This window comes from Gopherus flavomarginatus, chromosome 25 (genome assembly GCF_025201925.1).
Source record: "Gopherus flavomarginatus isolate rGopFla2 chromosome 25, rGopFla2.mat.asm, whole genome shotgun sequence".
NCBI classification, from domain to species: Eukaryota; Metazoa; Chordata; order Testudines; family Testudinidae; genus Gopherus; species Gopherus flavomarginatus.
In genome coordinates, this window is record NC_066641.1 from 8,953,742 (window position 1) to 9,097,435 (window position 143,694).

The 143,694-nt window shown below is 45.9% G+C and overlaps 2 protein-coding genes and 1 long non-coding RNA gene across 12 annotated transcripts; 1 reads left to right on the top strand and 2 right to left on the bottom strand.

Moving 5' to 3' along the window:
• Window positions 1-6,951: 6,951 nt before the first annotated feature.
• Window positions 6,952-24,443, bottom strand: LOC127040755 (uncharacterized). Its single transcript, XR_007771545.1, has 3 exons — window positions 24,228-24,443; window positions 22,654-22,717; window positions 6,952-11,050 (listed from the first exon to the last, which is right to left on the bottom strand). It is a non-coding gene; the product is annotated as an uncharacterized LOC127040755 (long non-coding RNA).
• Window positions 23,950-57,632, top strand: SPOP (speckle type BTB/POZ protein). Of its 10 annotated transcripts, none has more exons than XM_050935311.1 (11): window positions 23,950-24,104; window positions 28,403-28,474; window positions 43,698-43,844; window positions 44,421-44,542; window positions 45,064-45,215; window positions 45,317-45,444; window positions 50,294-50,471; window positions 51,155-51,210; window positions 51,639-51,761; window positions 55,511-55,653; window positions 56,420-57,632. In XM_050935311.1, exons 3-11 carry the CDS (start codon window positions 43,767-43,769, stop codon window positions 56,562-56,564), a joined length of 1,125 nt encoding a protein of 374 aa, XP_050791268.1. In that variant the 5' UTR covers window positions 23,950-24,104; window positions 28,403-28,474; window positions 43,698-43,766; the 3' UTR covers window positions 56,565-57,632. The 10 variants fall into 10 exon arrangements, with proteins under 10 accessions (XP_050791268.1, XP_050791269.1, XP_050791270.1 ...); XM_050935312.1 differs by having other exon boundaries at window positions 43,702-43,844; XM_050935314.1 differs by lacking the exon at window positions 23,950-24,104 and adding an exon at window positions 24,449-24,707.
• Window positions 57,633-82,323: 24,691 nt separating this feature from the next.
• NXPH3 (neurexophilin 3) lies at window positions 82,324-84,910 on the bottom strand. The gene is made up of 2 exons (XM_050935211.1): window positions 84,742-84,910; window positions 82,324-83,364 (listed from the first exon to the last, which is right to left on the bottom strand). Exons 1-2 carry the CDS (start codon window positions 84,796-84,798, stop codon window positions 82,636-82,638), a joined length of 786 nt encoding a protein of 261 aa, XP_050791168.1. The 5' UTR covers window positions 84,799-84,910; the 3' UTR covers window positions 82,324-82,635.
• Between the last annotated feature and the right edge of the window lie 58,784 nt (window positions 84,911-143,694).

Sequence of the window (143,694 nt, forward strand, 5' to 3'; positions counted from 1 at the left end):
TCCCAAAGGACAGGTTTCTTTCAAAATTGAACTTTTTAGGAAAATATATTAAAGTTCATCTGGAAATTTTTTCCTCCATCACCAACTCCTCCACACTAGCTTCCTATTTCCTTAAAGATTGACTGATTAATAGCAAACATGTTCTCTGTAGTGGAGAATCCGATTCAACTCTCCTGCTATTTAACTCCATGAGTCCTGTGTTCACCATGAAATCTAGCTATTCTTAGTCCCTATGTAGACTCTGACATCTCTCATGTAGGTACAGCTTTAGCCTCTTAACATCCCGTTTCTACAGTTCAAGAAGTGAGCCATAAACTGTGACTCAGTTCATATAGGGAGCCTATGGCAGAGCTAGAAATTGGACCTAGCTCTCCTGATTTTCAGTCCAGTGTCTTAATTACAAGGCCATCCTTCCTCCTTTTAAAGATGAAGACTAGCATGAGTGGTGGGAGATATGGCCTATGCACTTTGAAGAAACCTGTAGTTAAGACTCCATACATTTATGCTGGAGCAGTAGCAAAACTGTTTTAGGTTGGCTCCATGTTCTGATAACTGTTTCTTGCAGTTGCCCCTTTAAAATTACTATTGAGATTGGTGCCTGAACTCCTTGTGTAAACAATACCTTATTCTCACATCACTCAGGCTCCAATGTAGCTGTAGGGGTTACTACTAACATAAACAGGGTTTACTGTAGGACTGCTTACTTACCCACCTCTGAGCTCAGTACATTCAGGGTTGACGTTCCATCAGACAAACCCAGCATATTTTTAGGATATACATGAATCAATCTCTTATGAGTAACTGTGAGTCTATGGCCACGTCCAGACTAGAGGAGGAAAATCGATCTTAGATACGCAACTTCAGCTACGTGAATAACGTAGCTGAAGTCTAATTTCTAAGATCGAGTTACTCACCCGTCCAGACAGCGCGGGATCGATATCTGCGGCTCTCCGTGTCGATTCCAGAACTCCGTTTGGGTTGATGGAGTTCCGGAATCGATGTAAGCGCACTCGGGGATCGATACATCGCGTCCAGACTAGACGCAATATATCGATCCCCGAGCAATCGATTTTAACCCGCCAATACAGCGGGTTAGTCTGGACGTGGGCTATGCCTGGTGAACACCGCAATTCAAAGGGAAATTAGTCAGTTTTTACTATATCTTAGCCAGACACCAATTTGTTGTCAGGACAATGGAACATCATCTTTAAAAACAAACAAACCTCTTCTGCAGGGCTTTAAGTGTTACTCTCCCCTGCTGATAGTTTGATTGCTGGTGTTAAGAAATCTAATTAGCTGTTGGCTGACTTGTCAGCAAATGCTGACAGTCACAGAAGGAAGACCTGTGCCTAAACTCAGCCTTCTTCAATGTATTTGATTGTCCTATTATATAGCTGCAAGCGGCTGGAAACAGAAATTGTTTTTAATAAAAGGGTGATTTGGCAGAGGTGCTGACACATGCATGATTTAGACCGGAAACAAAACAGCAAGTGCAGAACACAGTGAGAATCCAGTATCAAGATAAGTTAGCAATGGCCACATCTTCCTCCTCTCTCTTCTCTGCCTGTTCTGAGATTCATGTATGAGAGCAGGGGTGGGCAAACTTTGCCCCAAGGGCCACAGCGGGGTTGGGCAGCTGTATGGAGGACCAGGAAGGGATGGCTGTGCCCCCTTCCACTTCCCATCCCCAATGCCCCCCCTCAGAACCCCCAACCCATCCAACCTCCCCTGCTGCTTGTCCCCTGACTGCTGCCTCCGGGGACCCCCTGCCCCTAACTTCCCCCTGGGATCCCACCCCACCTTCTCCCTAACTGCCTTCCTGCCCCCTGGGACTCCCACTTTCTACCGTCCCTGTTTCTCATCCCCTAACGGCCGCCCCTCCCCAAACCTCCACGCCATTCAACTTCCCCCAGGATACCCTGTTGCATGCTCCCTTACCACCAGTAGTTTGCCTACATCTGTACTAGAGGCTTTTTTTTTTGGTGAACTAGCACGTCACCACTAGGGGGCAGTCTCCTTTCAAGCATGTCTATTATATATATGAATAAAACAGCACTTTGGTTAATATACTTTTATTTCTAAAGTCTGTGGGCTCACAGCAGAAATACAATTTGGGAATTAAGGTCTTCCTCCATTATCATTCTATTTGTAGAGTCTATAACCCCCAAGATGCAATAGTGAAGATGCATCATTAAGACCAAATACTGATTCTTCACTACATTTCCAGTATGAGAGCTGTTGCGGGGGGTGTGTGTTTGTGTGTATGCACACTTTCATGTTCTCTTGTCATTGTGTAAGAAACAGGTGCCACAGGCCTTGCAGTCATTATTTTTAAAAGCACATCTAGCAGAATCCTGTTAGGAACATCAAAAAGGTTGCAGAGCAGTTTTTAAACTAGGAGATGGGGAAAAGCTAACTACTAAAGAGGAGCACATGGATCGGACAGAGACTTCTCTTAGAGGAGAGTCTATTGATAAAGATTCTTTAGGTTAGAGTCAGGAGCAGAGGATGGAAGAAGAAAAGGGCCAGATCAGGTGAGAAAACATTCACATAAAGAATTGGACACATCAGAAAAGGGCAGACAAATAAACAGTGACAAGTTGTTAAAGTGCTTGTACACAAATGTTAAAGTCTAAATAATAAGATGGGTGAACTAGAGTGCCTCATGATAAAGGAGGATATTGATGATAATAGGCATCACAGAAACCTGGTGGACTGAGGACAATCAATGGGACACAATAATTCCGGGGTACAAAATATATCGGAAGGACAGAACAGGTCGTGCAGGGGGGAGGAGGGAGTGGCACTATGTGAAAAAAAATGTAGAATCAAGATGTAAAAATCTTAAGTGAATCCACATCTTCCATAGAAACTCTATGGCTAGTAATTTAATGCTCTAATAAGAATATAACATTAGGGATCTCTTATAGACCACCTGACCAGGACAGTGATAGTGATGATGAAATGCTAAGGGAAATTAGAGAGGCTATCAAAATTAAGAACTCAATAATAGTGGGGGATTTCAATTATCCCCATATTGACTGGGAACATGTCCTCAGGACAAAGTGCAGAGATAAAATTTCTCAATACTTTAAATGACTGCTTCTTGGAGCAGCTGGTACAGGAACCCACAAGGGGAGAGGCAACTCTCGATTTAGTCTTGACTGGAGCGCAAGAGCTGGTCCATGAGGTAACTATAACAGGACCGCTTGGAAATAGTGACCATAACAACATTTAACATCCCTGTGGTGGGAAGAACATCTCAATAGCCCAACACTGTGGCATTTAATTTAAAAAAGAGGAACTACGCAAAAATGAGGGGATTAGTTAAACAGAAATTAAAAAGGTTTAGTGACTAAAGTGAAATCCCTGCAAGCTGCATGGATGCTTTTTAAAGACACCGTAATTAGAGGTCCAACTTAAATGTATACCCGGAATTAAGAAACAGTAAAAACTAAAAAAGAGCCACCGTGGCTTAAAAACCATGTAAAAGAAGCAGTGAGATAAAAAGGCATCTTTTAAAAAGTGAAAGTCACATCCTAGTGAGGTAAATAGAAAGGAGCACAAACACTGCCAAATTAAGTAAAAAATGTAATAAGAAAAGCCAAAGAGGAGTTTGAAGAACAGCTAGCCAAAAACTCCAAAAGTAATAAAATGTTTAAGTACATCAGAAGCAGGAAGCCTGCTAAACAACCAGTGGGGCCCCTGGATCGAGATAGAAAAGGAGTGCTTAAAGTCATTGCAGAGAAACTAAAAGGATTCTTTGCTTCAGTCTTGACGGCTGAGGATGTTAGGGAGATTCCCAAACCTGAGCCAGCTTTTGCAGGTGACATCTGAGGAATAGTCACAGATTGAAGTGTCACTAGAGGAAGTTTTGGAATTAATTGATAAACTTAACAAGTCACCGGGACCAGATGGCATTCACTCAAGAGTTCTGAAAGAACTCAAATGTGAAGTTGCAGAACTATGAAATTAATGGGCAGCAGGTTTAAAACAAATAAATGGAAGTTCTTCACACAGCCAACTTGTGGAACACCTTGCCTGAGGAGGTTGTGAAGGCTAGGACTATAACAGCGTTTAAGAGAGACCTGGACAAATTCATGGAGGTTAAGTCCATTAATGGCTATTAGCCAGGATGGGTAAGGAATAGTGTCCCTAGACTCTGTTTGTCAGAGGGTGGAGATGGATGGCAAGAGAGAGAACACTTGATCATTACCTGTTAGGTTCACTCCCTCTGGGGCACCTGGCATTGGCCACTGTCAGTAGACAGGATACTGGGCTAGATGGACCTTTGGTCTGACCCAGTACGGCTGTTCTTATGTTCTATGAACCTTGCCAGTTCTTGGCAGTTCCTGGGAGATAAGTCATGCACATACACAGAATAAACAGCAGGTTACAGTGCTGCAATGTTTGTGTGCAAGGTCCTTCTAGAAGGTACTGGTTGATACAGCTAAGAATGGTGAAGTTTTATTTTACAGCTGACTGAAACACAGCATCCACAAGGGGAACAGCTTGGCAGCTTTCCTTTTCATCCCTCCCTTCTATACTCAGGCCCCCTGCAACTCCATCAGCCTTTTGTTTAAATAATTACTCCTGTAAACTCTCTCAAAACAATGTGGTATTGTATGAATATTCAGTTCATTAAGGGTACATCTGGCTGTATAGAGTGGATACTTTTTTGGGCACAATACAGTACAGCATTGTCTAATGACAATTGTTTAATGGGTAATGGAGATGATTACTTCTTTATTAATTGCTATCTTATAGTTGCCATTTTTCAAAAGTGCTCAGTGATTTGGGGATTTACGCACTTATGCTTGGCATCACATTCAACTAAACAGGAGATTTTTTTTTTTTTTTTTTTTTTTTTTAAGAGAAAAGTGATTTTGAGTTCCCAATTTATATGGACCTGATTTTCAGAATTCAGGTGCTCAGTACTTTCTGAAAATCAGGACCCTTTTAAAGTGTCTCAAGTTGAGCACCCAAACTCATTAGTCGCATAAAAAAATTCCTACCCTTACATTTATAGCTGAGATAGGGCCAAAACTAGTAGTGACCAAGAAGTCCAACACGAAGATGATGATCCTTTCAGGGGCTCTGCAGTAGGTGAAAGAGAATGCTAGTGAGTCCTTGGAGATAAAAGGAAATATGTTTACACACTTATAACATCTGTTAGCCATTGGTGGTCAATCATCATACTGGTTTTAGTTAACTGGCAGAGCTCCTTCTCTGCATCCCACCTCCATCATGTGTGTATACAGACCACAGCAGCTGGGACTAAAATCAGGCCATTTGTGGTCCATAGGAGCAGTTTCAACCCACTGAGGCTCCCACTGGTTCAATCCATGCTCAGCTTATTCTCTACTAAAATTGTTCTTTCCATGGCAGAACTCTCATCCTATCCCTATTCCATTAATCTTTTGTTCCCAAGAGATTGACCCTTTAACCCTCTCTCTTTTAAGTGACTTCTTGTATTTACAGCCCCAGTTGTGGACTAGAACCCCATTGTGCTAGGCCATATATGAACGCAACAAAAAGGAAGTCTTGCCCCCAAAAGCTTACAATCTTGCAGCTGTGCCATCTGTAAACAAGGTCTATGTTAGGTATTTAGGATGATGGACTGCTGTTGTCACCAGTTACCTAACCCTCTAGTAACAGTAAAGTGTGCACTCAGCTGTGCACTCACTGCTGCCATTCCTGACAGTTCCAATACATCATACTCATTCCATTTTTCGTTTTATCTTCTGAATTTCACTGGTGTTTATTTCAGAGCCTTCCCACTTCCAGAGCTGGCAAAATTCTATACCTTTAAGAAGAGCAGCAGTGAAAGAAAGAAAAAAAAACAACATTGGCATACAAGACAGAGTGCAGAGAATGGAATGGTCTCTAATTTACCAAATTTCTTTTGCATATACTGCAAAGCAAAGCAGCTGAATTAAGTGGTTGTGAGATGCCTAAAAAAATAATCTGGTTTGATTTTTTTAATGGAAGTTTTTCCTAGCTGAAGATCAGGTTAGCTTTTCAGCTACCCAGTGGCTTGAGAGTTAAACAAATTAAGTTATGTGTTGGTTCCCATTGTTCTATCAAAAGGCTTCCTCACCACTGTGCTACTGGGATACTAGATGGAACTCCCTTTAGACTCTCTCTGTGTTGACACTTAAGAGTGATGTGATGCAAAGTACTTCCTCCTCAGAAGGTGTAAATGAATTGCTGATCCAAGAAATATGAGACTGGGAACTGCTACCAAATGTAGTTATCCCATATGGCTCTGCAGAACAGTAGAGTATTTTTGAAGAATTCCTATTTATTTCCACAAAATAAAGGATGCAGATGAGATCTTCAAAACAGCATGCAAAGGAAAGATATAAAGCAAAAGACCCAACAGTTCCCAGGGAAGGCAAGATTGAGAGTTTGAGAGTCCAACTTCAAACTGGAATCAGTATTCCTGGTGATAGGGAGAACTGAGCATCTCACAGCAGCAACTGGGATGGGGATATATGCTTGAAACAGGTACATTCAAATGGAACAGTTTTGTGCCTGGATTTAGAGTATGCAAACTAATAAATATATGATTCAAACAAGAAATAACAAGGCAAGGGATGCATTTAAAATAGGCATGACAGAGATAAGTACATCACACAGATTGTCACAGATGAGATATTAAAGGTTATAAATATTTTAAAGGAAAGTGAAATAAATCTGTATTAAACCTCTCATAATTAAAGAAAATAAACATCCTTTTCCTGTTTTCTCCATTTTGTCTGTGATGTTTGTCTCTTCACTTTAAGAGTATAACTGCATGTATGAAACCCTTTAGTCTTTTTATTCTTCTCATTCTATTTTAGGTATTTCTACATGAATAATATGTTTCCATAGAGATTTGCCAGGCATTGTACTTGGTTCAGAGTGGTCATTTAAAAAACAAACTCAGAGTATGTTTTCCACATGCAATGTAAATAAATATACATAATTTAATATCAACTCACCTATGCAGGGGAAAACATATTATTTCTTACTTGTTTTCCTTTAGTGCCAAGGAGTCTTAGTCATAGATCAGAACCCAATTGTGCTAAGCACTGTACAAAACACAGTGTCTCACATTAGATACATCACAGGGACAGTTCTGCCAGTACTACTGATAACGAGCTCTGTCCAACCACATTTTAGTAGGAGGCATTCAATCACTGGAGAGTGGTGCCTAGAGAAATGTGTTGGTTAGCTAAGGGGGCAAGGTCCGTGAAGATAAGCTGAGAGAAGATTTCCATAAGTAAGTGAACTGATGAGTTTAGTCACAGTAAAAAGTTTTGGGGACTACAAAGAAAGGCTTTTGTATGAAGACAAGGTGTGAAGTCTTCCTAGAAACCAACAGCAAACTTCATTTTGTGTTTTCTCCTTTAAACCATCCCCACAGAGGAGCAGGACTCTTTGATGGGGGCTTGCCTCAGCCTTGGAGTAGGCGTCAGACTGTGGCAGCATCAGTTGACAGCAAAAAGCAATCCTATGAAGGACTAACTTCCATCAAAGTTAGCCATTTGACAGCAATACACTTCTGCTTTCTCCTCTCACCTGCACTCCCAATAGCTGAGTCCGTTACCTCCACCTACTATTCCAGAGATGGGAAGAGACAGATTGGGATTTGAATTTGTATGATTTTACAGCCTTATCACATAACATTAATCTAAGAATTTTTAAAGCTTTTCTTAAATTTCCACTGAACACAATGTATTGTTTCCCAGGTAACGCCCTCTCTTCCTTGCTCCTTATTAGCTGTGAGGAGTTCTGCAACATGTTGCCATTTTAAAAAGAATTTGATGGTTCCTGCTCAGGTTTAGTGGCTGCTGCTGTTTAATTGCTCTTTGGTGGCTTATGTGAATCGAGCTGGCAAGTTTCTGTTCAGTTCCTAGTGAACAAATGGTCATATATACAAGCACCCTAATAAGCTATAAGCTGTCATTTACTGTATGTTTCTACAGTGCCTGCTACAATAGGCCTCAACCCTGGTTGAGACTTCTAGGCTCTACCACAATATAAATGTAAAATAATTGGCACTAATTAACCCTTCCTATCCATCTCAGAAGAATAAACATCCCTAGAGGCTATCTCCTTAGGGCAGCAATGAAACAAATAGTAGGGCAGTAGGATCCTTGCACTATTGCTTTCTCAGCTGTACCTGCTTAGAGGGTTTTATTCTCAAAAGACTATTACTAGGTAAATCTTACATGCCAACCAGACTGCATGGGCCATCCCTACAGAGCAACTGAACATGCTTCATCCTGAGCCTGCAGGGTCTGAGCAAGACTTTCCCTGAAATTGTATCTTTCAGCAGCTGAGGGCCCACTGTAGTGCCAAGCACTGAAATTGACAGCAGTGTTCCTTTTCTCTGTGTTCTCCTGTGCTGGCAACCAGGAAGTGTGGAGAAGGAGGTGACAACTACACTGGAATGCAGAGAAGTGAGGAAGGAAGGAAGAGGTGGAATGCCACAGTATGGGTAGGACAGGAGGAGGGAGGGGGAGCCAGTGGGGGCTGGAGTTTGGCTAGCAGCAGAGAGGGACGAACACAGGCTAGGGGAACAACAGCATGCTAAATCACTAGTTTAATCACTAAAGCATGCTTCCCCTACAGAACCTGGAATTGAGTCTGAGGGTCCTTGGTCTCTACATTCCTCTGCTGTCAGCAAATACCTGTGAAGCCCATCAGCAAAATATCTGTCTCATCTTCTAATGAATGGTCCACCTGACTTGGGAGATAACAGCCTAATACAGCTACCATTTAGTCCATTAGCACAAATAGCAGAAGTCTGAGCTGTGAGTCTAAAGGTCTAAACCCTACTGATGACCCAAACTGGTGAATATAGTTTCACATGATGGAATATCTGGTTTTTTTTTCAGTTTGTTACTTTTTTTAAATTAGGAAACTACATTAGAAACATGACATTAAAAGAACACTAAGGTTGTGAAGTCAAGCGCTCAAATGTTAGGAAATTTCAGAAATAAGGTTCCCTGTGAAAACTTAAATCAGCCTCCTTATATACAATATATATATGCACATTATGATAGTCTTTCATTACATGACCCCATACTATTTTTTCCCATAAGACCCCTTCCTCATTTGGTGCACAGGATGGATGTTCATCTCAGAATGAATCAGGATTCTGTGGTCAGTGCGGCTGTTGTACGAATAAGGCAGGGAAGAGAGAGGACAGGCTCATAGTTAAGGAATTCAAATGTCACCCTAGAGAACTGTATTCTATCCCTGCCTGTGCCACAGGGTTCCTATAAGATGCTGGGCAAATCACAAACCAAAATTGTCACAGGTGACCACTAACTGTGGGTACCCATAAAATGAGGAACACAATGTGATACACCTGGTCTCGAGTTGCAAAAAATTCTGAATGCTCACAACTGCAACTAGAACCAACTGGAGCCATGTTTTGAACAAAAAGTACTATGGAAATATTAAGTCCTCTGCAAAATAAGGCCCTAGATGTTTCAGGCTGGCTACCCAATATTAGTGTACACATTTAACAGTTTTTGACCTTAATCTCTCTCTGCACTTCAGTTTCCCAGCTGTCAGTTGGGGATAGTACTATTACATAATCTCAAATGAGTAGATAAACTCATTAATGTTTGTGAAGCATTCAGCTACTATGGCCTGAGCACCAAGCAAATGCCCATGAAGAAATTATTATTTTTTTTATCCACTGAAAAGTATGCATGGTGTGTGTTAAATAAAGCCTAGAGGCACACATTCAATGTGGAGGATAAAAAGAAATATTAAATAGCTGCCCATTCACTGAAAGAGACATGGTACCTGTGGGGGAAAAAAAATAGTATGTGATCATGTAATTAAAGATTAAAGTGTATATGTGCATCGGGGCCAAATTGAAGTTGCCAGGCAAAATTTAATTCTGGCATTTCCTATCTTTGGAGTGTTTGACTTTGCAACCTTAACATTCTTTTAATATAATTATTTTGGATATCATAGCATGTCAAGTTCTCTATTAATGAATAGCATTCTGTCCTGCACAAAGGTATTCTTTCCTTAAGATACATTTGATAAAGGCGATAAACCGTAACTAAACATCTGAATGTTATATTGCCACCTTTTGATTACAACAACTCAATGCCATTCCAGACCTATTGTAAAACATTGTTCTTGAGGAAGCCGAAACAAGCAAAAGCAACTGATAAGCTGAACATGGGTGAAAAAATCATAGAGCCCTCTTAAAATGCTTTAAGATGGATGCTGCAATTTATAATGCTCATTATAATTTTTACAAGAACAAATAAGTGTAAATTAATAATATGAACTTTCATTGTTTTATTCTCAGTTAAAGAGTGTACATTTACATACATGAAGCTTTCTCCATTAGTGAAAAAGAAAGTGGAACCTAACTAAGTTGTGCTCCTTGCATAGCTATGTACCTTGACACCATCACTTTAGGAGTCTAAAACCAAACTGAGTAGGTTTTGTAAACCTTGCCTTCTTTTCATCCTCTTGTCCTTTATCCCTTTTTTGGTCCTGTTCTCTTTCCCTGCAAGGTGACTAGTCAGATTTCATCTTTCTTTTCCCTTAGTTCTCTCCACTCTCTCCTCCTCAACCTAGATGAAATTTTAAATAATCATTAGTCCTTTCCTAGAGCCTCTCTCTTCATTGTCCCCTACTCCCTTCTAATCTCATTCATTGTTTCTTCTCTTACCCTCTTCTGTAGCTTGTCCTTTTTTAATCCTGATTAATGGCTGTTTAAACCCCCTTTCTCTTTTTGTTTATTCAGGTCTTCCTACCTCCTTTCATACTGGCTAAATCATTCTCTATTTCCAAGTCCTTTGTCCAATTATCCTTCTCTACCTGCAGAGGGGGAAAACAGCAGTGATAAAAACCCTTCAGATTCTTTTCCACCCAGTTCCACTTCTCCACTGAAATCAATTGCTGTGATAACATTGAAGATTAATTTTTGTTTGTGGAGAGAAGCAGGTTTGAATAAATTGGAGGACTTTTGACAATATTTTGAGCTCCTCTGTTCTGTAGGTGCTGGCAGAGTTAACAGCATCTATGAGAAAGAGAAATAGTTTTACAGACCATTAGGGCTGGTGGGAAGCAGCAGGATCAGGTTTTAATGAATACAGGATCAAAAGCATCTTAAAGAAAACCAGCCGCTGAAAACAAAAGCCAGGCTCATCAGGGAAGACAGGAGACGCTTCTAACAAGAAACAAGGCACTGACTCAAAGACATCAGGGAGTCATTTCCTCATAAAGGCACATTTAAAAGTATGATTTCCTCCACTAAGAAATTAACTTTGATACTTTTCCAATAGGTGTAAAAATAGAACCATACACCAACTGCCTGCAATTAAAATCTCAAAATCAGATTTTTCTCTAAAGGAGACCAGCGCTGTCTAACAAGATTAGCCCTCTCACAAATAAGGCTGCAGATTCAAAACTTAGCACTAATGCAGTGGTTTGAGTATCCTCTGGTGTTCTGCAGCTAGGAAGGTGAATCCTGACAAGCAGTGGTGCACTCAGATCTGAGCATCCCTGTACAAAAATCACACGCCAATATTACACACTGACCTAAGAAAATGACTCTCGGCAGTAGTGTTTGTATCTCATATCAGACAGACTAGGAATCCTTTTGGTTTGTATTTTAAATGCATCTTTTGCACCTGAGGCATAAGCAGTTCTGTTTATTGCTAAGTAAGCTGCTGCAGTCCACCCCATACTGTAATATTTTGTCATTATATAATGCTTTTAGTCAGATAATTTCAAAGCACTTCAGAATCAGTTAATAAATCACAACAATTTTGTGAGATAGCTAGTAATCCCATATTAGAGATAGGTAAACTAAAACAAGAGAAGTTACATGACTTGCTCAAAGTCACAGAGCAAGTTGGTGGAAGGCCTGAGAATAAAACCTAGGAATTGTGGCTCCTGGTCTCATGCTCGAACATTAAAATAATGCTGACCATCTCTTCTCACATATAAACCTTCACAACCTCTTCTTCCTACATCTAGAGTCCCAGATGAATATTACCCAAGAAATGTAATCTAGTGGTCTCTACACGGGACTAAGTGCAAGAAACTCCTAACTTCTAAAGTAATCCTGAGTCTGCTAATGACTTGCTGAGAGGCCTTGAGTAAGTTTCTGAATCTGTCAGTTGTTCAGCTTTAAAAGAAGGATAATAATATTTAACTTCCTGCCTCATGGGCCACTGAGGATTAGTTAATATTTATACAGCATTCTGAAAATACAGGTGCTAATTACTATTCAGCTTCCCATGAAGAAAATGTTGGAATACAGGAGCCCTTCTATTTCACTATCAACTATTCTCTTATAAATTTAATTCAGAGGAAAGAGGGCTATGGAAGAAAGATTCCAGCAGTTTCCTTTCCTTTGAAATTCTAGTCTATAAAAGCTACAAGCTTGCTTGATACAACCAGAATCTCAGCAGCTCTTTGTTATATCACAGACTGTGCAGACACTTGCCACATCTTGGTGCATTCAACAAGTGCGCTAAAGCTAATTATTTATCTTGTCCAAAATTGTATGATGTAAGCTTTATCTAGGGGTAAGGAAGGATCCTGCATTTCCAGGAGGATGGACTGGGCAGCCTAATGGATGTTATGTGGGGAGGGATAGCTCAGAGGTTTGAGCACTGGCCTGCTAAACCCAGGGTTGTGAGCTCAATCCTTGAGGGGGCCATTTAGCAATCCGCAGCAAAAACCAGTTAGGGACGGTACTTGATCCTGCTGTGAAGGCAGACGACTGGACTCAATGACCTTCCAGTTCTATAAAAACAATTTTTTTTTTTAAAGTCTGTGGTACTATTACCAAAATTTCATGGTTAAACCACACAACACCAGTAGTATCAAGATTCATTTTTAAAACCTTTGCTTTAAAAAACAATAACTGTATGCTCAGAGCAAGGAATGAGCCCATTATTGCTCATGAATACACTGAAGCATTCCTTTGGGATTACATTTGGAAAATGAGTTGTGCAGATTTCCCCCAGCCTAAGGAGAAGTGAATGAAATAACTTCCATTGTGTGTTTGACTGTTGCATAGATAAAAGCCTCATTAAGTCTCTCCAGTGATTGGAGATAGGTTTTGTTTGGAATGGTTTTGTAACAAAGATAGCAAATAGAGGAAAAAATTAAGTAACTGTTTTCATACCCTCCTGATCATCAGGAGCCTATATGAGTTTTTAATTAGTGCTGCATTTTCAATAAGTTTGTATCTGTACATGTTAATGATTCTTTCCTGGATAACATCGAGATAATTATAAGAATCCAGTTTTTCAGTCTCTCACAAAAGGGATGGCGGATATATTTAATCATGATGTAGAAACACTGGCAGCTTTCTCTGAGCCCAGCCTCCCTCTAATTACATTTCTACATTTTTGTGAACTGAAAGGGAAAAATATAGGAACTCAATAATTAAAACAAAAGACGAAGTGAATATTAAAAAGCAGCAGCTGTTTAAGATTCTTATACACAACTGTTTCAAGGACATCAGTTTAATCAGCATCACATCAAACCAAACATCTATGTACACAAAGGCTATAGAAAGAGCACCTCCAAAGTCATTTCTACATTAGCATTTGCTGCATCTTTCATGCAGAAAAAAACCAAACCATCTGTTTCATATCATTCAGATGATCACTGGGAATTTATACCCCACACTTGTGCACTGGAGGGTTCAGTACTCCCACATGCACACTAGCGTCAAAACTCACATCAGTGCATCACTTTTCAAATTCTCAAGCTCTGAGCAGTTACCTCCAGCTGGGAATTCTCCAGCACTCTCACTAGTGTCCTCTTTTCTATATGTGCATGTTTACTTTCATATGCACAGCTACAGCAGAGGGCAGGACTGACCTAAGTTAACATTTCATATGAAGGATAGAGGGTGTAATAACCTTAGTCCCAGATTTGGACCTTAGCGTCCAAAATATGGGGGTTAGCATGAAAACCTCCAAGCTTAGTTACCAGCTTGGACCTGGTACCTGCTGCCACCACCCAAAAAATTAGAGTGTTTTGGGGCACTCTGGTCCCTCTGAAAAACCTTCCCTGGGGACCCCAAGACCCAAATCCCTTGAGTTTCACAACAAAGGGAAATAATCCTTTTTCCCTTCCCCCCTCCAGGTGCTCCTGGAGAGATACACAGACACAAGCTCTGTGAATCCAAACAGAGTGAATCTCCCTCTCTGTTCCCAATCCTGGAAACAAAAAGTACTTTCCTATTCCCCCAGAGGGAATGCAAAGTCAGGCTAGCAATCCAACACACAAATCTCCCCTTGATTTCTTCCTCCCACCAATTCCCTGGTGAGTACAGACTCAATTTCCCTGAAGTAAAGAAAAACTCCAACAGGTCTTAAAAGAAAGCTTTATATAAAAAGAAAGAAAAATAAGTACAAATGTTCTCTCTGTATTAAGATAATACAACACAGGGTCAATTGCTTAAAAGAATATTGAATAAACAGCCTTATTCAAAAAGAATACAAATCAAAGCACTCCAGCACTTATATTCATGCAAATACCAAAGAAAAGAAACCATAGAACTTACTATCTGATCTCTTTGTCCTTACACTTAGAAACAGAAGACTAGAAAGTAGAACTACTTCTCCAAAGCTCAGAGAAAGCAGGCAGCCAGAAAACAAAGACCTTAGACACTCAATTCCCTCCACCCAAAGTTGAAAAAATCCGGTTTCCTGATTGGTCCTCTGGTCAGGTGCTTCAGGTGAAAGAGACATTAACCCTTAGCTATCTGTTTATGACACGCCCCCCAAATTGCAGACAGTGGGGAAGCTCACTGGCGGCGATTTCCTTCTAGAACTTGAAAATAAACAGATTAATACAACACATACACCTTTACATATACTCCTAAGTATATAACTAACAGACTTCTACATTTTAAGAACACTTTTTAACTACTGAATTCTGGGAAACTCTCACGGGAGAGTGCATCAGCAACTTTATTAGAAGCTCCTGTGATGTGTTGAATTTCAAAATCAAAATCTTGGAGAGCTAAACTTCAACGAAGAAGTTTCTTGTTGTTTCCCTTGGCAGTATGAAGCCACTTTAGTGCAGCATGGTCAGTTTGTAGTTGGAACCGCCGTCCCCAAACATATGGGCGTAGCTTTTCCAGGGCGTACACAATGGCATAGCATTCCTTTTCACTGACTGACCAGTGACTTTTCCTCTCAGACAGTTTCTTGCTGAGAAACACGACAGGATGGAAGTTGTGATCTGTTGCTTCCTGCATGAGCACTGCTCCTATACCACGCTCAGATGCATCTGTGGTTACTAGGAATGGCTTGTCAAAATCCGGGGCCCTGAGCACAGGGTCAGACATGAGCGTTGCCTTAAGTTGGGTAAAGGCCTTTTGACACTCATCAGTCCACTTAACTGCATTTGGCTGGGTCTTTTTGGTCAGGTCGGTCAGTGGGGCAGCGATTTGGCTGTAGTGTGGTACAAATCGCCTGTAGTATCCGGCCAAGCCTAAGAAGGATTGGACCTGTTTCTTTGACCTTGGGACAGGCCACTTTTGGATAGCATCCACCTTGGCCTGTAGGGGGTTTATGGTTCCTCGACCCACCTGGTGCCCCAGGTAAGTCACTCTGTTTTGGCCTATTTGACACTTTTTGGCCTTAACAGTTAGTCCTGCCTGCCTGATGCGCTCAAAGACCTTTTCCAGGTGTAGTAGGTGTTCGGGCCAGGAGTCAGAAAAAATGGCCACATCATCGAGGTAGGCAACTGCAAATTTTCCCAGTCCAGCTAGTAGACCATCTACCAGCCTCTGGAAGGTGGCGGGTGCATTTTGAAGGCCGAAAGGAAGGACATTGAATTCATACACCCCCGCATGGGTGACGAATGCTGACCTCTCCTTGGCAGGTTCATTTAGCGGTACTTGCCAGTACCCCTTGGTTAAGTCTATTGTAGAGATGAACTGGGCACGTCCCAACTTCTTCAATAGCTCATCAGTGCGTGGCATCGGATAGTTGTCCGGACGAGTTACAGCATTTAGCTTACGGTAGTCCACGCAAAAGAGTATTTCCCCATCTGGTTTGGGTACCAGAACCACTGGAGATGCCCATGCACTGGTAGATGAGCGGATTATACCCATCTGTAGCATGTTTTGGATCTCCCGTTCTATAGCAGCTTGGGCATGAGGAGACACTCGGTAAGGTGGGGTTCTGATTGGGTGAGCATTACCTGTATCAATGGAGTGGTATGCCCGTTCAGTCCGTCCTGGGGTGGCTGAGAACAATGGGGCGAAGCTAGTGCACAGCTCCTTGATTTGTTGCCGCTGCAGACGTTCCAGGGTGGTTGAGAGGTTCACCTCTTCCACGCCACCGTCTTTTTTCCCGTCGTAGTAGACACCGTCAGGCCACTCAGCATCATTTCCCTGGACTGTAAACTGACAAACCTGTAAATCTCTGGAATAGAAAGGCTTGAGAGAATTAACATGGTACACTTTAGGCTTTAGTGAGGAATTGGGAAATGCTATGAGGTAGTTTACAGCTCCCAGGCGCTCTTGGACCGTGAATGGCCCTTCCCATGATGCTTCCATCTTATGGGCCTGTTGCGCCTTCAAGACCATAACCTGGTCTCCTACCTTGAAGGACCGATCTCTGGCATGTCTGTCATACCAGGCCTTTTGCTCTTCTTGAGCATCCTTTAGGTTCTCTCTAGCAAGGGCTAAAGAGTGTCGGAGGGTGCTTTGTAGGTTGCTTACAAAGTCCAGAATGTTAGTTCCTGGAGAAGGCGTAAACCCCTCCCATTGCTGCTTCACCAACTGTAATGGCCCCTTAACCTCGTGACCATACACAAGTTCAAATGGTGAAAACCCTAAACTGGGATGTGGTACAGCCCTGTAGGCAAACAGCAACTGCTGCAACACTAGGTCCCAATTATTGGAGAATTCGTTGATGAATTTTCGTATCATGGCCCCCAAAGTTCCATTGAACCTTTCCACCAGGCCATTGGTTTGATGGTGGTACGGGGTGGCAACCAAGTGATTCACCCCATGAGTTTCCCACAGTTTTTCCATGGTCCCTGCCAGGAAATTAGACCCTGAATCTGTAAGGATGTCGGAGGGCCAACCTACCCTGGCAAAGATGTCTGTTAGGGCCAGGCACACAGTGTTAGCCCTGGTGTTGCCTAGAGCGACTGCTTCTGGCCATCGGGTAGCAAAGTTCACTAAAGTCAGTACGTACTGTTTTCCTCTGGGCGTCTTTTTTGGGAAAGGGCCCAGAATATCCACAGCTACTCGCTGAAATGGGACCTCAATTATGGGGAGTGGCTGGAGAGGGGCCTTGACCTGGTCTTGAGGCTTACCCACTCTTTGGCATACCTCACAAGACCGGACATACTTGGCAACGTCCTTGCCCATCCCCTCCCAGTGGAAGGACTTCCCCAACCGGTCCTTGGTTCTGTTCACCCCAGCATGGCCACTGGGATGATCATGGGCTAAGCTTAAGAGCTTCCCCCGGTACTTAGTTGGAACCACCAACTGTTTTTGCGGCTGCCATTCTTCCCGGTGTCCACCAGAAAGAATTTCCTTGTACAAAAGTTCTTGGTCTATAACAAACCGGGATCGATTAGAAGAGCTGAGAGGCGGTGGGGTGCTCCGTGCCGCTGCCCAAGCTTTCTGAAGGCTGTCATCCGCTTCCTGCTCAGCCTGGAACTGTTCCCTTGAGGCTGGGGTCACCAGTTTTTCCTCAGACTGTGGACTTGGGCTTGGTCCCTCTGGAAGCGATGTAGGTGATGGGGTTGTTTCCGTTGCTGGTGTACCGCTCTCCGCTGGTGCACCTGAGGGTATTTCAGGCTCTGGCTGAGCCTTTTGGGTATGGCTGTCTTGTGCTTCTGCCAGTTCTGGCTCGCTGGCGCCCTCTGGCGTTGAGTTTGAAGATGGGGTTGCACTTGCTGGTGTTGGTTGCTGTTCCAGTTCCGGGCCTGGGACTGGAGATGCTGTGGCTGTTTCAGTGGTAGGCATGGAATCCGGGTCCTCTACCTCTGTCTGGGTCTCTGGTAACACAGACGGGGCCTCTGTGGACGGTTCAGGAACAGGAATGGGTCTGGAAGCTTGCCTGGTTTGGCTACGTGTAACCATTCCCACTCTCTTGGCCCGCCTCACCTGGTTGGCCAAGTCTTCCCCCAGTAGCATGGGGATAGGATAATTGTCATAGACTGCAAAAGTCCACATTCCTGACCAGCCTTTGTACTGGACAGGCAGTTGAGCTGTAGGCAAGTCTACAGCTTGTGACATGAAGGGGTAAATTGTAACTTTGGCCTTTGGGTTGATGAATTTGGGGTCAACGAAGGATTGGTGGATAGCTGACACTTGTGCCCCCGTGTCTCTCCACGCAGTAACCTTCTTTCCGCCCACTCTCAAATTTTCCCTTCGCTCCAAGGGTATTTGAGAGGCATCCGGGCCTGGGGATCTTTGGTGTGATGGTGGTGTAATGAATTGCACTCGCATGGTGTTCTTGGGACACTTGGCCTTGATATGTCCCAGTTCATTACACTTAAAGCATCTTCCATCTGATGGGTCACTGGGCCGAGGTGAGTTACTGGAGACTGGTGAGGTTGAAGGGTAGGGTATCTGTGGCTTTACTTGGGGGGTATGTGGGGTCTTTGGCTGTCCTCGGTTGTAGGGTTTATGGGCTGTGTGCCCCCTGGGGTAATCGTTCCCCTTGACAGTAGCTTTCTTGCTTTCTGCCAGTTCCATCCATTTGGCTCCAATCTCCCCCGCCTCAGCGATATTCTTGGGGTTTCCATCTTGTATGTACCGCGTGATGTGTTCAGGAACACCATCCAAGAACTGCTTCATTTGTATGAGGAGGTTCAGTTCTTCCAAGGTTTGAATGTTGTTTCCTGTTAGCCAGGCCTTATAGTTTTTTGCAATGTAGTAGGCGTGTTTGGGAAATGACACCTCTGGTTTCCACTTTTGGGTTCTGAAGCGCCGACGGGCATGATCTGGGGTTATCCCCATCCTGTATCTGGCCTTGGTTAGAAAAAGTTTATAGTCATTCATTTGGTGCTTAGGCATTTCAGCTGCCACCTCTGCTAAAGGTCCACTGAGCTGTGACCTCAATTCTACCATGTACTGGTCTTCGGGGATCTTGTACCCAAGACAGGCTCTTTCAAAATTTTCCAAGAAGGCCTCGGTGTCATCACCTGCCTTGTAGGTGGGAAATTTCCTGTGCTGTGGAGCAATATTTGGCACCGGGTTGTTAGGGTTGGCTGGCACATGCAGCCCAGCTTTTGCCAATTCCAGTTCATGTTTTCTCTGTTTTTCCTTCTCTTCATTCTCTTTTTGTTGTTTTTCCATTTCTTTTTGGTGCTTTTCCATTTCTCGGCGGTGCTTTTCCATTTCTCGGCGGTGCTTTTCCATTTCTCGGCGGTGCTTTTCCATTTCTCGGCGGTGGGCCACCTCTTCTTCTTCTAGTTTTCTTTTGTGTGCTGCCTCTTGGGCCGCCTGTTCTCTTTGGAAGGCTGCCAGTTTGATGCTTTCTTCCTTTTCTTTCATCTCCATCTGTCGCCTGTGTTCAGCTTCTTTGATTTGTTCTTCGGCGTCAATTTTTGCCTTAGAAGTCATGGTTCCTGTTTTCTTGTGTTGGGGTGCCCTCCGGTGTTTATCTTCTGAACTGCAGGTTCTCTGTTGCCTCCTGAAGTCTGCCTAGCAACAGTGCTTTTTTCCCTTTCTCTCTCTAGCTAATGTTCAATGAAGGGAAACCAGAAAAACCACTTTATTTGCATGCATATAAGTGCTGGTACTTGCCTCCTAATGGGAGGGCTATTGCATGACAAAAGACCCTCAACAGTTTCTTAATGGCTTCTCGCTTAACATGCAAGCCACAAACTGCGAGAGAGAGCAGAAAAAAAAATTCTCTCTGGTTCCCTTTTAAAACCAACTGCTTCTCTCTGCTAAAAAGCCCTTAGCAGAGAAAAGAAAAATATAATATTTCTACTGGCTTCTGGATTCTGTCTCCCACCAGCTGCCACTCATGTAATAACCTTAGTCCCAGATTTGGACCTTAGCGTCCAAAATATGGGGGTTAGCATGAAAACCTCCAAGCTTAGTTACCAGCTTGGACCTGGTACCTGCTGCCACCACCCAAAAAATTAGAGTGTTTTGGGGCACTCTGGTCCCTCTGAAAAACCTTCCCTGGGGACCCCAAGACCCAAATCCCTTGAGTCTCACAACAAAGGGAAATAATCCTTTTTCCCTTCCCCCCTCCAGGTGCTCCTGGAGAGATACACAGACACCAGCTCTGTGAATCCAAACAGAGTGAATCTCCCTCTCTGTTCCCAATCCTGGAAACAAAAAGTACTTTCCTATTCCCCCAGAGGGAATGCAAAGTCAGGCTAGCAATCCAACACACAAATCTCCCCTTGATTTCTTCCTCCCACCAATTCCCTGGTGAGTACAGACTCAATTTCCCTGAAGTAAAGAAAAACTCCAACAGGTCTTAAAAGAAAGCTTTATATAAAAAGAAAGAAAAATAAGTACAAATGTTCTCTCTGTATTAAGATGATACAACACAGGGTCAATTGCTTAAAAGAATATTGAATAAACAGCCTTATTCAAAAAGAAGACAAATCAAAGCACTCCAGCACTTATATTCATGCAAATACCAAAGAAAAGAAACCATAGAACTTACTATCTGATCTCTTTGTCCTTACACTTAGAAACAGAAGACTAGAAAGTAGAACTACTTCTCCAAAGCTCAGAGAAAGCAGGCAGCCAGAAAACAAAGACCTTAGACACTCAATTCCCTCCACCCAAAGTTGAAAAAAATCCGGTTTCCTGATTGGTCCTCTGGTCAGGTGCTTCAGGTGAAAGAGACATTAACCCTTAGCTATCTGTTTATGACAGAGGGAATTTCATCTTTTTCATGATTCAACTGGATTTAAATATCCAATTATAAAAAATTGATATTTCAAACTTGTTTGACCACGAAGAATCCATGTTTCCTAACATTTCCTGAGCTATATAAAAAGGAATATCTATTTAAATGACATGGATAACATTGAAAGTGAGAGAAATCCATCTCTGCTGGATCCAAATGCAGTTGCTCGATTAGCCGATTGAAAGGAACATCTCCATTAGCTTCCAGGAGACGTGAAAGAGGCAAGCTTTTGAGCTTCCACAGAGCTCTTCTTTAGCTCTGTAAGCTTGAAAGCTTGTCTCTTTCACCATCAGAAGTTGGTCTAATAAAAGATATTACCTCATCCATCTTGTTGCTCTAATATCTTGAGACCAACATGGCTATACCAACACTGCAAGCAATTCACTAGAAGTAGTATTTTAGTCTTTCAGTGCTCCCACTACAAGAAATTAAGATCATCACTAGAGACTCAGCATTTCTGGGCATATTTGGAACAAAAGTCAGGTCACTGCAAGATGACGATGATAAAACTGTATTCACTGCTATTGTTATTCAAGCTACCTAGCTGAAAGTTAGCTCTGTTCTACACATGCTGCAGTCACACTTTTGATGGAAGTGTAGACATGCTCTATAATTAAATCTCATGCATCAGCCAGTCATCTGCAGGAATGAGAAAGGAATTCCTCCCCCCACCCCCACACTACTCACTTGGCCAAATGTATTCTCGGTCCCCCCCTCCCCCGAAGCACCTGATATTGACTACGGCTGGGGACAAGACACCAGATGAGGTGGACCAGTGCTCTTCGGTGATAAACAGAATCCTCTCTCTTTGATGCCTGACAGATGTGTCTTGGTCACATACTCAGGGTTATACTGATTGCCAGATTTAGTGTTTGTAAGGAATCTTCCCCCAGAGAAAATGGACAGGGACCTTGGGGGAGGGAGTTTGACTTCCTCGGAAGCCTGGGCTATTGTTTACCTGCTAGGATCATTTGAACACATCTCACTTTATTCCCTATCTCTGCAGAGTCGTTGGGCATTGGTGGCAGTTTCATTTCTCCTGTTCTCTGCATGGAGCACAGAACAGTTTAGTCTCTTGAGAACTGAAATGCTTTGGTCTAATTAAAGTCATCAGACTCAATACAGGGGTATTTGGATGATATTTAATGACCTATGATATGCAGAAAGTTAGATTAGATAATCAAATGGTTCCTTCTGGCCTTAAGCTCTAAGAAACTCAGCAGTCTTTACTGAGCATGCAGAAGATGGGGCAAAGGGAAGGATTATACTTAAGAAAATAGTTCATGGGAGAAAAGTAAATGTGTCATTTCCACAAGTTTTGAATGCTAACTGCAATCAGAAATACCATCCAGAATGCAGTTTTATGGCCATTTCTTCATAACAAGCAGCATGATCTGCTGTTTTGTCACCTTGGGCAGCAGCTTGTGAAATATGAAAAACAAACAGGGTCCAAGGACTGATGATTACTTGGATGAGACCTCTGCAAGGAAAGGAAAGCCCAGCAGGAAGTAATAGCGTAGGTGACACTCTTCTGAGTTAGTACTGGATGTCATAGCATGGTGCACGTGTTGTTGGTGATATGATCTTTCAGCTAAGATAAAATGCCAGTGCTCTGATCATTTCTGTTTAATATAGAGCTGAAGTACTTTTAATGATGACAGGCATGTTAGCCATGCAACATATTTTATGGAATTACCTAATTATGCTTACAATTTTAATTGGAAACTGGATGACTTACTTATTGTTACTTATAGTCCATGTAGTCTCTGATAAGCACCTGCTGTGTTCCAGTGCAAAAGTACCTGCATTTCAGTGATACAATGAACAATCCCTATTTAGAATAATCAAAAATGATAACTTACAATATTGTAGACTCTATCTTAGCTGGCCTTCAGCTTTCATCTAGCTGTTCTCTCCATTCACTGAGAAGTGGAATTTTTAAAACAAAGTCAGATACAGAACTATATGATTCAGAGAACTGGACTTTAGGATTCCAGTTCAAATCAAGCCTGGGTTGGTAACTGGAAGCCTTCCTTCTCCTTGCACAATGTGTCCCATCAAAAGCTTCCCTGCTTCCTTCCCTCATCTGACACTACAACAGATTTCAAGCTGCGCTGTAACAACTTATGAATACTCTACACTGGGGTTGTTTTCATTATGACTATATTCGTTTACAATAACAGGAGATTGTCTTAAAAAAATAACCGCACAGGCAGGAAGAAAAAGAATGGCTCAAGATAAGCTACCTCTCTGCAAATGCTTGAGTTGCTAAGGGAGGATGACAGGACTATTCGCTTTTGATGCCTCTCTATCTAAACTACAAAACCGGTGTGGACCAACTCAGGAAAAGGCAAAAGATTTAAAGTCCTGGGGCTGGTTTATAAAGGAACACCACTTGAAGAGGAGGATGGTAATCGTTCGGAGGGAGACACACAGACCTGCTGGGGGTGGCTGAAGAAGTCAGGCCTGCCCGCATTACAGGCAGGAGCGTCTTTAGGGAAGAGCGACAGGCCGATGAGAGTGTTGTTTAAAATCCTTCTCTCTAGAGGTCTTGTTCCTGCTGCTCCAGTGAACGCCACTTGGCCGTCTGGTCACCGTAGCCCACTGGGCAGACTCCTAAAGGGAAGAACCACCGGCGCCCGAGGTCACTAGGCCCTGCTTGGCAGGCCAGGTCAATAGGCAGGTCAAAGGCTGCGAAAACTGGGAAACTCCCCCTAGCTTGGCTGGTCACCCGAGAGGGGGCGCAGGTGCCACTAGCCCTGTAACCATGCAGCCTCCCTTCTCCCCAAGAGCCGCACCCCCAAGTGTCTGATACCCCACACGACGCCCCCAAACAGCCCCTCACCCCAGCCACCCTGCTCCTCACACACACAGGCCCAGCTTTCCCGCCTCGGGGCCCGGAGGGGAGGGGCTGTCTACTCCCATGCACGCGCGCCGCGTTCTCCTCGCTCCCCCTCACCTCAGCTCAGCCCGCGAGCCTCTGCCGCCACGCTCCCGCTTCGCTCGACGCCCTTCCCGCCTCCCTGCACGCCGCGCATGCTCAGTGCGTCCCTCTCCACACACCCCCCTCTCCCCGAGCGTGGCGTCGTGGCGCTGAGGGACGGCGTCGCGGCGAGGCCCGGATGTGTCGGTTTGGGGCAGTATGAGGAGGCCACAAGGGGACAGCAACAACCAGCGGTATAACCTCAGGTGAGGGGAGGGGAGACCGGATGGCGGAGTGGGGCGAGACCCGAGGATCTCCACGGGGAGGTGTTGGTGGCACCACACCCCCTCCGAGAGTGGCACGTAGGGCAGCCCCAAGCAGGGACTCACCAGCTGGCTGGGAGTAAGAGATCCGCTCCGAACTGCCCCTCTTTCCATACTGGCTGTTCAAATGGCACTGCGACAACGGCTGCCCGCTGCTAAATAGTGAGCCATCATAGCTTAGGGGAACCGAAGGAGAACAGCGCATGTGCCGCAGCGCTGCCAAATTATGAGCTTCCGAGAGTCGAACCCCAGGGAGGGGCGCGCGCAGCTCCAGTGGGTGTTGGGAAGGCGCGTGCGCAGCAGCAGGAGGCGTCCGCTAGAGTCCGAGATGAGGCAGTGTGCGCGCGCAGCCTCCATTAGGATGCCGGAGGAGGAACAGTCAGGATATCACGCAGGCGCACTTTGAAGGGAAGAGCCAGGAGCAGCAACATCCTGCTGCTTCGTGTGCTCAGCGCCTGCGCAGAACGTCGCTGCAGGGACCTGCGGAATAAGGATCCTCTGCACCTGCGCAGGGAGACTTGGAGAAGGGAGACATGCTGCCAAATAGTGAGCTACCTCTGCTTGTATTCTCACAGGGGGCTGGCTGCAGAAAGTGGGGTAGGAGTCCTGAGGGAGGGGCTTTATCCTCACCTACTGCACCTGTCTGAGCCAGGGCCCCTCTGACTCGCCACCCTGCTGTAGAACAAAGCAGCCTTCAGCAATAAGGGTAACTCACTGAAGCCAGGAGGTAAGAGTCCTGGGGAAAGGGGCCAATAGTTAAGCCAGTAAGGATAATGGCGAAGGGGGAACACGCTGTTGAATCAGCAAGGAGTGAAGTGAGGGAGAGAGGTAACCACCCACTTAAAAATAAAAAAATAAGGATTGGATGGCAAGACCAATAGCTGGAGGGAAATAGTTCAGTCAACGAATTCGAGTTGGGAGAAGGGGAACAAGGATTGGCATAAGGAAAGCGAGATGACCAGTAGCTAAACAAACAAAGAGTGTGTGTTGTCGGAGATGGAGGGGTGAGGGGTGGAGATGACCAGTATTTGCTTAACTAATGAGAATTATGAGGAAAACAGCTAAACCAGTGGGGAAGATCAGTTTTTATATCAGCTTAGTACTGCATCATATAAGTATTGATATCTCTCTTAGAAGAATGGCCCAGGCCTGGGACTGTATTAGTGCATCATCGCAGTTGATGAAGAGGCAACAAAGTTCCTTTTGCTCATATTAAATATGTTTATAATATGAGCTGGTTGCTAGATGTGTTGGTATTTGTTACTGGAATACCTTGATTAATAATGTACACTATTGCAAGTGTAAAATAATTATCTATATGGCTGTGGTCTGTGAGAAGGAAAGTGTATTTTTGTAAATGGGAAATGTATGTCATTTGATTGTGTCTTCACATTTCTGTTACCAGAGTGTGTTAGATGATGATCTGATCACAAAAATCACATCACATCATGGTTTATAAAAGGAATGACTTCTTTGTAAACTAATGTTTGCTGGTTTCTATGCGTTGTTGGTCTGATGGCTTGCCGTAAGAAGTGTGACTAATTATCATTAGTGCTGCAGATTTGTCACAGCATTTTTTTAAATCAAAAATCACACTGCAGTCACGGTAAATCTAGTGTATGTTATGGGTTTAGGAGGAAATGGTGTATAAAGTCACAGTGTGCGGAGATCAGGTCCTGTCCCTAGGTTGGGAGGTCCTTGGGGTGACGGAGTGGGGGAGACAGGTAGTTTTCAGAGCAAGCTGAACCTGCACTCAGCCCTCAGCAATGACTTTTGTCCTGCAGGACTGACCCAGCTGTCTGCTCCAGCCCTTTGGCTCTTGCCACATTGTGCAGGCGGGTTGCTCCCCCTATAACATGTTGCCCCCACTCTTCCTGGCCATGGTGCTGCCGGATCACTCGGCCCAAGGTATGGCGGTAAACATGGTCAGGCCGTGGTCCAGGGTTAATCAAAGACACAAAGAAAAGTCACCGACAAACAGAAAAATCAAAGTATCTCTGATAGACCTGCAGCCCTAATTATCAATATTCATGATCAAATGCTTTATGAAAATAAATAGTTTCCTCTGGAAAAGTCAAGTACAATGTATGGGAGACTTGATTCTTTGCTGGTAGATACACCTCTTCCCCGATATAATGCTGTCCTCAGGAGCCAAAAAATCTTACCGTGTTATAGGTGAAACCGCATTATATCGAACTTGCTTTGATCTTCCGGAGTGTGCACACACACACACACACACACACACACACACACCCCGGAGCGCTGCTTTACTGCGTTATATCCGAATTCTCGTTGTAGAGGGGTGTGTGTGTATATATAATATATAATTTATTTATTTTTTACCAGAGCGCTAGGCCTGAAATGGCTTGGTTTGATGATGTCACTTGCATCATTGTGGTTTATGGAATGAAGAGATGTGGCTATGTTTGGGGTTTTTTTTAATCACTGATATATCTAGAGGCCTCAAACTTTGGCAGTATCAATGCATCACTGATAGCCTGTTACTAAATCAGAAATGGACAGTAATAAAAAACAGGCACACAGTATAAGCCTCAGTAACTACTGTAAAATCTGATGTATGGACTTCAGGGACACTTACTCCTTATTCTGATAAAATAAATCAACTTTTATAAACCACATATTTTGCTCTTTGATTGATATTTCTGTTATCAAGGTGGTGGCATACTTTTTAAAGCCATAATAGAAAGCTACAAGATGACTTTGACACTTTTTTTATTTTTTTTTATTTTACAGTTATAGTAAATTTCGTAGGAACATGCTCGATCATTTTATATGTGCTCAGTATAATCAGCAGTAGCCTACTTCTACAGCTGGAGCTTTATGTAGGAAGTCATTGTACTTATATAATGGAACTTCATCTTCAAATTGTGGTGGGAACTGTAGTTGGGACACTTTTTTGTTTTGAAAGTTTCCACGAGTGGTACCATTGCTGATCCTACATGTTACGGTTGGGCAGTGTCATCAATGGGAACACTTACAAAAAAGGCCCACTAGTTCAGTTGAACAGGTGTTAGAACTGGTCCATGATCTAATGTATATAAGACTCTGGCCACCAGAGCCTTTTTTTTTTTTTTTTACTGCTGTGTCAGTTAGACCTGCTGAGAAGTAAAAACAGTTCCAGCTACCAGAACCATCTCTAGATTCATGTTCCATCAGGTCAACTGAACCAGTGTCAGCACTAGCAGAATTTTTTGGGTGGTGCGGATGGGAATGTACATTTCTGAGGCATAGTCTGGACTTTAAATGTACAATGTTAGATTTGTTGTGGGCTGTGTGTCTGTCCTCTATGAATTTTCTAGATCTAAATACAGTATACAATTGGAGGGACTTAACAGCTTTATTTTTGGTATTCACCCTTCTGTTTAGTATTTGGCTCATGTGACTTGCCATTCCACTGTCTCACACATGTTCTCAACCTGTACACTTCAAAGTATCTGGTTCAGTTCTTCTTGGGTGTTTTATTTCTGTAAAAGTTTTACCCAGAGATGGCAAAAGGTATATTTATTGAACTAATAAGAAACAGTGTTAATCTTTGCTTGGAAGAGTGATAGAAGGCTCAAAATGGCTTGGGTCAAACTGGGGTGTTTGGAAATGTGTGCTGATGAACATCTGCATAGGTTTCTCTCCTCTCTCTCCCCCTCGCCTTTCGGCTTAGTTCTCTGCACAATTGAAGGGTTACATAAGATCCTGCTGTAATGCTCCAGCCTCTGATTACTGCTGCTTGCTATTCAGCATGAAAAGGGAATCAAACAGAATTTTTTTATTTATAATAGAAATGATTTATATACTCAGTTTCTGATGCATTGCTTGCTTCCTCACTACTAATTCAGAATCTTGCAGGATGCTGCTGGGTTCTAGCATGAACAAGAGACTTATTAATGCATCATGTACCCCAAATTCTAAAGACACATGATAATGAAGAAGGATAACAACGATTAAAAATACTCAAGTCTGGGTTTAAAATATGTCTTTGTTTATGAGGCAATTTTAGCCTTCTATTTCAGAAACTATCTCCAGAGATTTAGCAGAGGTTGTCTCCTCTTCTTGGTTTCACATTGTTACTGCTGGCCCTGTACTGAACTCTGTTGGGATTGGAGGTGGAAGAAAGAGGGTGTTCTGTAAACCTATCTTTCTGTGCTGGTGATATGACTAATATTCAAGAAAATACATAGTAGACACTGAATATGCCATTTACTTTATTTATTTTTACAAATTTCTAGGACAAAAAAGATGCAGAACCACTGACTGTGTAGCAAATGCCCAGGAAAGACTTGGGAGTTCATTTTTGCACTGTGAGTAAATTCTGTTGCTGATTACAGGAGTTGTATAGCTGCATTCTGTGTGGTAGAGCTGGTCTTGCAGCTTTGGGAGTGTTGGATTAATATAGAAACTAGCAGCACAGAGGGAATTAAACATTCCAACAATAACCTTTAACTGGACATATTTTTCTAGCTACTACTTTGGAAGAGACTAACAAAATATTGCTAGCTGCAGTGGTGCCTACCACTGTAGGAACAAGTACTAGAATTGCTATACTCTTCTGTAGACATTAGTATTATTACTTCTTAGCCTGTAATGTATATCATATTCTGTCCATTACACAGTACAGTTATACTACTTCAAATTGCATTAATAATAAACCCAGTGTGTACATTGTTGATGTTGACTATTTTTTGTTTGGTACAGAAAAGGTTAAATTAATTTATCCTACTGTATTTGACATGGTCCATCTAAAGCAATTTCCAGGGCTCTTTTTACAAAGCTCTAGCTTTCTCTGACAACAAAAAATCCTTGTATGCAGACATGGGGAGAATGGACTGCAGAATATTTACACTTAAAAATAGCAGGTGAACACGCTCACTAGTTACTACTACAACCATTTAAAATATTTTGGAATCTCATTATTCATTAAATTGCACTCTGTCTGAAATATGGTAGAATCTGAAAAAGATTGAATTCTTGCAACTGTTACACTTTCAGGAGCCTCATAGCTCAAATGTCATCAGAGGTATAAGTCTATTTAAATTATGACATGGACTTTGAAATTATGGTATACTTAAAAAAGACACTGAGTTTGGGTCACTCTGACCCCATCACACATTCTGCTCTGTTGGGGTTGATTCAGCTAAAATTGACAGCTGTACTGCTAGAGGGTCAGACCTCTCTGAAAATCTACAACAGATGTCTGTTGTCAAATCTGAGACAATCCCGCCACTGGCAACATCTACACCAGTGGTTCTCAACCTGCAGGCCACATGTGGCCCAATCAGCACACAGCTACGGCCCATGTGACATCCTCAGTGCCATACAGGTAGTACAGGGATTGGCAGCCTTTGCCATGTGGCCTGTCAGGGAAATCCGCTGGCTGGCTGAGATGGTTTGTTTACTTGCAGCATCCACAGGTTCTGCTGATCACAGCTCCCGCTAGCCGCGGTTCACCTTAGAACTTAAGAATGGCCGTACTGGGTCAGACCAAAGGTTCATCTAGCCCAGTATCCTGTCTACGGACAGTGGCCAATGCCAGGTGGCCCAGAGGGAGTGAACTTAACAGGTAATGATCAAGTGATCGCTCTCCTGCCATCCATCTCCACCCTCTGACAAAGAGAGGCTAGGGACACCATTCCTTACCCATCCTGGCTAATAACCATTAATGGACTTAACCTCCATGAATTTATCCAGTTCTCTTTTAAATTCTGTTATAGTCCTAACCTTTACAATCTTCTCAGGCAAGGAGTTCCACAGGTTGACTGTGCGCTGTGTGAAGAAGAACTTCCTTTTATTTGTTTTAAACTTGCTGCCCATTAATTTCCCAGCATATCCCTCGGCCCACAGCACTTCCCGCAGCCCCCATTAGCCTGGAATGGCGAACCACGGCCAGTGGGAGCTGCAATTGGCCGAACCTGCAGATGCTGCAGGTAAACAAACCGTCCTGGCTCGCCAACGGATTTGGCCACATGCCAAATATAGCCAATCCCTGAGGTAGTATATATATTGTATGGATGTGACCCTCATAACCCATAGACAGCTGGATATGTTGCCTATAGTGGTAATTAGGCTGAGAACCACTGATCTACACAAATAAACAAACAGGCTCTTACAGATAAGTAAGGTAGTAAGTGAGACAGGTGGACTGTAATGTAATGGTCTTTAGACATGCACTTGTCGTTTAAACACTGAAAAACCATTTTATCTTCCAGCGGAGTCAGAGAGATATGGAAGAATTAGACTATCTTAGAAACAAAGATATAATAACAAGTTAACTGTAAACCAGTGGATTTTGAGCTGAGGCCCTCCGCTCCTTTGAATTACAAGTTTAGGTTGAACCCCCTCCAACCCAGCCAACAACAGGAACATGTAAGGCTGGGTGGCTCACTGAGGTGAGTTGGGGGTGGAGTTGGTGCTCCCTTCCCAAGCCCCCCAGTGGACACGCCCCACAGTTTGGAAACCTCTGCCTAAGTCAAACTGAAGAAGAGAACCACTTGTGGGTTAAATGTTGCTATTCTAGGGTCTTGTCTCTTCAGTTTCAGGATTGCATTACATGACACAATAGTCTTCATGTTTTCACCACCTAAGCCTTCACTGTGTATAAAGTGTCAGACCTCAAGCAATAGTGCATAATAATTGAATCCGTATCAATCAGTCAGGTAAAGGGATTTTTAGAATCCATTGTGAAGCGTTTACAAAAATCTGAAAACTGTATTGCAGTTTTTAGTTTGTATTTGCCTGCCATTTTTCACACTAGCAATTAAGTGTCTGTCCTTTCATTCCGATATATCTTCCACTGGGCAGAGAATCTTGTCTACCTTTTCTAGGTATAAGGAGCATAGTTAGTCCATGCAAGTGTTTGGACTTCTAAAGGTTTGGTTGGAATCTTGCTGGTACAGTTACATAACTGCCTTATAGAGATTTGCTCTCCTTCAGGCAAAATTGCAGTGCATTTGTATGCAAATTAAATTTCCAGCTCAGAATGAAATGACATCCATTCAATTTATGTACCTTTAGAATTAAGCAAGAAAAATAAAAATTACATTAAAGTAAGTTCTGAATAAAATAAAATAAGCATTTTAAAGTAACCTTAATTTTAGTGACTGCTCCTTTGAAATGGAATGTTCAGATTATTTTGAGACCATTTATGATGGACTTGCTCACTATTGTCGAGAGCAGAAAAAGGGTTACAAGTCCTACTGCAACTCAGACTTGTCTTTTAGCCTGTGTTTAACCTGATGTTCACAGTTGTACTATCTAGTCTTTGTGTTGCATGTATGTGATTAGCAGACATCTGGTGTCTCTAGTTCTATATAACGTGCAACATGGCAATATAACATTGGGACTCAGTGGGGTGTGAAAGAGAAGTAGGAAGATGACATTAAGCTGACCAGATAGCAAGTGTGAAAAATCGAGACGGGGTGGGGAGTAATAGCAGCCTATATAAGAAAAAGCCCCAAATACCAGGACTATCCCTATAAAATTGGGACATCTGGTCACCCTAGCTGACATAGAAAAGTAAAAGGGAAAATTCATTCTGGTTTCTGTTTGAGAATAATGGAGAATCAGACTTTGAAGGCTTTTTTTTTTTTTTTTTTTTTTTTTTTTTAAAAGAGCAGGTTGGATTGATATGGGGACAGTCTTTTGAGGCTAGACATAAGAAAAAAGAAGGAAAGCTTAAGTGTCAGCCTTTCCCCCTTCCCTACCCAAAAATACTCTGACTAAAAAAATATCACAATGATCTCCATGCTATTCTTTTTGCTTTAGAAAAGTGAACTGAATTCTTTGTGCAGGCAAAAATTCAAATATATTTTAAAACAAAAATAGCTGGAAAATCAATTCCCCATAATTTAAATCTTGGCAGATAAGTAAAGTCCCTTACGCTTTTCATTCCCTTCTACGCCTGATAATATCATTAATGCCAAATGCAGTATACAGAATGCAGCACCAAACTCTGCTTTAAGTGTTAATGATATAAACAGTTGCAGGAGAAATGCAGTAGTTTCCCTTATGCAATCTTTTGTGGAAATATCTAAAAACACATTAAAGTAATACACAGAGAGAGCCTGTACTTCCTGAAGTCAGATCTTGCCTTTGTCAAGCCAGTTGGACACAAAGTTGCATGATTAGTATCTGCAGACTTAGATCTATGTGAATGCCACAACTTTGTGTCAGTTGCAGGGTTCTTAATTCAGTTCTGAAATGTGATTATACATATAAACGTGTGGACTGGGTATTATACCCTAAGATCTGGCTAGAAAAATTCAGCTTTTTTTTTTTATTTATTTTTTTTTTAGCAAACGTGGGCATACTTAAGATTCGTTGTGTAAGAAAGCAAGGCTACTGATTTGAAGTAAATTCAGGAGGTTTTGAAGTGGAAAGCACTGGCCAATTTGATTTTTTTTCTATCTTTGTGTCTGATAAGGTCATATATCTTTTTAAAAAAAAAGTACATGCAACCTAGGAGAGTGCGCCACACCCTTACCCCCTCCATTAGAGAGGAACTCTTATGTCCTGTAAAGCAGAAGGGCCAACAAAGTGCGAGCTGATAGCAAATTGCAGAACTCTGACAAGCATAATTTTCAATCCCTGAAAAGCTCTGAATGCTTTTGATTAACATGCCATTGGGGGGGTTTCAATGGCAGGAGTTTGTTGGGCATCTTGAAGGCTGATGTGTGGCTGAAGGTGATGATCTTGTAAGAGTATAAGGTTTTGGAACAATATACTGGAACCAGCAGAAGAGGCTGCTGCTACCAGTATGTTTCCAGGTTAAGAAGCCTCCCTACCACCTTAGGGAATATTGTGGTAAAAATATGTTCTGTGGGAAATGAGTATCCTGGGCAATTTATGGACTTATACCTTTATTAACAAGCTTTTTGTTATAAGCTTATATGTAACATCTCCAGTAATGAATGTGTGTACTCTGTTAAAAAGATTCAAGTGGATGAGAGTAGAAGAAAAGGCAAATATCTGGTAAAAACAAAATAGTGAGTTAGCCACTGAAATTCTTTAATGTTGAAACTTTTTTTAAATTGTGCACCATTCTTTAGGTTTTGATTTCTTTTTCTTATTTATTTGTGAGAGTAATGATTATGGTTTTTACTTCATGCTACAGTTTAGCCCAACAAAGCAAATATCTTCTAAGTTGAGATTTCATCCTTCACTTTGCCTTCTTGTTCTTAGGTATAGAAGAGAAGCTCACAAGATTAGTGATGATACATTATGTTCTGGTCAGAACTTCCTCCATTCTGGTTTATACCTAGAATGCCTGAATTTTACATTAATAATGTTCTTTGTATGTTTTCACTGGCTTTGGCATTGCAGTTTTGCTATATGTTCGATCTTATTGGTCGTTAAAGGCTTTTGTGTTTTATTGGGGGGGGCGGGGTTCTTGTGGCTTGGATCCCAAATATGATTTCTCCTTTTTTCTGATTGACCTCAATTAAGGGTATATGTCACTTCCCCAAGACAAGGACAGTATTTTAATTCAGGTTTACTGGAATTCTTCTGGGAACCTGATGTCTCATTCACTATTAATTTTAGTAGAATGTTTCTCCAGTTGTTTAATCTCATTCTTTTTCATATGTTTTTTCACTTTTTAATAGTGCTACTATTTGATATTATCTTCCGTCGCCTTACTATATAAAACGAGACTGTTGCTTCTCCACTTCTAGCTGAAGGAGCCATTGACTGTATGATTTTCCTGGTCTTGGTTGTCCTGTGTTGTGGCACAAAATGCTTTCAAGAGATGTATTGGACATGGATTACTTAAAAACATGTTCACATTCTTTATTGAACTAATACATAATCAAATGCTGTAATGTTTTGGGCCAGTATGAGTCATTCCTGTGCTAGGTTTCAGAGTGGTAGCCGTGTTGGTCTGTATCAGAAAAAACAACGAGGAGTCCTTGTGGCACCTTAGAGACTAACAAATTTATTTGGGCATAGCTTTCATGGGCTAAAACCCACTTCATGAGATGCATGGAGTGAAAAATACAGTAAGCAGTGTGTGTGTGTGTATATATATATATATATATATATATTATACAATATTACAGCACATGAAAAGATGGGTGTTGCCTTACCAAGTGGGGGATTAGTGCTAACGAGGCCAATTCCCAGCAGCTGACAAGAAGGTGTGAGTATCAACAGAGGGAAAATTACTTTTTGTCGTGACCCATCCACTCTAGTCTTTATTCAGACCTAATTTGATGGTGTCCAGTTTGCAAATTAATTCCAATTCTGCAGTTTCTCGTTGAAGTCTGTTTTTGAAGTTTTTTGGTTGAAGAATTGCAACTTTTAAGTCTGTTATTCAGTGTCCAGGGAGATTGAAGTGCTCTCCTACTGTTTTTTTAATGTTACAATCGTTGATGTCTGATTTTGTCCATCCATTCTTTTGCATGGAGACTGTCCAATTTGGGCAGTGTACATGGCAGAGGGGCATTGCTGGCACATGATGGCATATATCACGTTGGTAGATATGCAGGTGAACGAGCCTCTGATGGTGTAGCTGATGTGGTTAGGTCCTATGATGGTGTCCCTTGAATAGATATGTAGACAGAGTTAGCAACAGGGTTTGTTGCAGGGATTGGTTCCTGGGTTAGTGTTTTTGTTGCGTGGATCTACAACCTATCCTGAAGGACTATCCGTTACTCTCACAGACCTTGGGAGACAAATCAGTCCTCGCTTACAGACAGCCCCCCACAATCTGAAGCAAATAAACACCACACAACAAGAACACACAGCAGCTCTGGTCCCTCCTCTTAAAGGAAAAGTGGTGCCTTCTGTTCTGTTTCCCTGCTCCTTTCTGGCCCTTCTGCAAAAGAGGATAAGTTCCTGCATCCCTACTGAAAAACAGCAAGTGGCTCAAATGCCATTCTGCTCTTTTCTTCCTCCCATCTATCAAAGGCGTTGATGGCTTCCCGAGTCCAACTCTTCCCACTCATCTGGGTTTTTCAAACTCTTAGTTAGCTAAGATTTACCCAATCATCAGTCTAGTTATTGAAAAGCACTCAAACAATATAATCCAGATCCCCACATCACTTCTTTAAAATGGACATTCATTTTATTTTGAACAAATGTGATGAAGAAACCACAATTTTATTTATTCCATGACTGATCACACTTCCTAGTTCCAGACTTAAAAGCTGTGATAAAATTGGTTTTGTGGACTGTTCTATTTTTCTACCACGTCATGCAGTTATCTTGTTTGGCGCTTGTTTGAGAGAAGATTTGAGCTCCTGCAGATTGTTTTGCAGACACTTGCAAGGATATTTCTCTAGTTTGTACTCTAATAATATTGGTTTTGTGAGATGTTGATCAACTCTACCTGAAGCCTGCTTAAATAGAAGATGTATTGGAAACTAATAGAAGGAAAGCAGTAGCAATCTGTTTACTAATTAGTCTTTTTCTAAATATTATAGAGACTTATTCTGCCTAACATCAGTAGGCTTCTGAAAATTCCTTTGTTAGTAGAGTTCAGTAGATCCCGAAGTTATGATGTTGCAGGTGAAACAAGTGGCTTTAAAATTACCCGTCTCTTTGCAAAATTATTGTCCAGAGAAAAAAGTTTATAACTGAATTATTAACTTCTAAAAGAGGTTGCCATTGGAAACATTGTCTGTACTACATATAAGACTTAACACACAATTTTAGGGGAGTGGTAGAACAGTGCAGTATCAGAAGGTAAACGTCAAATTCTCTTAATATGCAGCTTTAGTCTGTCTCAATTGTATCTGAGCACCTCTCAAGCATTTAAAAAGAGAAATAATCTATCTTCCTATTCTGTGGGGAAAATAGTTCCGTTAATTTTATATGACTTTCTATTTTGTGTGTGGGAAAAATTCAAAGGAAAGCCACGTCAAAGAAATTAGTTTTAAGTTGAGTTCTACAAATGGTCAGGTTCATGGTCATTCTTCTGCTGGAGTAAGTTCATGTAGCTCAGCCCCTGTAAATTCTGTCTCCAACACTCTCATTCGCAAGCCTCCACTGCACTGTGGTAAAATGTAGCTATTGGGAAAGGTGATTTCTTGGGTAACGGAAGCCAATCCCAGGGAGGGCATTGAATGTTGGGACAGAGACCTTGAACTGGGCTCTTAACTGGAAGCCCGTGCAGAGGTGTGGGGGGATATGTTAACAGTGACTTGTGTTCTCATTTTGGACCACTGGATTTTTTTTATGGTGTTTTGCTTCATTCCTAGATATCGCTTTTAGTACTGTATTCCGAAGATCTTCAGTGCATGGTGCATCATCGCCAGGTTTGTGTGTGATTAGAAGTGATGCACTTGTCTAGCCTCTGCAACCAGTAGCATAAAGGACACCAGAAAAAGCCCAAGGCTGTGACTCAATAGAACAACTTGAGAACAAAAGCCCTTCCTGGCAGGATTGTTATAAGGAGACAGGTTCCTTCGTCCTACCATCGATCTCCTCAGTCTTGCCTTAGTTTAGCTTTAGTCATCTGCTGTTTGCCCAGTTGTGATTTTTAGTTAAACAGCTGTGGTGCTGTTTTGTTTGATATAAAGGAGATATGGAATTTTGGGCTTGTCTGCATACTGCTGGCACTCCAGCCTATGGTGCCTCACCAGTTCTAATGAATTCATGTGAATTTTGACAATTGAGCCTTTTGGGACTCTATAGATGGGTGCTTTGAAGGAAGAGAAGCAATTAATAGAAAAGCTTAAACTTTTTTTAAAAGTTATTTTGACATTCTTTAACTAAGTTTTTAAAGGTAGAAAGTTAGCAAATGAAAGCATAATGGCTGCCAGTCTTCAGGGCTTTCCAAAGAAACCCACATGTTTGGGTTCTGTCTTGATGATATTCTGGTAAATTGATCCTCTTTCCCTTCCTATGCTCTCTCAATAAAAAAAAAAAATTCTGTGTGTCCAGACTAGGTGGTGGCAATAACTTAATGCAATGTATTTAACCAAATTACATGTGCTTTGTTGCAGATCTTATTTTATGCATCTTAAAGTCACGCAGCTTCCAGGCTCTCCTATTGCCTCAGTAACTCAGCTGGCTAGTTAATAGAGGAAGGAAGCTTCTATCGCACACTATGCCGGGGACTATTATAGAAATGAGTTGGCATGAAGTTATTTTAAATAAATTAAAATAACAACATGGTGTCTATCCAATGCTCTTAAAACACCATTAACAATACAAGTATCAGAGGGGTAGCCGTATTAGTCTGGATCTGTAAAAGTGGCAAAGAGTCCTGTGGCATCTTATAGACTAACCGATGAAGTGGGTATTCACCCATGAAAGCTCATGCTCCATTAATAATACAGAATAGTATGTCTGGGCAGTCGTGATTTAAGGGCGCAGCTTCAACTTAATCACATCTCTGTCTGAATATTTTGGACCCGGATAACTGTAACTGAAAGAAATTAGCACAAAAACAAACAAATTGTGTAGTTTCACTCTTCCTCCTGTATACTCAGTTTCTCCCTTGATGAAAAATACTGATGTTTGTAGGGTAATTAAGTGTGTAAAGAGGAATATCATTAGCAAATGGTTCTGATTCGCTTATACATTCAGAGAGACTATTGGACTGAGACCGGCAACCAGTTCACTGGAACCTAGAGTGACATGCAGAGGTTTTTGGTCTCTCTGAGAGAGCATTCATGGTTTTTTTTGTTTGGTTGGTTTTTTTAATGCAAATAGTCAACTGAATTTATTCTACATCCCAAATAGAGAGTAGTGCAGTGCATCAAGGTGGAATGAATTTTCCACAGGACACTTCTCTCCTTACTATGATGATATCACTTTTCTCATCTCCTCTCCTGCCTGTGAACATCACTATTGCCAGCCTCCAAAGATTAAAAATTGTGAGATTGACCACAAAATCATATGTGCATATGTTGTCTTTTGATTTTTTTTTTTAACTCTCTCTGCCTGTCCTGTGTGTGTGTAACAATTAGTGTTGCCTTCTCTTCCAAATTTATTAGGTAGGTGATTTTTGACTCTCACTGCAGGAGCTTTCACCCCCTCATCCACCTCTCCTTTGCCAAGAATTAAGTTTGCCCCTGACCAGCCTCCAAATCAGTCCTGCCACCCCACCTCCATCAGTTCAGCCTCCCAGCCTCACTGCAGCTCCTCCTGAGGTTTTTCACATGCATCTCATCCGCCAGGTCTGAAGGGTGCTGCAGCAGGATCCCCTCTCCACTTCCAGGTTGCGGGGACAGCAGTTCCAGGGGCTCTTCACCCCCTTCTGCCTCTTCGCATGCTTGGTGTTGCAGGGAAAGACCGAGGAGCAGCAGAGGAGCCATATTCATTGCTTACAAGAGGGTCGGGGAGGGAGTAGATGCACCTTGAACTGCCTTTTCTCCAGCTAACTCCTCTCCTGTGAGAGAATGGCTTCAGGTTGCTGTGGGGATGGGGAGAGGGAGAAAAGGAGAGTTCTTCCTACATCAGTCCTGACTGGTGGCTCTGTTCCAGTGGGTTAGAAGTTGGGGGAAGTCAGTCAATCAGAGGATGTTTTTACCCTTCCCAGGCTGGGCTCAGAATCATGTTAGGGCCAGAGTTGCTCTCATAGTGATGAAATGCACGCTAGCTCCAGCCAGAATCCCAACACTGGTGGAAAAAATCACAAGAGTTGCCAGTACTGGAACACATTGGATGCAAACTCTGTATCTGTTTGCCATTTTGATTCCCAGTAATTCTTCCTTGGTACTTAGTTAAGAGGAAGAGGTCTGAAAGGTCTTCAGGGTTTAATCGTTACAGAATGAAAAGGAGGCTGAAGTGCAAATAAATAAATAAATAAATAAACGGAACTATCCAGCTCCTGTTTGGCATAAATGGCTCCCTCACTCTACCTTAGAAAAGGAGAACCCTCACTGACCTGGAATGAGTTAAATTTCTGCACATCTCCATCCCCTTATTTCTCCATGATTGGCATGTTTACTTCATGGAATTTTGCACATTACTGTATTTCAGTTTTCCAGATGGAAAAGTCTCTGGTTGTTAAGATATTTTCACCTTTCTGAGCTTTGTATTAGAAGGAATGATGGAGGATTCCTGGGCTATCCCCATGCACATAAGCTGTCTGTTTTGGAGAGCACCCCCGTGTAGCTGGAGTGGCCGCCGATATCCACTACACTTACTTTTTTTTTCAGATTAAACATAAAAAATAATAGCACGTAACGTCTACACTTTGATTGGAAATGTTTACTCACCAGAGGTGCCTTCCACAGCATCACACATTGCTGCCAGCTGGTCCTGTGAAGGGATGGGCTCCAGGGTTAAAAACAGTTCTTGGCTGTCGGGGATAATGGATCCTCCGCTTGCCTGCCTCACATTCTCCTCCTCCTCCTCCTCCTCATCTTCCTCATCAACAATGTCCTCTTCATTGTTGTGCAAAGCACCCAGGGCTCCTGAGAGGTATCGGCGGAGACTTTTGGGGTAGTAGTGGGGTCACCGCTGAGATTCGCATGCAGATCCTCATAAAAGCGGCGTGTCTGTGGGGCAGAACCAGAATGACTGTTCACCTCCTTTGTCTTCCGGTATGCTTGCCGAAGCTCCTTTTATTTTCATGCAGCACTGCTGGTGTCCCCTATGCCCTGTGCATTCTTGGCATAGATGTCAGCGTTTCTTCTGTTGGATAGGAGTTCTGCCTCTACAGACTTTTCTCCCCACACAGCAATAAGATCTACCACCTCCTCTGTACTCCATGCTGGAGCGCTTTTGCAGCCTTAGGTCTCCATGATCAGATATGCTGGTGAACTCTCCACACTGATCAAACAGGAAATGAAAATTCAAAAGTTCCAGGGGCATTAACGGGAGCAGCTGTTTCCTGTGTACCTTGCTGACGTGCAGTGGAGTTGAAAGTGCTCTCCAGAGAGGTCACAGCAGAGCGCTGTGGGATGACACCTGGAGGCCAATTCATTCAAATTACACAATGCCATGTTTACACTATCCCCATGTCGACCAGTGGCTGTCAAATCAAGCGCTATGCCTCTCATGGAGGTGGAATACAGAAGTCTACTTTACTGGCCACTTAGATCAGCGGAAGGGACTTGGTAGTGTAGATACATACATTATTAGATTGACTTAATGCAGCTTATGTCAACCTATGTTTGTAGTGTAGATGAGGCCTGAGAGAGTAGTGTCATCAGCCTGTGATCTGTCCAGTCCCTCCAAAACTGGTTTCAATTGCTCTTGTAAATTTAGAACCTCGCCACGGATTTGTTGTATGAGATATGCTATGTTTTGATCAAAGTAGTCCACATGCTCAATGCAAATTTCAGTATACAGTTGTTCAGTACAAATGTAGAGAGACAATCTTCCTGAGAACGTCATCAGTCCTTCTTTTTCAATCAACCGTGAAACTGATGGTAGTTAAAGAATAATCTGAGCATCTGCAGCATGCTGTAGGACTTTTAGGTGGTGGTGCTGAGAAAATAAAGCCTAAGTAATTCTGAACACTCGTATGTCTGAAGATTAGGTTCATTGGATCTCTATAATGCTAGACACTGTACAGTCGGAAGCACACAGTTATTTTCATTGTGCAATCAATTTAGTAAGATTTTTACTGTACCTTTCTTTGTGTTCTTCAATGGCATCTTCATGAAGTTAGGCACAATATTATATACTGTTCTTTTCACACACAATCAATACCATTTTGAAGAAATGCAAATTCTCCTATAAGAATGCTTGTAGCTGTTTTTTGATCAATCGTCTTGCATTAATGTGGATGCTATTTCTTTTATTACTTCACTTGAAAAATCAGGCAGTGGACCTGCAATTTTCAATCTTTCTGAAGGAGTGAATATTGGACAAAGTGCTTTAGTTATTTATTTAAATTGCTCATTTTGTGCCACATTGAAGATGATGCTGTTAGCATTTAAAAAAAAAAAAAAAAAAAGCTGGAACTTCCTTATGAAGTCCAAGTCACTTGCTTTTCAGTTGTGGTTGGGTTTTTTAATGATATGATCAGACTGATTTTTTTTGTCATATTTTGCGTGTCAGATATAACAGACGTTGCTACGGAATGAAACTAATCTTGAAGAGCTGCTGGAAGCCTGGAACAGGGACTTAAATTATTATATTGGTTGTCTTTGATTACAGCAGTGATAGTCAATGTATCTCGCTTGAGGCTCATCAAACATATCCATATTTTGTTCTTCTGCTTTACTAAACAGTTTTGTTATGGCACATTTGATCTTGAATAAGCTCACTTTCTGCACTTAAAATGAGCAAGAGTCCCTTTTTAAGCTTGTTACTTAACAACTCTTGACAATTTTTATATTTTACATTGCAAGAATTTTTTTATTGAATACAGTAGAATTCACTTATTTGCAGCCTGTTGGTTCTCAGCAAAAAAGCTAATATATATGTACACGTTGCCAGTAAGAGGAAAATAGATTTGCATGGCTGCAGCTGGTGAAGGAAGCAGTAGGGTGTGCTTTCCCTGAATTCAGCCCTGCAGTCCTGCCTGCTACTAGTGGTTGGGATAGCCCTGCAGACTTGGCTGCAGCTGGAAGGGAAGGCTGTGAGCAGGGCAGCAGCACAGTTCGTGGGGCTGCAGCCAAGGAGGGCACATCCCAGCTCTTCCATCCCTGTCTGCAGCCCAGGAAGGACATGCTGGGATTTCCCAAATCCAGGGCCCAAATACAAGAGCAGGATGCAGCCCAGAGAGCACAGAGAGGTACTGTGTAGCCCTCTGGATCCCCAGCATCTACTCCCCACGGAAAGCCCCAACATCTGGGCTTCAGCCCCCGTCCTTCTGTTGCCCCGCCTGCAGCCTCAGGCAGATTTGTAGGGCTGCAGCCAGGGAAAGCACATCAAAAAGTTGTGAGTTGGATACTGGCAACAGGCATGTGACTTAAGTCCGATTAACATTAGAGTCAGTTGGAAGGGATTGGTTCCCAGCACAATGTTGCTGTTAGTCAGTTGTTAATAATAGGATTATTATTAAGCAGCGTCCACTGTGTAATCAGTTGCTTTTGTTTTACCACTTCCTTCAACTTCAGAGGCGTTAAGTCAGATATATTCATACACTGTTTAGTAATCACTAAACACTAATCTTCGGTTCACTCTGTTGACCAGCAGCTTCCATATTTACTGCAGTTAGAATGAGAAACAACCGCGTAGTGAATTCAGCCATATGAAAACTGAAAAAGAACTATGGTTTCAAGTGCCCTGACCATCTTCCGGAAGCTTATAGATCCTTGCATTTCCTACTCCCCTCTTGTGAACATTCAGTAACAATTGAGTCAACAAACAGGCCACACCCCTTCTCCGATCACTAGTTCCTCTATCCCCTTTCTCTGTATTTCTTGTTAGTTGTATAACTTTCTCATTGTTTTTAATAAGCATAAGAACAACCCACATATCATTACCACTTCTCTCTTAACTTTTCAGAATAATTTCAGTCTCTGAATGAAAGCTAGGTCCTGTTGTTTCTAGTATTAAAAATAAAACATTGAAATACATGTGTTAATGCAAATGTTTGAGGTAAAGTTTTGGTGCACTTTTTTTAATGAATCTTCCCAACTCACTAGGGTACCCCCTCCACACAAAATAAGAAAAAATTCTAATAAAAACCTTGGGGGTGCAAAACAAGTGGGTTGTTCATTTACAGAACAATTCTGTTTGTTTGTTTGTTTTTCACAATCCTGTACAGCAGCTGAGTAAATTCTGCTGACTCATTATGGTAGTTGTGGGTTGTGGACTTCACCAGCATATAAGGGCGGGGGGTGCGTGTGGCTGTCTGTCCCTCTAAGCAAAGGGACCAGCTAAGCTTTGAGAGAAAGCTTAGGCTGAAGTTTTTTGTGGTGTTGCTGCTTCAACCACCAATAAAGCTGAACCCCACTATTGGAATAAGTTTGGACTATGTACTCCATTTCTCACACTGCCATATATCAGTTTGGGTACTGTGCCAGAAGAAAAATGAGGAGTAAATGTCATGGACCTTAACTGATAGTCTAGGAGAATAATAGGATCATAGAATATTAGGATTGGAAGAGACTTCAGGAGGTCATCTAGTCCAGATGAACAACAGTAAATGCAGGTCAAGCAGAGAGTGCCCTACTCTAGTCTAGGAATATGGTCCATATTCTGGTTTTGTTCCTATCGAGAGTTCATATATCGAAAGCATGAGTGAATATGGTCTTCGTCTCAGATTTCCCTCTTTCTAAGTGTATGTCTACACTGCAATCAGAGGTGTAATTGCAGCTTGGGTAGACAGGCATACCCGTGCCAGCCTTTTCCATATCTATACTGCTAAAAACAGCAGTGTAGATATGCTGGCACAGGCTTCTTGGTGTGCTTGTATAGCTCACGTTTGACCCTGGATATGTACTTCCATTGCTAGTCCACTCTGAAGCTCATGCCACTGCATCTGTGCAGCTATTTTTAATAGTGCTGATACGTCTACTCAGGCTGCATTTGCACCTTGGATGCTGCGTAGACACCCTAACGTGCTTCTGTCTAAAGTTGTTGAAAGGAGAGGGTGAGTGTGACTTCTTGTTTTGCTTTTACTCTTGAGTAAAGTGTCCTGCAAGTTCTAATGGAATTGCTCTTTTCTCCGGCCAGGTAGGGTGAAGACAGCATAACTGTTTCTTTCACTGAATTGTGAAACCCTGTTTAATCTTCAAACTGGCGATGTCAAGGGTGCCGAGTCCTCCTCCTCCGGCAGAAATGTCGAGTGGACCTGTAGCAGAAAGCTGGTGCTACACTCAGGTAAATTCACAGTGTGCTCAGATGGTCGGAGTTTACTAAGATTACACCATACAAAAAGAAGCTTGGTGATCTCAACAAATTTAGAGCCCAGGTTTTCAGAGATATAAGTCTAATTACCAACTAACTAAACCAATGCAACTAGGACTACATCAGATTTTAGTTACAAATATATTTAGACTGCTCCATCTCTAAACTCACTGTTTTTTTTCTTGTGGATCTGCCTATGAATGGAAGCAGCATGGGCTGAGCCAGGTCAGAGGGTGCACTGTCTCACTTTTATGGAACTTCCTGAGATAGACTGAAAAAGTACTGATGGTCCATTTTGGACATGCAACTATTATAGAACTAGATTTGTTTGTGCTTCCCTTGGGTTACTTTTCACACGCACGAGAGGAAGTCAAGTGCCTTGGCAGAACCCTCCATAGGTTGCTGTGTAGTGCAGTCATAGGCATGGGCAGATCTTAATGCTGTCCTTTGATTAGTAACATAGTGATGAGGTTATTTCAGCTCTTCCCCTCTACTTGCTCATTGTGCACAGTCATGACTCTGAACTGCTTTCTTGTTTTGAATCTTCAGATTAAGGTGGTAAAGTTTTCGTACATGTGGACCATAAACAATTTCAGCTTCTGCCGGGAGGAAATGGGTGAGGTCATCAAAAGTTCAACCTTTTCATCAGGAGCCAATGATAAACTGAAATGGTAAGAAAGATAGCAGAAGATACTCACCCAACATATCCAAACTGGAGATATAAGTTAATGCCCTTAGCACACTGAGATACATCAAACATATCTAAACTGCAGAGAGGTCCCGGTTCCTATGGGCACACGCAACATACACTCAGGGAAAATAGAGTGTTGCTTTGGTACAGTGTTTGGGTGCATACAACATAGACAGCAGGATCGGTCTCTGTAGTTTAGGGTCTTTATACTTTGCTAATGGAAACCGTTAATAAGTACGTAGCCCTTTCATGATTTTGAATTGATTGTCTTGTAGACAGATTAATATTTCTGGACCTACCTAAGTGCCCATATAGGATATGTAATCTAGAAGAAACATCCCAGTGTTCTTGTTTTGTTTATCTTAGTCAATGATCAGCATAGAAGAACTTGTTTGCTGTACACTTTATTGTGTAAACTTTAGAATACTCTTCCATTGAAAGCTGTGAATGCCTTGCCAGAAAACTGTTCCTAACATCTTATGCAGATGTCTATTTCTACAGGTGTTTGCGTGTGAACCCTAAGGGCTTAGATGAAGAAAGTAAAGATTACCTGTCCCTCTACCTATTATTGGTTAGCTGTCCAAAGAGTGAAGTTCGTGCAAAGTTCAAATTCTCCATCCTCAATGCTAAAGGTGAAGAAACAAAAGCAATGGGTATGTGTAGCTCTTATCTGTTCACGTCATTTACTTGTGTTCTATGTTTGTTCATGCTAACAGCGCTAGCATTTGTTTGAATCAACAAATCTGTCTTTCAGAGAGCCAGCGAGCATATCGATTTGTGCAGGGCAAGGACTGGGGATTCAAGAAGTTCATTAGAAGAGACTTTCTCTTGGATGAGGCCAATGGACTTCTTCCAGATGACAAACTCACCCTCTTCTGTGAGGCAAGTCTCTCTGTTGGGCTGAAATGCTAGCAATTCTATTGGCTTCAGATACTCACAACTCTGTTTCAGGATTGGTTTTTAAGGAGTTACAGGTGGAGCCCCTGTGAGGGAGGAGTGTTGGCTATGTTTGCAGTGCTGTATGGATTTTTTTTTTTTTTTTTTTTTTTAATTTGTGACTGACTACAATATTGCCACTTCATTTATTTTCGGTTGCTGTGTTTCTAAGGTCACCTGCAGAGGTAAAGGACAACAACCAAACACATTCAGATGCTCCTTGTCATTCCAGTTCTGGTTCTATATCAACAACACATCATTTGACACTCACTGGACTAGTATCAACTTGGGTTTATTTTTTTGGTTCCAAATACTTGATAATGTAAGTGGGTCCATGAAGAAATTTGGTAATGGAGCAGATGTAATCTGAAGATTCCTAAACTTACCCAACATTCATCAGTCTTATAATAGGAAAGGTTTCTTTATAGCAGTGTGCAGTTTTTGGTTTTTGATTGTTAAATATATACCTTGCTTGTTGGGAACTTTGGTTTTTGATTGTTAAATATATACCTTGCTTGCTGAGAACTTTGTAGAGGAGACTAAGGGTGTCATAGAGTAAAACCTCGGATAGCTGTCTGAGTCGAAGGGAGAACTTCAGCTAATGACAGATTATTGCCCAGTTTGGTGGGAAAATGTTTCAACTGACTAACTACGCAGGAATAATATTCTGAAGGGCTGTCAATATGAGACGAATCCAGTGTTCAAACTGACCAGAGACGCCCCTTGTGAGTTAGAGTGCATTTGAAATAAAAACTGCAATTGTTTGGGACTGTAGCGGAGCAAGAACTGCACACAAATATCTTGAAATTGAAAGATATAGATATCCCTTTTGGAGTTCAAGAACAAGCCACATGGATAGTATGTACCTCCTGAGGAAGGCACAGCAGTGGTAATTTGTGTAAACTGTCAGGAACGCATTGAATAGCTCCTATACTGATCATGAATGGCTTGAAATTTTGCTTTATGTGCAAAAAGGCAGACTCTTCCAGAGCCTTTGCTTGCAGCACCAAACAAGTAATCTTTTGCTATTGACCTGGCTCGTGAGAAATATTTTTTTGAGAAATGAAGGATTTCCAAAAGTGTTGGGAAGACCCCTCTCAAAAGAGTACATTTAGGGAGGGTCTCTTTAAAAGTGCTGAGTGTTGTCCTAGTTCCAAACATTTTACCGTTAACTTCAGTTGGAGCATTAACTTGAATGGGAGCAAACTTTAAGCTAATACTGAGAGCATTAGAAAATCCTGCTTCTAGTATATTACACGATCTGTATTGTGTTTGCCCAGTGAGATTTTCAAAAGTGCCTCACTGATTTAGGAACACAACTTTCATGGACTTTCAATGGAACTTCTGCTTTTTAAGTCACCAAGGTACTTCTGAAAATCCTAGCCTCAGTGTTGTGCATCTAGGAGTATCTCTGATAAGAAATGGGCATTCCAATTATTCACTAGTGAGATTTAGAAAAGGGTTTCTCTCTTAGTTTTCTGAGTGTGTTCTAGCCTCCCTGAGTAGAAGAATTTTCAAATGGGTTCTCTATCCTCTAGTTTCCTGTGGACAGTATCTTATCTACAGCTATTTGGAGGCCTCCAAAGCACTGTAGAGCCGTAAACCAAAAATTTCAGACCAGGATACCTAAAGTTAGGAGCCTAAATGCAGTTATATAGTTTAATTTAGCATCCAGGTCTGAAAATGTTGGTCTTTAATCTAGTTCTTTAAGTGTCTCTCTTTGAGTCCCTGCATTCTGTTCCTCTTCATCCTTTACTAGAAATTAGTGTTCCTGGTACCTATGGACCTTTGCCAGAAGGCAGGGACAGCTAGCCCCCCTTTTCTGTGTATCATGGATGTGATTTTTCATGAGGGTAAAGTCTTCGCTTTTGCTGCAGCAGCCTCCTGAACCAAAAAAGGAAAGGTTTCAATTACTGTTGTACAGGGTGGCTATTTTCCTCTGCATATTTTCTTCCAACATCATAGGCTGTATCTGTTTGCGTCAGCAGACACCTTGTTTAAGAGACTTACTCAATCAGTTATGTGCTAACTGTTGAACCATTCCTGTCATGGTTGGGATCCATGCTTTAATTTTTGTGGTAATGTTTTTATGTTTAGGAAAATGTTTTGGATGGGGCCTGTGTAGCTTTAACAATTTTTGTTTCTCTTTCCTTTAATTATTATGAATGACTCTGAATTGCCATGAATGACAATGAATAGTCAGTGGGGCAGAGAAAGAGAATGAGTGTGACTTTATAGGCTGGTAGCTAAGGCACTCACCAAAGATGTGGGAGATCCAACTTCAAGTTCCTGCTTCCGTTACTATGTAATTAATTCTAAAAAGTGAAACAGCTTCAAGAGGAGAGATGGAGAAAGACCCACACCAGAACATCCCATAGCTGGTGGCTGGGGCATTGTCCTACAATGTGGGAGATCCAATTTCAAATCCCTTCTCCATTAGGCAGAGTGAGGAATTGAACTCAGGTTTCCCATGTCCCAGGAGAGTGCCCTAACCACTGGGCTAAAAATGGTAAGGAGGGCACCACCAGCAGCTCCTCCTCCTCTTCCTGTTCTGTGAATCATAGGGTTAGAATGGACCACGAGAGTCATTTAGTCTAACACCCTGCCAAGATGCAGGATTTGTTATGTCTAAACCATCCAAGACTTTTTGAAAACTTCCAGGGAAGAAGCTTCTACAACCTCCCCAGGCAGTCTGTTCCATTGTCCTACTGTTTTACAGTTAGGAAGTTTTTTCCTGAGATTTAATCTAAATCTGCTGTGCTATAATTTGAACCCGTTGTCTCTTGTGCTACCTTCTGTGGCAAAGGAGAACAACTTTTCTCCATCTTTTTTTATGGCAGCCTTTCAAATATCTGAAGACTGCTATCATATCCCCCCTTAATCTCCTCTTTTCCAAACCGAACGTACCCAGTTCCTTCGGCGTTTGCTCACATGGCTTGCATTCAGTCCCTTTGATCTTCTTTGTTGCTTGCCTCTGGATCCTTACCAGTTTCTCTGTACCCTTTCTATACTTGGTGACTAAAACTTGTTTTCAGTTTGACAGAACTGAAACTTTTTTTTGAATAGCCAGCGAACCAAAATATCATTATTTGCCCAGCTGTCATTTCATATCCTTAAGCCAAGTGTCTGCATTACCCAAGAGAAAAAGAGAATTTGTTCCTGGTCTCACATGGCAACCTTTCTTCCTGTTATCTGTTCCATGATTTGTTCTGCCTGTTCGTCTATATTCATTGTGCAGGAGGAGAAGCTTAAGTTTATAGGTTGTTGATGTTGGAGGGGAAGGGAATGTAATTTGTAAGCTTAAAGGTGTTGAGAAGTAACTTTTGCTGACTTTTGCTGATGCTGTAAGTTTCTTACCACATAAACAGGTGTGCCATATGCTCTTCTAACACTTCTCTGCTGGCCACAGGTGCTGAGCGCTACTGCTTGCAGCTGTGCTTTCGTTCAGCAAGAATGTTTCCCATCAAGAAGCTCTCTAAGGAATTAGGAACACTTGGTGTTGAGAGACTATTGCATGGGGGTTGTCAGTGGTATGTAGGGTTTGGATGGGGGCGGTTGTGGGGGCTGAAGGAGGAGGTTACGGGCCAGTTCTCTGTAGACCAGAAGATTGCTTAATTGTCTCTCTCTAAGCAGCACCTTCTCTGATTTGTTAGCTTTTCTAAAAAGTCTCCACTCCTTTGTTCATCTCTAACTCTGACCCTTGATATCTAGTTGTTGAGAATGCAGTTGGGGAGGAGAATAATGGTCCTTGTCTAGCATTTTCAATTCACACCCCACTTGCTCATCAGTTTGGAGATTCTCTGGACTGTCTGTGCAAGTGGTGTTTCACTCTCCATCTCCTGACTGACTGCATTACCTTTTGCTGTTAAATCGCTCTCTAATTCCAGGAAAATAACTGTCTACAGAGGATCGATACTTGCAGCCTGGAGAGAGTGGATGGTTTAGCCTTTCCTTGATTAGTCCTTTTGGTTATTCTTGCCAGATAACTTATTTTATTCATTTCAGGAACGAATTCAGTATGCAGATATCTGGAAAATCTTATTTGGCTGATTCAAAGTCAGAATTCTGGACCCTGAGTATTCTTGACTGAGCTCAGATTTGGAATTCCTCTTAGATGAGTCTGAAAAGGGCCTAGGTCATAGCTCTTTGAGTTCAAGTCACTGTTCTGGAAGTCCTCTTTTTAACAGGTCAAGAAGACGGTATAGTTCATGTACTCAGGTGTCTGCTGCTTCCTGAAAGCTGTCAAGAAGCTGATTCAAGCCATCAGATCCTGGAGCCCTTAATTTGGACCTAAAGCATCGATGAAGCCTTTGTTTTGAGTTATCTGGGAAGGTCTTCCTCTATTTCCTTAAAGCTGGTTCCTTGAGTCTATAATGCTTGTTAGGATGATACAAGAATTGAGGGCCGCCTTTTTTTTTACAGAACCTTGTCAAGGAAAGACTGGAAAAGGTTTATTAAGACATCTCCCACGTTCACTCCAAAAACTTAATCTCTCTTTCTTCTTTAATCAAGAAGCTTCCCTTCTTTGAGGTCCATCTTCACTTGTCAGATACTGTTAGGATTCTGAAATTTAACTTGGACAGGACAGAACAAGTACAACAGCAGCCATCCAAGTTTCACTTCTGCTGCCCCTATCAGTGTTCCTCAGTTTTATAGGTGACTTTTCAGTGTGGGCATATATCTAGTTCCACTATGTTTCATTTGGGAGATGAGGGTTTCATCTCTCAATCTCCCTTCACTTGTCCTGGAACGTGAAGCCTGTTGTAGACAAATTTAACACTCTGCTTCTTTTCAGGTGAGTGTGGTACAGGACTCGGTCAATATCTCTGGCCAGAACACCATGAACATGGTGAAGGTACCTGAGTGCCGTTTGGCGGATGAGTTAGGAGGACTCTGGGAGAATTCTCGCTTCACAGACTGCTGTCTGTGTGTTGCAGGCCAGGAGTTCCAGGCTCACAAAGCCATACTGGCAGGTTGGTATTGACTTGTGCAGGTCTTAGCAGCATGGGAGACAGCAGCATCATGGCAGATGGAGTGCTCTCATAATAAGTCTTTGAGTTACTTCTTCTTTAAGGAAAATGCTCCAGGAAATAGCAGCAAAAGGTGCCTCTGATCCCTGCCAACTATAGTTCTGTAGTGAAAGATCCTGCTTTGACAATGGCAGCTAATTTACTGCCATAATGTGGCTGGGGGTGGGGGAGAGGTTTTCCTCCCTTTTAATGGAATTGTCTGCTTCCTCACTAGATGAGAATAATGAGGAGGGATGTTTGTGATTGACACAGTATTGTGTCCCCCAAAGCAGCTGTGGAGGGAGGTTACCAGCTTTTTCTGAAGTATCTTTGCTTAGGTCCATGAACTGTATTTGACTGCAATAGATCTCTGCATTTGCTCTTCAGCCTTGTTTTGAGGGCCACAGGAAATCCTAAGTTACACATTTTAAAGTTACATTGACACTGGGTCACCAAAAGAGTTTATAGGTGTAATAGTATTTTGAGTTTGTGACTGCTGCTATCTTGTAATATTTCCTGTCTTAATACCAAGGAAATCGGGTAGGGAAAGCTATTGGGTATTACCCCTTCTCCCCCAGAAGTGCTGAAGGTTATATCTCTCTAGTATTTTAATTATATTTGTTTTATTTCCTCCCACCTCCTCACAGCACGTTCCCCAGTTTTCAGTGCCATGTTTGAACATGAGATGGAAGAAAGTAAAAAGGTCAGTGTCTAAAGAGAGAAGGAGCTTTCCAAGCTGGACGAATAGATCTCAGGTCAATTCTTAATATCCTTGATTACTTGATAATGCCAGGTAGTAGCTGATGTAACTCACAAGTGCAAATTTTTGAACGTTTTGGGGTTTTTTTCATATTGGATACAGGAGTCTGTTTTAGCTGCCCTGGCGGGAGGAATGAGATAGTTGTGATCTTTGTTACGCTTGAGAAAGAGTGTGCGGTAGGATAGGGACAATTAGAGGCTATTAAATAAAGCAGAATCTTTTTTACTCCCTCAACACACTTTTGTGAGTGGTACATGTTGCTAAAGAGTTCTCTATATAAATACTTACAAAATTCAGAAAACTCTAGTGTAGAGAGATCTGTTTCCTAGCATTGTGCCAGTTTCTTAATAATCTTTATTCTCCTGAAACAGAATCGGGTTGAAATCAATGATGTGGAACCTGAAGTTTTTAAGGAAATGATGTGCTTTATTTACACGGGGAAGGCACCAAACCTCGATAAAATGGCTGACGATTTGCTGGCAGCTGCTGACAAGGTACAGTTGGGATTTGTGGTGGTTTGGGGGATTGGCAATGACATATGCCTTGTTTTACATGGCGAGCCTTGGAGATTACAGCATTGATATTTTCACAGAGATCCTTGAACTGTACTAAGGGAGTGTTGGGTGAGGTTAAATGAGCATGTGTGCACACGTGCTCTCATGCGCATGTGTTTCTTGCTGAAACATACACCTGGCCAGTTCTGTTGAACTGCTCCTATTAACTGGACGTAGTCTTATATACCGTAGGAAAAATGATAGAAATACAAAATGTAACTCATAAGAGGAATTAATGCAAACCGTTCTGTCCTCCGTTCAAGTAGTGAGAGGAGATAGAGCACCTCTGTTCTATTAAATTCATGATGGTCATAAATATTTGTCACAAGTGCTCATTTGAAAAACTGCCCTAGAACTCAGGGTTTATCTCTGTTCTTCATAGTCTAGCATATGAGCTGGGGATGAGGTAGGAGGAAAGTTCAGAGTGGAACCAGAACTGAGTGGCCAGGGCATTGAATCTCAAAAGTAGCATTCTGTTTTGCCAGACAGGGATCATAGTCTTAGTCTTTGCTTTTCCTTCTGGGCTGGTTGGTAGTAGCAGCTTCCAGCAGGGATGCCCTGAACATAAGGGAGATGGAGAATGATGTTTGCAGTTTGAGGAGAACTGGATCCACTGGAGGAAGCTTCTTGCTTTAACCCTGCTGTGACTTTGCAGGGCTAATGCAGGGAGGTATCGGGGATATTCTGGCTAGAGGGCTGGTGGTAGTCCTTGTCTGGCAAGAGCACTGCAGTGGCCTAGCCTGCCAGCCTCTGTCCACCTCCCTTTGGAGCACCAAGGACAGAAGATGCGTTGCTGGCCTATGAGTCATATTTACTGGTGGAAATTCTTAATCTATAACCAGAATTTTTATTTCCTTTCTTTTGCTTTTAAAAGTGAACTTAGTGCTGGTGAAAGGTGCCAGTTTGACAGCACTGGAGACTAAAGTCCTCTATTTATCCACCAAACAGGTTCAGCACGGGTAGCAGCAGTGCAAGATTCTCCACACTGCCCTGCCATTGTGCCTCAACTCTGACCTGGAGGGACCACCTCTAGGGGTGAGAGCGTAGTTCAGTCTCCATGCTTCTTCAGTCCTTGGATTCTCTTGTGGGTGCCAATTAGCATGGTGGATTTTAAGATGTGGATGCATGTAACTTTGTTCCACACAAACCACCATGCAGCCATCAAATAGTAACCACTTCCCGTCACTACTGACCAGGGCCTAATTGAAACTGGTGATGTGGAAGTGAAATGCTCCATGTGGGGGCTTCATAACGGCATAACTAGAATTAAAATGGGGAGTAATACAAGCAGATCCTTGGGCACAGTATAACCATTGCCATGTGTTTTATTCTGTATTTTAAATAGTATTGATTGAAGGCTCGGATACCATCTTTAACTGAGGCAAGAGTAAATAAACAGCAGAAGTATATTAAGAGCAGAGAGTCAGCTTTAAGTTTGAATTTCTTGCCTTTTAATATAGCTTTTCCCTTTAAAGTCCTCGTGTGTCTTTTTAAAAGCAGAAACGGAATCTTTCATGAAAGCATATAAAACATCCAATATTTGCCCAAGAGACCTGAAACAGCTTCTTCTGAACTCTTCCAGTCTCTTGGGAGAAAATAGGTAATTAGGCCCAAAACAAAACAAAACACGTCTTCTAAACCCAGGAGACACTATTTCAGTCTCTTGGGGAAGGCCGCTATTAGGCAGGTTTTTCAAAAGTGTAATTAAGAAAGAGAGAAAAAAACTTTGTACCTGAAAGACCAGGATGTCTACTTTTTGTCCACTTACATCGTTGAGAGCTGTTATTCGTAGTGAAAATCCATATGAAAATTGTATGTGGGGAAAGAAATGTATTCAATATCCATAGAAAATAATTTTAAGCTTCTGTTAACACAGACAATAATATGGAATAACTGCTTGCAAAACGTCCTCCTTGCTCCCTTGTTGAAACTCTTTCAGTTAGAATTTACTAGCTTAATTTGTATATTTCCCTTTCTCACATAGAGGTCAAACTATTAAACAGACTTGACATCCTCCCTTAGATTCTTGGGCAGGGGAAAACTGTCCTTGCTGTGAGTGCCATGGTTCAAGCTGAAAGGACCATTATTACCAAGTTTTTTATAAATGAAAAATGTCTTGTCTTATATGAAGCCATTGATTTTAACCTTAACTATAATGGAATAAAGTGCACCAGAATGTCTAAAAATTAGTTTTACACAATACCTTTCATACTGTGAGCATCGAAAATGAGGTAGACGCCAGCACTATAGTGACTGTAGGTAAACTAAGCAGTCCTTATGAGTCCGGAAGTAGTTCATACACAATCTCTCTCATATTAATGAGGATCTGCCATTAATACAGCTCATCCCAAAGGGATTCCAAAAAACACTAAATTATACACAAGGATCATTGTATCCACCACTGAAGTGTAGTTACCTCTCAGATGAAAAGCAGCAGCTCTTTAACAACACTCAGTAATGATACTCGTCATTTTAAGACAATAAGTGAGGAAACCTTACCATGTTTAAGTATTAGGAGAATTTATGTAGTCTGAATGTAACCACGCAAGTTAGAATTTGGTCAGAATCCGGGGATTGCTGGCCTTATACTTGTGAAGGGCATCATGAGATTCATAATGAATCAGGACCTCAGTTTTGTTTCATCCAAAAGACATCAACTCCAGAGTCAGATCACACAGGCCAAGATTTTCAAAAGTGACTTGTGATTCTAGGCGCCTCAACTTTTTGGTGCCCAACTGAAAGACTTTTTTAAAGTCTTATTTTAAGAGGCTGGATGTTCAGCACTTTCTAAAAATCAGATCCTTTTAAGCTGTCAAGTTCAGCACTCCAGATCACTGGTTGCTTTTCAAAACCTGGATCATAGTGCCTACAGATGGTTTCAGTACAGATTCAGGTGCTGCAGGAAGTGGTGCGTGAGACTGATAGCTGCTCTTCTTCTCCTTAGTGTTCCCTTTCAGTTTCTTATCAGACTACTGACCTGGCCCTACTGAGACTGTTGCAACACAGGATGACTAGAAACTGCGTGAGAAACACAAGTTAGAGTAGGGCTTTTGCCCAGGCTTTTCAGACGTGCTATGATGCTTGGATTATCAAAGGAAACCAGTAAAAAGGGCCTCTGTTTAACATCTTAATAATATAAAAGTAGTACTCTGTGTTTGAGCAAGCTTCATCTTGACTTGCAGAGCATTAATGACAAAGAAACGGAGTGAAAACTGGAACATAAGAACACCTGTGGAGCATTTACCATAGCATAGATTTGTCCACTGAACAAGAACCATATGTGTAACAATAGAGTAAGAGAAGCACTAGATTTCAGTAGTATGTGGTGTGCAATATCTGAGCTAATTGGAGTTTAAAATGAGAGTTCCAGGTCATCCTTAAGCATGACAACGACGCCTGTAATGCTGTAACACAAGAAGGCTGGGATAAGAGTTATGATGGGTATGATGTCTGTCCATTCCTCTGCTCAGGGTGGGCACATAATTACTGTATTCTTTTGCTGGTCAGAAGCCTCTTACGAATACAGATTGTGTGTGTGTGTGTGTGTATGTGTAACAAAGTGGAGAGGTCTGTGCAGCATGATAGCGTAGTCTTTGTTACTGAAGGGAGAAGCAACATGAATAGAGCTTCAGTGCAGATCAAATTAAGGCTTTCTCCATTGTAACCATAAATTGGCTTCTTTTTTGCAGTATGCTCTGGAACGCTTGAAGGTGATGTGCGAGGATGCACTGTGCAGTAACCTGTCAGTGGAAAATGCAGCTGAGATTCTCATCCTGGCTGATCTACACAGTGCTGATCAGCTAAAAACTCAAGCTGTGGACTTCATTAACTAGTAAGTTTGCTCCAGTCTCAGCCTTGGAGCAAGAATGAAACAAATTTGGAGGAGAAAACAAACCACTGAATTTACTCCAGTCCTCTTGTGACTAATAAGCCCAGATGGTGGGAGTAGTGATCTTCTTTAACCTTATAGGTCTGTAGTACCCAAATACAAACATAAATTTGTCTGGCATCATAGAAAATGCCATTAGTTCTAAGGATGAATTAATGAGTTATCTCTGGGTCAGTTCAGGAGGGGAGTTCTGTAGACTATTGAACTGTCTTGCCATTTCTGTGTTGTTGAGAACTTTTAAAATGTAAAATACCACTAGAGGGAGAGATCAGTCATTAATATTTGTAAATGTTAATATAGCAGATATTTTCCTAAGTACAATTGACTATATATATCAGTGTTTGAAATCTTTTGTGGTGCTAGTTTATAGTTGTCTTGTCTCCCACCTATATGGTATATGTGGAGAAATCGTATCTCTTGTCATGAATGGGGGCTAAAAGAGGGATACATTGTGTCTTTCTGGCCTTGGAACATTCATGTTTGGATCATTAAATCTTACCATGCTGAAGGACAGTGCAAAGCAAAAACTAGACCAGCAGGACCAAAACTTGTGAACATACTGTAAGTGATATAACATGTGCACTAAACAAGAGAGATTCCAAAACAAGAGAGAGAACTTCCTCAGGGCATGTGAAAAGAATCTGTTTTAATATTGTTTACCCAGCAAAATCAATAACCCCTGAGTTTTAATGTTCTGTTTTCTTTCTAGTCATGCTTCTGATGTCATGGAGACCTCAGGCTGGAAGTCCATGGTGGTATCGCATCCCCATTTGGTGGCTGAGGCATATCGCTCTTTGGCCTCTGCACAGTGTCCCTTCCTGGGACCACCACGTAAGCGACTGAAGCAATCCTAAGGCCGTGCCTGTTACATGACTCCATGTTTTTCCGGAAGCAGCAGCAGCCATTACTGCTCTGACCTTGACCACCAAGTAGACAGCGCAATCTGAGGAGCTTTTACTCTGTTGTGGGGGGAAAGACTGCTTCGTGACACCCAGACTTTTCAAAACAGCACCAAGTAACTTGGGGAGAGGGGGGAGGGTGGGCCTGGGGCTCAGGGGCTGTTCAACCTAACGAATCCCTGTCGCTGCATCGTCTGTGTGTTCCCTTCAACTTGGCTACGTCAATAACTACGGGGTTCTGTTTAAGCATCGGCCCACTCAGACTATCCCAGTAGTGGTACTGGTGGGAAATAATGTCTCTGTGTCTGACAGCACAGAACAGATCGTCAGACACCTGGAGCAAAGAAGACATTTTAGTTATGGAGAGAGTAGGAAAAGAAGAGAATTTCCAGTGAGGTTCCGAAGAGGAAGTACATGATGGGAGCTCCAGTAGTATTTATATAAAAGAATTTAAGTCCTTCCAGCTGTGCTAAAAACAGGACATTTGTGTAACTCCTTAATGCCATTCAGCAACAAGAAGATCAGTTTCTCTGTTAGTAGCACTTGTATGTTGATTGCAAAAAAAGAAAAAACTTTTTACTAAATGACAAGTTGAAGTGAAAAGAGACAGCAAAAGGCTGTGTGCTGAGGAGGATGTGAATAGACTAAAGGCAGCCTTTGCAAATCTACATTGGCTTTCCAGAACCGGCAAATCCTTGATCTGAAGTGTGCTGTTTGACAAGGACAGTGGTTACCTGTTTTTAGATATTGTGGGAAATGTTTTTGGCATTTTTCCCTGCTTTATTTTTTCCCCCTTTTTTAAAAAAAAGAGGAGAAGTTTTATTGTTGATGAATGCTGCGTCAAAGGTTCCTATCCTGAGTTGCTAAATGGTTCTTATCAATTGTTTGTACCTGACTTGCTGACTGTCTAGGAGCCAGTCCTGTTCCTTTCTATTAGTCACTCTTCTTACAGGGAAGAAGTTTCAAAATAGCTGGTAATTTTTTTTTTTTCTTTTTGAAAATATAAATAATTACTATTTTGTACTGTGTGGTATCTTTTCTTTTTGTCTTTCTTGTTCCCTCTATTTTTAGACTCCTCCCAGTTGAAAACCAATTCCCAAAGGGTTCAGTTTCAGTCTGCTATAGAGTATATACTGACACGCCATTCCCAGAATCCAAATGGGATTTATTAAGGGAGGTTGTTCACAGAGCTGCAATGCCAAATTACGTTTTATTCCTCTTAGCAGGTATTGCCAAAATACCTGAGAACATTTTGTTTTAATACTAGGTGCATGAAGTTGATCCCTAGCCTTACCTGTGTCTGTATTTATATATAAATATGGGAAGGGTGCGCAGTTGTTCAACTGATTAATAACAGCAGTATGAAAGGCTGGATGGCTGAATGCGGGGGAGAGAGGCCATGTGTTTGGGCCATCATTAGGTCCAGATATCCAGGGAGATTAAATTGAAGCACACTGCTTCAGGATGGTGGGAAACTGTTCTGGCTTCAAGATGTCCAGACAGGGCATGTACTATAGAGAACAATTTAGCTTTGTCTGGGAAATGGATTAGATGACTTTGTTTCTAATTTCTCCTATTATTCCCTTTCTCCCCACTGCTCCAGCTTTGTAAGAGCTGCGAACTGGCATCCCCAAGTTATAACTACATTCTAACTTTAGAAGTTTGCTGCCAGTTAATTGAGAGGCATAAAGCTGACTAATTATTCTACGGAAGCTTTGTTTACTGAAAAGTTAAAACCACAAAGCTTTCAACCCGTTGGAATAGCATGACCAACTGTTCTGGGAGTCTCCCTGGCTCTGCCTTTCCTGGGGATTCAGACATGCCTACAAGAAGGTAAATGGGTCTTGGCATGACTTGTCCCACCCCTTCTTTGGGGAGGTACTTACTGGAAAGCAAATACAGATTTGGCAGTCTCTTTCCCAGAGGGATGGAGATATACCTTTAGGAAGGTAATCAGTTCTGGGACTTGTCTGTCCCAGCCTTTCCTGTAGGGCCAGATATGTCTCCAGGGTACTCTCAGTGTCAAGGAAGTTCCCTGAATTCAGATGTATGAATTGTTCAGATTGTTCCAGTTGCATTAACACTTTTTCCAACTTCACACTCACTTTTTTTTTTAAATTGTAAATGATACAGCTGAAGCCATCTGGTTATAACAACATCAGAGCTGGAGCATACTGTTCATAAACCTCCCACTGACATCCTCCCCTCCCCAGATCTGAAATGTAATTTGAGTTAACTCACAATCCGTGGCATGTGTTGTTACTGCAGAGATGTTGGTGCCAGTGGAACAGTTGGAGATTTGAATTCCACAGGGAGAGGCATTTTTATCAAAACAATATTTCAGAGCGATGTTTTTACAGAATCTTCTCAGCCACAGTGCGGCTATGCTCAGATCTGAATTAAGTATTTGGTCTTCACTCTGTGGCCCTGATTTCTTCTTCCTCCTCCCTTCCCCAACCCCCAATACACTGTTACAGGGATATACCCAAGCTTTGTGTATAGTCACACATCTGTCTCCATCTGCATGTTATCTCTCTGCTCACACTTCCTCCAATTTCTTTCACATTGAGCTAGAGGGGATGCTACTTTCTCAGGGGGAATGAGAAATACCTGCACGAACTTATTAGCTTCTTCAGTCAGCAGTAGGGTATACATCAGCCTAAACCCAGAAGGCTTCTGAGCATCCAAGCACCGAATGATCCGTTTCTGCCCAGAGAGCTCTCTCATGGACTGCCCCTTGGGCTTTCTGTTTATTATAGAGTCAGAGTCTACTGAGGTATTTTTCTCCTTATTGTGTAAGTTTTTCCAGATGAAAGGAAACAGCTTGTCCGCGGACAAACAACTGAACGGGGAGAACTGCTGTGCTTTGAAACTGTCTCTTGCTTTGTTCTGCTCTAAAACTGCTGTTAAGGACAACATACTATCTTTGTAAAATATCTGTTATGGCACCTTCCACTTTCGTTTGTTTCAGAAGACTTCACTCAAGTTCAGTGCAATGTTTTCTGTGAAGGCTATGCTAAAATAATTATGTTGTTTAATCAGTTTGGGCCATGCAGATCTCCTTGCTCCCTCGTGACTCCTTTCGAACTTATGATTCAGAATTACTTAACTTGTTTATTTCTAATGACTTTTCAGTTAATTTAATATGAAAATATTTAATTATACAAGGTGTCTCTCTCTGCTTCCCCCTCTCCTCCCCAACCTCCTGCCACTTGGAGCTTTGCCTTTGATTCCAGACACATGCAGCAGCAAATTCTGACTGGGCAATTCTTGTTTCTATTAGTTAACACAAAATTAACCTTAAGAGCACCAGTGGTGCTGCTTTAGTGTGCACAGGAATCAGTAGTTTAAGCAGATTAGTGCGAAGTTTGACTGTACAATAAACTGGACCAAAAAAATTGGGAGACAGTGGAAAATATCATGGAGTTGGAGAAATAATACACAGGGGCCTAGAGAGGTTTAAAATATAGACATGAAATAACCAAATGAGAACTGTGAATTAGACTCTTTTTCCCATAGCAGTTGTCCCTTCAGGTCAGAGTTGAGGTTTGTTTGGCAGAGAGTGTGGTTTGAAGAAGTTCGCCTTACTGATTTTTGCTGTACTTATTTGGTACCTCAGATTTCAGTCTCCAGGACTCAATCACTAAATTCACTGGAAGAAAAACAGTAATAAAAGTATTGGAGGGGACAGAGGGAATTGTCATTCAGTCAAGAGTAATACAAGAGAATGCACCTGGGCAATGATAATCCGAAACACAGAGATTCTTTGGAAAGAAGATAATTGGAAAGTAGTGATGCCAAAAGAAAGCTAGGAGAGCTGGCGAACAGTAAATTGGATAGAAGGTTACAATGAGGTAAGGAAGCCAAAATACAGACAGTTTTGGGTTCATGGGCAGAAGTATTGCTTCATGGGCTATTCCCATGGTGTTCCCTCTGCACTAGCGCTGATGAGCCCAAAGCCAAGAGTTATTTACCTTAACTGCCAGGCATTAATTTGGAAGGAATTCAGAGACGAAAACAAAGATTAGCTAAAATTATTGCCATTTGGCAAGAGAATGTTGGGAATGTAACTGTTTACTGTTCAACTATTTGTGCAAAGAGCAAGGAGGAGATAAATCCAGTGTTCAGACAGGCAGGGGTGAATAACTAGGACTGATGGGATGAAACTGAACAAATTAAAACCTTGGCTGACTATCAGGAAACCTTTCCGGGTACCGAGGTTCTAGAAGAGTCTCTCAGAAGCGGTGGGTATCTCATCACTTTTAAGTGATCCAAAACTAGACTAGACAAAGCACTTCAGAATGCAATGGGGAACGGATGAAGGTGGCGTGGGGATGAACGTGGTGACCTACCTAATATAGTGGTTCTTCTTCGAGTGATTGCTCATATCCATTCCAGTTAGGTGTGTGCGCCGCGCGTGCACATTCGTCGGAAAACTTTTACCCTAGCAACTCGGTGGGCCGGCAGGTCGCCCCCTAGAGTGGCGCCATCATGGCGCTTGATATATATCCCTGCCGGCCCACCCGCTCCTCAGTTCCTTCTTACCGCCCGTGTCGGTCGTTGGAACAGTGGAGCGCGGCTTAGCTGACCTCCACTTCCCTAGCTACTCGTAGTTCTCGTATATAGTTATACAGTTATAATTCCTTTATATATATATTTGTATAGTTATACGTTTTTTCTCTGCTAACATAGTTAGATTGATAATTGTTAGCGGGGTTCAGGAAGTAGCCCCTTCCATGAACCCGGTGCCGGAGCCCATGCACGGCTCACCGGGTTTTAAAATGGGCTCGGCCTGCCAGAAGCCGATGCCGAAGGGAGATCCACACGACTCCTGTTTGAAGTGCCTCAGGGAATCACTTGACAGCTAAGTACCCCATTTGCAAGGCTTTTAAGCCGAGAACAAAAAGGAGCGGGACTTTCACTTACCCCTCCACCTTGGGCGCCGAGCGACGATCAAGCGGCTGGCAGAAGCGCCTCCTCGGCACCGGACTCCGCCGGTACTGCCAAGGCCTTTCGGCACCGGCCGTCGCCGGCACCGAAGTCGACTCGGCACCGCTCCCTTCCTCCGCGGTTGAGAGAGCCTACAATTCCTGCTGGTGCCTGACGGCTCCCCGGCACACGCCGTGGTAGAGCCCCCTGCTCCTGCTGCTTCCGTGCCACCTGCATCGCAGCCAGAGAGCTCGCCTAAGTCGGATGGCCCGGCACCGACACCTGCAGAGGCACCGATGTCATCGGCACCGTCGATTCCAGTCCCCCAGGGCCATTGAATCCGGTGCCTAACAGCTCCCCGGCACGCGCCGTGGTAGAGCTTACTGCTCCTGCTGCTTCCGTGCCGACTGCACCGCAGCCAGAGAGCTCGTCTAAGTCGGATCGCCCGGCACCGACACCTGCTGAGGCACCAACGACGTCGGCACCGTCGATCCCGGTCGCACAAGGGCCGTAGAATCCGGTGCCTGACGGCTCCCCGGCACGCGCCGTGGTTGAGCTACTGCTCCTGCTGCTTCCGTGCCATCGGCACCGCAGCCAGAGAGCTCGTCTAAGTCGGATCGCCTGGCACCAACACCTGCTGCGGCACCGACGACGTCGGCACCGTCGATCCCGGTCCCACAAGGGCCGTAGAATCCGGTGCCTGACGGCTCCCCGGCACGCGCCGTGGTTGAGCTTCTGCTCCTGCTGCTTCCGTGCCAACGGCACCGCAGCCAGAGAGCTCGTCTAGTCGGATCGCCTGGCACCAGCACCTGCTGCGGCACCGACGACGTCGGCACCGTCGATCCCGGTCCCACAAGGGCCGTAGAATCCGGTGCCTGACGGCTCCCCGGCACGCGCCGTGGTTGAGCTATTGCTCCTGCTGCTTCCGTGCCAACGGCACCGCAGCCAGAGAGCTCGTCTCAGTCGGATCGCCCCGCACCGACACTTGCTGCGACACCGACGACGTCGGCACCGTCGATCCCGGTCCCATAAAGGCCGTAGAATCCGGTGCCTGACGGCTCCCCGGCACGCGCCGTGGTTGAGCTACTGCTCCTGCTGCTTCCGTGCCAACGGCGCCGCAGCCAGCTCGTCTAAGTCGGATTGCCCGGCACCGACACCTCTGAGGCACCGACAACGTCGGCACCGTCGATTCCAGTCCCACAAGGGCCCTGGAATCCGGTGCCTGACGGCTCCCCGGCGCGCGCCGTGGTTGAGCTTATTGCTCCTGCTGCTTCCGTGCCGACGGCACCGCAGCCACACAGCTCATCTAACTCGGATCGCCCGGCACTGACGCCCACCGAAGCTCTGACGACCTCGGTACCGTCGATCCCGGTCCCATGAGGGCCTTCGAATCCGGTGCCTGACAGCTCCCCAGTATGCACTGTGGTTGAGCCTGCTGTTCCCTCCATGCTGGAGGCATTACCAACGGCGAGGGATCTCATTGCCATGACAGAGTCGATGCTGCCTGACCCCGGCACCGCCGGTGCGGGTAATACAGTCTCTTCATGTGACCATCCTCTGTCAGCACAGCAGAGCGGCACCGTTCATGATCACGGTCCCGCAGACACTCCAGATCCTGTCGGCACGCCCGACACCACTTGCAGTCCCGGTGCTGTTTTCCTCATCGGTACTAGTCGCACTCGCTGCACCGGTCGGTATCCCATTCGCCGACCCGCTATCGGCACCGTTCCGACTCCCGGCACCGCGACAGGTACCTTGACTCCTGTAGCCTCTCCCCGAGCCTCGAGATCTCGGTCGACCTCCAGGCACCATTCTGGTTGCGCGTCTGGATCTCGTTCCAGGTACCGGTACGCATCCCGGTGCCGGCTCCCGGTGCCGAGTTGGGCAAGGTCCGATAGAGTCAGAGACTCTGCCTGTGCCTTCTTTTAGTACCTCCATGGCCATCCGGACACGCATGCGTGTCATCCCACATGCGCAGATCTTATGCTCAGGACCATGATTCTGATATGTTGGCCAGTGGGCGCCAGCCCCGAAACCAGCCAAGAGTTCGCTGCCGTCTTGGAGGACGGGGGAAAAGAAAAAGGTACCCAGAGCATCCCTCCAGGCCTCGTTCGATGCAGCAGACTCTCCAGCCAGGACTCTGGCCTTTGGTGTCGCCATGAGGTGCATCTCATGGCTCCAGGTTTTAAACCTCCGGCCGGAGCTGCAGTATGCCATTCAGGATTTACCCTTTGTGGTAAAGGCCTTTCGCGGCAAAGACAGCCCCAGGCTGCCAAGCCTAATGGACGATAGGGTCCTAATGCGCTCTCTCAGCATGCATTTGCCAGCGACCAAACGCAGGCCTTTCTGCCCCCACCCGCCATACTCTGTGCCTAGCCAGAGACAGGACTTTGGCAAACGGCGAGGCCAAGGCGGTCGCAGACAAACCTTCCAAGGTGCGCCTGAGGGCGGTGTACCAGTCACAGACCGGGATCCCAATCCCGCTTTCTCCTGGCGTGGCCCTAGTTAATTTCAGATCGCTAGATCCTGCGCATGGTGGAGCATAGATACCACCTCTAATTTATTCCAGCCCTGTCCCCGTTCAGGGACCCCTCTCACGAGCAATTCCTCGTACAAGAGGTGCAGACGCCGATGGACGAAAGGGGCAAGGGGTTTTACTCCCGTTATGCCCTAGTTCCCCACTCGAACGCAGGTCTCAGACCTTCCTAGTCCTGCACGGACTCAACCGGTTTAGGATAAGGTTGAAGTTCTGCACGGTATCCCTGGGAACCATTATTCCATCCTTGCCTCCTGGGGGCTACTATGCCGCCCTGGATATGAAGGACGCGTACTTTCGCTACGCCATCTTCCCTCCGCACAGGAGATACCTCCGCCTTCTAGCTGACTGTCAGTACTTAAAACTGGTTTACGGCCATAGTCGCCGCCTACCTTCGCTGATGTCGGATATGCGTTTTTTCCGTATCTGGACGATTCGCTTATCCGAGGAGACTCTGAGACACAAACCACTCAGCGCGTGGGCATCGTCACGGTCTTATTCACAGGTCGAGGCCTGATGATCACTATAGAGCAATCCACTCTGGTTCCCACGCAGAGGTTGGACTTCCTAGGAGCTATCTTGGTCTCCTACCTAGCCGGAGCCTGCTTATCACAACTGCGGTTTTAGGCGATGGCAACAATCATCTGAGGTCTGCAGGCTTTCCCAACGACCTCGGCTCGTACTTGTCTCAGTCTTCTGGGTCCATGGTTGCCCGCAAGTTGGTAACCAAACATGCCAAGCTCCGCCTCCGTCCTTTCCAAGTCCGACTCACCTCGGCGTACCACCCGGACAGGGAGCCAATGGTCATGGTAGTCACCGTTCCCTCGAGCATCTTAGGCTCCCTAGAGTGGTGGCTAACTCCCTCCCTGGTGTGGGCTGGGAGGCGGTTTCCTCCGCCCCAGCCCTCACTGCCCCTGACGACGGACGCATCATCTCTCTGCTCAAGTGCTCACGGTCACCTCCGAGCTTAAGGCCTTTGGTCTTCTCGGGAGCTGGCATTCCACTTCAATGCCCCAAAAATGAGAGTAGTCCGCCTGGCATACCAGGGGTTCCAGCGGCAGCTGCGAGGCCGTTGTATCTCGGTGTTTACAGCCAACACAGCGGCCATGTGCTTCATAAGTATCCAGGGAGGGACATGGTCTTCCCCCCCACTTTTTTGTCAGGAGGCCATCCATTTCCGGGACTTTTGCATGGCCTACTCGATGGAGCTGGTGACGTCCCTTCTCCCAGGCGTTCGGAACGTCTTGGCGCTTGGACTCAGCAGGTCTTTCCTGTCTTACGAGTGATCACTCTGCCCCATGTGAGGCGTTCTGCTGTCCAGAAGCGGAGATGTTTCCTCACATAGACCTGTTCGCTCACCGAGAGAGCAGAAAATGCCAGATGTTCTGCTCCTTCCAAGGTCTCTCCTCAGGATCGGTCTTGGGCGCATTCCTGATGCCGTGGAAAGGCCAACTCCATTATGCCTTCCCACTGTTCCCACTGGTTCATTAGGTCCTGCTCAAACTCCGCAGGGGCAGAGCGCGCATCATCATGATCACTCCAGAGTGGTCCAGGCAGCACTGATATACCACGTTGCTCGGCCTGTCAATAACAGACCCAATTACCCTGCCACCCCACCCAGACCTCATCACTCAGGGCAACAACAGGCTTCGTCACTCGGACCTGCAGCCTCTTCGCCTCACGGTGTGGCCGCTGCGTAACTGAGCCGGGGTGACAGGAAGCCTTCCACCTGGTCAACGTACCGGGCCAGGTGGAAGCATTTCTTCTACAGCTGCAATACGCTCGATCTTGCTCCTGCTGAGGTCTCGACCCCCTCTATTTGGCCTACCTCTGGCCTTCAGCGGCAGGTCCTGGCAGTATCATCGCTGAGGATACACTCAGCAACCATCTCTACCTTCCAGCCAGGCTAAGGTGGACGTTCCGTGTTCTCATGCTCTATGGGTTCGAGATCCCTCAAGGGCTTGGAGAGCTTGCACCCTCGGGTGCGCCGCCAGCCCCAACCTGGGACCTCAACCTAGTTTTAATCAGACTTATGTCTCCCCCAGTCGAGCCGTTCACGACTGGCCCTCTGATATGCCCATCTTGGACGACAAACTTTCCTCGTAGCTGTTACATCGGCCAGACGGGTCTCCGAGCTCAGAGCTCTTACGAGGGTTCCGCCGTACACTAGGTTTCACAAAGACAAGGTGCAGTTATGACCGCACCCGGCTTTCCTCCCTAAGGTGGTTTCGGCCTTTCATGTTACCCACAGCTCAACGCAATGGGCACAACCATTGCACTCCTTGGACATCTGTGGAGTGCTCGCATTTATATTGCGCTGCCAGAACCATTTCGTAAGGTGCCCCAGCTCTGTCATGGTAGCGGGCCAAAGGGAGGGCTTGCTTGTTTTCCTCTCAGAGGATCACATCTCGGGTGATGGCAGACTTCCGAACTTGTTATGATTTGGCTCATATTTTCCCCAAGCCACATCATCGTGCAGTTTACCAGGGCTCAGGCTTCATCTGCCGCCTTGCTGGCTCGTGTTCCTACCCACGAGATCTGTCGCGCAGCTCCATTGGTCCTCGGTCCATACCTTTGCTTCGCAGTATGCCCTGGTTCAACAGTCAGGAGATGCTGTAGCCTCTGGCTCAGCAGTTTTCATTCTGCCACATTTCACTCCGACCCCACCGCCTACATAAGGCTTGGGATTCACCTAACTGGAATGGATATGAGCAATCACTCGAAGAAGAAAAGACGGTTACTTACCTTTGTAACTGTTGTTCTTCGAGATGTGTTGCTCATATCCATTCCACACCCGCCCTCCTTCCCCACTGTCGGAGTAGCCGGCAAGAAGGAACTGAGGAGCGGGTGGGCCGGCAGGGATATATATCAAGCGCCATGATGGCGCCACTCTAGGGGGCGACCTGCCGGCCCACCGAGTTGCTAGGGTAAAAGTTTTCCGACGAATGTGCACGCGCGGCGCACACACCTAACTGGAATGGATATGAGCAACACATCTCGAAGAACAACAGTTACAAAGGTAAGTAACCGTCTTCTCTCCAGTGAGTTTCATACTGTGGAGCTCATCATTTTATGGATCAGTCTCCTCCTTTTATCTTATCTTTTCCTGTGATGGCAATAGTGTTTGATTATCTGGGAAAATACCAATAGGACAGTCGTAGGGAGATGATGTGAACATGAACTCTATTAAGATGGTTGTGGCTGCTTAATTTAGGGTATTTTGTTTCCTGCGCCGTGTCTCCCCCCTCTCCCCCCCCCCCCCCCCACATTTTTTACTTGTATTATTTTGTCCTTCCAGAACAGGACTCTGCTTTTATTAGTACTGAATCTCCTTTTGTTGCCTGGGACTCCTCCTGAACTAATCTATCCAGTCCACATTACTTTGATCCTGCTCCCTCCCCTTCCGCCCCCACCCTCCTTCTAGTCTTGGTGTCATTGGCAAATTTGCTCATTGTTCAACTTATGCCAAAGAAACACATGACCGACATAAACCAGCTACGCAGGATGTTGAGTTCATTAAGCTCTCTGAAAGAGTCCTGCACTGGGTTACAACTAGCAGAGTGAATCACTCTTTGAAGTTAACAGATACTTCACCACTGCAACAGATGTAACATTGCAGGCACTTGGCAGTACTTCATGGACCAGGGTTTGAAAATTATCAGCCAAGTAGGTATTTTCTGCCTCTAACATCTATGAAATATATTAGGACTATGGAACATGACAGAAGTTCTCATCTGATTTGCAAGGCGAGTCTAGACGAAGCATGACACTGTAAAGTGAGACCTTCTGCACTTGTATTTGGAAATAGTGTAAGACTAGAGTATGGGCAATAGACAGATTCCAAATGAGCCCAGAAATGAGGTGTGCTCCTCTGCATTAGCTAGCGTGTTGGTAGTAATGACACAGTGATATAGCATGACTTCTAGAATTGGCGACTTGTCTGGCAGAGAGGCCAGGGAATTGAAGTTGTGAGTTTTGTATTCCCACTTCTGCTATGGTCTTATTGTGTGACCTTGAACAAACTATTTTGCTTCATATCTCCATAAGAAAAATGGGACTAATTATACTCTCTAAAGCCCTTAGGGGTCTGCGGATGAAAAGTGCTGTAAGTGTTGCTGATTATAATCCTTTTCTAGTGGTCCTGAAATTTATTTTTCTTCATGGCTTTCCCCCATCTTCTGTATTGTTCTGGCTTAGGTAATGCCATCACTTATCCTGCTCAATTTAAAACAAAAGTGAAAACAAACAAACTTGCAGATCTGATCTCAAATGTGATATGGCAGATGGTAAAATCTGAATTAGGCAGCAGCAGTCTCTTATCTGAGGCCTATAAACAAAGCTGAACTGCAAAATTTTCTTTAATGAGCTGAATGTATTCCTAAATGCTGAAGCCTCAAACAGTAAAGATAAAAGGGAGCATTTAGCATGCAGTGAGTTTCTAAACCAACCTTTTTATTCATTTCAGCACCCTCAGAAATCCTTCCATCCAACTCCAGGGCTGTTTTAACGCCCTAGAATGCATCATTTGGTGATGTCATAATTATCCCTGTGACCATGCTATGGCATAGAGCCAGGTTATTTGGAACTAAGGTAAGTGGCATTTTTATTATATTGATGTGGTTTTTGAAAAAATGCCATATATCCTTTGTGGTTAGAATTAATTTTGCAAAACCATGCTCTATAATAAATGCCACTTACCTGAGAGCCAGCTCTGTCCTCCACGGGGGTTAGAATGGAAGTTCTGATGACGCAGAATTATGCATTCTGGAATGTGAGCAGAGCAGGAGTTGGCAGTGGGTAACATCGAGGAGATGAAAAGCATTCTGTGAGTTTAAAAAAACTGCAGCTGTTTTGGCTGGCACATTTCTCTGTTTTTTCTCTAGTGTTGGCCATGGCAGCTGCTACTCAGTGTAGCACTCTCAGCTCATTGCAAACAGAAAAAGATGTCTCCCAAATTTTAGATCTAAGAAAACTTGTCCTGTGAGTGAACAAGTATCAGATATTCGTGCCATGTGATCTAGCGGCAATGTACGTACGTACGTGTGTGTGTATAAGAGAGGAAGAGAAACAGATACTAGATCAGAAAGCAATAGGGGAGCAGGATAGCTCAGAGAATTGGTAAGTAGAAGGAGTACTATTATATATCTGTATGTTCTTGGTATATGATACTCTGTTTTAGTGCCTGTTGGCTGCTCAGTGGCTTACCTGAAATAATTTGATGGTCTCCATCCTTGATAGTTCACACACAACTGCCACCCCCGCTGGTGCTTAATGGTCCTCTTGAAATCGCAGCAGAGAGGCCAAGTTTTGCATGGATCCTGGTGACCATTACCCACTCCTTGCAATAGATAATGTGGGGAAAGCTTGTACTGCCACTGCCCAAAGTGCACCCGTCCCTGAAAATGGATGGTTGGGTAGATAATACTGCAAAACAAAAGCTGGCAATGTTCATTTGGCCAGTACACTGTTTCTGTAGGATTGAGTGACACAGAGTTCTGTGCTAGCCAAATCTGAGGGCCAAAGGCTTTCAACCAGTGACGTGCGACCTCCCTCCTGCTCTTTCTGTGTCTTATTTCTGGTATGAAATAGAAATTTTAAAATAGAGACATAGGGGGACAGCCCAGTGTCCCCCGCAGTAATTCTGAGTGTAGCAGAGACATCGCTCCCAGCTCAAAACTTCTTGTAACAGAGGCTGGAAGCAGAAGGCTGGCTACCAAACATAGAAGCAAATAGCTTTCCTCTAAATAGAAACTGCCGGAGCGTCCCGAGGGCTACAGAGATCAAAAAAAGAACATGCAAGGTAAGCAACGTTTTCTTGTGGTAACAGCTAGGAGAGCAGCTAGGCCTGCTTGGGTCCTATAAACCAATGTTTATTCCAGCTGAGTGCAGGCTTGCTAAGAAGTGCTCAGAGAGAGGCTCCTGTAGTAGAGACTAATGGAGATTTCACCTCCAGTAAATCTGTCAGACAGCAATGGGTGTATCTCTGCATTTGACCATTGTCTTAGTGGGCTGGAGTCAGATATGAGGTGGAAAATATCAACTGCTGTTTTTTCTTTCCTCTCTCTTCAGGTAGCCTTTCTGAAAAACTCATAAACCACTAGCAAACTCTTGGGCTGGTATCAGGCGTGATAGGCTTCCAAGCTGTCTTTCCTTGTGCTGTCTTCACTCCTGTAGTTAGCCCTCGGTCCAACATTGCTTTATGGAATTTATTGAATAGACTCCTCTGGATACCTTGTGCTCACTGTCTATCAGATGAGAGAGAAAACTGAGACCCTGTCTGCCTGCTGATTAAGATCTCTATCTCAGTTTATGCAGTGCCCATCACTGTGGTATCTGAGCAAAACTCTTCCCCAAGAGATCGTATTAACCTAGCTGTCCTGGCTAAATTCCAGTATAGGCAGAATGTGATTAATCGTCAAATTTCCTTCCTATAGTTTCAGTTGGATGCAGTATTCTTTGTTTCAGATCCTAAAATGCTGTGTAATGTTTCTGTGATCTGTTAAAACAGCTTCTGTATTACGCTTCAGAGGCGGCTGCATTTCAGTGGTCTATGAAAATTTATTCCTTAATGTGAGCAGTTTGTGCCGAGATTTTTTAATAAGAGAGTCTATGTAAACGAGATATTATAGACAGGTCCACCTAAAAGAGGCTGCTTCTGACTGTAGCGGAGCCCCCAGGTTGTTTTATGGGTTGGGTGAAGCTGCATTTCTGACCTGAAGGATTCAGATTTGGTAGCGGAGTATGAGCATAGCTACTCTCTGGCGTTCTCCTGTTGTAGCTGTGTTGGCCAGAGGCGTGATCCCTGAGCAACATAGCTGTGCAAGCAGAAGTCCCTAATGTAGACAGTTGTAATGGCAAAACTGCTTTTACTGGTATAACTTGTTCAGCTCATATGGGGAACGGGAGGAATGGTTTTACTCTATTGGTACCAACCACAGCTTAGTCAGCATAGCTGTGTCTACAATAGGAGCGTTTTGCCAGTATAGTATACTGGTATTCCTACACTAGTCAAGAGCTTCTGGTATAGAGACGGCCTACGTGTTTCATAGGGATTGAATCCAGTGCAATTCTCAATGTGCTATGGTACTAGTGCTTTTTCCCTCCGCTCTCCAGTTTGTTCCTGTTCTGTGGCAAAAATCTCTATCTTTTTGTCGGTTTTGGAGGGGAATCAGCCTTGGTAGAGAGGGTGGTCACTACATTGGGGTAGGAGGTAATCTGCGTCCCTTTGGCACCATTCAATCAGTATATAGTCTTCAGGAGGAACAAATTTAGAGTATCCGCCCCTGGATTTCCAAGTGGCCTGCAGAGTGAAGTGTTTTCAGGAAGCAAAAAGAGAGGGTAAGGGTGGGATCCAAGAAGAGGATCTTTCTCTTTCAGAACAGTTAGCAAAAGGGAGGGGAAAATGGAGAATCGCTGGGCTAAAACAATGTAATAAAGGAATGCGCAGAAGTTCCAGGCACACGACCTTGGAGGAAAAGATGCTTTGAGTAGACGGTCTTGGTCCACACTTAAATTTTTAGGTTGCCATACTTAGGGCAGTCAGGAATGTGAAAAATCCTCAACTGTTTGTGCTGTAGCTGTGCAGACCTAATCCCCACTGCGTAGGCACAAGCAGGCTGATAGAAGAATGCTTTTGTCAATGTAGTTATCATTGCTTGGGGATGTGGTGTTTGTAGGATGATGGAAAAACCCCTTCTGTTGCTGTAGGATGAGTGTAGACCACGGGATTATGTTGGTGTAGCTATGTTGGTGTCCCCAGAGAGTAGATGCGTCCTAAAGAAGAGAATTTGTTTTTAATTGATGAGAATATTTCCCGGTGAGGAAAACAGATAAAAGTGGGCATTTCTTGATGCATTTGAAAGCAGAGACACATCTGCCTCAGGTCAGATAAGCCTGGCAAGTGGAAAACACATGAGCCCTCCCTATCTGCTTTTATCACATGCATGATACATCTCCATTCCCTACATGTGTTAGTCACTATAGTGATGTGGCCCTCTCTGCCAAGCTATGTGAACAGCAATGACAACAAACCAGTCTGCTGTCATAGATCATTTTATTGACTAGATGCATTGACTCTCCCTCCCCCCTCACCCCAGTGAAAAATGTTAAATCATTTAGCCAGTCTCTTACCAAAACACTACAAGCGTCCAAATGTTTCAGGAGCTGGAAGAATTCCAGAGCTCAAGAGCATACAAGTAAAACTGAATTATTTAGCATGTTGGGTTTTTTTTTAGTGCAAGCAGGTGGATGCTATGAAACAGTTTTGGGTCTGGAATCCTCTATGGAGAGGTTAATGCCTTGTGGAATTCGAAAGAACAGGATGGGTTTTTCATCCCTCCCTTCTAGACTCTTCCTTGGCAGCTTTTTCTTTTGAATTCTCCTTCCCTATCTTCCCCCCCTGCACCCACCCATAGCCTCGCACTCTTTGTGTTTTCTTCTGATACTTTGCCTACTGAAGCAACTCTTCTGAAGCTGTTGTAACAATCCATTGAGCACTGACAGCATTTGTGATGCTTTGTACAAACTAGAAGATATGGTCCTTGTCCCGAGGGCTTTGCAATCTAGTTCAGACACAGACGGTGCACTTCAAACACAATACTGTACACTCGATGCTAATTCAACTGGAAATTGAGCAGATGTCAAAAGGTTTGGCAGAAGAAGTGGTGATCTTCCCTCTCCTCCCTTAAGGAAGGGTTAGAAAAAAGAGGGAAGTCATCTAGTTTTGTGAATGGAGGAGGCACTTCCAACAATGAAGTGTCTTTTATTAACTGAGTGCTGGTGGGGGAGGAGTCAGGGTGTATGTGAACACCTTGGGGTTGCGTCCTGGAACCCCCATATTCCTTATTTTAATATAATCATGATCTTATATATAAAGCATGCCTTGTAAGGTATCAGGGGAAAGCTTATGACCTGCCGAAAGTCATTTCTCTATCCATATATGTGTTTCATTAATGCATATGAAGTTATGAGAATTGTGTTGGATGGTGGTCACTAAAACATGCTGTAGGTTGGGGAATCAGCCAGACCTTAGCTCCACAAAGGCAACAGCAAGGAAACTAACCAATGCCTGGGTGGGATATGAATCAACCATCAACAACCATTGTCCTGCAAGGGAGCTACAATGCAACGGCTCTCCTGCATGAAGCCACACCAGGGGAATTGCTGGACCTTGCTTGGAGAAATTCAGCAATGCCCCCAGGCATGCCTGGACTTGTGTTCTACAAGCACGTGGACTGAGGGTATAAAACAGACAGAGTGGACACATGCTGGGCCCTTCTCCTGCCCCCACCTATGCTGCAAGCAACCAGGACACCAAGAAGAAGATAAGACTCCAACAGAGGAGATTGGCCCAGGTTTAAGGAACAAACCTGTATTTTAAGGACTGCAATATCCAGTGGGGTGAGAAAAACTGCTTCATCTGGTTGCTGCCCAGTCTAATAGGGTTGAGAGTTTAGACTGCATGCTAATATTTTATTTTGGTAACTCTGACTTTTTGCCTGTCAAATCTATCTTTGCCTAAAATCTATCTTTTATAGTCAATAAATTTGTTTAACTGTTTATCTTTACCAGTGAGTTGGTATAAAGTGTGGGGGCAAATCTGCTCAGGTTTGACAAAGGCTGGTATATGTCCACTTTCCATTGCTGAAGTGGTGAACCAATTACTAAATTAGACAGCATATTCCTGAGGTACAGTACTGGGAGCTGGGTGGGGATTTAGCTGATGCCTTTCTCTGTATGATTCATGAGTGGCTATGGGAGCATTCGTGCAATCTAGCTGGGTGTGGGCTCCACATGCAGTTTTGCTGAGTGATCACAGCACCTGGCAGGGTTTGCTGCTTGTCACGAGCAAGGCATTGTGAGGGACAGCCCAGGCTGGAGAGTTAAGGGGGCACAGTGGTCCCACAGTCCCAGGCTGCACCACGGGGGGATCCCATCAGACACCTAACGGGTGTAAGCAGTAACTGGAATACTGAAGGCAACACACTCTTCACCCCTTGTCGTGCCTATTTGTACTGGAGTACAGAGAGGAGCCTAAGATCTGAGGGATGTAGATGTCAGTTAAACAGGGATGCTGAGTGCAGCTCCACTGTGGACCCATTCTAATTGTTCAGGAGCCTTGAAGATATATTGACGTTGGCTTGTCCAGTCCCATGGGCAGGTTTTAGCTCTTATGTGACAGTTTTTTCTCACTTGATCTGCCCAACTCACATTAGTCCCAAAGCTTTCATACCGCTTTGTTTAAGACCGTATGTTATAACTGCAGAGCTGGCTGCTACCTCTGAAAGTGCTTAAATAGGGATATGTCTGTATTGAAAATCACTGTAGAGGTGATTTACACGCACTCTCTCTCTCTCTCTCTCTCTCTCCACCTGTCAGTTTATACTGTGAGAAAACAAGGGAACCCCATGCTATAATCCTCCTAATAACACCTGCTCAAGCCGTTATTTCTAGCATTGTTTAAGCCACAGTGCAGCTAGGGACCTAACGGAAGAACCAGGGGACACATTTCTGAGCCTCTCCTCCCTTAACCTCTTTGGGCACAAGTCACCAAGAAGAGGAGACTCTGGTACCAGATGGGTGCTCTGTGAGATCTGGGAATCCATCACACACAGTGAATTCTTTCCTCTCACCAGGAGGTTCCAAGCCTCATTTTGCAGAACAACATGTACAAGCTGAGCTCCCCTATGGGATTAGAATGCCCCATCCCTGTAGCACTTGGCTGGGTGCCATCATGCCACCAGTGCATTAAACAGCAAACAGGCTGTTTTCTTAACTGTCTACTTCTGTCCTTTCTGTCGCACAGATTGGCTTGGTTGGCAACATCCCACCTTCCAGGTCAGAGTGTGGTGGTTTTGGGTGGCGTGGGGGGTGGGGAGGATTGTTCTTTTACCCTGATCCTAGCCAACCATGGGTATGCTTTTTGCACAGAAAGAAGTTCCAGTGATGATGAGATTGTTTTCATAATGCGACATCACATTTTCTTTCTCAGTGAGCAGTGCGGCTCGGCCGTTAATTGGAGAGAAAACAATCAGAGACCTGCTGCTGCTGGTGTTTGTTTAAAGCATGGGAAGATGAAGGAAAGCTTGTGTGTCTGAGAGAGCAGCTGGTGGTAAGCTGTGTGGTGGAAGCAGTCATACGTGGGGACTGTAGCTCACTATAATTGGCAAACGAAGCCATAGTCATTCTTTTAGCTCAAACGCCATACTTCCAACACATAAACATGTTTCGGGTCTGACGTGTGTAATAACAAGCCACAGTGTTTGGAGTTTTACTAATAATTGTCCTTGCATTCCCCACTTTCCGCTGAGGATCTGCACAGTGCTTTACAAACTCTAAACGTCACCACATCCCTGGAAAGCAAATGAGTATTATCCCCATATAGATGGGAGCAAACCAGAAACACAGAAACAGAATGACTTGGTCCAAGATCGCTTAGCAAGCCAGTAGCATAGTCAGGAATAGGGCCCGGGAACTGTGCTTCTTGAGCTACTAGACAGCACTGACTTAATAAAATCCTGTCCTAATTATGCCAAGGTATTGCAGCAGATGTGGTATATGAAAAGGAAGTATATTGCCTTATTAGAGACAATGCAGAGGAGGAGGGTAAGGATGATGTCAAGTAACAGGGAAGACTCCAGAATGACATGAAAGAAAATGTCACCAAATGTTGTCACTTCACCAAAAGTAGGGAATTTAGCCTTACAATTAGATAAATGGAGTCTGGTTTAGTGACTGGGGCCCTGACCTTGGAATCGGGCAATATGGATTTTATTCTCAGTCCTGCCACTGACCTGCTGTGTGACTTTGGGCAAGTGACTTCTGTTTCCCCTCGTACCCTTTGTCTATTTTGTCTGTAAACTCCTCAAGGCAGGACTTTCTCAATCTGCATATGTACAGTCCTTAACACAACAGGGCCATGATCCTGGTTGGGGTCTTAAAGCACTAAGGTAATGTTAATAAACAAAGTTGGCCACAGCTGCTTTATGCAGAGTAATAAATGGGTAGAATAAGTTACCAGAGCAACAACTGAAGCAAGGGATATAAATTCATGGAGACACCTACAGGTTTAAAAAAAAAAAAAAAACCCACACAATTCATAAATATATGGATAATTCATTAGATCTCATAATTCAAGCTAACAGTCTCAATGAAAACATTGGGTTATATATTTCCTACAGTTCTCATGGACTATAGATCTTCAAAGCCTTCTTAACCATTTGATATTTCAAGAATATAAAACAGTCACGTACATTGATTTATATTATGGTAGCACTTAGGAATCGCATTCTGAACCAGGACTGCGACGTACAAACACAAAACAAAAAGGCAGTTCCTGTTCCAAAGAGCTTACAATGTAAAGTGGCTCTCCAGCCCCTGCCTGGTCAAAATGGAAGGGGCAGCCACCACTGAGACTTGAACATTTTCCCCACAGAAATCTAAGTAATAAATTCTGTGAACTTTTTAACTGCTTAGAAATCTTTCACTATTTAAAATGAAACTAGCATAACTACTCCTTGCTGAGGTTCAGCAGTCTGGGTAGTTTGAAGTTGTGCTGCTTCTCAGTTTCAGGGCATGGAAAAAGACCCTTGAATTATGTTTTTAAAGTGGGAAAAGTACACTGTATATACTCGTTTATTAGCCTGTTAGTTTATAAGCTGACCCCCGCCCCAAAATGGATAGGTAAAAATAGCAAAAACTGTATGACCCTTTCATAAGCAGAACGTATATTTCAAGGGTTGGAAAACTTTGGTTCCTGGCCCATCAGGATAAGCCACTGGGGTTGGGACGTTTTGTTTACCTGGAGCGTTCACAGGCATGGAACCCCTCAACTCCCAGTGGCCGCGGTTCGCTGTTCCCAGCCAATGGGAGCTGCGGGAAGTGGTGCCATTTCCCGCAGCTTCCACTGGCTGGGAATGGCAAACCACGGCCACTGGGAGCTGAGGGGCTCCATGCCTGCAGATGCTCCAGGTAAACAAAACTACAATGTATTAGATATTCAATTCAATGATTCCATACAGTTTAAAATCATCAAATTTTGGTGTAGATAAGCTGACCCCCTTTGATGCGTCATTTTTTTACCAAAAATATTCAGTTTATGAACGAGTATATATGGTAGTTTGTTTTTCTCCACCTTTTATGATCATTCGATTGTACCTGAAGGATATTTCATCAAACCTTCTGAAAAACAAACCAAGCCTCTTTATGCTGACAGAGTCTATGGAAAGTTGCAGCTCGTGCGGAGTCATTTTTCCCCCCCAGAAAGTTATTGACCCAATTTCAGTATTGTCAATTGCAAGTGTTCAAAAATCGTGAGTCAGGCTCCACAAAAAATTAGATTGACTTTTAAAATCAGGATCATTTTAAAATAATTTTGGGCTTCCTTTTTTTTTTTAATTTGCTTTTTGGTGTTTGAGCCATTAGAAGTTATATTTTCAAGCTTTTTTGTTTTTCTTTTCTTTTTTCCCTGCAACCATCAGGGCTAGAAACTTTTTGGTTTTTTTAATTGAAAGTTGAGATTCTTAGGCAATAAAATGACTGCTGTAGCCAGGGTTGTGCAAAAAAACACCAAATACTGCAAGACTCATGATAAAATTACAAGAACTGGCAACACATCAATTTTAGGATTATAAAAAGAAGTTGTATCAAATGAACTATGATGCTTGTGGCAAAAAACCTTTACTTACAAATTAATACTAATAATTCCTTCTCATTCAAAATCTTGGCATCTGGCTGGAATATTTGTAGATTTATTGAAGAGTCTTGATGACATTATGGGCTATAATACGAGCTTTGGTGTTTCAATGGATTCCATATTTTTGTTAAGCTTCAGAGTATGCCATCCTTGCTTTGAGATGGGCCTTTCTTTGGGACTAGTCGTATTGTAATGAATTAGACCAACATTTCTCAACCTTTTTGATACTATAGACCGGCTTGCTGCCTTCCTAAACTGTGTCAGGGACATCTCGGGGACCGGTGTTGGTCCACCGACTGGTTGTTGAGAAACACTGAATTGGACCACTCAGAGTAAGGAACTAAATATGATTTAGGGTTGCATAACTGGTCCCTTAATCTCAAATAAATATCCCGTTTAACATATCCAAAGCTAGCAGTGGCAGAGCTAAGTGTGGTGACTTGAAAAAAATTAAATGACAAGGGAAAGCCACATCTACAAGTACATAAAAGGTCTAAATGCCCCCCATAACGGAAATGGATTTAGGGTTTGGTTTAGGCAGGTACCATGGGATTTAATTAGGAGCAGTGAGATGTGAAACTAAACAAAGGAACCTTTAGGTTGAATGCAGTGATGGGGAAGACGTACTAGCTATTCAAGTGTAAAACAGTCTCGTAAGGCAAATGGTAGAAGCCCCATCATTTGAGCCACTTAAAATGGACAGGATAGAAGCAGAGAATTTACAGTGTACAGAAAAAGCCATCAGTGGCAGGGGTGGGGAGAGAAAATGGCAATGCTGTAGGTGGTCTCCATCTCAAATTCCTGTGATTCTGTGTAGTACATTTTCCTCAATGAAAAGTGTCATGTTGCTGTTCTGTAATAACTACATTTGATTTGTTTCTCAGTAGCTTCTGATTTTTCTGATTCTTCTTGTCCTTGGTGCAGTGGCCAGCTGGCTTCTTTCTCCCCTGGAGTTCTGACAGTGTCAGCTGTTGAAAAAGTGAGTTATGTTAATAGCAGAGCGAGGGTGGTTGACTTTGGCATGCGGATGGGGCAATTGATTCTGGGAGGCTGGGTTTCTGAACACGCCAAAGCAAAAGTTAGATGCATCTTTGAGACTCATTAAAAGAATTAGAAGGATTTGGTGGGGAAGGAAGAGAGTCTATTAGCCAACTGGGGAATTTCATACTGGAGATAGAGGAAATCACTGCCATGTACTGTCTGGTTCTACATCTCGGCCAATAGCAGATGCAATCGAAAGCTGTTCTTTCTCCTGAGACATAGATATCGGCTTCCACTTCCATTGAGTTACTCTGCGTGGTGGAAGCCTGTGCTTATAAACAGAGATGGATGATTAACTGCAAAAATATTCCCTAAATATTGCTATGATTTTTTTTAATGAACTCCCCCTGTCATGGATGCATGACTTTTTTGGTTTTGCCTTTGGTTTTCCACAGTTGTTCCTGGAACTAACTTTTTATTGTTTAGCATTTGCAGTAATAATAGTGTATTTCAAGTATACATGTTCATGGAGAAAATAACTTAAACTTTCTGTATGTATTTGCAGCAGAGGTTCCTTCATGAGTGTTAGATTCATCTAGTCCGGGAACAAGAACAATATTGTGTGGCCAATCTCCACTCCACAGCACAGCATGAAGAGTAAGCTGCAGAGCAAACTAAATTAATTACAAAATAGAGCTCAATAAATTCAAGGAAATTGCCACATATTCTCAGACATTTCATTGAACATAAGGCGAAATTGGTTGAATAAATTGTTACACAGGGTCTCATTCGGGTCTAGTTGGAACAAAGAGGGGTGAGCCACATAGGTGATAGAATGTGTATCTAGCTTATGTGTTTTTTACCTTCTTTTGTTTGTTGTTTAGTTTAGTGAAATTCTCTTTTGATCATCTTATGTTGCTTGGTTAGTTGGGAGGAGATGATTCTAATCTAGAATAATAGACAGTGCTGGTCTCCTAGTAACCACTAGCTGCCCTATTGCTTTCTAAAATGCTGCATCCTGTATAGTCTGGCTGTTTGTTTTTGATGCTCTGAAAATTAAATTTTTCAGAAATATCTCCAAGTGAGCAACTTCCATGTATTTTTTTTTCCTCTTACGGCGGGAGGAAAGAGGTTAACAGATTTTTCTTTATTTCTTTTCAGAGGAAGCATGAAATCTTCTGGGGATGTACCTTAGCTTGCTCCCTGTGAGATGAAAGCAATCCTTTCAAAATATCAGATATTATGACTGCTGTTTATTTTTGTTGTTTTGGTTTTTACAGCTGAGCTTTCAAGATATTTTGTGCTCTGGTTTGTGAAGAGTAAAAATTCCTCGTTATTTAACTAAAGCTTTCTTGATTGATGTAGTTGACTGGCTTCTCGGTGTTACTCTGTATGTAAATGCTCAGATACGTGTAATAGAGCCTCACTGACTTGCTGTAATAACCAGATGATCCACTCTGAATTAGCAATCAGGTAAACAAACATGATTGAAAAACAAAAGCAGAACAGCACCACACTGGATCACAAAACCTGCTTTAACTGTCATTCAGTTTCAATGCATAATATACTAGTAAATGTACCTGGGTAGGATTTTACTGACGTGATAAAGTCTTAGTAATGGGAGACCTTGGCATAGTGTAGGGGTGGGAAGGGACAGAATGGAGAGCTCGCTGGGTCTTCTGTGAGAATGCCAGTCTGCGTCCTCTGTGCATCAAAGTGAAGTTTGTGAGGTTCTAATGCAGGGGTGGGCAAACTGGGGCATGGCGGCCACATCCGGCCCTTGAGACATTTTAATCCGGCCCTTGAGCTCCAGCTAGGGAGCAGGGTCTAGGGTCTAGGAACCACGGCCAATGGGAGCTGCAGGGGCAGTGCCTGCAGATAGGGCAGTGCCTGCGGATGGTGCAGTGTGCAGAGCCACCTGGCCGTGCCTCCACGTAAGAGGCAGAGGGGGGACATGCTACTACTTCCCTGAGCTGCTTGAGGTAAGCACTGCCCAGAGCCTGCACTCCTGTGCCCTGACCCCCTTCCCAGCCCTGATCCCCCACCCACCCTCCAAACCCTTCAGTCCCAGTGTGGAGCACCCTCCTGCACCCCAACCCCTCATTTCTAGCCCCACCTGAGAGCCTGCACCCCCAGCCAGAGCCCTCCCCCCGCACATTAACCTGCCCCAGTCCGAAGCCCCCCTCCCACACCCTGAACTCCTCATTTCTGCCCCACCCCAGAACCCGCAACCCCAGCCAGAGCCCTCACCCCCACCCCAATTTCATGAGCATTCATGGCCCACCATATAATTTCCATCCTCAGATGTGGCCCTTGGACCAAAAAGTTTGCCCATCTCTGTTCTAATGTATAGGGAAAGGCAGAGAGATTTGAGGCTACAAAGTCAAGTTTAGTAACTCAGAATTCACACATGCACTGCGGCATATAAACCCCATACAGTGCCTGATTTAAAATGCTAAAGGTCACAAGTTCAAGTCCTGCAGGCTAATAAAAATTTATCCAATGCTCAGATCGTAGAAAAAATGAATGCAGGGGAAGAACCTGAACAGAAAAGTATATATGGGCAGTGGGGTTGGGAGAGGCCATGTTAGGAGACTGGATCATGCATTTTGCATTTCTCATTCATAACTGTGAAGATTTTTGTTTTTTAGCCAGGGAAGAGAGACTTTTAAAGACCAGATGGTTCTCAATGAAAACACTTACCCTGCCCTCTTAGCACTGGGGAAACTTTATTCTCCATTTCAAGGACAAGATTTTATTTTATTTTTTAAAATAAATTAAATGATACAGCCAGCACTTGACTTCTCTCTCTCACACACACACATCTTTTCACCAAAAAAATCAAAAAAAAAAAATACAGAAGCTACATAGTATATAGGGTTGAGATGCTTTGGGGCTCAGGGATGGGTGGAAGAGATCTGCTGGAGGTAGACAAATAATAGAGAACAGGAAGCATGTGGGGTGCTGACATGACTGAGAATGCAGATGCAAGGGGGAGAGGAGAAGTGATGTGGGTCATGGATTTGATGAAGGCAAATTCGTGAATCCTATATGCTGTGCCACCATTTTTGACTGGGTTGACCCAGAGTTTCTTTATCTTTCAATCCATAGGGCTGAGATTCTGTAAAAACTCCAGCCAGCAGGAGTGGCTAACAGAGTCTGAAAACCCCACAGCAAGGAGAGATGACACTTCCTCTGGAAACTTGTCATCCCCAGACAATCAAATTTCCCTTCTTCATTACTGCCTAGTTGTGGCAGAGGATCCTCCAAATATTTCTACTTCTGAGCTTTTAGCGCTTAGTCTCTGGAGACACCTGCACTCCCAAATACAGATTGTACACATAAGATCCTGATAGTCAACTCTAGCTCATACTTTGGTAGAGCTCCAAGTACATGGTTATCCACTGATATCAAACAGCCATCTTTAATACACTAGCATGAGTCCTCTTTAATATCCTTATCTCCAACGAGACCTCTTACTCTAGAGCCAAGCCACAGTTGGTTTGGTTTTTAAGCATGTGTCTGTAGACCCCTTGACCCAATGTCCAGGCCTTGGTTTCTTGGCCACGTGAGCTAGGTCCAGGCAAATATTCTTGTGTTGAGAAACCCAAATCCTGATGATGATTTCTGTACTTTGTGTCCAGGCATCTTCTACATAGCCCAGTCTCTAAAGACCACAGCTCTGAGTCAGGTTTAGAAACGCCAGTACCCTGAGTCTAGAATTCCTTTCTTCAACGCTTAGGCATTCAGAGAAAATCAGAACTCCTTCCTTTTCTGTCCTGCATCAGAACTCTGGTTTCTAGAGACCCCTGCACTCTGCTTCAGCTTACAAAACTATTTCCCCAGGACACCCGTCTCTGGGCTATTCCTGAGATGGAAGAGGTCTATCATCCAGAGGGGTAATAAGGTACATCACTGTGGTAGTTATAGTCTGGACACACCTTCTGCACTAGCCTGTAGTCTATGCTGTAGAAGGTGATGTAGATGCAAATGATTTTGAAGGGTTTGGAACAGACCCAGGAGACATGACTCTGGGTGTGCTCATAGTAGCAGGTTTTGGAGGGGTCGTAAGTACAGAGTGTGGTTTTCTTGGCATGATCCACTTTCTCGTAATCTACCCGGCAGTTGAAGATCTTGGATTCTTTGGCCTCAATGAAGATCTGCTGCTCCAGGTCAAACTCCACTGTCTTGGTGGGCGGGACGAGGCTGACAGAGATAGTGCCCTGCCCAGTGGAGTTGTGCCGGAAGAAGACATTAACGGTACCGTTACCATGATCGACGACCTTCCCAGTGATCAAAAGGTTCAGCTTTACTGTCTTGATGTTGGAATAAAAATCACCCCAGCCAAAAATTTTCTTAAACTTGCCTGTGTTTGCCACAGGGTCCCTGCGTCCTCTAGAGTGTGTGCCCTGGTCCAGCTCAGAGAGATTGTCCAGGACTTCCCAGAACTCTTGTGAACTAGAGACCAGCTCTAGGTAAGTCAAATTCTGCAGTGGGGTTTGAGTTAGTAGGGACTTCGGGGAGAGGTGCTCCCTCTTCTTTTGCAGTTGGGGTCTGTCTTGAACTTCATTTTCACCTTGCTCCGCATCCTCCCCCTGTTCTTGTCCAGAGATCACCTGAACAGGACAATAGGAGAGAATAAGAGAGATATGTCTTCTCCCTCCCACTGTTCTTGTACTCTCTCCTCTTTCCACTTACCTCTAGACATGTCATCACAAGTCTTCTACCCTCTTTCTCCTTCCTCTTTCTTGTTTTCCTGCTCCCCTTTCTCTTATATGCTTCTCTCCGATCCTCCTTTGAATAACCTCCTTGCCCCATCTACCCTATTGTCTCTCTACACTCATCCTTCCTTTGTGCCCTGAGTAACGGGCTTTCTTCCACGTGAGCCTCTGGGATTTTGTGTGCCCTTTTGTTCAAGGTGCCACCTAATCCCTCCAGCTTTCCAAAAATGTCACCTGAGGTCAATTCCCCAGGATCTCTGCTTAAAGCTGGTGGAGAGGGGCATAGAAGAGATGGGCAGGGGATGGGGTTAGTGCTTGCTGGATGTAATGGACTAATCACCAACCACTGTCCTAAGAATGCGGGTCTTATAGCCTTTCCTCAGTCACTGAGATCCCGCCCCCCCCCCCCACCCTATGGTTCAGTTGACTATAGCACCATCCTCTGGTCCTTCGGTCTCCCAGCTGCTGTGGCTGTCAGGCAGTGGGCGACAGGGACAGAATCAGGGCCAGCTGTGGACAAGCAGAGGCACAGCCAGTCCTTGGCAAGGTCCAGTTTTGAAGTCAGGGGGGCGGCGCCTCTTCTTCCCCCTCCCTCCCCACTGCAAGGTCTGGCGATATCTCAGTCCTAGGCTGGCTCTCCCCCCCCCCCCCCCTGCGGAGCTCTCTCGCTGGTGGGAGGGGAGCTGAGGTTGCAGAAGGGGGGGCAACATCTGGCTGGGAGGCAGGTGAGAGATCCAGATGTGACTCACCTATACCCCCCCCCAGGGGAAGTGAGGTTGCCGTGGTGATTTCAGCCACTCAGCTCCGTGTGTGTCCGCCGGGGGAGGCGGGAGGGCTGGTTGGGACCCTGCGGGCTTTCGGCGCTCACCTGGCGGAGAAGGAAAGGGGCGGGGGAAGCCACCTAGGCTCCGCGCCCTGTGCCACCCCCCCGGCGGGCAGGGGGGACAGCGGGGCACGCTCCCGCGGGGTGAAAGGTGCCCTCCGCCCCCTTCCTCCCACCCTGGGCGCGGGGAATTGGTCACACGTGTCCTTGAACTCCCCACACTTTGGGGGAGCTGCCTCCTTTCCTTTCCCCGCAGCCCCCCTCCCCATCAGCCAGACACTCCCCCCGCCCCATACCAGCTGCACAATCACATAAGTTTTTTTTTTTGGGGGGGGTGTTTAAGACTTCTTGCAAATGCCTCCTTATACTTTTAAAGAGCCTCTCTCCCCCCCCATCCCCTTTCCCCAGCCGAGAGCTTCCCTCTGCCCCCCCCCCCCCCAATCACTCACCAACAGGGAGATGCTCCCCGGGACCAGGAACAGCAGGCAGCAGCGAGAGAGCTGCATTTTCAGCCGGCGCCTCTCCTCCTGCCTCGCGGTGCCTGGAACTGGAGGGGGGCGGGGAGGTGTTGGTCCTCTTATAAGCGGGGCTCCTGGCTCCTACGGCCCCCCCATCCCATGATCTTCCAGATCTGCTGCTGGGCAGAGGCAGGCGCCAGCAGCCGCCCCTTACACCTGCCGCCGCCGCTGGCTCCCTCCATGTGACGCTCTCTCCCCTCTGCTTCGTGGCAGACTCTGTGAAACTCTCCTACCCCCCGCCCGCCCCCCCCCCCCCCGGGCACTGTTCGCACCCTCCCACCGGCAGGTACCTGCAGCAGCTCCAGGCTTAACCCTTCCCTGCCTGCACCGCAGCTGGACCCTCCAGAGGGCAGGATTCCTAACAGGCTTTGGCCACTCAGTGTGGATGCTCCCAAATATGACTTGAGACCAGCGTCCCCATCAGTGCCTGAAACCTCTGGGGGACACGAGAATCGTGAGCTGGAAAAGTCTTTGTCCGCCTGAGTTCACCATGGGATCAACATGCTAATGCTGAATAAAGGAGGATGAACTATGAAAAGTAAGGTAGCGTGTGAAGTTTGGGGAAAGCAAACCCAGGATAACGTATTATTCTCCAAACTAGGATAATACCAACAGCCAGGATTATATCTTTACTCATCACCTGAAGGTCTCCCAGTGCCCTGCTGCAGTGACTTCCAATCTTTGAGTCCTAGGACCATAGAACAGGAAACAAAGTTTGGGACACTCCTGTAACCGTAAAGGCCAGGGAAGGGTAGTCACGACCTGTCTGGGACCTATTCATGAACCTCTGAATTCAATGATCACCATTAGAACTGGCTGGGAATTTTTCAACCAAAATGTTTTATCTGCAAATTCACAGAAATAGACACTGTTAGGCTTGGAAAAAAGTCTGAGTTGTCCAAATGTTTTGGCATTTTCATAATGACTTTTTGTTCAGAAGTTTAAGCTAATTGCAGTAAAAAACAGGTTATTTGTTTAGGTTTTTGGTTCATGAAAATTTTTTGAGCTCTGTTTTTCTGTCCCATTCAGGATGAGGAAAAAACATTTGAAATCTCACATATTTGCAGGGCAGGAAAACAGTTCTCTTTGGGAGGGGTAGCTGTGTTATTTAGAAGCTATTTGGCTCATTCAGGGGAGATTCTATAGGAATGGACAGAAGGTAAATATAAACAGTGCTTAAATAATAAGAAAACAACCTTCCTCTAAAATCACTGGTTCTTGAACTGTGTTTGCTTTGTGCAGTCACTCACATTGTGGATATGTATCACTGGGTAGCCGTGTTAGTCTGTATCCACAAAAACAACAAAGAGTCCGGTGGCACATTAAAGACTAACAGATTTATTTGAGCATAAGCTTTCATGGGTAAAAAAACTCATTTCTTCTGCATCTGAAGAAGTGAGGTTTTTTACCCATGAAAGCTTATGCCCAAATAAATCTGTTGGTGTTTAAGGTGCCACCTGGCGACTCGTTGTTGTTGTGGATATAAAACACTGTCATTCTGATTTCTGAGGTGTTTCACACTCCCCTTGCATATGGGTGTAAGTGACTTAGCTGTATGGAAATACAGAACTGGGCCCAATAGAATGTTCCTTGTCACTATTTCTTGCACAAGAGTGGATAAAATTTGGTAGGAGGGGGGGAAGAGATTTGAAAAAATAAGCATGGAATAAATTCAGAGGAGGATCTCCTGGTGAATAGTCCAGGAATGGAACCTCTACACTTCTAAGAGACTTGAGAAGCAATGTGGTCCAGTGCCTTGGCCAGTGGGCTGGGAGTCTGGAGATCTGTTCCCAGCTGTGTCACTGACTCATTGTGTGACCTTGAGGGAATCACTTCCCCCCCTCTGTTTTCCCTGCCACCCTTTAGGTGTCTTGTCTATTTATAAACTCATCAGGGTGGGGTGTCTCTCTTTTATGTGTATGTACAGCACCCCTAGTGCAATGAGGCCTTGATTTCAGGCACTACCATAATACTACCACTAGTGAATATATTACCTATGAAAACCCTGGTCCTGTACTATTGAAATCAATGAGAGCTTTGCCATTGTCTTCAATGTGCATAGGCTCAAGTCCAAAGTAGGCATCAATGCAGCTTGGCATTTAGTTTGTCAGTTGTTCATAAAATATAAAGAGCTATAAGATATAGCTAGTAGACCTTAGTTTACCATATCTTACAATGTCCAGAGACCTTGAAAGAACAGTAGTTAAGTTTGTGGTGTTTTTGTTTAGTTGACCTGGGCACTGGAGAAACCTTTGAAGTTCACAAGACTTTATTTATTTTGAATTTCAGCTGTAAGCCCTGCTGATCACTGACTGGCTTGGAAAACACCACATGAAATCTGCGTAGGGAATAACCTACCCCAATGCACGATCATAACTTTGACCCTTCCCATTTTTTGTAGTAATTTTCTCTACCTCCTTCTCTATAACATTTAAATGGCCAGCGCTTGATAATTTTAGCTCTGGCCTGATCTCCTCTCCCTCCTGTGTCTGAAATTCACAAGAGGCAAGGAACTGAAGAAACGTAACTTAATTCCCCCAAAGCCACTTTATTTGTATTTATATTATCCCAACATTAAAGCAGCCATCCCAGGCTCTGACACGCTTAAAAAATATAGAACTTCCCCAGTCAAATAAACAGCCCCCACCTATTGCTTCCAGCCACAACTAGGAGAGAAAAAGGAACAGTGGTTTAAATCAGTTGATCTAGGTGGCATCATTATGCTTATTTTGCAGATGAGGAAACTGAGGCACAGGGGGGAGAAGTGACTTGCCCAAGGTTACTGCAGCAGAGCAGTGGCAGAGCCAAGAATAAAACTGAGATCTCCTGAGTCCCAGTCTAGTGCTCTAGCTACTAAGCCACAGTATCTCCCACAACAATCCCACCAGAGTTGCCTCTCTCTCTCTCCCTCTGCATCCTCACTAATCTCTCTCCTCCTCATGAACCAAGTAGAAAAGATGAGCCTTGCAGCACATCCTGAAGGGGCCAGGGGAGCTCAAAAAGGACAAAGACCTGGCATAATTTTTAGCAGATGCGAAGTTAGTTATGCATTCAGGGTGCTCTTTCTGCTGCTTATGTGAGGATATATAACCTTGTGGCTTTTTAAACCTTAAATGAAGGTGAATAAATAAGGGACATTTTAATCTCACCTTGATGCCTGGGGATTGAGTCATCCTGTCATCGATGTTTAGATTGAATGACAACTTGTCGTGGAAGTTTAATACCCAGGGTTATGGTTTTGGTGCTGAGTTTACAGGCAGCATTGAGATTTTCTTTTGGAGGAAGGAGATGGGCGAGAGTGCGCTCTAAACTGAAAGGGGAGAGAGGAACTGTGTTGGGTGATCCTAGTAGATATAACCAGGAGCAATGGGACCCAACCAAGGATGAATCCTGGGGAAAATCTTCCTGGCAAAAAATTAAACTGCTGAATACTCCTCCAAGAGAAATGGTGGAAGTGTGACATTTAAAACCTCATTGGACAGAGCACTGGGGAATGATCCTGTCCTCGTCCCTGTCCTCATGGCTTGCATGTCTCTAACCACTTCCGTTAGTCTATAACAGGGGTAGGCAACCTATGGCACGCGTGCCGAAGGCAGCACATGAGCTGATTTTCAGTGGCACTCACACTGCCAGGGTCCTGGCCACTGGGCCGAGGGGCTCTGCATTTTAATTTAATTTTAAATGAAGCTTCTTAAACATTTTAAGAAACCTTATTTGCTTTCCATACAACAATAGTTTTAGTTATATATTATACACTTATAGAAAGAGACCTTCTAAAAACATTAAAATGTATGACTGGCATGCGAAACCTTAAATCAGAGTGAATAAATTAAGACTCGGCACAGCACTTCTGAAAGGTTTCCGACCCCTGGTCTATAAGGTGCCACAGGACTTGTTGTCGCTTTTTACAGATCCAGACTAACATGGATACCCCTCTGATACTTCTAACCACTACGATTCACATGGCGAATTGCTGCTCTTTCCTTGGTGGGGTTCCGTGGAGAGGGGAGGCGGAGGACTTTGAGAGCGTCTCCTGGTAAGCAGGAAGAGCTGGTGCAATGTTACATCATGAATCATTTCACCCGTTGTGTTTGCAGAGTTGCAGCATGGAGGCCTTTAGCTTTTCAGAAAGCGCTGGTTGAGCAAGTCTCAGGACCAGTTTGTCTAATCCAGATCTGCAGAGCCACCTTGTGGGTGGCCCAGAGGCTTTTTGGAATTAGTCCTGCTGGATTCCTGTAATGTGGACAGTTCTGATGGCAAATACTCCTTCCTTGTCTAGAAAAAGATACTCCTTCCTTTTTCCTGCTGAATCCATTTAACACCATGGGGCCTTGACTCTCCTCACAGGGGACATTTTAAAAATGGACAGACCTGTAGAAGTTGGAGATGGAAAAACACTCATAGGAGAGGTAGCCTGTCCAGTGGGAGGGTTGCTGGCCTGGGATTTTTGAGACTTAGGTTTCATTCTCAGCTTTACCAGTGACCTCTGTGACTGTGGGGAAGTAACTTCACCACTCTGTGCTTCTGTTTTCCCTTCTCTGTCTTGTCTATTTCAACAGTCAGCATCGTGGGGCAGGGACCATCTCTTACTAGGTGTTTGTACAGCCCCTAGCACAAAGGGACTGTAGGTGCTACTGTCATGCAAATCATAATCACCCAGTCCAAGTCCCTGGGGCCAGTGCAGGATTGATCTCTACACCGTGTTTCTAGCATTTTGTGCAGTCTGGTTTTACCAGGTGATTGGATCTTTCTAGTGGGACATTCTGATGTTGTTTAGGCCAGCATTCGCCGAAGCCTGGCCCATAGGAGAGTGGTTGGCTTGTTGAAAAACTCCAATGATACCTATTCTCTGCTCAGAATAATGTCTCTGCTCTAGCAAAGCCTGGCTTGTGGTTGGAGGTCCTTTCCCGTGGGGTGTAATAAGAATGGGTCTTGGGTGAGGGATGAGGGCAACAGTGAAAGTTCTGGGTAATGAAGATATAATGGCTAATGAAGTGTTTGACAAAGGTAACAGTGGTAGCTGGATGACGGAGGGATGTCAGTTGCAATGGATTATTTTTTAATGCATTGATCATTGCAGAATTGTCCAGCTATGGGTTCCCTTTCTGGGTTTATGCTGCCCTCTAGTGGATCTCTTTTACTTGGGAAAAATGTAACCAAACCAAAGAGTATGTAAGTGCTTTGGGCGGCTGGAGAGGGGGCTTGCAATGAGTGGGAGGAGCTTGGAAAGCTGTGATGCTGAAAATGACCTTGGGGAATTAGTGGAGAGCAAATTAGATGTGACTTAGCAATCAACCGGGGTAGTGTATTGTCTTTTCTCTAGGCACAACGTTAATATGAGGAAACCATGTGGACACAGTTGGGATCCAAATAACTGTGTTTATTAACTATATACAAGCATGCAAGACCTACCTACGTATACACACTACTGCTCTGCTAGTTTCTAGTAGCTTCTGCAGCAGAAGTCAGGGAGGCCAAGTAGGGGAATATTTAAAGGCAACCTACCCAATTGCTATACACTGTGCAGTGGAAAAGGCCCGTGTGGCTTTGGGCCGCCGATGCAGAGGCTTGTCATTACAAGTAGTCCCCTTTTACATACTGTGACAAAGTTCCTCCTCTACATTGGTGGGTCCTGCGCTTATTGACGGATTTGCTCACCCTGTGAGTCAGGAAACAGCCCAGAGACCTTCCCCTCTGGTAGAAGCCACAGTCCAGGTTAATTGCTCCTGTGTTTGATCAGGAGTGGGGAGGTTCCGGGGAAACCCGGGCCCACCCTCTACTCCGGGTTCCAGCCCAGGGCCCTGTGGACTGCAGCTGTCTTCTGGTACAGCTGTGCAACAGCGACAACTCCCTGGGCTACTTCCCCATGGCCTCCTCCCAACACCTTCTTTGTCCTCACTACCGGACCTTCCTCCTGATGTCTGATAACGCTTGTACTTCTCAGACCTCCAGCAGTATGCCTACTCACTCTCAGCTTCTTGCACGCCTCTTGCTCCCAGTTCCTCGCACGCACTTCCTCTCCTCTGGCTGAGAAGGGCATTGTGCTGAATATTGTGGGGAGGGAAGAAATTCCTGCCAGCAAGAGCTCTTAGACGTTAGACTAGTCACCCGGCCAGTGGTGGCAGCCTGAAGGCTGAACAAGACTTTCGAATTTAAGACTGAACAAGAATATGCACGGCATATTGTAGAGAAGAATCCTGCACCAGCTATTGGGGTGGGGGAGGTGGGCTGACCGATTTCTCCATCTCTCATTTCTATGACTTTGTGAATGTGCTGTCTAATCCTCCTCAGAGCAGGAAGCCCAGTCTAGGGGTCACAATAGAGGGTTGAGAGCTAGAACTTCCCAGAAGTAACACCCGCCTCCTGTTTGGCCTTGGGCAAGTCACCTAACCACCTCAGTCGGGGCCGGCTCCAGGCATCAGCGCAGCAAACTGTTGCTTGGGATGGCCCATGTAAGGGAGCGGCACATCCGGGTCTTCGGCTGCAGTTCGGCAGCGGGTCCCTCAGTCCCTCTCGAAGGGAAGGACCAGCCACTGAATTGCCGCTGAAAAATGAAGCGACACTGTAAAGCAGTCGCTGAAGTGCAGTCGATCGTGGGTTTTATTTATTTATTTATTCTCTTTGCTGCTTGAGGTGGCAAAAAACCTGGAGCCGGCCCTAGCCTGAGTACAATGGGGATAATTATTACCACTCTTCTAAAGGTGATGGATGGACTAATTAATGCATGATTAAGACAAAAACAGTCAGTAGTATAAGAAATACATTAAGGCTGATGGAATGCAGCCTGGTTAATAACACCTAGCTCTTTTTGTGCTTTCCATCAGTAAAGATCAAAGCACTTTACAAAGCAGGTAAGCGTCATTATTCCCAGCAACGGGGACACAGAGGTGAGCTGACTTGCTCCAGGTTATCCAGCAGGTCAGTGGCAAAATCAGGAGTAAAAGGGTTCCAGAGACCCAGTCTACTCCCCACACTATATTGGATGTAAAACCTGAGTGTGTTTCCTTAGCTGCATTGTCTACCGTGTGCACACGTCTGTGTGTGTGTGTGTGTGTGTGTGTGTGAACATGTATGTATGCATGTATATATACGTTTGTACATTCCAAGGCCAGAAGGGACCATTGTGATCATCTAGTCTGACCTCCTGTATAACACAGAACTCCCCCAAAACCATTCCTTTAGAAAAAACATCCAATCTCAATTTAAAAATTTCCAGTGATAGAGAATCCACCAGGACCTTTGATAAATTGTTCCTATGGTTAATTACTCTCACGGTGGAAAAAATTACCCCTTATTGCCAATCTGTTTTTGTCTAGCTTCAGCTTTCAGCCACTAGTTCATGTTACACTTTTATCTGCTAGACTGAAGAACCCATTTTCAAATATGTGTTCCTCATGTAGGTACTTATCGAATGTAATCAAGTCACCCCGCTAACTTTCTATTTGTTAAGCTAAATAGATTGAGTTCCTTGAGGCTGTCACTATAAAGCATGTTTTCTAATCCTTTAATCCTTCTCATGGCTGTTCTCTGAACCCTCTCCAATTTGCCAACATCCTTTCTGAATTAGGGATACCAGAACTTGACACAGGATTCCATCAGCGGTCACACCAGTGCCAAATACAGAGGTCAAATAACCCCCCACTTGAGATTCCCCTGTTTATGCATCCAAGGATTGCTTTTGGCTACAGCATTGCACTGGGAGCTCATGTTCCTCCCAAATCTTTTTCAGAGTCGCTGCTTCCCGGCATAGAGTCCTCCATCCTGTAAGTATGGCCGACATTCTTTATTCCTCAATTTGATTTACATGTATAATCTGTCTCTTACACACCACTGAGGATTTCCTAAATGAGATCAGAATCAAGCCCGTGGTTTGCAGTTGGCAATGGGCCTTGGATTTCCCATTCTAACCAGAGGCCCCAGTGATGCAATAGAGGGAGTTATCATAAATCTCTTGTCTAAATTCCACCGCCAGATTAAAGGGAGGTTTGGGGCTGATTGCCCTATCTATGACAGCATTCAGCCCTTCTCTGGGTACAGCTAAACCATCCCAGCTAGGTGTGATTTGTACCCATAGGGCTAATTTAAAAAAATAATCTCTGAAAAGCAATTTGGCCCGCACTAGTGTCAGGGATTTTAGAAAAAACAATGCCCTTGGCAAGGTTATCCCAGGATTCCTCTGCAAGGTCTTCACCCTCAATTTCATATTGTACAGCTTCAGTGGGGTGCTCTGTCCTCGATATACATTGTGGGTGTATATGTGGTATGTAACATGTATGAATGAAGAATGAAGTTTAAGTGTTTCCAGCACATGACACGTAAATCAAATTTCTTTGCTGAGTGGTTATGCCTCCCTTCTTGCTAAGGTTAAGAGATCGTGTTTGGATTTTAAGTGGCAAAACCAGTTGAAGGATTCTTTCCTGCATCCTCCCTCGTCTTTGCAGGGTGCGCACACACAGACCCCAGGGGTTATCATAAAGGTAAAGGGAAAGGAGGAGAGACGCATTTGGGGAGTGCCTTGTTAAAATACAGGTGACCCATCATTAGGGCCTCTTGTCATTCTGGAGGCAAAATGTGACATGACACAGATGCTGCCCAACATACCATGTGACAAGATGGGGCACTGCCCCATTTGCCACCTGTAAAATCAGTGTTACTCTCGTTGGTGCCAGTGCTGGCTTAACACTAGTGTGACTCTCCATGGACTTTAGTGGAGTAACTCCTGGTTACAGAGGTGCAGTGACATCGGAATCAGGCCCCTGGATTTCAGCCAGTGATGGGCCTTCCCGACTTGTGACTCTAGAGGGCAGCAGGGAGCTGCTGTATGGCTACATCTTGGGGGCCTGTCTGCTTACTCAACGGACCTAGCTGCTGGTGGAGATGAAGATCAGTGAACTGTAGCTGGATTTCTTTATGGTGAATTACTGAAAATGTGCTATGCCACCAGGGATTGCCCCCCCACCCCTTTTGGGGGGTGGGGGTGGATTTTGGTTTGGTGGCCAAAAACTATTTCAGAAGCATGTTATTATATATAGCCTGTAGCAACTTAAAGGTCCCATAGAATTTTTTTTTAAAAATAGGAAAGGAATGTTTATGTTGGTATCCTGGCCGAATTTCCATGTGAGTAGCTACATTCTATCTACCCAAAAATTCCCCATGCAGTGTGAGCTGGATGTAGGACTGATTCGTTGTGTAGAGTGGTTATGCACTGTTATAACAGTTCCCATGTTCCACTCCAGAGACAGCTGCATTGTTTGTTCTGGTAGATATGTAATTGACAAAGTGCTTTGGAATGGAGGTAAATTTAAGGTATTAATGTAGTAAAAAGAATGATTTACAATGCTGGAGAATGTTTCAATTATTTCTCCCTGTGGGTTCCTCCACAAATTGGCTCATTTGATAATCTTGGTCCAAGAAAACTGTAGAGAGAAGAGACTTCTTGCTTCTGCTCCAAGGTGGTTGTAGATCTGACTCCTCTTTCATCAGAGCAAGGACTCTAGGAAAAGCCCCTCCCACCCCATCTCCATGCCTGGAGGCTTCCCAGCCCTGATATGAAGGGACTTACATTTCACCCCCCCATATTGAGGGAATGATGTCTCTAATTTCACCTCTCTTCCTCCGCTGAGGCTGAGTATCATTTCATAAAAATAACACAGAAAGCAACTACACTCTGAGAAAAAATAATTACGGGAAAAACAAATCAGTGCCAAAGGGGCTTTCATGAAAATATCAGGTTTGGAGAGAAGGCTGCTGAGTTTGGGACATGCGCCCTTCTGCCTGTTTGCTGAGCAGGCTAGGGCTGCAGTACAATCTCTCCAGCACGTTTATTTCCTTTCAAACCTCTGGCTTCCCATGGAAATGCTATGGGTTTCTTTTCCCTCTTTGTGTTCAGTGGGGGGACGGACACATTATTGTACTTTATTTTCTCAAGAGTTTTCTCTGTCAGCCCTGTTGTTTTTTTTTTTTAATGTGCTCCCAAATTTCATCACTTGAGTCATCTGCCTCTGCTAGCCCCTTTATCCCACTCTTAATTTCATCTGTGGACTGCAGAATTTGCAGGGCAGGTTTGTTTGATCATTTAATTGTTAATTCCTCCGAATCAGGGCCTCATGTCTGTCTGTCTTGTAAAGCAGCGTGTGTACACTGATAGCCCTAACAATAAACCTATAGGAGAGGGAACTTTGATCTCCTTGCTGGGTCAGTCCTTGGTCTCTCTGTGGGGATAGTGCCATTTGTGATGGGAGTTCATGAGATGTGGATGTGCATTCATTAGGAATCGGACAGTGACTCACCAGCTGACTTCATGCCAGGGTCCACAAATGAAGGGTAATAACTTTTGGTTATGGGGCCAGATTTGAACCAACAAACTAGAGAGGAAACGGTTCACATTTTATGAGCCATCTACCACGTCAGCATTGTCGCACCTCCGTAATGATTAGCACTGATCAGAAATTTTCGGATAAAACAGTTTAGTTTGAAAATGCCAATTCGTAGAACCCACACTATTTCTTGGAACCATCTTGGATTCAATGGACTTTCAGCAAATCAAAGGCAGGGTTCCATGGGAAATTTACTTGGTTTCCTGCCAACTCACTGGGTGGGCTGCCGGGAAACTTTCTCTTCCAGTTTCCAGGTTCTCTGCCATGGAGTAGGAAGTGTGGAAGTCCTCGGATGAGCTCCCACAGTCCATGGGTGTGGGACTCGGGGGCCAGCGAGGAGCCTAGCAGCTGCTGAGTGAAATTGACGTTTATTACTGAGACAAGGTGGATGAAGTAATATTTTTTGTTGGACCAACTTCTGATGGTGAGAGAGACAAGCTTTCATTACTGCTAATTCAGAACAAAACCAAATTTTGAAATAACAACATTTCCTGTGAACTGGAAATCCCACATTTCAGCCAGCTCTAATAAAGATGCCAGGTAAGCTTGCACTGATGCAATCTAATGGCCCCAAGATGCAAAGTTTGCAGATATCAGCATTTCTTATGCACGTCATGTGATGATAATGATGTTAATGCAAAAAATTAAATTGGACTTTGCCAGTCAAACAGGTTAACACTTTTGTTGCGGGGGCGGGGTTAAAGGGTTGTCTGCATTCTCCTGGAACTGGACAAGAAAGGTCAGTTTCTTGGAGGGCAAAAAATGATCAGTGCCAGTTTTGGCTGGAAGGGTAAGAGGCTGAAATCTTTATGGTTAACAGCTTGGAAATTTGATCTGGAGTGAAAGGTTGGAAATAAGAAGATCTCTAACCATGAAAGGAGGGAGGTTTTGGAACAGCCTCCTAACAGGAATAGAAGGGGCAAGAAACCTACCTGATTTTAAGATGGAGCTGGCTAAATTTATGAATGTTTTTATATGATGCAGATGCTTTCAATAGCAGGGGACTGGACTCTATGACTCAGGAGGTCCTTGCCAGTCCTATGTTCTTCTGAATGGAAAAACACCTAGCAGTGAACCTCAAAGAGTTGAAGGCTTATTTGGGCCCCAGAAGTCTGGATGAATCTCTGCATACTGCAGCGTCAGGATGGAGGTTTCAGGAGGACAGCCTTTCTCAGGGCATCTTGAAATGTAAGTAGGCGTGTGAGGAAGCTAACCAAACACTTTTGAACCTGAACATCAAACCAGTTCTAGTACGGGGAGTAAAGGTCCAATACGTTTTCTCTGATGCAACCAGCTCATGTATTGGTCTTTCTTTCATTGTACTTGAATTGCAGAATCTTAGTAGCTAGAGCTAAAGACCAATAAAGTTCCATTCCGCCCAGTTCCCAGAGGGCTGGTGCAGGATTGTTCCCTCTGGTGTTTTTTTTTTTTTTCTTCAAGTGAGTAATCTGGTCTGGTTTTATGTCTCTCGCATGCTGGGCTTCTACCACTTCCCTCAGGAGACTGTTCTGCACTCTCCTCATGCTCATTATTAGGGAGAATACTTTCCCGTATATTCATTCTTTATTCCCCCTTCTTAATTTCATCCTAGTTACATATTAGTTGCTAAATAAGGTCAAGCAGCACCAGCCAAAACTAGTTGAATTGCATAAAATAGGGCTAGACATGGGGTTTATTGCAGATATCTTGCCAGGTAATGTTCTCTTTAAAGCTCCAGCTGCTGGAGTCAAGTGACTATGTTAGAATCTCAGCTTTCATTAAAAAAAGTATTGAATTCTCCTGGTTGCAGAGAGAGGCCTGAACGTGCAACCAAGTGCACCCGAGGGGTTTGGAAACCAGAAGTCAAACAAAAGACCCCAAATGTACAATTATTTTGGTAAGTCTCATGATTTTTAAGCCAATCTCCTGACTTTTTTGGGAACCTGACTCAAAATAGTTGAATGTTGGGGTTGGTAATACTGGGGCTGTCAGAGTGGGGCAGGAAGATGTGATCCTAAAATCCAGGATATGTCCAGATTGCAATCAGAGGTATGACTGCAGCTCCACGTAGGCACCCGCTTTATCTAGTCTGGCTTAATTATAGCAGTAAAGGTGCAGCAGTGAAGGTTTCTCTATGGATTGTACAAGCCCACCTGGAAACCTGGGTATGACCTTGCTTTGGTAGCCCCTACTGGGGTCCATGCAGCTGTGTTTTCACTGCCATTTTTAGCCATGCTGGCTAGGTCAAAGACGTAAACGTAGTGTAGCAGTCCTCTCCCCTGCAAATGATGGCTCTGTGTGGTACTCAGCACCATGCTGAGGCAGGTCAAACAGCAGCTGAGATGGTATAGCCTTGCCCTAGCCAGAGGCTGCAATGAGAAATACCACTCCTCCCCTTTCCGCTCCTTCCCTTCCCCCTAGGGCTGACAGCTGAAGCTAAGCTGTCAACATTTGTTTACAGCTTTCTCTTCCCCATCTCAAGCAGGTCCTGTCAGTCCAGGGAGTGCCACTTTTGTCAGTGAAGCGCAGTGGAAACTATCCGTCTGTCTGAATTAAACAGCACGGACGTGCTGATCCATGGAGGGCAGATTCTGGATCTCCAGCATCCTGGTTGAGCTGGTCCAGGTGGGGGATTGTTTTCTGAACAAACACATTAGTGTGGTTTTTGTTTCTCTTAGCCCGAAGGTTGCCTCCAGAAAGTCAGCTTCACATTCTCAGGCATTAGATAAGCAGATAAAAGGTGGGTTATTGCTGCCCTCCCTTTCATTAATCTCCTTCCTTTGTCTTCCCATCACCCGCTGCCTTTCTCTGTCTCTTTTCAGTCTCAGCTGCCAATGTCAGTCCTTGGAGTTCCCATCCCTCTCTGGGCTGGCTGCAAAATGAAGATAAGCTCTGGACTGGGAGCCATATAATAATAATACTTAGCGCTAGGGTGGGTCAGAAATGGGTGTCCCACCCCCACCCCAGGAAAATTTAGACTTTTTGTTGAAAAATCAAAAACTGCAAAAGAGATTGTGGCTGAAAACTGCTAAAAAAATGAGGGGGAGAAATGGGGTTTTGTGTTCATTTTTCCAACCAACCAAATAAATAAATCCACAGTTTTTCTGTAGAGACGTTCATTTAGTCAAAAACCCAATTTCCCATCCAAAGACATTGCAGCGGAAGACTTTCACCCACCCCTGCACAGCTCTTACAAATCACCTTTTATCCCTGGATCTCAGAGGGCTGCCTCTGAGAATTAGCATTTCCGGTGCAGTGCATCCTATGTGTCTGCATTCCTATGCTGTTCAATCTATGAGCAAACCTGTTAATTTGTGATTATATTTGCATTCCAGTAGGAGTTAGAGGCCCCAGCCTCACGTGCTAGGTGTTGCGCACAGGTAATCCTTCCTCCGCTTGCTTTTTCTGCTCTCTGTTAATGTCGTCTTCATTTGACCCTGCAAGTCAGCAGAAGCATAAAAGTGAACAAGCCACAGGATTGACTACATGGTGTGGCCTCGTGGCTAAAGCTGAACTGAGACTCAGGAGACCTGCGTTCTAATCCTAGCTCTGACTTTAGGAAAGTCACTTCCCCTCTCTGTGCCTCAGTTTCCTCATCTTTAAAATCAGGTGATGATTCTGATCTCCGTTGTAAAGTGCTTTGAGATCTCCTGGTGTGGCGAAAGTAGATAAGGAAGTGTTATTTACTCCTTCCCATAACGCAAGAACTAGGGGTCACCCAATGAAATTAATAAGCAGCAGGTTTAAAACAAACAAAAGGAAGTATTTCTTCACACAACGCACAATCAACCTGTGGAACTCCTTGTCAGAGGATATTGTGAAAGCCAAGGTTCAAAAAAGAACTAGATAAAGGTCCAGGAGGATAGGTCCATCAATGGCTATTAGCCAGGATGGGTAAGGGATGGTGTCCCTAGCCTCTGTAAGCTGGGAATGGGCAACAGAGGATGGAACACGTGGTTGTTTCCTGTTCTGTTCACACCCTGTAAAGCATCTGGCATTGGCCACTGTTGGAAGACTATATGGACCTTTGGTCTGACACAGTATGGCCGTTCTTATGTTCTAATGTTCTGTCTAAGACCCAAGTATTACTACTATTTCCTTGTGCTTCTCTGACTCTCTCTCTCTCTGCATCCACATGTTATCTCTTGTCCTACTTAGAGTTTAAGCTCTTTGGGGCAGACGTGGTTTTTGTTCTGTGGTTGTACAGCACCTAGCACACTGGGGTCCTGGTCTGTGACTGGAGCTCCTACACGCTACGGCAATACAAATAAATAATAATAATAAATCCAGGTAGGCTTCTTGCTCAGATCTGGTGCTAGTGATGGTGGGAGAGGGGAAGATGGGTGTTGAAGGGTAGTGGTGTTAAGGGAGCTAGAGTTGTTGAGGTTGTGTGGCTGGGTGGTCAGAAGTGCTGGGAAGAAAATGAACAGATGGTGAAGGTGGCGAGACCCACACATTAGAATTTGGTTTTATAGATTACCTTCTGAACTTCCAGCCTCCCAAAGCACACTGCACTGCATTGGATTGGATCTTGGGGATTATTTTTGATGTACCCATGAGTCAAGGTTCAGGCCAGGGAAGAACAATAACTTCTGACCCCAGTAAGCAATTCCTCCTCTGGCTTGAGCTGTTTTGGGGGATTTTGCAGACAGGGTCGCGATAATAGTGGTGCCTGTATTGTCCCATCCCTTGTTTTTGCACACGGGGATGCTAGACCACTGTGCTCATGGGATCCTTTGGCAAGCCTAGTTTGCAGAATTCCCGAGTTAATTTTTCTGTGGCATTGAGGCTCCAGGGTTTGATATGCAAAACCATGCTCTGTTTGCCAGAAGCTGGGAATGGGCAACAGGGGATGGCTCACTTGATGATTCCCTGGTCTGTTCATTCCCTCTGGGGCACCTGGCATTGGCTACTGTTGGAATACAGGATACTGGGCTCAATGGACAATTGGTCTGACCCAGTATGGCCATTCTTATGTTGATGATATCCAGGGCTCCAGCAGTACGGATATCCTGGACTCTAACTTAACTTTCAAGTGCTTTCCATTCTCTTTCTAGCAAGCCCCATCATGTCTCCTGCAGTTCCAATTTCTCATGGCCTAGTCTCTTCTCACTGCTGGGAAACGTTGAATCTAGAGGGTTGAGCGCTTCCTGGAAAGCAGATTACCCTTTACTCCCTGTTGAGGCGACACTGCTATGCTGCACTGCTACAGACCAGGGACCGAGTGGCTAGGCAGCAGTTCTGCAGAAAAGGACGTAGGGGTTACAGTGGACAAGAAGCTGGATATGAGTTGACACTGTACTCTTGTTGCCAGGAAGGCTAACAGCATTTTGGGCTATATAAGTAGGGGCATTGCCAGCAGATCGAGGGACGTGATCATTCTCCTCTATTCGACATTAGTGAGGCCTCATCTGGAGTATTGTGTCCAGTTTTGGCCCCCACACTACAAGAAGGATGTGTAAAAATTGGGAAGAGTCCAGCGGAGGGCAACAAAAATGATTAGGGGGCTGGAGCACATAATTTATGAGGAGGGGCTGAGGGAACTGGGATTGTTTAGTCTGCAGAAGAGAAGAATGAGGGGGGATTTGATTGTTGCTTTCAACTACCTGAAGAGGGGTTCCAAAGAGGAAGGATCTAGACTGTTCTCAGTGGTAGCAGCTGACAGAACAAGGAGCAATGGTCTCAAGTTGCAGTGCGGGAGGTTTAGGTTGTATATTAGGAAAAACTTTTTCACTAGGAGGGTGGTAAAGCACTGGAATGGGTTACCTAGGGAAGTGGTGGAATCTCCTTTTAAGGTCACGCTTGACAAAGCCCTGGCTGGGATGATTTAGTTGGGGATTGGTCCTGCTTTGAGCAGGGGGTTGGACTAGATACCTCCTGAGGTCCCCTCCAACCCTGATATTCTCTGATTCTATGACACATTTTGAGGTAAGGCTGTCTGTAATATGCAGGGCCAAAATCACAGCTTGGTTGTGTCTTGCTCTTTACCCAACGCAAGCCATATGCACACATGGGCTTACTAGGCAGTATAGACATACCCAGTATAGACATACCCAGAGTGAGCAGCTAGCAGACTCTCAAACTATTTCCAGGGAAACCTGTCGAATCCCTGTACTTTTCCCTGTGAAGTGCTTGCTTCACCTCCACTTGACACCAAGCTCCAGACCTCGAGTGGAGAATTACTTTCCTGGAGCAGCCGTTAGGTGTTCATTCGCAGCCTGGAACGTTAGCAGCTGTTCCATTCAGAGCCGGGATGTTATCCAGGACACATTCCTTTCTGCTCTCCTCCCCACCACTCCTTCAGAGGCAGGAAAACCATTCCATTCTAAAGGCTTTTATATCCTAATAAACGCCCGGACTCTGAAGGCACCCAATCCATTTGCGGAGGCCAGAGTGAAAACGGAGTCTGGCTGCTTGACTCCTGTCTGCTTTAGCTCAGGTGATGGAGGGGACAGGACCCAAATTGAAGTAGGGCCATTAATAGGTTTAATAGCCTCGTTTTCCCTTGATCTGGTAGGGCGGGGGAGTGAATCATGTGGCTGTAAACTCACTGTGTTGGCAGCCAGCTGCCTCTGCCTTGCTCGTAAAAGTGGCTGCCGGGATCTGCATTTTGTTTCAAACCTGGGAAGCTACTTGTCTTTGAAGGGAGCCAGGGTGAAATGGATGGACACTGCGCACGCCACATGCCGGAGCTGCCATCTCCACGGCACACTGCACTGGGAACCTCACGGGGTGCTAAAGGACTTGGGGGTGTGGCACGCTACTGAACTTTTAGCATGCGGTAGCAGGATCTGCACGGCAGCAAGCTAAGCCTCCACTGACCTAGGCCATGACCCCACCCATATTCCATCCAGAGGCCCGTCCCTCCCTTCCCCTCTACCCTGAAGCCGGTTGGGTTTCAGCTCCAGCTGGCGGCCTGCGGCAGCCCAGGTCAGTGCTGGAGGGGCTGGCCCAGCACTGGGTGGGCAGGCTGGGGATCCTCCAGCTATAGGGGAAGGCTCTGGTGGGCAGGGGTGGGGCCTCAGGTGGAAGGGGCAGGGCCGGCAGGCTAGCCTCCCCGGAGAGGGCAGTTCACCTCCCCCCTATGAAGTTGATGATGCGGGGGGATGTTTTGTTTCATGTGATACCCTAAAAAGAAAAAGAAAAAAGAAAAGAAAGAAAAGACAGAGAGAAAAGAAAATAAAAGCTTCAGAACAAGAAAGATCAGAGGACTGTGGGCTGCAGGCGTGGCTTTCCCAAGGAGACCAGTGAATGCAGGCAGAAGGCTGGTAGAGCACAGGTCCATGGAAGAAGCAGGTCCAGGCTTGCAGGCTAGCATGGCTTTTCCAGTGCTCACACCCCATCAGCAGGCTGGTCTGTCCCCAACACGGGGGCAGCTTGGACCTGGCTGAGCACTGGATGTGGATCTCTGTGGACTTTGGGACAGAGCAGTTTTCCATTCCGGGGATCATGTTGCCCATAGAGAGGGCTGTGTTGGCCAGGTAGCTTGAACTCGCACCTTTGAGGGAGCGGGATGGATTTTCCCATTGGCGTTACTGGCGTGTTTGCCGAGGGCTTTGTTGTTGTGACCAGGGGAGAGGGGGCAGGTGCTCAGTGCCAATAAAAGAACTGGGCGCATGCTTGTTTAATGGGGATTAATTGCTTGGCATATGCATCATTCAGCGATCTTGCTGGTTGGCGTCGTCTTCACTAGCCGTCCTGCCCTATTATTTAGGTAACAGTAACACCTATAGGCCTTAATCAAGATGGGTGGAGTGGCCACGGCATGGGTGCTATTCAAAACACAAAACAAGAGGCGCTCCCGCAGGAAGGCAAGAGCCAGAGAGAGGGAGGGAGGGAGGGGGAACAGAGAGGGGAAGTGACTTGCCTGAGGTCGCCAGCAGGTTGGTGCAGAGCTGGGAACAGTACCCAGGGCTCCTCACTCCCAGTCCCGCTCCATGCCGTGTGCACTAGCATGTGGATGACATTTTCAGAAGTGTCTAAGTCCCACTTTCTGAAGCGACCTAGCCACTTAGGAGCCTACATCTCAGTGAAAGTCAATAGGCCTTAGACTCCCAAGTGGCTAAATCACTTCTGCAAACAGGACTTAGGCTCCAAAGGCCCCGATCATTGGGAATTAGGCCCCTTAATAACTTTGTTCTGAGCCTAAGTCACTAAGGCACTTCTGATAACTTTACCCCTGCCTGGGAGAGGGATAGCTCAGTGGTTTGAGCATTGGCCTGCTAAACCCAGGGTTGTGAGTTCAATCCGTGACGGGGCCATTTAGGGAACTGGGGTAAAAATCTGTCTGGGGATTGGTCCTGCTTTGAGCAGGGGGCTGGACTAGATGACCTGTTGAGGTCCCTTCCGACTCTGATATTCTGTGATAGCTTCCTGCTAAGACTGATAGTTATCTCTGTTCCTTCTGGCCTCACCATGAAAGGGGGCTACCTATCTCCATACATAGGTGCTGTCAGTATGAGTTGTTGGGGGGGTGTTTGAAGCCCGAGTCCTTGCTCCACCTCTTCCCACCCCCACCCCACCTCATCTCCTGGGCATGCCCTACCCTTCCTCCCAGCACCTCCTGCATACTGCTGATCACTGGCAGGTGGGAGGCACTGGGAGCAGGGGGGCTCTGCTGGTGGATGCTGAGCACCTGCTATTTTTTTTTCCTGTGAGTGCTCCAGCCCCGGAGCACCCACGGAGTCAGCATCTATGCTCCCATATAAGGAGGGTGCTGCTTGCCAGAATGTTAGCAGCAACTTATGAGGTTTGCACGGTATTTTCCATAAAAGCAAGTCCCTAAGTCATCAGCTCCAAGCGAGTCACTTCCCTCAGCGACAGGTGCAGAGCATGAATCAGCCAAGAACTCTGTATCTGAGACCCGGGCAGCCTTCCTGTCCCCCACGCGCAGGCAGAGCACAGCTAGACAAGTTTAGATATGCACGTTTTGACAGACACACGTATGCTGAGCCATGTACGGTGGCATTTCAGTTTCTTTACTGATCTAAGGCATTGTCTGAAGTGTAAGCAGCTCATGAGTCAGTGAAAAAAACCGCAGCGTGGGAAATGCTGTCTTTTAAGGGCATGAAAAATGCATAGAAGTGTGCCTCAGGTGACGTGTATCCTCAGGCATAGCTGGGAGAAATATGCATTAAAATGCCGAGTCTCTGTCAAGAGCGTAGATACACACACAAGTCATCTTCACACAGACCAGGAGTTGCTGGGAGGCAGCTGTACAACAGTGCAATATTTCACACCTATACTATAGCCCCTTCTAGCTAGTGGTCTCCAACGTGCTTTACAAATGCTAATGAAGCCTTAAAACACCCCTTTTACTCAGTAGCTATTGTCATCTAGGCGTGTGCAGATCGTGAAAATCAGGCACAGCAAGTTAAGTAACTCGTCCAATGTCATGGGCCAACTGGCAATGCTGGGAGCAGAGCCTGGCTCCCAGACCTTTCTGTTAACCATTAGACATGCTCCCTTTTTGATATGGGATCCTGACACGCTCATAGGTGTATCCAGCATGGCGCATGGACACTCACGTTCTGGCACAAGCTTGGGTGACCAGACAGCAAGGGTGAAAAACCGGGAGAGGGGGTAGGGGTGGGGAATAAGGGCCTATAGAAAAAAAAAGCCCAAATATCTGGTCACCCTTGCACAAGCAAATATGAATGGCCCTTTGCACATCCAAGCCCTGGAATGCTAGTGGGGTGGATGCATCGCAGCCCCAGGGAGGGGAGGCAAAGAATCAAAATTGCTGCTTGTTTGTGGTCCCAGAAGCTAGAGTGTGAATAAACATGAGAACACAGGTGCTGGAAGCAGGGGGCTGCTGCATCCCCTGGTTTGAAGTGGGCTCCATCAGATACAGGGTTTACAGTTTGGGTCAATGGCTCTCAGCAGTGTACCCCTACTATACAAATTGTTCCAGCCCCCTTGCATGAGAACCGCATACCAAGAGAGCACACAGGCAAAAATGTGTAATTCTGAACGGCTCCTCCAAAAGGAAATATTTTAATTCCACGCAGGTCACGCAAAGGTTAGCTAGACAAATGTTACTCTTGCCATTAAGCAAGGAGCCCCCCTGCACCTTCCCTCTCCAAAACTCCACTCACCACCCACAGTCGGGGCTAGTTTATCCCCTCCGACGTGCAGTAAATCTGACTGCATAAATCATTCCCCCGACACCTTCACTTCCACCTTCTCAGCGAAAGAGAAAACAAAGCAGTAAGCGTGAAGTCCGGTCAGGTCCAGGAAGTGGAACAGCTGCGATGGGTGAGTTGAAAGCACATTTCCCACCCCTCATCCTCCTCCCAGTTCTGCTGCCTGTGGGTGGATATGGCTTTCAGACAGCGGTGATGGATGAGTGACGCTCACCCAGCCTCTGCCCTGTCTGGTACCTAGGCCGTAGCGGTGCTTGGTTTCAGAACCGTTGGTTCAAGTGCTTCCCGGGAATCCCTTCCTTTGTCTCCCTTTTTGGCTGACTTGACTTTTAAACCCTGCTGCAATGAAGGGGGCTGGGTGGGGTGTGAGACACTGGGGAAACGAGCCTCGGCTTAATAGGCAAAGACATTTCAGAGTTATAAGCCACTCGGATTGCCCATGTTTAGCTGCAGTTAGCTGCCTCTTGCCTATATGTCATACAGGCTTTTATATTTGTTTGTGTTGTTCTAAAGGTGGAATTACTCATTCTGCTTGGAAACAGGACCAACCTGGGTCTGCTGAACTTTGCCCCAGTGGTCCGGGCCTGGTGGCAGCCACTGGAGTAATGCTAATCTACACCAGCTGAGAATCTGGCCCTTTGGTGGGTACAACAGTAGGGCAGATGACTTGAAGAAGGTTGCCTAAGGGTGTCTTGCCACCACTGACACCTCAGTTTTTGTGAATGGCACCAAAACCTGCTCATGAATCTAGGAAAACGATTTACTTAGACACTTTGTAGAATCATAGAACTGGAAGGGACTTTGAGGGTTCAGCTAGTCCAGTCTCCTGCACTCGTGGCAGGACTAAGCATTATCTAGACCATCCCTGACAGGTGTCTGTCTAACCTGCTCTTAAAAATCTCCAATGATGGAGATTCTACGACCTCTCTAGGCAGTTTATTCCAGTGCTTCACCACCGTGACAGGAAGTTTTTCCTAATGTCCAACCTAAACCTCCCTTGCTGCAATTTAAGCCCATTGCTTCTTGTCCTATCCTGAGAGGCTATGAAGAACAATTTTTCTCCCTCCTCCTTGTAACCACCTTTTATGTACATGAAAACTGTTATCATGTCCCCTCTCAGTCTTGACAAAAGACAATTTTTTTTTCTGTTTTGACTGAAACCGTTTGATGAAATTGAAACATGGTCATGAACCGTTTTGGTCAATGTGAATTTCCATCATTTTGTCCAAAAAATCTTCACCCAGCTCTATGTCTTAGTAGTAGAGAGAGGAATCGCAGAAAATAAAAATGGGAAGCATCCAACAACACTGTAAACATTGGACCATCCAATCCATTTCCTTGTGAATGCAGGATTGTTCCCTGCAGTTGGTAACTGATTGATTGAAATGAAAGGCAAGGATAAACTGGAGATGGGGAACAACTATCTAGTAATGAGATCACAGACTGAGGAATAGTCTCCCAAGGGAAGCAACAGAAGCTGCATTTCTTGAGACAAATTGCTGCAGAACATACTGTGGTGGTTGGAAGCAATCCTTCATTGACCTGGTAATGGAGAAGAAGTTCAGATAGAAGACGCCTATCTCTGATATCTATAATTCAAGGAGCTTCTAGGATTCTAATAGCTATGGGTATGCTTACACTGCAATTGGACACCTGCGGCTGGCCCGTGCCAGCTGACTTGGGCTTATTGGACTCGGGCTAAGGGGCTGTTTTAATTGGTCTGTAGACATTCAGGTTTAGGCTGCCGCTGGAGCTCTGGAATCTTCCCACCTTTCAGGGTCCTAGAGCTTGGGCTTCAGCCCAAGCCTGAATGCTACGTCACAATTAAACAGCCTCAGCTTAGCACGCCCAAGTCAGTTGGCACGGGCCAGCTGTGGGGTTTTAAGGACAGTGTAGATGTACCCTATGCCTAGGTGGAGTTGTTAGGTCATTAGTCAACAGATGGGGATGCTTAGGAGACAGATGGACAAGTTGGTGAGCAACAGAGGCCTTCAAGGCCAAAAGCTCCCCTAGCTAATTTACCTACTTAATCTAAGAGATCAGTGATTCACAACTCTTACCCTCTCCTAGTCACTTCTGAAAAGCAGACCTACTAGCACATTGGGGGGCCATCACATTTTGGGTGCACAACCTGAGATTTCTTAAAGGGGAGCTGATTTTCAGAAAGATACTGCCATAGATGCCTAGATGTGAAGGCCAGACAGGGACCATTATATCATCTAGTCAGATCTCCTGCATGACACCAGCCAGAGGACCTCAGCCAGTGATCTTTGCAGCAAGCCCGAAAGCAACCCAGGCCTGGGGCGAGGAATAGCTCAGTGGTTTGAGCATTGGCCTGTTAAACCCAGGGTGGTGAGTTCAGTCCTTGAGGGGGCCACTTAGAGATCTGGGGCAAAATCAGTACTTGGCCCTGCTAGTGAAGGGAGGGGGCTAGATCTGATGACCTTTCAAGGTCCTTTCCAGCTCTATGAGATAGGTATATCTCCATATGTTAAAGACATCAAGTGATGGAGAAGCCACTCTGTTCCAGTGGCTACTTGCCCTCACTATTAAAAATGTGCGCCTTATTTCTAACTTGAATTTCTCAAGCTTCAGGTTCCCAGCCAGGGGAGCTCATTATGCCTTTTTCTGCTAGACTAAAGAACATCCATTGGGAGAAAATGAATGTGGCTCAGACTGCCCCATGAACACCCATGTCCCTGCCCCCCCAAAAATCACTAGTTGCTTTTGAAAAAGTGGGCCATAATTTATATGTCGACCTCCATCTCTTTGTTTATCACTCTTAAGCTCCTGGGATGGGCTCAAGGCTGGCTCCTGTCAGTTAACACCTTTGACCTGAGACAGGAAAGAAACAGTTTGTAGAACTGAGCCACATTGCGGCTTTTGAGGTTTTAGAGAATTAAAACAACAAATTGTCCATTTCTGTGAAACCGACACTTTGCTGGAGCTCCCAGAGGAATCCGAGCTCCCAAGCCAAAATCCGAAAGAGCGGCGGGAGAAAAATCAATCATTTTTTAAAAATACAAACCTCAGTACTTTTCCTTCCACAAATCCCTTTTTGGCTCAGATTTTAACATTTCCTTTTCCAAGTGACAAAGAACTGCAGACAAACAGCTGTCTTTTTTCCCACTTCACTAAGTGCAGCTCTCAAGGACAGGGCATTGTACTTGAAACCAAACTCTCCCCTCTAGTTGTTTTAATAGAGAGAAACACTATGCTGGTTGCTTAACTAAAGACCTTTTCCAACCCAGCAAATGTTTTTTTGAACTTAATTGGATTTGCTCTCCATATTTCTACAGCTTTTATGTTTCTTATTTTGTGTTTTTTATAGGAGACACATGTCCAAGTGGGAACCTGCCTTTGCTTAAGATATCCTCTAAGAAATTCTGCTCCTAGATTATTGGGAGCTCCCAGCAGATCCAGGTTTGTCTTCCATTTTCTATGCTGCAGAGGTGGATTAATCCCCACCAGGTACAGAATTAGACCAAGTGAGGGACTGAAACATCAGTGGGGGACTGGTGCCGAGGCAGCAGGTCTGGGAGCTAGGGGGTAACTGCTGGGAACAATTGACCTATGATGGAACCTGCAGCTTGAATTTCTTCTGGGCACTAAATACCTGGGATGAAATCCTGACCCCACTGAAGTTAATAACAAAACTCCCAATGACTTCAGTGGAAGCCGAAATTCACTCTGATGGGTTTCATGTGGTTAAGGAATGGAAGCTGTCTATTGACGCTTTCACTGTAACTAACTAGATTGCCAAGAAGCGGGGAAGTGATAAGCCGTCGTCCAACAGCTGAAGAAAGCGGGTGCCCATCAGCTTACTGTATCTGAAAATGAGTCTCCAAAGGAATGGTGTAGAAGCTCCTGTTGCTTGAGTCATTTAATTTAGATGGGAGAAAGCGCTGGAGAATAGACTGCAGGGGGAAGGAACGATCCAGCAATGGACAGGGAATGGGCTAATAATCATAAATAGTTACATACAATTGATCTACACGATTAGCATATATAAATAATCTCGACTTGATTAAGTACAGTAGGCTCTGAGATTTTCAAAGCTAGGCAGAGGTCTGAGCCACATGGTTCCCCTTGAAAATATGAACTCTCCTAGCTGACTTTGAAAGTCTCAGACTGTCTTTTCCATCTTTCACTTCTGCAAAACCAGCACTGAAGTGTTTTGTACCTGTGATGATGATAACATGCATAGACTGTGCATCTGTGGTTTCCTCCCTCTGAGGATCTTCCAGCCCTTTGCAAACAATGAATTAAGCATCTTGCAGAGTTGCAAGTGGGGGAAAGCTGAGCCCAGGGAGGTGACATAACTTGCCCTAGGGTCATGCAGCAAATCTGTGGCTTGAACACAGGTCTCCTGACTATGCTTTTTCCACAAAATCGTCCTTCCTCATTCTCCTGGCAGCTCAAAAGTATCCTCTGGTGTTTTTTGAGGATGTGCTGGGTGCTGTGCAAACGTCAGGTAGCCCCTGTCACCAGAGACCTTATAGTCAAGGTTAAAGACAAGGAGGGTAACAAAAGCAAATGTGTAGTGATGGGCCCACCTGCCCGTTTTAGCGCTGTCTTATGCCTGTGAAATCACTAATGGCACAGGCTAAGATTTTCAAAAGTGATCAGTTTTGTGGCCTTGGGTTTTGGATGCCTAATCTGAGACACGTTAAAGGAGACCTAATTTTCAGGCTGCAGGTCCTGAGCGCTTGCTGACAATCGGGTCCCTCTCTGTGCCTCAGCTTTCCCATCTGTAAAATGAGGATAATGAACCTTGACCACCTTTGTAATATGCTCCAAGATCTACTGATGACAAGCACTAGATAAGAGCTGGATATTATTTCTGTCTTTCTTTTATTATTTTAAGGGCCTGTCAAGTTGGGCACTCACAATCACTAGTCATGTATGAACAATCTTGGCCACAGCAGTTTTCTCGCCAATCGAAACCAGCAAACCTAAGGGGGCAGTAGAATTTTGTAGGCTGCTTTATCTGCACATAAAATCAGTTGCCTGCTTCACTGTTTCCACCAGGAACTTTGAAGGCATCAGAACAAAGCGGTGGCACATCAGCTGTCCCTCCCAGGCTGCTATCCAGTAGGTGGCATGTTAAAGGATGATGAATAGCAGGACGCTGCCCGCATTTCCATGCGGGAGCTCTAACTGCCCGCTGAGTTTCTGCCTTGCTGTTGTACGATGTTACACGAACATTTTAATTTATATCATGAAGCACGGCTGACAAATGGACAGATCTGTTTGTGAAAAGAGGATTGGCTACTGATGATTTACAACGAGGCTTATGCACGCCAGGTCAGGAGTGTTTTAACATGATGGCCTAATGGTTATTAATTTGGCTAGAATTTACTGCGATGCCTTTAATCCTGATGGACTCGTTGGGTATTTAATATAAATATTCTAAGTGCTTCTGTGGGATTTTCTCCTAGAACTTGGCATTTAGCTACAAGGCCTGTGTACGGCAGCTACTGTTTCATGGGAGTCCTCTCTGCATCTCCTCCCGTTGGACAATCGCTGGGCCAGATTCTGTGCTGTGTCTCCAGAGAGATGGAACGCACAGAAGGCACAGTCCGAGCAGGACCAAGGTGGCTTTATTCCACCTTTGCTGCCCAGATACCAGGCTGCTGCAGGGGCCAAAATGGTCTCTGGCATAACTTAGAGCAGCCCCCAATGCTCCAACTTATGGTAACCTTTTCTGGGAGGCAATACAGCTCAGAATCTCCTTAGCATTGAAGACTATGGTTACTACCCCTCCTGCCCCAGTGCAGCCCCTACTCCTGGACTTGAGGATGGCAGTGAAAAGCAGGGCCAGCTCTGGGATTTTTGCTGCCCCAAGCGGGAAGGGGGGGGAGCCGCGATCGGCAGAACCTCCACCGCGCTGCTTTGTTCTTCGGCGGTAATTTGGCAGCAGGTCCTTCCCTCCGAGAGGGACCGAGTGACCTGCCGCTGAAGAGCCCGACATGCCACCCCTTCCCCTTGGCCGCCCCAAGCACCTGCTTACTGAGCTGGTGCCTGGAGCCGGCCCTGGTGAAAAGTCAATTACATCCGCTCTGCACTGCTCTGCTGAGTTCTACCTGATCACATAACGTTCTTTGTGGCTCTGATCCACTGCTGGATCGGTGCATAAGAGTAGAAGTGGGAGTCCGGAATAGGTCTCAATGAATATTAGGGTGCAAGAAGTCTGGGAGGGGTGTCTGAATTTTGAACGCAGACCACTCCCCCTAAATCAGCTCCGGGGATCTGGACATCTGTCCCACTCTTCGTTTGGCCTAGTTCACAGCAGTGTGTGTGGTTTTACTAAGGTTTTTAATTTCGTCTCCTTTTTGTGCTCTGAAAGTCATTTTTCTCCCACCCCCCCCCGGTCCAAGAGCCACCGAATCACTCATATTCCAGGTTTGCTCTGGCCCTGTCTAATCGATCCCTGATCCAGGCCTTTTCCTCACACAAATTAATTTTTATTTTTTATTTTTTGCTCCCTGGCAAGCTGAAGTCCAGCCATGTGTTTCTGTTTAGGGGAAGTTGGCCTGACAGTTCCAGCCCTCCTCCTCGGTGGGAAAGACTGTTCCAAAGGCCTGGAAATGTGTGAAGGCTGCAATTTGACTCCCTTGGCTTCCACTTCTCAGCAGAAAAAGAACTGCCGGTGCCAAAATTCAACCCTCCCGGGGAGGCTGGAAATATTTAGGACTCCGTCCAAGGATCAATAAAATAAAGAACAGGCCAGGATTGTTGGGCTCCTTCAAACAATAAATTCCCAGCCCTGGGGAAGGTCGGTCCAGAAGGCCAATGTTGCCATGATTCTTGGGGCGTCACAGTTGCGCTGGAGAATCCAGGCCCTGATGCCTTAGAAAGCCCATTGCTGCAGAAGGGGAGAGACAGGATGTTCAGTTAATGCTGGGTGAATATATGTTCCCTATGGACAACCAAGGGCAGTAGTCCCTGGCTCCTACTGAAAGGGGATGTCTGCTCATTATTTAGCTGTGTTAATGGAACGCCTAGTAGTCTCAGTCATGGGCCAGGCCCCTGCTGTGCTAGGTGCTGTACATACACAAATAGAGCTTGTCCCAAGGGCTTAAAATCTAAGTATAGCTGGAGGCATCATCCTTGTGCGGGCTCAAAGAGCGAAACCCCTTCCAAGGAAAGAGAGGACGGGGCCATGAGTAGCGTCTCCTCTCTGTATGGGGAATAATTCCCCACTCTTTGCTCTCTGGCTGCAACTGTAGTGTTAGTGGATTGGGCTGGGAGTCAGGAGACCAGGGTCCTAGCTCTGCCACAGACTAGCTGTGTGACCTTGGGCAAATCTCTTAATCTCTCCATGCCTTCATTCCCCCAGCTGTGTACTGGGGATGAGTCACCCCTTGTAAAGCTAGTGGCTAGCCAGGGATGAATGAGCACTATTGAGGTACTAAGCTGTGGGGGCATTTCAGGGGAAGCAGCTGCTCATGTACCTATGTCCATTGCAATCTGTGGGGATTGTCCCCTGAGACTCTGCAGCCTGGCCCGTCTCTAGCTGCTGGAGACAGAGGAAGGTAAAGCAGAGCAGAGCATGAAATCCAGAAACACTCTTTTTTTCCTGCTATTTCCAGACACCCAGAGCAGTTGGCATATACTGGGCCCCCAACTCTACCTTACCTGGCCCCCTGGAGCTAGGATTGTCACCAGCAGTCTGCACCAGCCCCACCCTCCCTGTCACTCCAGAACTGGCTTCTTGTTTGGACATCTGCCTTTTCTGGATGTGCTGTGGCACAGTGATGTCTAGACCAAGAAGAACTTGGCAATCTAGGTCCAGCAGAGCCTCATCTTCCCTGGTGCTTCAGGTTGGCCAGCTCATTGGGGTGCTTGCTCTAGAACTGGCATTTTGGCTTGATCCCATTTTCCTGGCATTCTAGACTTGCCAAGCGCTGTGTGCATTTGCTGGGAAATAGCAATCAGAGCTGATGCCCTTTGCTTGGTTCTTCTCATTTGCCATAATTCTGTTGTATTTGTCTAACATTATGTTCACAGCATGATTAGATAGTAGATGAAAACATACACCCTTTTGCTGGAAGATTGCCATGTAACACAACTTTCTTTCTTAGAATTCAGAATGATAGCACCCAAGAAACCAAAACAGAGAGAGAGAAAACAGGCTGCTCCTTAAGACGGTGAGGGCACAACTCACCCCACCTTGCTTTAAACCCGTTTTTTCCAAACTGAATCAGATGACCCAGTTCACATGGCTTTTGTCAGAGCCCTGCAAGCAGGACCAGGAAATTCCTCACATGTATTGATTGTGTTTCACTGTTAACCAGTTTCCCAATATGCCTCCTTTAGGAATTCATGTCTACCCAAAATGGGGGGCCATGAGGCTCCTCCCTGCATCCGGTATGTTAAGGCCCCAGGACACTCAGGATCAGTAGCCTGGACTGACTCCATTGTTCCCCCTTCCCAATGCCCCCAGCCCTGCTGTGTCCGGGCCCTAATCATTCAGGGGTTTACACCTCTCTTTCCAGGTCTCTGAGTAGCCAAGGCCCTGGGTCATTCACTCAAGGAATTGGTCTGAGTTGGGATAACCCCCGTTGGAATTTGATGGATGAAGGAAACAAATGGATGGTGATGATGATACATTGGAAACAACTGACCCTTTGAAGCTCCTTTTGGCTTGCCAATTAATGTCCCCATCTTCCCCTTTGACGGATGGAGAAGGGTGACCGAGTTATCTTTCTTCTGAGCTAGCAGCTTTCTTCTTCTTCTCTTCACAATCTGGAGCTCCTTAGCCAAAAGTGAATCCAGCTGCCAGGCAATTTCATCCATTTATCCTGTAGGATCACAGCTTTTTCTCTGTCGCCAAACTTGACCACTGTCCAACAGCCCGTCCCCACCCCAACCTGTGGCTGCTCTCTGTCATTCCCCTGCATCTGTTTGTCTTCCACCCCCCTCGATGTACAGGTTGTGTGTGCGCGTGCACACTTTGAAGTGCTTGGTTGTATGTTTGGCCTCCCCATCCCTTTTCTCTCTACACCCCCTGCCTGCCTCTGGGGAGTGCATCTCTGGCTGACCCCCTTCCTCTCTGTCTGTGTTGGCTGAAATGAAGAAAACGGGTCACCATCTGTCACCTCCTTTATGAGCCAAAATTGTTGGGGTTTGGCTTCTGTTACAGCTGGTCTCTCTCTGTCCAACAGAGAGACCCTGGGAACGAGGCGGGGAAAAGGGGCTTTTCCCAGAACCGTTGAGGCTATGGGACCTGAACAGGTCTGGAGATCCGAATCCAGAATTTGCATAATTCGCCACCGGACCTCCTCCAGCTAGGAGATCTGCACCCAGGGAGAAATTGACAGAGAGTTGGAGGTGAGGCATTTTCAGTGCTTATTTCTGAGGCCTTGTGTACGCTAGCATTGTAGCCCCAGCTGTAGCTGCTGCAATGGAGCAAACCCCTAGTGTAGGCCCATTTTGCACTACTGAAAATTCTGCTGCACCGCTGTAAACTGTCTACATTAGGGCTTCGCATTGGTGTGCCTTAAATCTCGCTGTAGCCAAGGCCTAAGGGTACATCTGTAGTGGAGTTGGAAGCAGGGCCTCCGGGGGGGGGGGGGGGCAAGAGGGGCAATTTGCCCCAGGCCCCGGGCTCCCCAGGGGCCCCCACGAGAGTTTTTTCGGGGGCCCTGGAGCGGGGTCCTTCACTTGCTCCAGGGGGCCTGGAAAACTCTTGCGGGGCCAGGCCCCAGAGCTGCTTCCGCTCCCGGTCTTTGCCGGCCGGGGGGACCTTCCGCTCCGGGGGGAAGGACCCCCCGCCATCGCATTACTGCAGAAGCGGGACCTGCTGCTGAAGTGCAACCCAGTCTTCAGCGGTAATTCAGCGGTGGGGGGCCCTTCCGTTCAGGGACCCAACGCCGAAGTGCCCCGAAGACCCGCGGCAGGGGTCCCCCGCCACCGAATTACCACTGAAGAGTGGGCTGCACTTTGGCGGCAGGTCCCGCTTCGGCAGTAATTCACTGGCGGGGGGCCCCCGCCACGGGTCTTCAGGGCACTTCAGCGGCGGGTCCCAGAACAGAAGGGCCCCCTGCCGCCGAACAGGGCTGGCTCTAGCATTTTGCTGCACGGGGGGGCGCCCTGCCGCTTGCCGGTCCCGCGGTTCCGGTGGATGCCACGGGACCAGGGGACCCTCCACAGGCACGCCTGCGGGAGGTCCACCGGAGCCGCCTGCCACTGATGGCCCCAGGCCCCTGGAATCCTCTGGGCGGCCCTGGTTGGAAGGTGTCAGTTGCAGCTCAGGTAGACCTACCCCTGCTAGCTGTGATTGAGCTAATGTGCTAAAAATAGCAGCCTAGCCATGGCTAGCTGTCCCAAGTATGTACCTAGGATCTTGGACAGGATTGTACTGAGGGTGATTCACCCCTCCTGCCATTGCAGCTATGCGGCTATTTATAGCACACTAGCTTAGTCACAGCTAGCATGGGTATGTCTACCTGAGCTGGAACCCCAGTGCAGATGTAGGCCTGGCCTCCATCAAGTTTTAAGATACACCAATGCAAAGCCCTAGCGCAGAAAACTAGCATGGGTATGGCCTCCCAAGCTGGAAATTGCACATCCAGCTCCCATGTAGACATATCTTAAGTGATGTGGTACCAGAGACAATCAAGACCTACTCTGATCTAATCACCTCGGACCCCAGGTGTGCAAAACCCACCTATGATAATAGAAGCTAAGGAGAATGAGGAGGGAGATTAAGAGGAAGCAGAGGAAAGAGACACCCCTGACGAATCCTTTAAAGGGCCAACTGCCATCAAAAGCATGTTGCTCCCTTGGCCAGCTTTCTGTGCACACTACTGGTAAACAGCTGCAGAGCCTCTCCCCAGAGGTGGCTGCATGTCACTGGTGCGCTTCTGAAGTTTACAGCCTTGTAAAGGCATTTGGGGGCCCCTCTGGATGAAAGGCGCATTGTTAAATGCCAGCTCATTATCACTAATGTTGTTGTTAAGTTTCAAGTGAAACACTGAAGGCCCAGCGTCCTCTAATGACGGGATAATTAGAGAGGCGGCTCAGTTGCTGTAGTTTTACAAGGCTGTAATGAAGCTCTCACAGGGCTGGGCTCCAGCTTCAGGCGGGGTGAGGGAATTGGGTTCTTGCCAAGGAAATGGTGAACAGGAGCCGTCTTACCCCATCTATTATTAGTATTATGCTGCAGAAATAACAATGAACATCATTAATAAGAATCCAGCTTCTTTTCAGAACCGCCCCCTTCCCAGCAGCTGAGGAGTAACCACCTTGGTTTCATGGCCAGCTGGGAGATGCGTGGAGGAGAATACATCTAAGGGCCACTTCTGCTCTCCCTGGTGTGGTTGCAGCCTTTGCCTGGAGTTCAGCAGCCTGCTGCAGTGCTGGGAAGAGGGTGGCCTTGGGGCGTAGCAGAGTGGAGGTGGGGACGGGGTGACAGGGATGGGCTTTGCGGAGGAGGAGAGAGCAGGGAGGATAGGAGAGTGGAGAAAAGAGTAAGTGGGGAACTGCGGAGCAAGGATCAGGGTTCAGCATAGCCCTTCTGTCCCTGCCACCCCCAACATTAAATAAGTGGGCACTGGAGTGGCACATATTGCTCGAGCGTCCGCTGTGTCGAGCCAGCTGTAAAAGCTCCCTAACACCAACCAGTCTTCTGCTGACCTAGCGCTGCCAGCCAGTCTGCCATGGAGCTTTGGAAATGTTTGGCCGTCTCTGCTGGCCACCAGATGTTCTGATTCCAGGACACTTGGTTTCCAGAATTTGGTCCTGAGGTCAGTGAGGGCTTCAAGGCTCGCTTCCCGCTGGCAGGAAACTCATTGGCACATCCACTCCAGCATGCGCTGGCGGTGCCAAGAATAATACATGTCCATGCTAAAGGCCTGGGTCTCATCTGAAGACCCCCAAGTCTCATGACAGATAAAGGACTGTGGGAGGAAGGAGATTTAGAAATACTGTTCAGTCTTGGATGGGAATATGAAAGAAGCAGGGAGGCTAGAGGGAGCAGCAGATGTGGGAAGGAGACGAGGCTGTCTGTCCCGTGGGATCCACAGGCAGTGAAAGTTTGAGATATCCATCTTAGGTACTGATATGGCCCTCATCTGAGCGCCTCACAGTCGTTAATGCATTTATCCTTGCACAATCTCTGTGAGGCAGCCCAGTTATCCCCATATTACAGATGTGAAAATCCAGTCATGTGGAGGCTAAGTGACTTGCCCAAGGGCATCCAGGAAGTGTGTGGCAGAGCAGGGAATTGAATCTGATTTTCCCTAGTTCTAGGCTAGTGCCCCTAATCACTGAATCATCCTTCCCCTCTTTAACCCACTAAGAGATTGTGCCTGTGGGCCTAACACAAATGTCCAAAGTTGAGTGTTTGTGCCACACTGAAAAGGGAAGCTGTAGGGTAGTGAAAAGGAAATTGAATGTGATGTCAAAGTACATTGTACAGATTGTATCAATTGGTGCTGATGAAAGAGGGATTGGATGTTTACATGGATAACAAAGAGAGTTGGAGTTAGAACCGTTAATACTTACAAAAAGATGTTGGAAAAGAGAGAAACTTCAGACTTTAGGTTTTAAAGCTATCTCTAAACCAGTCTCTCAATTCTAATCTAAAATCAGAGTGAGGCCTTCATGAGGGGCAGATTATCCCACATTTGTCTACTGCAGGATTCTTACACCTGCCTCTGAGCTGGCATCTGCTGGTGGCCACTGTCAGAGGCAGGGCGTGGATCTCATTCACCTTGGCAACTCCTCTGTACATCTCGAATTCACTAACAACCTCCATTTTAAACAAGATGTCAGACATTGCCTCTCTTCCCAGAATTGCCTCATTTGCCAGGGTCTAGGGACCCTGGGGCTGAATGTAGGCACCAGCATGTCATGGAGTGCACAGGGCCCTGGCAGTAACCTATCTGGAAGCAGGATTAGTGGACCCTGCTGATAGGTCTGGAGATGAGATACCGCAGCAGGTGTGAACACCTGGTTTGAGATGGTACTGGCTATCTGGAGGTGGCATGCCAGACTAGCTGGTCTTGTGGTAGTACGGCAGAACCAACTTCTGAGACAAGCTCTGGAGCTTACACAGATCTCTTCTTCATGTCTGGGAAATGTCTTGCATGGGGAGCAGCTCCCAGCCCCAGCCGAAGAACCCGGCCACTGAAGTTCTACATTTCCTCTTGATTTAATTAATGAAATTATTTGCATGGCAATGGCAGCCCCCCTGCTGCGGGGTGTTATCTGTTCCTGCTGCTTATTTCTCGCTTGAAGTAATAATCCTCATGTTCTGACATCATAGCCATTTCCACCGCAACTAATTGTGATGTCACACAGTCAAGTGTGTGTGTGTGTGTGTGTGTGTGTGTGTGTGTGTGTGTGTGTGTGTGTGTGTGAAATCCGCAGTAGGGGAGCTAATGAACTCCACACAAGGATCAAAGGTCCAGCTGTCCCAAATAGGAGGGGGAGAGGACAACAGAAAACATGATATGGAAGAATTGATTCAGTTCAAAGCTTTCTCCATATAACATTATTGGTTCACCGAGAATAGTCTCCTTCCTCTGTTGCACGGCCCCTCCCCTCCCATGCTCTTGCCACTTGTGGCTTTCTTCAAGGCAGTGTTGTCTAGTAGTTATAGCAGGAGTTTGGGAATCTGGAATCCTACATTCTATTCTCAATTGCTCTGTGATTTTGGGCCTGTTCTCCCGTTTTAATAATAATGATTAAAGCTGCTCAGTTGGGGGAGGGGAAGGGGGGCGTCAAAGTGATGTTTGGATTACAACAAAAATTTTCACAGAAAAAATTGGTTTTCATTGACAATTATTTTTTGTTTTCTCAATGAAAACTCAAAATAAAACATGACATCAAAAACCTGAACTTTTTCATTTTGAAATTGTGGGGCAAAATCTCACTTTCTCTTGCTAATTTTTAAAAGCCTTTCCCACTGCAAAAAAAGGGGGAAAACGGAAAAAAATTAAGGGTAGGATTTCCCCTACCAAAACAAGGCAAAAAAAAAAAGTTTTTGTTTAGAACTGTTTAGTCAAAAAATGAATGTAAGAACAGCCATACTGGGTCAGACCAAAGGTCCATCTAGCGCAGTATCCTGTCTTCTGACTTTGGCCAATGCCAGGTGCCCCAGAGGGAATGAACAGAACAGGCAACCATTGAGTGATCCATCCCCTGTCGCCTGTTCCCAGCTACTGGCAAACACAGGCTAGGGACACCATCCCCGCCCATCCTGGCTAATAGCCATTGATGGACCTATCCTCCAGGAACTTATCTAGTTCTTTTTTGAATCCTGTTATAGTCTTGGCCTTCACAACATCCTCTGGCAAGGAGTTCCACATGTTAACTGCGCATTGTGTGAAAAAATACTTCCTTTTGTTTGTTTTAAACCTGCTGCCTATTAATTTCATTTGGTGATCCCTAGTTCTTGTGTTATGAGACGTAGTAAATAACACTTCCTTATTTACTTTCTCCACACCAGTCATGATTTTATGGACTTCTATCATATATTTCCCCCCCCCCCCCAGTCGTCTCTTTTCCATGCCGAGAAGTCCCAGTCTTATTAATCTCTCCTCATACGGCAGCCGTTCCATATCCCTAATCAATTTTTGTTGCCCTTTTCTGAACCTTTTCCAGGTCCAATATATCTTTTTTGAGATGGGGCGACCACATCTGTACGCAGTATTCAAGATGTGGACGTACCATGCATTTATATAGAGGCAATATGATATTTTCTGTCTTATTATCTGTCCCTTTCTTAATGATTCCCAACATTCTGTTTGCTTTTTTGACTGCCACTGGAGTGGATGTTTTCAGAGAACTAGCCACAATGACTCCAAGATCTCTTTCTTGAGTGGTAACAGCTAATTAAGACCCCATCTTTTGATATGTATAGTTGGGATTATGTTTTCCAATGTGCATTACTTTGCATTTATCAACCTTAAATTTCATTGGCCATATTGTTGCCCAGTCACCCAGTTTTGAGAGATCCTTTTGTAGCTCTTCGTAGTCTGCCTGGGTCTTAACTATCTTGAGTAGTTTTTTATCATCTGCAAATTTAGTCACCTCACTGTTTACCCCTTTTTTTCAGATCATTTATGAATATGTTGAACAGCACTGGGCCTAGTACAGACCCCTGGGGACACCACTATTTACTTCTCTCCATTCTGAAAACTGACCATTTATTCCTACCCTTTGTTTCCCATCTTTTAATTAGTTACCAATCCATGAGAGAACCTTCCCTCTTATCCCATGGCAGCTTACTTTGCTTAAAAGCCTTTGGTGAGGGACCTTGTTAAAGGCTTTCTGAAAATCTAAATACACTATATCCACTGGATCCCCCTGTCCACATGCTTGTTGACCCCCTCAAAGAATACTAATAGATTGGTGAGGCATGATTTCCCTTTATAAAAAACATGTTGACTATTCCCCAACAATTATATTCATCTATGTGTCTGACAATTTTGTTCTTTTCTATAGTTTCAACCAGTTCAGAAGTCAGGCTTACCGGCCTGTAATTGCCAGGATCACCTGGGGAGCCCTTTTTAAAAATTGGCGTCACATTGGCTATCCTCCAGTTATTTGGTACAGAAGCTGATTTAAATGGTAGGTTACAGATGACAGTTAGTAGTCCTGCAATTTCACATTTGAGTTCCTTCAAAACTCTTTGGTGAATACCATCTAGTCCTGGTGACCTATTGTTTAGTTTATCAGTTTGTTCCAAAACCTCCTCTAATGAATCTTCAATCTGGGACAGTTCCTGGTGGGTGGGGAGATTTCATTTCAGAGGAAATTTAGAAATTGTGAAATTTCCCAGGAAACAGGAAACCCAGTTCCCACCCAGCTCTGGCAGGAGTTCCTGGCTCCAGAACCTTTTTGCTTAGTCCACAAGGCCCCTCCACATCTCAGAAGTAAGCGAGGATACTTGTTACCTGACAATGTGATTGCAAGCCTTGATCTCCGAGAAGCTGTTTGAGATCCTTGTGTGAAAGTGGTTGTGGATAATTATTAATGTCTGTGGGCTTGGATGTTCAAAGGATCTTAAGGGAACTAGGCATCCATCGCCGCTGAACATCAAAGGGAGTTGGGGGCCCCCAAACTGTTCAGCTTATATGCAGTGAAAGGCCCCCTGCCTCAGTATAATAATGTCCCTTTGGCCCAAGTGATTAGCTAATATTTGGGGCCTTGCAAGGTTGTTTCAGCTGGTGACATGAATCTGATGTATTCTTGAAGTAATCGTATTTACAAAAAAATGTACATAAAGTCCTGTTTCCCTTAACATATCAGGCAGGCAGTTTCCTTGCTCCCAAGTCTGCCATTCCCCTGAGCTCTGTGCCCAGGAAGTGCCACCTCTCTGCTTCACTCTTACAACCTCTCCTGGGTTTCTGCCTCCAACAGACAGTACTGGGCCAGGGAAAAACCCTGTTAATCTACTCTTGTCTGCAGCTGTTTTTACCACATAAAGAGGCCTGAAAGAAAAGGCTTGGTCACCGTGTGGCTGGCTTTAACGAGGTCTGTGGTTGTCTTTGGATCCAAGACTCATCTGATGGCAGCCCTTAGTCCCTTTTAGCATAATAAAAATATTGTCTCTCTTTTCCTCCTCCCCTGTACTCTTCCTTTGGTACCGTTTCCACACTGCACCCCTCCTCTCCACCAACCCACTGACGCACAAACCCACTGCCTTTTTCCTTCAAGAATCACCCTCCTTGCTTTTTCTTTCACTTCTTACTGACAGGATTTGGAGTTCAGCCCTCTGGAATACTCATATTTGTAGATTCCAAGGCCAGCAGGGACCACTGTGATCACCTCGTCTGACCACCTGTGCAACGCAGGCCAGAGGACATCCCACTCCCCGCAACAGAATCCCTAGAGCAGAGCTTTCAAAAAACCCCAAAAAACAACCCATCCCATCTTGATTTTAAAATAGTCGGTGATGGAGAATCCACCATAACCCTTGTAAATTGTTCTAGTGCTTAATTCCTCTCACTGTTAAAAACGTACACCTTGTTTTCAGTCTGAATTTTTCTAGCTTCAACTTCTGACCACTGGAGCATGTTTCACCTTTCTCTGCTGGACTGAAGAGCCCATTATTAAATAGTTGCTCCTCGTATAGGTACTTAGACCGTGACCGTATCACCCCTGAACCTTCTCTTTGCTAGGCTAAATAGATTGAACTCCTTGTGTCTATCGCTACAAGGCAGGTTTTCGAATCCTTTAATCCTTCTAGTGGCTCTTCCCTGAACCCTCTCGAATTTATCACCATCCTCCCTTGAGTTGCGAGCCCCAGAATGGAGGCAGGATTCCAACAATCACAGCAAATGACTGAGTTATCCAAAAAAGATTAGCGATGGAGAGTGCTCCAATTTTGAGGGCCCAACTTCCACCATCTTTAAAAGAGTGGGAGACCAGGACCTTCTGAAAACCAGGCCGCTTTAAGAGGACCTCAGCAGGCTCCCAACAGCATGAGTCAATTTTGACCGTGGATTATGACTCCCTGTCTCAGACAGAGTAATGCATGGGAATGCAGCACCGAGCAGTGAGGATATTGTGAGCTGCATTTCCCCTACACCTGGTCTGATCTCAGTTGCCCCTGGGGAGACCTGAATCTCATCTTACGGTTCTTTTCCTGCTTATGAAGCAGTGTGAGCTCATGGTTGCTGGGCTTCAGCTGTCGCTGGCTGTCTTGCAAGATGCCAAAATTCTATCCCCATCCCCAGCTTTGATGTCTTGTCTTTATCAGCCTGGCGCTTTCCCCTCGGTCTGCAGCCTCCCACATCAGGTTACTGGCTCAAGACTGTCAGCTAGCCTGAGCCCTGCTGCTGGCGTGATGACAGTGGCAGGCCTTTCAAAACACGGGCGCTCTCTCCAGGATTGTTGCTGGCTATCAAACAGGTTCTGCTTGTCTGAGCTGGTCTCGTTAGAGCTCCCAACAAGCTTCCTACAAACCACAGCTCTGTCCTGAACCCTTTAAAAATCCTTTCTGATGGGAACCGGGGAGGATCTGTGTGAGGGGAGGCCAGGCTCATGTGACAATCTGCCAGGCAATCAGCCTGGGAAATCGGAGACATTTCCAATAGGAAATAGAAAAATTCAGGCAGGTGTCACTTCTGGAAGGAAAATGCAAAACCTTTAATGCTGCCCAGTGCTGTTCGGCTGGGATCCATATAATAACATATGGATGCCTGTTTCCCATACCACCCTATACTGAAGGAGGCTGTGTGGGCTATTGCAAGGGCACCGAACTGGGAACCAGGAGAGCTGGGTGCTATCGCCAGCTCTGCCACTGACCTGCTGTGTGACCCTGGGCAAATCACTTCTACTCTCTGTGCCTCTGTTTCCCCTCCCAACCTTTGTTATGACTCTCCAGGTTTTATAAGCCCTTCGGGACAGGACTGGTCTCTCAGTGTCTTTGTGGGGCTCCTGGCACAATGGCCCTCTGCTGAGATTTAAAGGTGCTATTATAATACAAATAATACTAAATTCTCTCTGCAGTGCCTCCTTTATATAGCACTATTCTGTTAGGCTCTAGCTACGATTCCACTTACAACCCCCACCCTATCTCTCCGCTAGTGTGCATACACTGATGCCCAGCCATGTGTAGGGACACCCTCTTTATAGGAGAGGAGACAGGCTTCAGGCATTGAAGATTGGGTTGGGATCCAGCTTCAATTCCTGTCTCTGCCACAGACTTCCTTTGTAACCTTGGACACATCATTTAATCTCTCACAGTTTGGGGTTGCCATCTGTAAGCTGGGGATATATGGGCTGTGTCTCGTTACATTGTAAGCTCTTAGGAGGCAGGGACTGTGTGTCTGTGCCTGTAGGTGGAAATAGATGTATGTAGCATGTGATGGGGCATGCACAACCCACACTGGCCAGGAACAGGGTAATGATCAGCTACAGCTGCAGTAAGTGTCAGTTTTGGATGGAGGGGTTAAATTGGGAGGGGGGTGGTGAAGAGCCCAGCTCAGCTGGGAGCTGGCTGGCTGGGAGGGGGAGCAGACCGCCAGCTCCCTCTCGGTGAGAGGAGCTGGGAGCAGGCGCTAACTCCAGCCTGTGGCCTGCCAGAGCTTCCCGGAGGAAAGACAGGCATGATGCGGGGCTGTTGGTTTGATTTGCTCCCGGTGACTTTGCCTATTCTTGCTGAGTAAGGACAGCAACAGCCAGATAAACACCCGCAGAGAGTGTTGCTCCTGGGCTCGGAACAACCATCACGCAGCCCTGACTGTACAGGGCCTTGGTATCCATGTACACCCGACACCCATGCATCTCAGCTCACATGCATGCCATCTGCCTTCCTCCAGCCTCTCCCTCCCACGCTGATGCATGTGGCCCACTTCCATTTCACCCAGGCTGCATCAGAGCCCCCTTCCCCCACATTCAGACTCTGGGATGGAGACTTCATAGGTTCTCGTACACAGTCTTCTCCTTGTGGATGTTGTCCTGGGCTATTTCGCAATGATTTCTTGCTTTCATTTGCTCACTTTCTCCAACGATTGTGTTTGCTAAATGTATTCTAATGTAGTCACCTTTCACCTCCTGACTAGATGCCTATTGATCCAGTATAGATCCCAACAAAAGGCTGTTACGAAAACAAATGCTCCCGGCTTTATCAGCACCGTCAACAGCTTCACTGGAGAGGACGGGATCTGGGAATGGAGACTTCTGGGATGATAGCTAGCAGCAGAGGGCACTCTTGCTAACTTTTAGTGTTTTGTTCATAGCATACACCCAGAGAAGCTGGATAAAAATCTAAAATACTCTTGCTGGAAGCCTGTAACGCAACATGACTGTTGTTCTTGGAATTCAGAATGACACTCAAGAACCCCAAAACAGAGAGAGACAAAGCAGGCTGCTCCCTAAGGGCCAACTCAGCCCACCTTACTCTAGGCTGGCTCTTTTCAGACTGGTTGCACAGGACCCAGATCACACAACCCTTAGCATTTGAGTAGGACCAGGAAATGTGATGTCTTGTAATTTTATGACAGCTTTCAGTGTACCGTGACTAGCTGCTCAGCCGGAAAGGAATCACAAAGGCTGAAGTATGAGGGATGGCAATGCCTTCTTTTTGCTGGCTTGATCACCATGGGAGAGCAGCCCCGAGGCCGAGAGTACGGAGGATGGCCATACTCCCTGGGGTCAATACAAGACACACTCAGACAGATTAATAAAATATCTTAATCTTCTGAGTAACCAAAGAAAGATGGTCTTATTCTCAGAGCCTGTGACTCTGGAGATCTGGGTTCCATTCTCAGCTCTGCCACAGCCTCCCTGTGTCTCTCTGGGCAAGTCACTTAATTCCCCTGTGCCTCAGTTTCCCCCTCATCTGTAATACAAGGCTGATCGTACCAAAGGAAACATTCAGCAGTGGTTGTGAAGGGCTCGGATGATGCAGTGATGGGTGCGGCATAAGTATATAGAGAGAGCAAGAGCGAGAGAGAGCAAGTACTGAAAGGACCATGTTGCAGAAGTTGTGCTACAGAATGTGAAAGTGGACTACAGGAAAAGACTGTAGATAGAGTAACTCCTCAGCCAGGTCACTGAAGAAGCCACTTGGGGGCTGTTGGAAGGCAGGGCCTGCCAGTTCCTGACATATACTGTATGTTACTTGCACCCTCCGGTGTCCAGCTCTGCTTGGGTGGGACCATAAAACACTCTGCTTTCTGACAGCTGTTTCCTGCCGGAGCTGCAATTGGTGAGGAAGAGGGGATCAGTTTTAGATGGGAGACACCTTACATGTTTTTAAACTGGAGAGCTTCCATTGGTCCAGTGGAAGGAGCCTCCGGAAAACACAGCAGGGGTTGGGGGCCAAGTGGAACTACTGGACAAAAGGACTGCACTCAGGATGCTGCAGTGTGTCTTCCTGCCTGGAGGGTGGGTCCCTGCTCCAAGCTGGAGTGAGCATGTGCAGGGGAGATTTATCAGTGGGGTCATTTGTAATTCTCAGGGTCCTGGGAAAACCTACTATTGCTAGTGCTCCTCATGCAAGCAAGTGCCCCTTGCTGCCCTATACACAGTCCCTCCTGCTCCGATGACGCACGCACAGCAAACTGACCACACACACTGCTGACCTTTCCAAAGCAACCCGGCAGATCACCTAGGTGGATACGCTGCTGAGCAGCCTGCCAGATCTGGAATTACTTTGTTCTCCTTAAATAGCCATTCAGGTGCATAGGTTCGGGTTGGGCCCTGTAGATCAGCATCTGAACAGGTGTGCACGGCTGGCTCGTGTAGGAGATGGGAGACACAAGAAGGCTGGCTCCGTTCTTGGGAGTGGGGCGTGGGTACGGTGAGGCACCAGTCAAAGGGATAAGAAAGGGGGCAACTTTCTCCAGCGCAACTTGTGCTATAGTGGAAGTGAATTCTACAGCCATGGCCCCTGCATGGACAGTGCGCCCTCCTCACTCCTGCCGACGATTGTATGTGGCCGAGTTGGAATCTTTGGATAAAGTAGCTGTCAATTGCTTTTTATTTAACATCTCCTCCCCTTCTCTCCCCAGCATCTCCCCCAGAGGCAATGGAGAGGTAACCCACCGGAGAAAGAAGGCTCCTGGAATATGCAGCATGGCTGCCAAACATCAACATGTGCAACCAAAAAACGCAGCCCCGGGAAGCGGAATGCGATAATCTCGGACCTGAAATTGTGAGCCATGGGAGGTGAGAGATGGAAGAGGTAAGAGCCGAGATGTACCAGCTGCTTCTCCCCAGGTGTCCTCCTCATGGCACTGGGAAAGGGCCCTCTCTTGGGGTGCTAAGAATGATGTCATGTCTAGGCTCCTTACTGTCTGTGGGGCAAGTAGAGGGGGTTCGTCCTGGAGGCTCTCATATCCTAATTCCTTCCCTCTTCTCCCTCCCCTCCCCCCCCCATGCAAAGCCTCACTCAACTGCCTGCCACACAGCTGGGCTGCAGCCCTGGGAGATCGGAGCACATAAAACCCCTTTCCAGAACAAATCTGAGGGGCTTTAATCGCTTGGCTCTTTCTCTGAGCTGCATCAGACACTTGACACATTTAAACCCTATGACCCTCAGTCCCGCTCCGGTCTCCCCTCTTTAGCAGTAGCAAATGGAACAAAGAGTGGATGTTAAAGGGAGGCCAGATAGGACCACTGAGCAACCTGGGGCTTACAAGGAATGGTGTATGGAGAATACAGTGATGCTTCAGCAGAGGAAGGAGACTGGAGAAATCTCTCTCTCTCTCTGGTCTAAGAACTTGGCTTCCTGGGCTAATGTTTTGAGTGACTTGGTGGTTGAGCCCAGCTGCAGAAGAGCTTGTGATGGGCCATCTCCCCTCTCCCCTGCCCAGCAGACGCTGTCGTAGTGACCTGGCGCCTCTGGAGACAGAGGGGTTCACAGGCGAACTTAACCTTCCATGAAAAGCATCAATGCATGTGAAAAAATATGCAGGGCTGCTAACCGCTTCCTGGAGATCAGTGTGAGCCCTTAAAGGGCAGCTGGGCAGGGATTTATCCCCACAACTACTTAAAAATCAAACATTTCAATTTTTGGGAGAGGTGGAGGAGCCTTTCTAGGTGAAGTTTAATGCTGATGAATATGAGCCTGCTGATGGGAATCAAGCCAGGCGGAGATTCGAAAGGGGCCATGTCACAGGCTTGTTCTGTTCCTCCCCTGCCGTGCAGCTCGGATGATACCCCTCACTGCTGCCTGGCAGCATCCTGAGCTGTTGTTTCAATCGTTTGCCCTTAGGCAACCTGGCTAGTGCCTCTCCATCCTGACCTGCAGCAACAGCGTTCTGTCTCAGGCTGGGCAGAAGAAAGCAGCGATGCCCTCAAAGCGGCGGGAAAGGGGGGTTGAGCAGTGGCATTCCTGCTTGGACTAGAAGCGGGGAGCGAGAAGCAGCAAGAGTGGAGGGAAGGGAGAGGCAGTGAGTAATAAAGCCAAGAGAGGATCAAAGACCCGGACAAGAGATTTTGAGTTGTGGGGGCGGGACCGAAGAGGATTTTAGTGACACGAAAGAAGGGACAGGACTTCACAAGGGACAGACGATGCGGGGAAAAAGAGACAGCTGGAAGTGGACAGTGGAGTTGTCAGTGGTGACAGAGAGGGGCAGCTCGGGAGAAGGAGAAGAGTTTTCAGGTTTGAAGAGCGGGTGGCAGCCTGTCTGGCATGCCAGGCTGGAGAGAGAGTGGCAGGTGGGCTCTGGAGATAATGCACTGGGAGCCAGAGCTAAATGAAATAGATTGTGTCAGTTTCCACACTATTCAGCTAGGTACTCTTCTCCAGCATTCCTGACCCTGCACCCCTAGGGTGACCAGATAGCAACTGTGAAAAAACGGGACAAGGGTGGGGGGTAATTGGAGCCTATATAAGAAAAAAATCCCCCAAAACAGGACTGTCCCCATAAAAACAGGACATCTGGCCATCCTATGCACCCCTGCTGTCTCTCTCTCCCCCCAGTCCCTTCCAGCCAGCCTCTTTTCTGACCTGCAGTGACCCTGGTCAAGGCTGGTAGACACAATTTCCATCAACCCTTTTCATTTATTTTAACGGAAAGTTGGATTTTTGACTGAACGGAAAATGGGTGCGGAAAGTACCTGCTTTTATTGAGAGAAATCTAAATGCTTTTCGTTGGGAAACTGAAGGGCACCGAAATGACAGTGTTTTTCATTGCCAAAAATGGAGAGAAAAAAATATTAGTTTTCAACAACATTTTGTGTGTGTGTGTGTGTGTGTCTGCGTGCGCCAGCAAACACCCTCCCCTCACCCCATCCCACCCCCACTTTTACAACCTACTCTGTTTAGGTCAAACCTGGGCCTTGCTTGAACAGAACCTGAGAATTGCCCGTTGCTGCACAGGGATTTTGACTTTGATGACAAAGGGCAACTGCAGACTCGACGGAGCCCGTCACACCCTCGTTATCCAAGTTCAATGTGTCGTATCTGGGGGACACTTCCTTCACAAGCGTAGATCAGCCTGGGGCAGGCGTCAGACTTGAAAGACCCGAGCCGCAGCTGGCTTTGCGTTTACCCCAAACTTGGGCCGAAAGACCTAACACTGCTCTTCTGCCTGAAGCCCCTAACTAACCTCCGAGGAGATAATGAGAGGAGATGACCAGATGGCACAACCGCCAGGGGGACGCTTGAAGCTGGATCTTGGTGGGGGAAAAGCAGATAGTTACAAACATTCAGGGAATCCCAACAGCCCCAGGGCAGAGGCAGGGGGTCTAGAGCATGGAGGATGTGTGATCACTGCCTTGCCTGGTTCTTCAAACCTCCAGAGAAAGGGCGGCCAAGAGGCCTGAGACTTGACAGACCCTGGGTCAATCAACTTCTCTCTCACAAGCTTCCTTGAGCAAGTCGCTTAGTCTCCCAGAGTCTCAATTCTTATCCCTCTGCCTATCCAGATCTGACCCAGGGCAGAGGCTCTTTATGGTCTGTGTTTGTATAGTGCAAGCACAGTGGGGGCCTGGTTCGTGTCTGGGGCCTGTAGGTGTGGCGACCATCCAAATACATAACAATCAGAGTGGCGATGCGGCGTTTGCATTTGCTCCCCGTTCTCTGCTATCACCTGCAGTCGCTGTGGGGAGCTGAAAGATCCACACTCCTCGGGGACCGGCTGCATCCCTCGGCTTCCAGCACTGGAGAAAGCCAGGTGTCACCCCAGCTTAATTAGTTCTAAATTAATTTGCAGAGGAAGGAGCCGGAGGAGGCTGAAAGGTGAAAGGGGCTTTTCCTAGAGCCTTGCCAGCTGGGAAATATCCTTCGCAATTTTGTTGTGAAAGCTCTGGTGGCTTCCCAGGGAGGGAGACCCAAGTTCTATTCAATTAGGGATAATAAAGCCATGTTTTCTTGCCTCCTAATCCCCAACAAGGTAGGGAATTTACATGGGCAATCGGTTTAACCCACTGCTTGATCAGTTAATCCATCTCCCAGCCTCATCACCAGCCCCTCTGAGGCATGGTTTTACTTTCTCAAGCCAGCACAGAGGAGCGGAAAGTTTCAGATTAGAAGGCCTGTGCTTACATTTAACCACGGGGCCGGTTTTACGGTGAAGCTTGCCCACCAAAGTAGCCTGAGTTGGATTTTCTGCAATGCAAGTGTTTGGTCCCTGATCATACATCTGCCACCTTTCTTCCAGGGAGAGCTCTTTCCAGGGTGAAAAGAAGCACCACTCATCAGTTCCAAGGCCAGCAGGGACCCCGTGATCATCCAGTCTAATCTGCTTAATGCAAGCCAGAGAACTTCCTCAGAATAATTCCTATTTGAATCAGTGCAGATCTTTCAAAAAACTTTCCAATCTTGATTTAAAAACTGCTAGTGGTAAGTTGGTAAGTTGTTCTAGTGGTTAATTATTCGCCCCTGCTGTTAAAAACCTGACAACTTATTTCTAGTCTGAGTTTGTCTAACTTCAACCTCTAGCTTTTGGATCCTGTTAGAGCTTTGCCTGCTCGACTGAACTATTTGTAGGTGGTTATGAAACGGAATCACGTTACTCCTTAATCTTCTCCCCGCCCCCCAGCTAAATAGAGTGAGTTCCTTGAGTCTTTCACTAATAAGGCACCATCATAAGCAGAAAGCATCAGCTGGGAAAGGTCGGTCCAATCCTGGGAGGACTGAATCCAGGGTTAGAAGTGACTAGTTCTTGGGTTCAGATCCTGGCTCTGCCACAATTTCCTGTGTTCTTCGAGTTCTGTTGCTGCTCCGTGCCTCAGTTTCCCTATCTGGAAAAGGGTGATCATGCTACTTCCCTACCTTATCTGTTAATGTTTGTGCACTGCTTGGGAAATATAGCACGTCCTACAAATGCTAAGGATTATTTTATAACAGATCCATGACCATCTAGAACATCACAGCTGTCCCTATACTGTACGGTGTGAGCATCCTGACAGCAAGGTAGATCAGGCCCATATCCTCCTGCTTGACGAAGCACAAGCCCCCTTTTCACCTGAACATAAAAGTGACTCTCATTAGCAAAGAGCTGTATAGGGCCTATGACACACCACAGAGCAGTTCTGATTCTGCTCAGTAGAAGACAGCAGTGACACACGCTAGCCAATTAGTTACAACCCAGGTGCCAAGGGGTGGTGACAGTTGTTGAATTTCCCACTCTCGCATGCCATGCTATATGAGTAAGGCATGAGGTGGGACTGACACAGGAGACAAGTAAGGTCGGGAAGAAGGATGATGCCAAACCTTGCCTGTATGCAGGCACTAGAGAGAGTCGTCCGTGGGCTCCAAACGTCAGAGGGCTGGCAGGCCACACACAGCTGCAGATAAAGGGAAGGGAATGATATCAACAAAGCAGGGCATTGACTTAGTCTCTGTTGCAAGGAAGTTGATGTAAGCAACTCGGAGTCGAAATAGGCCTGTGATTTTTTGGAAAGGCCTCCCTCTCGACTAGTTCTCTAGTGCATCGGTATCTTCTAGGACAAGACTGTGTGGTGGTTCACAAGCCTGTCAAGAGAGACATCTCTCAGCCAGGCCATGGTCTGAGAAGAACCAGGGAGCTGTTTGTCTTTGGGAGACTCCACCCTTGCGGTGGTAGCAGATCAGGCAGCGAGGAATTGTTGGTAATGGTCTCTGCGGTGCAGCCACAGCCCCCCCCCCCTCCCCCCGCAGCCAGGGCTGTGCAGGGAAGCAAGAAACATCCATGTTGCTCCAGCAGAGTCTCCGTGCAGGGATCCCCTCATGCTCACGCGTGAAACAAGCACTGATTTATTTCAAAGGAGCTGGGAGGTGCGAATGGAAGCGTTGCAGGGGAGAAATAGGCCTTTCTGGGTTCCAGAGAAGGAGTGAGAATGAGATGGGGGAAAAGGGATTTCTCAACTGCCGGGGCATCCCGGGGGGAGATGATTTCTTGTTGACAAGCATAGACTAGCTTGTCAGGAACTGAGGGAGAGGTGTGAGATGATGTGAGCTGAGGGCCAAGCGGAGAGGGCCACTGGCCTGATTGGTGGAGCACTGAGGCTTGCCAGCTGCTTCATCCCCTGGGCCGTAAACAAGGGAGTCTCTGAGATCCAGCCTCACAGCTGCTTTGATACTGGACTGCAACCTCAGGGCTTTAGCCAATGGACAGTAGAAATAAAAGGAGCCTGCCAGTCCCTAGTATCATACAGATCCGGGTTCAACAGAGCCCGGGGGGCGGACAACAGGAGCCCTGGATTGAGCCAGTGCCCAGCTCCTCTGGCTCATCCCCTCTGCAGTGCCCCCCCCCCCCGCTGTCATTGACATGAAGTGTCTCATGACTGTCCCTGCCGGTTCCAAGCCCAAGAGCAGAGATCACCATCTGTTCCGTCCTCACCACGGGTCTCTCTCTTCTTTAGGGCCTTTGCCATGATCATCTCTCTACTGCGGTCATGGTCTCACTAACCCCTGTCTGGCACTGATCTCTTCTCTCCTTCACCACCCCATCCGGCCTGCCACCACCCCCACCATCGTCTTGGTTCACCTTAAATGAAGGAGTGATTCCCAGGCAGGCAGAGAGAGCTAGCCAGCCCGGATGCTGCTTTTCCACTCCCTTTCTCAGCATCGCTTTGTCTCTAGAGGAGTTAATGAAATGCCGGTGCAGGCTAGAACATCAATTGCAACAGTGCACTTGTGTCTGTTTCCAGGCACCAGGTGTTCTAGTTAATCCATGTGCCACAGAATTGTATAATTAACTCTTCAGCTGCTGAATAAAAAATATAGCGCAAAGGATGTATCGCTCTATCGCATGTTTAATTCCCACCCGTACCATTTGCCCACTGCGGTGTGCAATCATTTACACCCGTGCAAAATGGCTGTAACATGCTCCCAGTCCAACTTGGTGGCGTTTTGCACTGGCGCAAAGACTCTACAAGCTGGGGTATGGCGAATCGGGACTCACGGCGTCTCTTTCCTTTATCGTCCCTCGCCAACTGTCGCCATCAGCATCCATGTGTCTGTCACTCTTGCTGTCCTCTCTGATGCATGGTGTTAATGCTGCCCGGTGGGGCGGCTGCATCTGTGGGGTCTGCCTTTAATCTGTCACTCAGCGTATTTGCTCTCTCCTCTTTGAAAGAGGCCCAGGCTTCCTGAGGAGGTCAGCACAGAATAATTATGGGGAGGATGGGGTTTCAGAGGAGGCTGTGCTTTAGGAACGACTCTGATCCATTACTATCTCGAGCCATGATAATAAACTCAAGCTGGGCACTTTGTCTGTCCCTCCAGAAACCTCTTGGTGAAAGGCAGGATGGGCAAATGGGAGGCATGAGATGAAGTGAGGAGGTCCCCCGGGAGCCAGGGCTGCATCACTCTTCCTGGAGCTGATCTTTCATAATTGGGTTTCTAGATGCCGTCCGCTCAGCGCACTCCTCCTCCAGCCTCCTTGGGCCTAATTTCATAACAGGGCTGCTGATGGTGGGAGCAGAAGACAGAGTAACGTCATTCCGAGAAACTGTATCGCGTCCCATTTGATCAGTGAGAGAGGCACATAATCAGAATTAGGAAGTCGGAGATAAAGTTACCCTCATTTGATCCATGGATGGAAAAGATTTACCTCTGAAAGCAGGAAATTTCATCCACTTAAAAGTATAGATATATAATGTGTAAACAGAGTTCAAGCTTTTAAATGCTTCCTGGCCCCTACTGATTCACAGGCAAACAGGTCCAGGCAGAGGGCTGGGGAGGAATTCCTCAGGTTGGATCGATTTTGATGTCACCTTTCAAGTCCCATTTTTGATTTCTCTCTGTGTGTGGCTGTGTAAAAGGCTTGCTGAGAAACTCAAAACTCTGTGAAACTTGCCGAGGTTTGGAGATTATGGTGAGCGCTAAACTCAGAGCAGATTAGCACAAAGAGTTCAGTAAAGTTCACCGGCTTTTGGAGCAGTTAGACTCAAAACTGGGGCTGAGTCCACAGATGCCGCTGCAGATCAGCTTATTTTATGTAGTGCGGGCAAGAGTTAGTCAAAGGGCACAATGACAAACCTGATCCCTGGAAATGTTCCCAAGACAGGAGTTGATTTTGCCTTGGAGATGTGTGTGTGTGTGTGGGCCACCTTCTGTGTGTCTGTCCAGCCAGCCCCTGGCTTTTTGTTAATAGTGAGTGTGGCACAGATGTTTGTTTGATCGAGGATTCATGTAAGAGGTTGATTATTTGTCATTCTCCTATTAAAAAAAAAAAGGGTAAGTTTGGTGACCAATAAGGGAGCAAAAAAAAACAACAACCAAAACCAACACCTCAACAGTCACAACAACAACAAAAATTTAACCGCTTGTCATAAAAGTAGTATAAAGCCTTAAACTGTTTGGGTCCTTTATATGACCCTGGTATCTGAGCCCTTCACAATCTTTAATGGGTTTATCCTCACAATCCCCCTGTGAGGTAGGACAATTATCCCAGTGTAAAGAGGGGAAACTGAGGCACGGGGAGACTAGGTAACTAGCCCAAGGTCATGCAAGAAGCCTATGACAGAACAGGGACTTGAAGTCTCATCTTTCAAGCCCTCATGCCTGAGATGGGTCAGAAACCAGATCTCTAGTCCTAGTTGAGTGCACTATCCACTAGGCCACATTGTCTCCACCTCAGTATCATTCCACCCCACCATGATTATTCTTTATTACTTGTATTGCAGTAGTGCCTAGGAGTCCCAGCCATGGCCCAGAATGCCATTGTGCTAGGGGCTGTACAAACACAAAACAAAAAGATGGGGCCTGCTCCAAAGAACTTGTGCAGAAAGCACAATTTTTCACTACAATCTGTGTCTCTTTTGAGCCATTATTACAATATACTCCCATTTCATCAAAACCCTATTGTGCAAACCTCCAGCTTATCCGAATCCCTTCCTCGTCCCCCAGACTGAGCTATAGGGCGATAGATGCCCTCTGCAGCACGTATCTCATGCTAGGGGACATGGAAGGGATATGCGGAGGTTCGGATAATAAAGCAGAGGCCACCGGCCAGGACTGTGCGTAGAAGGGGGATCACAACGAGCCCAAGGCTGCGGGGGAGGTCACAGCAGCCCCCTACTTCCGTGACTGAAGTGAACGAGCGGGGCTGTGACAACGGAGCTGCAGAGGATGGAGCAGACCCCCCCTGGGCGAGACTGCGAGAAGGAGGGAGAGGAAGACTAGCCCCCGGATGTGGGGGAGGCCACCCTGCTGCTGAATGGCTCAGAATAAAATCTGTGTCCCACATGCTATGCAGGTAATTGGAAGTGTGCTGGTAATAGTGTATTACAGGGGTGGCCAATCTGAGCCTGAGAAGGAGACAGAATTTACCAATGTACATTGCCAAAGAGCCACAGTAATACCTCAGCAGCCCCCCCTCAGCTCCCCCACCCACTCCCAGTGCCTCCCACACACCGGCAGCTCTACTGATCAGTGCCTCCCCCTTCCTCCCCACAATCAGCTGTTTTGGGGCATGCAAGAGGCTCTGGGGGGAAGCAGCAAGAGCATGACAGGCTCAGGGGAGAGGGTGGGAAGGGGTGAAGTGGGGGCAGGGCCTGTGGCAGAGCCAGGGGTTGAGCAGTGAGCACCCCCCGGCACATTGGAAAGTTGGCACCTGCAGCTCCAGCCCCGGAGTCGGTGCCTATACAAGGAGCTGCATATTAACTTCTGAAGAGCCGCACGTGGCTCTGTGGGTGCTCTGGGGCTGGAGCACCCACGGGGAAAAATTGGTGGGTGGTCTGCACCCACCGGCAGCTCCCCAACCTGCCCCACCCGCCCTAGCTCATCTCCACCTCCGCTCCACCTCCTCCTCGGAGCGCACCACCACATCCTGCTTCTCCCACCTCCCTCCTAGCGCTTGTGCTGCAAAACAGCTGTTTCACATGGCAAGCACTGGGGGGAAGGGGGGAGGAGGGGGGAAGAGGTGGGGCCGGGATTTGGGGAGGGGTCCAATAGGGGCAGGGAGGGGGCGGAGTTGGGGCAGGGGCACGAGCACCAGCACCCACCGGCGCCAAGGAAAGTTTCCGCCTGTGTGGCCACCCCTGGTGTATTATGTGTATTGTGATAGACACCCTCCTCCCAACACAACCATGTTGGAGGCCCTGTTGTGCTGAGAACAATGCTGAGACAGGGAGAGACCGTCTCTATCCCTAGGAGCCGACCAGCTCAACAGGCAAGACAGAGAGAGGCTGGGAGAATGAAAGTACCGTTATCCCCGTTTTACACAGGTGGGGAGCTGAGCCCCCAAGAGAGAGAGCCACTTTGCCCCAGGCAGACTGGGGGAGGGCCAGGAACCGAACCCGACTCCTAGGCCAGTGCCTTAGAACAGATGCTTAGGGAGTGAGCGAAGAACGACTGTGCTGATTTCACACAAAATTCTCTCTTCTTGTGAGGAAAAAACTTGTGTTCCCAAAGCAACGCCCGGCAGGCGCTTGGTCTGTGACGACGATGATAATAATAATAATCATAGTTAATAGTGCTTGGCTGTACAATGGCTCAGTGCCTTTTCCTGGCCCCTTCTTTGAGCTTCAGTCCATGTTATTGCAGCTGAGACATAATCATTTAAAAAGCAGTTAAGTAGTTCGCTCGGGGAGCGTTTTTCATAGTTATAGCAAATCAAGGGTTCGGCTTCACTAAGCGTGGTGGAAAAACATGCTATGGAGGAATTCTCATGAGCATCCACAGGACCTAGAGATCCTATAGAACCTGGGCGTTTGCCATATTTGAGGGGTCAGGCGAGTTCTTCCCGGGTTATTAGGAGTTGAAGATGATGCCAGGGGTCATTTGGGAGTTTATTTTCCATAGATCAGCAGTAATGTCCTGGATTCAACCCATGGGAACTTGCTCACTTGTACTGTAAAATATACAGGGTTCCTCAGAGAGGGTACCGGAGAACGTATGAACAAGTGGGCACAAGGAGAGGAGGAGTCCTGAGCTGAGAAAAAGCAAGAGAAACAGCTCCGAGTGGTGTGGGAGGGGATTGTTGTGTCTAATACAGTCGTTTCCATAGTGGATACAGCTGAGCTCAAGGTTCCATGGGGCTTGCTGCTGGACATGCAGTAAAACACAGTCCAGAGAGTTTACAGAACCACGAACTGAGGTATCTTGCTCCCCACTCTTTGCCTTAATGCCCCCCACTGGGAGCCACCTGAGCATCAGGAAAGGGTTCCTATATCTAGGGCCTTCCACGCTAGGGTTATCTTGCTCCCCACTTCTTTGCCTTAATGCCCCCCACTGATGCCACCTGAGCATCAGGAAAGAATTATTGCCCCCTTCCTGTGGGAGGCTAAGCCCCATCTCTTGGGCACCTTCAAACCTACATTGGACAAAAAACACTAGACCAGGGGTTCTCAACTTTTTTCTTTCTGAGGTCCCTCTAACATGCTATAAAAACTCCACGGCCCTCCAGTGCCCCAACAATGGTTTTTCTGCATATAAAAGCCAGGCCTGGCATTAGGCGGTAGCAAACAGGGCAATTGCCTGGGGCCCCATGCCACAGTGGGCCCCGCAAAACTAAGTTGCTCAGGCATCAGCTTCATCCCCAGGTGGCAGGGCTCAGGACCCCAGGCTTCCTCCCTGCACAGGGGAGCTATGGCTTTCTGACCTGGGTCTCAGTGATTCTAACATTGGCCCTGCTTGGTGGACCCCCTGACACCTGCTCTTGGCCCCCCAGCAGGCCCTGGGCCCCTGGTTGCCTAGTGCAGTGGTTTTCAATCTTCAGCAGGGAATAATCTTGCATTAGCAGAGTGAGGGAGATGGAGCAGGTGGACCAACTGGTCTTTTCCACGGCTAATGAGACTCTATGACAATGGTTGAGACTGTGAAGGTATCCAGGTTTCCCTTCCCACCCTTCGTCTGTCTTGTCTAATTAGACTGTAAACTCTCCAGGGCAGGGACTGTGTGCCTGGCACAATGGGGCCCTGAGTGAGCTCTGTTTTGGCTTCTACGAGCAATTGCAATGAATAACACTCCAGAAAAGCTGGACACGGGGAGCCGTGAAATCCTCTAGCTGAGTAGGAGGCCCCTTTGTTTTTAAAAGGATCTCCAATCCTTCCAGAGGACAGGCTGAAATGTACCTGTGACTAATCACGGAGCAGTGCGGTTCATTGCTCCAGGCAGAGGAGGGATGGGAGTGGAGCAGGAAAGAGAGACTCAAGGGGCTGCTCTTCCTCTCTCTCCCCCTGCCTGAGTGGGAGCTCGGCATTGCAAACCTGGCCCTGATCCCTGAGCCTATTTATGCAACGTTAGACCAGGGATGATTTGATGGCCAGCAAGAGCTCACTGCAAGGTGTTGCGACAGTAGCAGACCACACTTGAAGGGTGGCGGATGGTACTTGTCCTTCACCGAGGGAACCGGCGGACTCCTGAGGGCCTCAGACCCACACGTTATTGCTGACGTACTTGGCCGAGCTGAAGCTCCGCATCAGAGCATGACGCAAACCTGAAGCTCTGTGGCGGCAAAGAAATGCTGCTGGACGGAGTGGGGGAAGCACATGTGCGTGGGAAGCTTGGGTACACCTTGCCTCTCAGCATCCTGGTGGGGGTTAGATGCTGTGTTGCCTAGAGCCCTCAGCAGACCTGCGTTCTAGCCACGACTCTGCCATTGAGCTGCTGGAGGCCCTTGGGCTTATCCCCTAAGGGAACAGGGCTCCCGTGGGCAGCGCTGTTCACGAGACCCTTCCCCAAGGAGTTTACAGTCTAGGTTGTGCTGTTATTGAGAGACAGTGTAGGCTAGAGGGCAGGCCAGTGTCCTGGCTCGGTGGAGGAAGCTCAAACAAATGGCAGCAGCAAAAGGACCTCCCCACCCCCCCACCCAAGTTGGCAGCTGGTTTGTATCATCCAGACTGGGTGGAATGGGATTGGCACAGCTACACAGTCGCCCCCTTGGAGGATTCTTCGCATACGGGGAAAGCCACATGTCTCCCCACAAACCACGTGGGCTGGAGACACGTTCCAGATTGCTCTCGTTTAACCCTTTCACCGCAACTGCCATGCAAGGGGCTGGGAGCCAGAAAAGTTACGAATGCGCACTCACCCTCTTGCGCATTCCCTTGCCTGGCAGCCTGGGATGAGCCGGTGATTGAAGCCTCTGCCATGGACACTCTGCGGCTCTGATGGGTGGTGATGATGTCTGTGGCAGCGTGAGCAAGGGGAGAAGGAAAAGGCTGAATTGTCCAAGCGCTCACCATGTGATTACTGGGCCATTTGAGAGATGCCTGCCCTGTTCCCAGCAGGAGCATCACAGAATCATTATGTTCTGTTGTCACAAGCCCTGCGTGCTGGACAGAGGAGTCACTCTGTGCCAGGGGTCCTCGGCCTTTTTTATACTATGACCTGACGTTCAGCTGCTGGCATCGTCAGGACCCCATCCAAGGATACTTTGGGCCAGTTCCCAGTGGTGCTCAAAGAGATGCTGATGGACTCAATGCAGTGGGTCACTGGGCATGAGTAGCTGGGCAAATCGTCTTCAGGGGAAGGTGGCAGCTGGGATGGGAACAGCTTGTTCCTCTTCCCACAAAGACACCGGCAGGATTTCCTGCTAAGGACCACATGTGCCAGGGGCGGAATCTAGGAATAAGCGACGAGGGTTCCCTCCAATCAGGGCCAGCTTTAGGAAGTGTGGGGCCCAATTCAAACAGTTTCGACGGGGCCCCAGCAACGATGACTTAAAAAAAAAACATGTAAAAAAACACACGGGACTTGTATTCACCGGGCGGTGCTCGGAGTCTTTGGTGGCACTTCGGTGGTGGGTCTTTCACTCACTCAGGGTCTTCGGAGGCACTGAAGGACCGCTGCTGAAGTGCAGCTGAAGACCCGGAGCGAGTGAAGGACCCGCTGCCGAAGTACAGCTGAAGACCTGGAATCAGTGAAGGACCCGCCGCCAAAGTGCAGCTGAAGACCCGGAGCGAGTGAAGGACCCGCCGCCGAAGTACAGCCGAAGACCCGGAGCGCCGTTGGGTGAGTAAAAACAAAAAAGGCGCCTCTAGCCAGGGAAGGGATTGTCACTGGGTGCGGGGCCCTCTTAGGCGCGGGACCTGATTTGGGTGAATTGGTGGAATACGCCTAAAGCCGACCCTGCTTAGGGTTCTAATAGGTAGGGCATCCCGCCCTAGGGTTAGGGTTCCTATGGGCAGGGCACCCCACCCTAGGGTTAGGTTTCCTATGGGTAGGGCACTTGGAGCTAGGGTTAGGGTTCCTATTGTTAGGGCACTTGGAGCTAGGAATAGAGTTCTTATGGGTAGGGCGCTCCTCCCTATGGTTAGGGTTCCTATGGGAAGGGCGTCCCACCCTAGGGTTAGGGTTCCTATGGATAGAGTACTTGTAGGTAGGGTTAGTGTTCCTAAGGGTAGGGCACCCTGCCCTAGGGTTAGGGTTCCTTTGGGTAGGGCTTCTTGCCCTAGGGTTAGTGTCCTATGGGTAGGGCTTCTCCTCCTAGGGTTAGGGTGCCTAAGGGTAGAACACTTGGAGCTAGGGTTAGGGTTCCAATGGGTAGGGCTTCCCTCTCTAAGGTTAGGGTTCTTAAGGGTAGGGCACTTGGAGCTAGGGTTAGGGTTCCTATGGGTAGGGCACTTGGATCTAGGGTTAGCCTTCCTATGGGTAGGGCTTCCTGCCCTAGGATTAGGGTTCCTATGGGTAGAGGACTTGGAGCTAGGGTGAGGGTTCCTATGGGTAGGGCACTTGGAGCTAGGGTTAGGGTTCCTAACGACTCCAGTGACTGGACCTAAAACAACTTGCTACCACTTCTACCTCGAGGAGTTCTCCTTTGGCTTGAGTGGTAGGGACCCGTGGCTTGGAACTAAAGGACGCCGGTGTTCGTCCTAACCTTGCACGTATGCTTGGTAAATCAGAAGCTGCCTATAGCAGAGCACCTACGCGGAGGATCATGATCTCTGCCACCCCACGAAATGGGGCTACGGCCAGGGCAAAAGGGTAAGCTGTGATGTTTTCTGGGTCATCAGCAGAGGCAGCTCAGCTGGTGGAGCAGGGGAGACGGATCTCTCAGGCTTCTCATATGGAACAGGAGACCCTCTGGCTCCAGCTGTCCTGTCCATCTTGAGACGAGCTGGTTAATGAAAGGGTCGGGCTCTTGTCTACCTGCTCCCTTCTGATCTTATCTCACCACCCCAGTCTGCTCTGGGCTCCACAATCGCCATCCCCAGCTTGTGGGGACCAGATCAAAGAGCAGCCGGTGCTGACATGTCCTGGTTACAGAGAACTCGAGCCCCCTGCAGTGAACTGGAGCCCATTGTGGGAGTAGTAACCTTAGCCAGTGGAGGAGACGGCCGGAGAAAAAAGAGACCCGGGAAGGGGATGGCAAGATGGGTGTAATTTTGTAACCCAACCTCCTTTCCTTTCACTCCGGACAAAGCGCGAGAGAGCTCCAGTGATTACTGCCGCTTCATTGTCCAGGTGCAGACAGCCAGCTTGTGTGCTAGGGCCAGTGACCCGATTCCATCCCTTTTAGGATACATTGTAACAACACAACTTCCTCTGTCCTCCATGGGTCTGAAATGCCTCCGCTCCCGCCTGGTTTGTCTGTTGGAGTCAGCGGGATCAATACCCAGCTGTCACAGTGATAATGCAGCCGAGGGTGGCGTGGGTGGAGGAGCGAATGAACAGCTGATCGGGGCTCTTCCACCCTCTTTGTCGGGACAGACTCTTCTCCCCATGCCAAGCAATCTCTTTTCTTCAACTCCAGGGTCCTTGATCTTCCTTGCCAGTGAAGCAGCCCTGACTGAGGCAACCCCACGCCTCCCCCTCTACTATAGATATTGTCCACCCTGGTTTAAAGCAGATAAGAACATAAGAATGTCCATACTGGGTCAGACCAAAGGTCCATCTATCCCAGTATCCTGTCTTCAGACAGTGGCCAATGCCAGTTGCCCCAGAGGGAATGAACAGAACAGGGAATCATCAAGTGATCCATCCCCTGTCACTCACTCCCAGCTTCTGGCAAACAGAGGCTAGGGACACCATCCCTGCCCATCCTGGCTAATAGATGTTTTTGTGTTTTTTTCCTGCAGCTGTAAACCTCCTCAGAATGCCATATCATCCTAGTACCATCGCCTACACTGTCACCTGGCTGCTTCTGCCCGTCCACTCCAGCAGGCAGGGGACTGGCACAAACCATCTTTAGATACCGCAGTATCTGTGCTTGGATCCTGCAGAGATGAGTGCTAGAAAATTTGCAGATCCATCCAGGCCCCTTCTGACAATGGAATCCCAGATTGCTAGGAACTGACCCTGAAGTCAGCTACTGCTGCCCCGTCTCAGAATTCTGTCTCTATTCCCATGATTCCATGACCCAGTGCCTTGTAGTTCTCCACCATTCCAATCCCATGCCCAGCAATGCCCTCCATCTCCTGCTGCAGCTACCTTTTTATAGTCAGCCGAGCTGTTCATTGCAGCACCTAATCGTGTGTGCCTCTTCCGTGAGGGACAGATTGAAATGCCAAGCCATGATAATCCATCGAGGGCAGGAGAATGAGGAATTCCTGGATGGCCGGGCACCAGCTGAGCGGTCTTGGCAAAAGCCTAGTTCCTGTTATCAGGGATTCCAGCTTCTAATGCCTTTCAGAGCCACTAAGTTACTGCATCCAGCCTCAGTCAAGTGACTTGACTCCAGTGGCGGCTCCAGGCAGCAGAGCTCCAAGCGCATGCCTGGGGCAGCAAGCCACGGGGGGGGGGCCCTGCCGGTCCCTGCGAGGGTGGGAGTCAAGCTGCCTTCTGTGGCTTGCCTGTGGGAGGTCCCCGGTCCCATGGCTTCAGTGGCAATTTGGCGGTGGGTACGCTGAAGCCGTGGGACTAGTGGACCTCCCACAGGCAAGCCGCAGAATCTGCGGGACCAGGGACCTCCCGCAGGCAAGCCACCGAAGGCTGCCTGACTGCTGTGCTTGGGGCAGCAAAAAAGCTAGAGCCTCCCCTGCTTGACTCCTTACCTGTGTGTCAGTCAAACCCAGATCAAACCAGACTAGAGAGAAGATGAGAGAGAGAGAGTGTGTGTGTGTGTGTGTGTTAGGTGGGTGGCACATTCCTTGCATCCAAGATGACGCTTTCCCAGGGAGACTGTGTTTTGCTTATTTGTTTTGTACAAAACTTCTCTATTGGATGCTACTTGTCAGTTAGGAGCCAATTCCTTTCAAGTAAATATTTAGGCTTGGAAGGATTTGATTTTTACCAGTAAATGTCAATTTTACACCCCCCCCCCCAACACACACACACGCCAACAACTAAGATTTCCATCAATAATAATCAAAATGTCCAGACAGGCAAAATAAGAGAAATGCTGCTCGAGAATGTGGCAGAGTTTGATTTAAGGATATGGACTTTGTATAGTTGGATATGATGTTGACGCAGCAGAACAAATAGTTGTGTCTGAGCTAGAACAGAGAAGTGGTTTCCCCTTCCCACTCTCCACCCATGGCTTGTGCCCCACTGGACCAAGTGTCAGGGACTAAACCAGTTCAGCCTGTGGCACTTTGGGGACCTGCCTGAGCTGTGTTTCTCTTGACAGAAAGACGTGCCGCTGTCTCAGCCCTGA

Coding starts and splice junctions, on each gene's coding strand:
- SPOP (XM_050935311.1), top strand. CDS start 43,767: ATGTCAAGGGTGCCGAGTCCTCCTCCTCCGGCAGAAATGTCGAGTGGA. Junction 45,216..45,316: donor TGAAGAAACAAAAGCAATGG/GTATGTGTAGCT, acceptor TCTGTCTTTCAG/AGAGCCAGCGAGCATATCGA. Junction 45,445..50,293: donor AACTCACCCTCTTCTGTGAG/GCAAGTCTCTCT, acceptor GCTTCTTTTCAG/GTGAGTGTGGTACAGGACTC.
- NXPH3 (XM_050935211.1), bottom strand. CDS start 84,798: ATGCAGCTCTCTCGCTGCTGCCTGCTGTTCCTGGTCCCGGGGAGCATC. Junction 83,365..84,741: donor CGGGGAGCATCTCCCTGTTG/GTGAGTGATTGG, acceptor TGTCCTGTTCAG/GTGATCTCTGGACAAGAACA.